This window comes from Oncorhynchus tshawytscha, linkage group LG09, assembly GCF_018296145.1.
Source record: "Oncorhynchus tshawytscha isolate Ot180627B linkage group LG09, Otsh_v2.0, whole genome shotgun sequence".
Taxonomy (NCBI): Eukaryota; Metazoa; Chordata; class Actinopteri; order Salmoniformes; family Salmonidae; genus Oncorhynchus; species Oncorhynchus tshawytscha.
This window is the reverse complement of record NC_056437.1, coordinates 74881807-75025985: the sequence shown is the minus strand read 5'-3', so window position 1 is coordinate 75025985 and position 144179 is coordinate 74881807. Positions and strand designations below refer to the sequence as shown.

The 144179-nt window shown below is 41.4% G+C and overlaps 1 protein-coding gene across 1 annotated transcript; it reads left to right on the top strand.

Moving 5' to 3' along the window:
- The first annotated feature begins 25014 nt into the window (after nucleotides 1-25014).
- On the top strand, nucleotides 25015-109185 carry LOC112246029 (protein ELFN1-like). Its single transcript, XM_024414290.1, has 3 exons — nucleotides 25015-25408; nucleotides 69385-69480; nucleotides 104246-109185. Exon 3 carries the CDS (start codon nucleotides 104629-104631, stop codon nucleotides 107035-107037), a length of 2409 nt encoding a protein of 802 aa, XP_024270058.1. The 5' UTR covers nucleotides 25015-25408; nucleotides 69385-69480; nucleotides 104246-104628; the 3' UTR covers nucleotides 107038-109185.
- The last annotated feature ends 34994 nt before the right edge of the window (nucleotides 109186-144179 follow it).

Here is a 144179-nt window from a genome sequence, read left to right as displayed (position 1 = left end):
GGCGTGAGTTGGGGTGGGTAGTCTATGTTCTTTTTTCTATGTTGTTATATTTCTATGTGTTTGGCCTAGTTTGGTTCTCAATCAGAGGCAGGTGTCGTTCGTTGTCTCTGATTGAGAATCATACTTAGGTAGCCTGTGTTCCCCATTTTGGTTGTGGGTGTTTAATTTCTGTTTAGTGTCTGTTCACCTAGCAGAACTGTTTCGTTTTCTCTTCATTATTATTTTGTGTAGTGTTCAGTTTTTCAATTAAAATATGACAAACACTTACCACGCTGCATATTGGTCCGATCCTTCTTACTCTTCCTCAGACTGGCGGCCAGGGTCCGGAAGTCCAAAGCGAAATCCTGAGCGCTCCTCCCCTGCTTCAGGCGGAACAGACGTTCACCCGCTGCTCAACCCTCAGGCGGGTGAACTCTGCGTAATGGTCCTACGCCGCATTTCCTTCACTCCATACTATGTTGGCCCACTCCAGGGCTTTGCCTGAGAGGCAGGAGACGAGGGCGGACACGCTCTCACGCCCCGAAGGAGCCGGGTGGACGGTCGCCAGGTAGAGTTCCAGCTGGAGTAGGAACCCTTGGCATCCGGCAGCCGTCCCATCATACTCCCTCTGGAGCACGAGCCGAATCCCGCTGGGATCGGGTGAAGGAGGGGTGGACAGTGGTGCCTGTTGTGGGGCTGGTGGACGCGCTGGAAGACCTCCTCCTCTCTCCCAACGATCCATCGTCTGCAGCACGTGATCCATGGCAGTGCCCAGATGTTGCAATATGGTCACGTGCTGCTGGACGCGCTCTTCTACCGCCACAGGGAGGGTGTCTGCTCCTGCTGACTCCATTCGGTGGTGAGTGATTCTGTAATAATGTCTGTGTGTAGCTGTTGTAGAGGAGTTAGGTGCAGGACAGCAGATATGAGTAATACATGTATTTTACTCAAGTAGTCACAAAATACAACACAATAAATTCGAAAAGTGGATCGGCGATGGCTAGAAGGCCGGTGACGTCGACCGCCGAACGCCGCCTGAACAAGGAGAGGGACCAACTTCGGCGGAAGTCGTGACAGTGTGTGCGTGTGTGTGTGCATGCACATTGTGTGTGCATGTGTGTACTGGACAGGGGCCAAGCTCTCTCTATGTTTCTCTTTCTAAACTCAGCAAAAAAAGAAACGTCCCTTTTTCTGGACCCTGTCTTTCAGATCTTCATTGTAAAGGGTTTAAACATGGTTTCCCATGCTTGTTCTATGAACCATAAACAATTAATGAACATGCACCTGTGGAACGGTCGCTAAGACACTAACAGCTTACAGACGGTAGGCAATTAAGGTCACAGTTATGAAAACTTAGGACACTAAAGAGGCCTTTCTATTGACTCTGAATAACACCAAAAGAAAGATGCCCAGGGTCCCTGCTCATCTGCATGAACTTGTCTCAGGCATACTGCAAGGAGGCATGAGGACTGCAGATGTGGCCAGGGCAATAAATTGCAATGTCCATACTGTGAGATGCCTAAGACATCGCTACAGGGAGACAGGACGGACAGCTGATCGTCCTCACAGTGGCAGACCACATGTAACAACACCTTTACAGGATCGGTACATCCGAACATCACACCAGTGAAATAGGTACAGGATGGCAACAACAACTGCCCGAGTTACACCAGGAACGCACAATCACTCCATCAGTGCTCAGACTGTCCGCAATAGGGTGAGAGAGGCTAGACTGAGGTTCTTGTAGGTCTGTTGTACGGTAGATCCTTACCAGACATCACTGACTGAGACCAGACTGACTGTTACTTTTGATTTTGACCCCCCCTTTGTTCAGGTACACATTATTCCATTTCTGTTAATCACATGTCTGTGGAACTTGTTCAGTTAATGTCTCAGTTGTTGAATCTTGTTATGCTCATACAAATATATACACATGTTAAGTTTGCTGAAAATTGTCACAGTTGACAGTGAGAGGACGTTTCTTTTTTTGCTTATTTTATAGTGGAGCACCCTATTGTAAAGCAGTCAGGAAAAGACTCTCTTAAAGGTGCAGACCCTATATACTGTTGCCTTGTAAGCAGCTTTGTGCTTTTACTTCAGCATTCAAGTATTCATCATTCAGAATGGTAGATTTAGTCTCTCAGGAAAATTGGCATTTGCCACAGGCCATGAAATGCACAAAGCCAGCTGTGGAGAACGAGAGAGACTGCAACAAAGAGTGAGAGGGTATTTGAAAGACACATTAAAGTGGCGTTTCACAATAGCTGCAGACAATGTCTTACAAAGAGCAGGCAAGAAATGGTAAGGATTATCATCGATGGGAGATGCGTTGTGTCAGCTGTTTGGACTCCTGATCCCCCCAATCCAACCTCCTTACTAGACAGTGGGCTGGGTTGTAACATGGCAGCTATGGATGTGTTAAAATATAGGCTAATCTAACTATGTTGACATGTTGTGTTATGTAAATGTTGTGTTCTAAGTCTCCATGTTGAATACCCATCATCATCACCCATCCTCCTCAACATCATCATGAATACAATGCACTAAAATTTTAATTTAGCTGTCATTTTTATAATGTGAGATTATTGAAAATTGTTAAGTATTCACAACATTTCCAAATGTCTTTTTGGGCTAAATCAGGGTCACACAGGGTGTTTTTGGTAGTCTTAAACAACTCTACTTTGAAACAAAAGTACCCACCTCACACATATGGTTATGGATTTTAAAAAAGAAGACACCTGTACCATGTCAGATAAAGAGTTCAAATGTATTACATTTTGAGATTGCATCCCAATATTACACTTTATATACATCCCAAAAGACTGAAATGTAACAAAACCTATTGACATAGAAACACCGAATTTTCGGCTGCTTTAAAAAAATAATATTTATTAATTATGAAATGATATTTTTTTTAAAATTTGTATTTCACCCATGAGGCCACAAAGTAATTTGACTGCAGGAAAAGGCTACATATCATTTATATGAAGGTTATGAATGTCTTCTATAAGACCATAATTCTCCAATTAAATCACTCTCTGATCATTTGCATAAGAACCAAAGGCATAGGATCGTTTTAAAATGCAAATGACTAGACATAGATATGTCACCAAATGTCATTTCAATAATCTAAACTGCTTTAAAATATATAGTATCGTGCTCTTTTAGCCTTCACTTGCTTGCTAATGCTAATCGGTGCCATTGTCTCTTAATGCAAATGTTTGTAGGAGGCCAGAGTGCCCCTCCTGTCTCAGCCTCCAGTAATTCATCCCTTCCTGTCCTATTCGGTGTCCTGTGTGAATCTAAGTGTGCGTTCTCTAATTCTCTCCTTCTCTCTTTCTTTCTCTCTCTCGGAGATACCACACAAAGCCGATTTGTGTCAAAGCACCAGGGCGCATTACTTTGCAAATGAAATGCAGGGAAAGCACAGATTATAATCCAGTTACCAGGAGAGCGAGGTGAACTACATAATAATAACACAGCAGACACATACAACTGCACTAGTTCTCTCTAGCATTGAATGTTCTCAAGCATTGAATAATTATCTAGCATTGAATGTTCTCTAGCATTGAATAGTTATCTAGCAATGAATGATCTCTAGCATTGAATAGTTATCTCGCATTGAATGATCTCTAGCATTGAATAGTTATCTAGCATTGAATGTTCTCTAGCATTGAATAGTTATCTAGCATTGAATGATCTCTAGCATTGAATAGTTATCTCGCATTGAATGATCTCTAGCATTGAATAGTTATCTAGCATTGAATGTTCTCGGGCATTGAATGTTCTAGCATTGAATAGTTCTCTACCATTGAATAGTTCTCTACCATTGAATAGTTCTCTAGCATTGAATAGTTCTTATGAAAAGAGTGGATTTCAATATGTTTCCTCAAAGCTAGTTAACAAGTTCAGCTGAGCCCTCAGATATATGCATGTAATTAGTACAAATCTCTCCAGTGTCATTAATCTATTGCCTGCCTGCCTGCCTGCCTGCCAGCCTGCCTGCCTGCCCATGGGCGCTCATACTAGTGGAGCTGGTAGATTGCTAGAAGCCAATCAATGGCTATATTTGGACATGTTCAAAAGCAGAACCTTTTTAGAAACAAGGTAAAAAGTTTAAAGTTAAGCAAGGATGTGGAATGTGAAGGAACACACTGTGCATGTCCTTGAAGTCATATTCCATTTTTGAGTTTGTGGAGAATGCTCGAGTGAGATATTTCAAGATAAGGTTGTTATTTGTTGCAGATGTTGGGTACATCTTGGACCTTATGATATTGTGAATTTAGGGCAATTGTTTCCCAACTCAACAATATATGAAATGCGATATAACATTTAGCAGATGCACTTATCCAGAGTGACTTAAATTTATGCTTGATCCAAAAATGTGGTTGGAGGCTCCATATGGAGGGTGTGACGCAATTTCTAAATGTAGAGGCCAAATCGAGCTCCATACCACATCACTGTGCGCCTCCCAAATTCTTTAACAATGCTGAGGGCTCCGAATAGCTTCGCATTGACATGATTGGTTGATGGTAGATGGGGGCGGGAGGTCCTGTAGAAACACAAACTCGCTTCCTTGACAACTTCTTTCACAACAGCTCTGTACTTCAGCAGAGGCCATAAGTGCTAAACGCCCAATGCAGACGTCGGATTGACCATGCGGTGCCCTTTACAGTAATGTGTGCATATGTCACGTGTCTTTTACAGTAATGGGTGAATATGTCACAGGTTTTTTACAGTAATGGGTGCATATGTCACGTGTTTTTTACAGTAATGGTTGCATATGTCATGTGTCTTTTACAGTAATGGGTGCATATGGCAGTGTCTTTTACAGTAATGGGTGCATATGTCACATGTTTTTTTACAGTAATGAGTGCATATGGCAGTGTCTTTTACAGCAATGGATGCAATTGGCATGTGTCTTTTACAGCAATGGGTGCACATGTCAATGTCTTTTACAGTAATGGGTGCATATGTCAGTGTCTTTTACAGTAATGGGTGCATATGGCACATGTCTTTTACAGTAATGGGTGCATATGGCATGTGTATTTTACAGTAATGGGTGCATATGTCACATGTCTTTTACAGTAATGGGTGCATATGTCACATGTGCCTGCGGCTCTATTTAGTCATTTTTATTTATTTATTTATTTATTACATAATGTGCTTTATTTTGAATATATTAACCTTGAAGTGCTTTAAATATTTATCCTATCATGTGCTGCGTTTTGGTTTATTTTGTATTTACTAATTAAGTCACTTCCTTTACTTTGAATTGGTTAACGTCCTTGAGTGTTTGTCTCCTTGTGCGAATTTGTGTCTTAATTAATAAGGGACCTGAGCCACACCCCCCACACCTGAGGAGCTTTGGGACTAATGAGCTGTCTCTGCACAAAGGTCGCTCTCAGACATTGCTCAGCAGAGTCAAGCCAGCAGCGGGAGAAGACAGGTGCCACAGGCTGTATACAGTGGCGGTGGCGTCTGGGGAGAGGGGACTGGATGAATGTGACCCTGCTCAGGATGAAGAGTGGAACGACGTGTGAGTGTGTACCAGTGGTTCCCAGTATGTTGACGGTACTGATGAAGCTTTCTCAACTCTCTTCAGACGTAGCCTGCTAGACTACCACATCAGAACCCCATGATGCCAACTACGATGCGACAAACCACCATGCTAAACAACAATGGACAAGTGTGTACGCCCTTCTTTCACCACTATATAAGCCCTGTTATGAAAATGTAACTTCTGGTTCCAAGGACGTGAGGACTTGCGGTCCCCATGTTGAAAGGACAAAGACCGAACTAAGCCAACCTCAGCAAGACCCTAACAAAATTAGCATCGAATTTCAACGTGAAGGTGACGACCTACAAGCTGGAAGCATGAATTTCGACAATACCAGCCAGAATATAGCACAAGCATATAGCATGAGCATATAGCATGGCGACTTGGTATGAACTTTGAACCCTTATTCACTCAAGAAGTGATACCCCCTAGCCGTTGCATTAGCGCAGCAACTGTAGACGTGGGCTAGGAGAGGACGGACAGAGTTCCTGTCCTACCAAACGACTACAGTACTACCAAGTATCCAGTTTACCACCAGAGACATTCTTCAAAGGACAAGAGATCCCTGCTGGGCAACCCAGCCTACTATCTACGACCTATTTACCGAAGCGCAGCTCAGTGTAAATATTTATTGCATTTTCCTTCTTCAAATGGGCGGTAATTTAGAATGCATAAGATACTGTATTTACAATAGCATAGCTTCTCCCTTTGTTACTCAGTCTTCCCGCTCTTTCATTCAAAACCCAACCCTCTTTCTTTGTGTAACCAGCCGCCATATCTGTTCCGTCCGCTAGGGACGTTTTCCTTTATGACATAATTTGTAATCAACGTATGATCCATTCTGTGTAGATGTAATTCTGTGTGATTATTTAGGTATTTAGTAAATAAATAATTAAACCACATTTTGTATTGCTGATTCAACTTGTTAGCCAGGGTTCGTGAAGATAACCAAGAATTTACAACTTTCAGATGATACTAAATAAGATGACGATTAATATTGACTGCTACTGATGTAAAAGATTACTAGGTCTTTAAGAGTTTATTCGGAAGATAACAGCTCTATAAACATTCTTTCATGGTGCCCCAGACTTTCTAGTTAATTACATTTACCTGATTAGCTTAATCAGGTAATACTAATTATAGAGAAAGGATTTTATAGAATAGCATGTCATATCACTTAATTCGGCATAGCCAAAGACAAGACACCCCATTTTTTTTATACTAAGGATAGAAAGATATTAAAGAACTGTAGACACTGACTGTGTTGAAAGAACTTACTGGTCCCCCATGGGATTTGTACCCACAACCCTGGGTTTGCAAGCACCATGCACTACCAACTGAGCCACACGGGCTAGATATGAGGCAACTTATTGGAAGCTTTAGGCAAAAGAACTCCATGAGGAAGTCATTTTAGGACACATTAGCTTCACTATTGCAGTGAGCTGAAAGTGAAAAGAGATCTCCTGGAGCCTATTAACAGTCACTGGGAGTTCATCCATCGTTGAATTTAGAACAGCATAGATTCAATCTTTTGGGGAATATAAATAGTCAAATTTCCCTTAAGCGATAAAAGATGGCTGTCAAAACATGGCAGCAACATGTTGAATGAAAAGTCTGAGTCTTCATATTGAGGGGAACCCAGCGTGTACAGTTTATATTGACTGAAGTAGGAATGTGCAGGGAACTCTACGACCACACATATGTAAAGAAACGTATCTAGTTCTAAAACAAAGATGAGCCCATTAGTTGACAGATTAAAAGTAATGGGAGTCTTAGGAAATAATGGACATGGTGAATTAAATTGTCATTCTCTTCTAGGGATGGGAATGATTTCTCCTAAACAGGAGATCATGAAAAGCAGACTGTATATAAAGGCAGGCAGTGATGCAGGCTTTAGTGAGGAAATGATGGACCAAGCCTTAAACTTAACTGGAGTGCTCCATCAGCAGAACCCCTGGAAGCGGTTTCCCATCCTACTTTGAAATGGATGAGGCTTGATACCGCTACCTTGAAATGGATGAGGCTTGATACCGCTACCTTGAAATGGATGAGGCTTGATACCGCCACAAACTGCAGGAGTGACGGTTGGATTTTTAATCATTCTTAATGTAATAAAAATACTGAAACTATGAACATAAATTGACTGTCAACGTCGATATTCTGGACTCTTTCACTCCGTTTTGTGCACTGTATATGGTAAAGTGCACAGTATAAAGTAAATCTTAAGCATGAAAATCTTTACGTAATTGAGAATGTAAACGTTTTACTAACATGCTATTTTAACCCCTGACCATTTATTTTTGGATACTACATATGTATCAATCTTTTTTTTGTTGTAGCTGTGACTCAGAATGGTATACTATGAATATATACTGTTATGCCATGCCATATTCACTACAGTCCAGTCACTCTGCCATTGGAAAGCTTTGTTGTAAATATTGCATTTAACTGGGTAATAATTTTAAGTATGGTTCAGCACACTAAAATGTATTTCTGGGTCATACCTTACTAAAAATTTTGGTTAAGTAAAAAAAAGGCCCTGTCTTAATGTCAATCTTAAATCTGCTCGCCAAATGAATATTTTTGCATCGACCTTCAGCATGTTTTTATGTTGCATAATATCCATTGCTAACATGTTATCCCTGTTTAACGTATACCAAATTAATTTCTAACATACTCTAGCGCAGATGATGTGAAGAAACACTGAGGTCTCAGAAGTATTGTAAAGAAAAGAGAGAACAGTAAGTCTCAGAAGTATTGTAAAGAAAAGAGAGAACAGTAAGTCTCAGAAGTATTGTAAAGAAAAGAGAGAACAGTAAGTCTCAGAAGTATTGTAAAGAAAAGAGAGAACAGTAAGTCTCAGAAGTATTGTAAAGAAAAGACAGAACAGTAAGTCTCAGAAGTATTGTAAAGAAAAGAGAGAACAGTAAGTCTCAGAAGTATTGTAAAGAAAAGAGAGAACAGTAAGTCTCAGAAGTATTGTAAAGAAAAGACAGAACAGTAAGTCTCAGAAGTATTGTAAAGAAAAGAGAGAACAGTAAGTCTCAGAAGTATTGTAAAGAAAAGAGAGAACAGTAAGTCTCAGAAGTATTGTAAAGAAAAGACAGAACAGTAAGTCTCAGAAGTATTGTAAAGAAAAGAGAGAACAGTAAGTCTCAGAAGTATTGTAAAGAAAAGAGAGAACAGTAAGTCTCAGAAGTATTGTAAAGAAAAGAGAGAACAGTAAGTCTCAGAAGTATTGTAAAGAAAAGACAGAACAGTAAGTCTCAGAAGTATTGTAAAGAAAAGAGAAAACAGTAAGTCTCAGAAGTATTGTAAAGAAAAGAGAGAACAGTAAGTCTCAGAAGTATTGTAAAGAAAAGAGAGAACAGTAAGTCTCAGAAGTATTGTAAAGAAAAGAGAGAACAGTAAGTCTCAGAAGTATTGTAAAGAAAAGAGAAAACAGTAAGTTGTGGTAAGAAAAGTTGATTACAACTGTAGACACATGACCTAATGTTGTCTGCAACATTCTACACTGACACATAGCTCCCTCAGGCTTGAGCAGCTGTGAAGCTATTAATATCATATGATTTCACAGCAGGTAGCTTAAAAACATTGTTTCTATGTCAAATCATCAGTGAGTTTCCTTATCCATCAGGAACATCATCACTAGCCTTTAAAATAGAGCTGTTGCTCAACCGTTTTACTCTGATCCAAAGCAAATTACCCTTGAAAGCACATCAACAGACTGCAGAAGATGGGATCAATGCAATTTAGATATTTAATATCAGGCTTCATGTTGACATGGCACATGAATACAAAGCGCCAGGAGGAGCCCAGGATTTTTTACCTGCATAAAGCATCACCTATTATTAAAGCTGTGTATATGGGAACACAGCGGTTTGAAGATGTGTTAAGTTGTGAAGGACTGAGGTGGGAAATAGCTCATGCATCCTTGAGAGACCTCTGCTGAGAATGCGAAAAGGAAGCATTCATGTCACTTCACATCTCTCTTAGATATCAAGCCTCAGACAGAATGTCATTGACACAACTCCGGAATGTCAATTTCAGATGGGAATGGAAGTGTGTGTGGTGTTTTTGAGTTGGAGTGTTAGTCAGCATGGCTCTGGATGAAATGTAAGGACACTCTCTCTGGCGGTGAAGGAGGGAGATGATGAGGGTTCAGTTCAGGAGATGAGAGGCCATTGTACTGACTGCTGTCTGTCCTGAGGACCATGTACCAGGACAGGAGGATTTAACAGCTCAGATCTGATGTGAGCGACTATCTTCCTATCCTGAGAAGCTTAAAGGGACTCTTCGCGATTTTGTGAATTGGAGGTAGCATATTGTTAGCAGCGGAATTGCTGGAATTCTCTAGGAATTCCAGCTAGCCAGCTCCTCTCAAAAGCAGGGAAATAGATATTCTAACTACAACAAAGCTGGGTGGTTGGTCATTTATAATCTTACAAAGTTATACATAGTAATCAATATTTAATATATGTGTTAATTTTACTAATAATCGTAAGAAACAAGATTCTATCCACTTCTTCATATTTGGTCAAGTTGTTGCATAAAGATATAGAGAGATAAGATATTATTATGAGCCGTCCTCGCCTCCACAGGTCTCTATACATCTTTATGTGACAACGGGACAGAATATGAATATAAATATAAATAATATAAATAAGTAACACATTTATTAAATATCAATTACTAGGTATAGCTTTGTAAGACTATAAATTAACAACCACCCAGCTTTGGAGTAGGTACAAGGTCTATTTCCTTGCTTTTGAGAGGAGCTGGCTTGTAGTTCCTGGAGAGTTCCAGCAATTGGGCTAAGCTAATGATATGCTACCTTCAACTTCCTTAAAACTGCAGTCAGAGACATATAACTGGTATCCATGAGTTCGTCTGACTCTGGGTAAGTAGGAAAAACAATTCCTCAAATCCCAAAGTATCCTTTTAAGGCACCTTCATAACCTCTATGTGCTAACAGTCAAGTGCAGACATTTCCCTTCAATTTTCTACAGATCTAAATGGCTCAAGGTTATTTTTGTCTTGATTTAAAGGAAAGTGTTAAATTAGAGAGCAATCTTTTTTGAGTGTGTCAGTCTACCCTCGAGCATCTGTTACATAGAAGCAAACCAGACATAAATTGAAACTCCATTTCAAATCCGATGGTAAGGCTTGTCAATTACAAGGAATTATAGAAAATTAAACCAACAGTTTATAAATGGGTATATTAAATATAACAATTGTGTTTTAGTACCCTCATTATGTAACAGAAAGCACAGTCCATTAATTTTAATACACTTTAGTCATGTGTTTTGCTCCCAACAACTCAACCGAGCAGCAAATTGTGACAAAAAGTAATTATTACAGCTTAGACTGAACAGCTTTGAAATATTAACATTTCAAACTGCAATTTTTAAATGAAGAAAGAATGTGATTATTCTGAAAAGTTACAGCCCAACAGGACTTCATAAATGAATTCATGTCTTAATGAACAGTGATTATCAAGGCAAGCTAATGCTCATGTGGAATTTAGAGATTGTGGTTAATGGACACATCAAATCCTGATTAAACTTTTAGCACAGTTGGATCACCTTCAGAGGATTACCAAACCACAACAATAAGTGTTTGTGTGTGAGTGTGTGTGTGACTGTGTGTGTGCATGTGTGTGTGTGTGTAACCTGTGCATTAATCCACTTTGAACCTGTCTTAGCTGCTGAGAAGTAAGTGCTCCCAGGGCACAGGGTCAGAGACCTTTTCCTCCACAGGCAAGAAAGGCCTTTCAACTAAGTTGATTGAGAATCTTCTTTTACCAACAACGTGTAGGCATTTACTAGAAAACAGCATATCACTTTTGTAGACCTAAAGTCGTGGGAGTATACGAGTAACCCTTGGATATTCAACAACATTGCTTCCAACTTCCCGAGAGACATTGTGCAAAAACATAAAAAAGTTGTCGAGAAAATGAGTCAGGTATTTTTCAAAATCACCGCCCCCTCCCTATTATCATGCGGCACTCAATCTATTTGTTTTTTTTTCTCTCTACTGCTTCGTGAGCTGGGAATCACTTGGCCAACAAAGCGTAGGCGGATGTCCCTTTTGTTTGTGCGCTGAGCGTCTGCGTGGGAGGCCTGCTGGGCTGGGCTCTCTCATGGAAGGGCCACAGAGAACCACACAATCCCCGGCTGCTGCTTCTGCTGCTTCTCACAGACAGATGCATACTGGTGGGCGCCCCGATAGGAACTAACCGCCTGCAGTCAGAGACAGACAGAACCACAGTCCATGCCAATGTAGAGTGATGTCAAGAAGCTCTGGAAATGGATATAAATATGCATGTGGATCTTTCTAACTCAAGCCTTGCTTGCCTTTTGTCCCCTGACCCCTAGTAGTAGCTAACAGTATACGCTTTAGGTCTTGTATTTGTCTACAACGTCTGTGGGAGTAGAAGAATTACATGAGATGAGAGAGAGTGCACATTAATGTTTCATCTTCAAAAAAACCTTTGAATGAGTAGCCTGCACTGTGTCGCTAGATAGATTCCTTAGCAGTGGGTGTTCGCAGTGCACGATGAGTCTAACAGAACTTGGACAAGAATTTATTGAAGAGAACATCAATGTGGACCGTGATTTATGGTAAATAAAATCTCAATATCATAACCAGGTGCGTCATGGCGATGTAAGAGAACATGTTTGGAGATCTTTGGTAAGTGTTCACAGTATCACAGTTGAAGCATTCACTATACTGGATATCAATAATGACATTTCCTAGGCCTGAATAATTAATCCAGTTTCTTTAACTCTCTTGGGCATGAATGATGTGCCAGTCAGTATGTGCGCAGACAGGTGAGAGGATTGTGGACTGCATAAACGACTAAACTGGCAGGGAGTCAGAAGGTCCCATGGTTTCACAGGCATCAGCCAAGCTAGCTAATTAATGACTTGCGTCCTTCTAGGCGTATACCACGTTTAATTGCTGCCTGCTGCTTTCAGATTTCTATGATCTAAACCCCCAACATGTGAAGGCTCCATCTTCCTTCTCGTCTCTTGATCAGTGTATACAACATCATTATCCCTGCAACAGCATAGTCAAGGGAATGATCTGAAACACCTTCTCATACACTGTCTCAACTTTCTTGGGTACTGTATTTCACACTTGTCTTTGGAGATTTTTACACCTTTACAAGGGTGTCAGTTAATGTAAAGGAACCTGCAATAGCAAGCATTTCCCCCCTCAATTGTTACTGTTCACAAAACCCTCCTGCTAGCTATACATTCAGTTTAACCCCTTCCTGCCAGAGACTCAAGTGTCTCTGTCAAATACAGTACATCTCAAGCCTGGACAAGTCAAATATAGACCCTGTAAATCTCTGAACCATGCATGACAGGAAATTCTCAGCTGAGTTATCAGGGGATGCGTGAAATTTAGCCGTAGCATATGCCATATTTCCCCCCCTTTGCTCCACGGCTAATGGAGAGAGGGAGCAACGGGAAGGTAAAAATGACCTAGGCAGTGCGCCCAGGCACTTAGCCAATTTTAATTATGCATGGTCTGCATCCGCTGTCAAAATAACCATTCTGCTTGTTCCTTATAAGTGTATCAATCTGAGGCTGGCACTATTTCCAGACATGGAGTACTTCCCCCACCGGGAGCCTAGCCCCAGCTTCTGCTCCAAGCTGCAGCCCAGAGGAGCTTCAGACCCAGAGAACTGAAAGCACAGACGTCAGGCCGCTTCTGACTGTTTTCCCCTCTCCATTTAAGCCACAAATAAACCTTGTTCATTCCAGAGTCATGGGGGTAGAGGCAGCATGTCACAGCTGTTTGAAAAGCCATGTGTCTTTTGCAAGGCTTCTAGTGTAGGTGGTGTGTTTATCCCAACGGCCAGGCCGAGGGAGCCACCATAGGACCCCACTGTTCCTTACTGAGTGAAGTCTGACTGAGTTAGCCCACGCTCAGTTCTCCACTCCTCTCCTCTGAGCCGTCTACTCATGCTGTGCTGAAGCCTTCAAAAGCCTGTACTGTAAATTTACAGGGGGAAAAAATATTTGCACTAAATAATAGAGTGAGTTTGACCCCTGCTGATTCACTCAGGGTTGATGAATGATGATGAAAAAAACAGACACCTCCACTGTTTGATGCTTAGCATAGACATAAGCCATTTAAATAAATGTAAAGTATAATCCAGGAAGCTATTAAGGACAATGCACTGTAGAAGGCAAGTCTCTAGAACGCTTTTGACTCTGCTGTGTCTTCTATATCAATGATGGATTCTATGGATTCTATTGGCTACATGTTAAACAGTGGGGATAAACCCATTGTGTGATTGTGATCTGATTTTGTGTTGTCTTCTTGGGTTTGCATTTTGCATGACAGATTTCCCTTGAAACAGAACCATGTAGCATCTCTTGTGTTTTAGCAGGTGAATGGATGCTGGATATTCTCCTAAGTGAATAAATTCCTTGACTAATTTAATTTATAAACTTTTATAAACTTAGAGTGAAATGTGAGTTGAATCTGAACAGAGACACTGTTGTTCATAGAGTCTATCACTTCAGACAGCATATTTAAATGAATTCAAATGGAACTCCCACGAAATAAACTGCTTTGGCTTTGTGTCTGAACCCAGCCCCACTCATTGTAATACCTACTGTTTATGTAAATCATTCCTTGCACCTCATCTAACTACCCCAGAGTTAGTTTCAATTTCTCATTTCAATTCTTTGGTCGGCATGGTAAAGGTTCCATTAGTTGCTGCATAAATCTTTTAGTCAGAGATTCCTACGTCTGTCTGTTTCTCGTTACCGTTTCATTGTGCACTTTGTAGTCTAGAACGTTCAATGAAGACACTTGAAATAACTCTGGTTGTCTCACTTTTTACTTGTAGCTTTTAGAGTAGCTATGTTAGCCTGTCTGTGTCTCACACATCTATGTTTCTCGTTAATAATTCTTTAGTGGCCTCCCAAGTGGTGCAGCGGTCTAAGGCACTGCATCATAGTGCTAGATGCATCACTACAGATCCGGGTTTGATCCCGGGCTGTTTCACAACCGGCCCTCATTGGCAGTCCCATAGGGTGGCGCATAATTGGCCCAGCGTCATCCAGGTTAAGGGAGGGTTTGGCTGGGGGGAGCTTTACTTGGCACATTTGCGCTCTAACGACTCCTTGTCCTCCCGCAGCAACTGGCCCAAGCCCCCCCTGCTTCTCCTTCACCAAAATTCAGACCGCTGATGTTCTGATAGAGTTGAAAAATCTGGATCCCTACAAATCAGCTGGGCTAGACAATCTGGACCCTCTCCAACTGCTTTTAAATGCTAGTAAAACTAAATGCATGCTCTTCAACTGATCGCTGCCCGCACCCTCCCGCCCGACTAGCATCACTACTCTGGACGGTTCTGACCTAGAATATGTTGACAACTACAAATACCTCCATGTCTGGTTAGACTGTAATCTCTCCTTCCAGACTCATATTAAGCATCTCCAATCCAATATTCAATCTAGAATCGGCATCTTATTTCGCAAAAAAAGGCTCCTTCACTCATGCTGCCAAACATACCCTCGTAAAACTGACTATCCTACTGATCCTTGACTTCAATGTCATTTACAAAATAGCCTCCAACACTCTACTCAGCAAATTGGATGCAGTCTATCACAGTGCCATCCGTTTTGTCACCAAAACCCCATATACTACCCACCACTGCGACCTGTATGCTCTCGTTGGCTGGTCCTCGCTACATATTCATCACCAAACCCACTGGCTCCAGGTCATCTATAAGTCTTTGCTAGGTAAAGCCCCGCCTTATCTCAGCTCACTGGTCACCATAGCAACACCCACCCATAGTCCTCGCTCCAGCAGGTGTATTTCCCTGGGCATCCCCAAAGCCATCACTTCCTTTGGCCGCCTTGCCTTCCAGTTCTCTGCTGCCAATGACTGGAACGAATTGCAAAAATCACTGAAGTTGGAGACTTATATCTCCCTCACTAACTTTAAGCATCAGCTGTCAGAGCAGCTTACCGATCGCTGCAGCTGTACACCGCCCATCTGTAAATAACCCATCCAACCAACTACCTACCTCATCACATATTTGTTTTTGCTCTTTTGCACACCAGTATTTCTACTTGCACATCCTCATCTGTACATCTATCACTCCAGTGTTCTTATTGGTGTTCTTTAGTAGTGGTTTCTTTGCAGCAATTCTACCATGAAGGCCTGATTCACACAGTCTCCTCTGAACAGTCGATGTTAAGATGTGTCTGTTACTTGGACTCTGTGACACATTCATTTGGGCTGCAATTTCTGAGGCTGGTAACTCTGACGAACTTATCCTCTGCAGCAGAGGTAACTCTGGATCTTCCGTCCTCATGAGAGCCAGTTTCATCATAGCGCTTGATGGTTTTTGCGACTGCATTTTTCCGTATTGACTGACCTTCATTTTGTATTATTATTATTTTTTCACCTTTATTTAACCAGGTAGGCCAGTTGAGAACAAGTTCTCATTTACAATGGCGACCTGGCAAAGATAAAGCAAAGCAGTGCGACAAAAACAGCAGCACAGAGTTACACATCAACAAACGTACAGTCATTAACACAAAATAAAATAAAAATAGAAAAATCTATGTACAGTGTGTGCAAATGTAGAGGAGTAGGGAGGTAGGCAATAAATGGGCACTAGAGGCGAAAATAATGTCTTAAAGTAAAGATGGACTGTCATTTCTCTTTGCTTATTTGAGCTGTTCTTGCCATAATATGGACTTGGTCCAAACAGGGCTATCTTCTGTATACCCCCCTACCTTGTCACAAGACAACGGATTGGCTCAAACGCATTAAGAAGGAAATAAATTCCACAAATAAACTTTTAACAAGGCATTACCTGTTAATAGAATTGAGAGAATGCCAAGAGTGTGCAAAGGCAAAGGGTGGCTGCTTTTCTGGCTACTACATGTTTCCAGATGTGTTATTTCATAGTTTTTATGTCTTCACTATTATTCTACAATGTAGAAAATAGTAGAAATAAAGCAAAACCCTTGAATAAGTAGGTGTCCAAACTTTTGACTGGTACTGTAAGTGAATTTGTCCCAATTCTTTTGGTCCCCTAATGGGGTACTATGTACACAAAGTGCTGTACTTTCTAAGCGGTTCACCCGATATGGTTGAAAATGGACTTACATTACAGCTGACAGTCTGCACTTTAACCTCACAGTATCATATTGAGTGATGGGAATGCTCTGTAGTGGTTGTTACAGATGTTGTGCACAAGGTTTCAGTGAATGTTAGGAGAACATTCCAAGGATATAACCAATGTTTTTTTTTTTTGTGAATTTGAATTTTTTTTCATTTAAATATGTTCTCGTAACATTCACTAAAACGCTGTGCACAACATATTGTAACAACCACCGCTGAATATTTCCCAAACGTTCTCATTAGGTTTCCAGGTAATTTACAGACAAAATGTGTTCTGAAAACACAAGATCAGGCGTATGTTTTATGCAAGTATTGTATAATCATCAGCACAACTGGACAGTTTCTTGTGTAAGGAGAACATTTGCCGCACCCTGACAAATGTTTTGGGAACTATCACAGAATGATTTCCATTGTACTTGTTAGATGGTCTGGAATCTGCAATCTTTTTTTTCATGTTAGAGTACACATTCATTTTCAATTAAAAGCACTGTCACTGTCAAACAAAGATATGCTTTGGTTATCTTATTTCTATATGGATCTGGATTAATAGCTTTATCTACACTTCCATTCGTATTTACATATTAACAAAGGCAAACATAATTTTATGCTTATTAATACTGTCATACTAGGCCGGTGCATAATTCATGTGATTTTCATAAGAAGAAGAAGGGAACGTCAGGACAGCATAGAGTAATACATTATCCTCACTGACTTTACTGAGCAATTATGATTTAGGTTTGGATTAGATGGATTACTTGTGTTGGTCCTTTAAGTGAAATACAAGTTTGAAAATGTCAATAGTTATGCCCCTTTGTATAGAAAGACCCTCCTTTAATCTGTTGCGTTTTTATTTTTTTTATCCAGTGAGATTTCCATTCCTAAAAAGAGGCCTTTTGGTCACAGGGCTCAAACCTTCTAATCCTCTAAACATGGATTTACTCAATCCAGTTTAGACAATACGCAATACTGTGGGGGCAATGAATCAAATATCACTCATTTAACATTTGAAAAGGGCAAATATCATTTTTTGGTTGCTCCCACCCTTTTACGACGAGACAATCCCCATACACTTCAAAACCTGAATCAATACATTCTCCACTGGGCTATATCAAAAACGCCGTAGTAGTTCATCTGTTACACCGGATGAATGCTTTAATGCAGAGACAATGACAACCATGTCACAGGGGGTGTTTAAACAAACATTTCAAACAACCTCCGAGTTGATGGGATCTCATTTACCTTGACGCAACACCATCAATAAGAGCTGCTGCAGTAGGCGTCTGTTCGTCTGTCCCACCGCCCAGATATTAAGATGGTTCTGGAGCATTCAGTGTCAGCAGATGCTCCATTATATATTTTGATTTTATTTCACCTTTATTTAACCAGGTAGGCCAGTTGAGAACAAGTTCTCATTTACAACTGCGACCTGGCCAAGATAGAGCAAAGCAGTGCGACAAAAACAACAACACAGGGTTACACATAAACAAACGTACAGTCAACAACACAAAATAAAAGAAAAATAGAAACATCTATGTACAGTGTGTGCAAATGTAGAGGAGTAGTGAGGTAGTCAGTAAATAGGCATGAGAGGCAAAAATAATTAAAATGTAGCCTTAATACTGGAGTGATAGATGTGCAAGTAGAGATACTGGGGTGCAAAAGAACAAGCGGGTAAGTAATAATATGGGGATGAGGTAGTCAGGTGTGGTATTTACAGATTGGCTGTGTAAGGGTACAGTGATCGGTAAGATGCTAAGACAGCTGATGCTTAAAATTAGAGAGTCATTGGCAGCAGAGAACTGGAAGGAAAGGCAGCCAAAGGAAGTGTTGGCTTTGGGGACGGCCAGTGCAATATACCTGCTGGAGTGCGTGCTGCGGGTGGGTGTTGCTATGGTGACCAGTGAGCTGAGATAAGGTGGGGCTTTATCTAGCAAAGACTTATAGATGGCTTGGAGTCAATGGGTTTGGCGACGGATATGTAGTGTGGGCCAGCCAATAAGAGCATACAGGTCGCAGTGGTGGGTAGTATATGGGGCTTTGGTGATAAAACGGATGGCACTGTGGTAGACTACATCCAGTTTGCTGAGTAGAGTGTTGGGGGCTATTTTGTAAATGACATCACCGAAGTCAAGGATCGGTAGGATAGTCAGTTTTACGAGGGTATGTTTGGCAGCATGAGTGAAGGAGGCTTTGTTGTGAAATAGGAAGCTGATTCTAGATTTAATTTTGGATTGGAGAGTCTGGAAGGAGAGTCTGGAAGGAGATTTTACAGTCTAACCAGATACCTAAGTATTTGTAGTTGTCCACATATTCTAGGTCAGAACCGTCCATGCTAGTCAGGCGGGAGGGTGTAGGCAGCGATCGGTTGAAGAGCATGCACTTAGTTTTACTAGCATTTAAAAGCAGTTGGAGGCCACGGAAGGACTGTTGTATGGCGTTGAAGCTTGTTTGGAGGTTACTTAACACAGTGTCCAAAGAAGGGCCAGATGTATACAGAATGGTGTCGTCTGCATAGAGGTGGATCAGAGAATCACCAGCAGCAAGAGTGACATCATTGATATATACAGAGAAAGGAGTCGGCCAGAGAATTGAACCCTGTGGCACCCCCATAGAGACTGTCAGATGTCCAGACAACAGGCCCTCCGATTCGACACACTGAACTCTGTCTGAGAAGTAGTTGGTGAACCAGGTGAGGCAGTCATTTGAGAAACCAAGGCTATTGAGTCTGCCGATAAGAATGTGATTGACAGAGTCAAAAGCCTTAGCCAGGTCGATGAAGACTGCTGCACAGTACTGTCTTTTATCGATGGCGGTTATGATATAATTTAGGACCTTAAGCGTGGCTGAGGTGCACCCATTACCAGCTCGAAAACCAGATTGCTGTAACGCCCTGACCTTAGAGAGCTGCTTTATTTCTCTATTTGGTTAGGTCAGGGTGTGATGTGGGGTGGGCATTCTATGTTTGTTTTCTGTTTCTTTGTTTCTATGTTCTGGCTGGGTATGGTTCTCAATCAGAGACAGCTGTCTATCATTGTCTCTGATTGGGAATCATACTTAAGTAGCCCTTTTTCCCTCCTTTGATTGTGGGTAGTTGACTTTTGTTAGTGGCACTATAGCCCTGTAAGATTCACGGTTGTTTCTTCGTTTGTTGTTTTGTTGGCGACATTTTAAATAAAAGGAAAATGTACGCTAACCATGCTGCACTTTGGTCCACTTCTTTCGACGGCCGTGACAGAACTACCCACCACCAAAGGACCAAGCAGTGTGGCCAGGAGGAGCAGGGATCCTGGGCCCGGGAGAAGAGAGAATGGAAGACATCTTGGACATGGGAGGAGGTTATGGCAGGGGACAAGACCCTGCCATGGAAACAGGCTGAAGTAGCGAGGGAGGAACCACTTCGCCACTAGGAGTCATGGCAACGGAGCAGGCACGAGAGGCAGCCCCCAAAAATGTTTTGGGAGGGGGCACACGAAGAGATTGGCTGAGTCAGGTTGAAGACCTGAGCCAACTCCTCGTGCTTACCGTGGGGAGAAGCGTGGTACTGGTCAGGCACAGTGTTATGCGGTGGAGCGCACTTTGCTCCAGTGTGTCTCTACGGCCCAGGATATCCTGCGCGGGCTCGGCGCACTGTGTCTCCGGTGCGTCTGCACAGCCCAGTGCGTCCTGAGCCAGCACCCCGCATTTGCAGGGCAAAGATAACCATCCAGCCAGGATGGGTTGTGCAGGCTCTATGCTCGAGACCGCCAGTGCGCCTCCACGGCCCAGTGTATCTGGTGCCTCCGCCAAGAACCAAGCCTCCAGTATGTCTCCCCAGCCTGGTGAGTCCTGTGCCTGCTCCCAGAACCAGGCCTCCTGTATGATCCAGGCTTCGTGCCATGGATCATCACTGGAGGCTTCTTGCCATGGATCATCACTGGAGGCTTCTTGCCATGGATCATCACTGGAGTGAGGAGACGTATGGGCAGCCTGGTGCGTGGAGCTGCCACAGGGCTCACCAGGCGGCCCATACGTCTCCTCACTCCAGTGATGATCCATGGCAAGAAGCCTCCAGTGATGATTCATGGCACGAAGCCTCCAGTGATGATCCATGGCACGAAGCCTCCAGTGAGGAGTCATGACACAAAGCCTCTAATGACGGCATCCAGTCCGGGGCCCCCGGCGACGGCCTCCAGTCCAGAGCCCCCGGCGATGGCCTCCAGTCCGGAGCCTCCAGTGACAGCCTCCAGTCCGGGGCCCACAATGAGGGTGCCCAGTCCGGGGCCCGCAACGAGGGTCCCCAGTCCGGGGCTCGCAGCGAGGGTCCCCAGCCCGGGGCCCGCAACGAGGGTCCCCAGTCCGGGGTCGGCGGCGAGGGTCCCCCACCAGAGGCGCCATCAAAGCGGGGTGAGACAGAGGTGGAGTAGGGTCTACGTCCCGCACCAGAGCCGCCACCGTGGATAGATGCCCACCTGGACCCTCCCCTACAGGTTCAGGTTTTGCGGCCAGAGTCCGCACCTTTGGGGGGGAGGGGGTACTGTCACGCCCTGACCTTAGAGAGACATTTTATGTACGCCTACCACGCTGCACTTTGGTCCACTTCTTTCGACGGCCGTGACAATTGCATAGTGGAGAAGGTACGGTGGGATTCAAAATGGTCGGTGATCTGTTTATTAACTTGGCTTTCAAAGATTTTAGAAAGGCAGGGCAGGATGGATATAGGTCTATAGCAGTTTTGGTCAAGAGTGTCTCCCCCTTTGAAGAGGGGGATGATTGAGGCAGCTTTACAATCTTTGGGGATCTCAAATGATATGAAAGAGAGGTTGAATAGGCTAGTAATAGGGCTTGCAACAATTTCAGCTGATAATTTTAGAAAGAGAGGGTCCAGATTGTCTAGCCTAGCTGATTTGTAGGGATCCAGATTTTGCAGTTCTTTCAGAACATCAGCTCTCTGGTTTTGGGTGAAGGAGAAGCGCAGGGGGGGTCAAGTTGCTGCAGGGGGAGCTAAGATGTTGGCCAGGGTAGGGGTAGCCAGGTGGAAAGCATGGCCAGCCATGGAAAACTGCTTATTGAAATGATTGATTATCGTAGATTTAGCTGTGTTTCCTATCCTCATTGCAGTGCGCAGCTGGGAGGAGGTGCTCTTATTCTCCATGGACTTTACAATGTTCCAGAACGTTTTGGAATTAGTGCTACAGGAAGCAAATTTCTGTTTGAAAAAGCTAGCCTTAGCTTTCCTAACTGACTGAGTATATTGGTTCCTGACTTCCCTGAAAAGTTGCATATCCCGGATGTTTTTGTGCTGGTCAAGGGCAGTCAAGTCTGGGGTGAACCAAGAGCTATATCTGTTGTTAGTTCTCCATTTTTTGAAAGGGGTATGCTTATTTAAGATGGAGAGGAAAGCGCTTTTGAAGAGCAACCAGGCAACATCTACTGACGGGATGAGGTCAATATCCTTCCAGGATACCCGGGCCAGGTCGATTAGAAAGGCCTGCCCGCTGAAGTGTTTTAGGGACCGTTTGACAGTGAGGGGTGGTCATTTGACCACGGATCCAGTACGCACACAGGCAATGAGGCAGTGATTGCTGAAATCCTGGTTGAAGACAGCAGTGGTGTATTTAGAGGGCAGGTTGGTCAGGATGATAACAGCTGGGGTGTTAAGCATGTCCCAGTTTAGGTTACCTAACAGTACGAACTCTGAAGATAGATAGGGGACGATCAATTCACACATGGTGTCCAGGGCACGACTGGGGGCCGAGGGGCGTCTATAACAAGCAGCAACGGTGAGAGAATTGTTTCTGGGAAGGTGGATTTTTACAAGTAGAAGCTCAAATTGTTTGGGCACAGACCTGGATACTATGACAGAACTTTGGTAGTTCTATCTTGTCGGAGAATGTTATAGTTAGGGATGAACATTTCAGGACTTTTGGTGGCCTTCTTAAGCCAGGATTCAGACACGGCTAGGACATCCGGGTTGGCACAGTGTGCTAAAGCAGTGAATAAAACAAACTTAGGGAGGAGGTTTCTAATGTTAACATGCATGAAACCAATGCATTTACGGTTATAGAAGTCAACAAATGAGAGCGCCTGGGGAATGGGAGAAATGCTGGGGGCTGTAGGGCCCGGGTTAACCTCTACATCACCAGAGGAACAAAGGAGGAGTTGGATAGGAGTATGGCTAAAGGCTAAAAGAACTGGTCATCTAGTGTGTTCAGAACATAGAGTCAAAGGAGCATGTTTCTGGGCGAGCAAGAATAGATTCAAGGCATAATGTATAGACAAGGGTATGGTAGGATGTGAGTACAGTGGAGGTAAGCCTAGGCATTGAGTGATGATGAGAGAGGTTTTGTCTCTAGAGGAACCATTTAAGCCAGGTGCGGTCACCGCATGTGTGGGGGGTGGAACATAAGGGCTAGCTAAGGCATATTGAGCAGGGCTGGAGGCTCTACAGTGAAATTAGACAAAAATGACTAACCAAAACAGCAAAAGACAAGGCATATTGACATTAGGGAGAGGCATGTGTAGCTGAGTGATCATAGGGTCCAGTGAGTAGCTAGGGGAGCTGGAGGCATGGTAATTCAGACAGCTAGCAGGCCGGGGCTAGCAGCAGGCTAGCAGACTGGCCTCAGGGGGACGTCGCAACAGGAGAGCCTGTTGACACCCCCCTTTGACGGTTACGTCAGACCAGTCGTGATGGATTGGCGGGGCTCCGTGTCGGCAGCAAAGGGTCCAGGCCAATTGGCAGAAGAGGTATTGAAGCCCAGGAATTATCTGATGGATACCAACTGCAACTCACCATGTCCTGGACTGAATTATAACTAGCCCTGTCGTCTCTTCTCCTCAGCCCCAAACAGGCTTTGCCAGTAAATGGAGGACTTGAATAAATAACACCCGACATTTTGACCTATTGGCCTGCTTCGCCTTCTTTCCCCAAAACTCCATTTACTGACATTAAAATATTCTCTTTCGCATTGAAAGCTACTTAAGATATTTAATGTTGGCTTTACATGCTTAATAAGCAGCTATTCCTAGAACCTGCACTCTATTCCCCAATGCACATTGGTGTCAATGTCCTGAACTGTAGGTTCTGATGGAGTGCGCAGAGATAACAAACAGAATTGGGTATGTGGTTTGTGTATTAATTTTCTATTGGGGGGCAGAGGTCATCCCAGGTTCAACCTATGCAGGTTACAACCTAAATGAATTAGTTCTGCCTGCTGAAACAGAATAAATAGTTTTTACTGGAAGCCAAGGGAGGATAGAGGAATAACCCATATGTCTCAGAGAGAGAGAGCTGTAGCCCCTGACTGAGGAGTGGGGCGTGTGCAGCTGCTGCCCCAGGCCCAAAGACATCCAGGCAGCTAGGCAGTCCTGCAACAGCCAGGGCCAGGGAAACCCAGCCCAGCCCAGCAGCAGGCTTCCCCCAGTATCATAAAGATATTAGTGAGAGTGACACAGTGCTCCTGCCAACCCCAGTGCTGCAGAAGCAGAACCATGCTGCCCGGCCGTCCGCCTGCCTATGTCCAGAGCCTGAGTGCTGCAATGAGACAGGGGCAATGCAGCCTCCTGCGCCAGCTCCTCACAAGCCCACTCCCTCACTCTGACAGACAAGCATCTGCAACCTGGCCAGCCGGCCACACTGGTCATCCCCCATCCAGCCTACGTTACCATAGAGGACATCAGGCTGCACTCTCTATAAATCAAATGTAAGAGCTCTCATGGGAATCAACGGCTAACAATATCCAGCTTCAGGAGTTGAACGGCCTGTGGTTGTTATGGCATGGCCCAAGTAGTACTGGATGGTCTTAATGTACAGTTAATTTCAACGTCTTTATATCAATTTCAATAAATTTGTGTTTATATTTTGGAAAGCTATACTAGCTTATCTTTCTGACAAGTTGACAAACACAAAATTAAGGGAAAATATGATGTAATTGCTTTACAAAAAATATATACTTATTACAAAGCAGTGTCCCTTTAAGTATTTAGTAAAATAATATACCTCAGTATGAATAAGCTCCATGTTTGCATACAAATGAACCATGCCTATCAACATTCAAGATGTGCCTATCAACACATCTTGAAGTCCCACCAAATAACAAATAGGGTGATAACATCTTACTACATGAACATGTTGTGAGGCCAGTTTAAGTATGTAGGCCCTATAATATATATAGCTGATCTATACTATATTTTGAGGTGCAATGGCACACTTCAACAAAAGGATTTACAATTACCCTCCAGACTGTGTTGAACTCCACCATTTATAGCCTTGCGGTGACAAACAATCTTATTATGAGATTTATCTTCACCCCAACTGGGCTTGAGGATCAACATGCTTCTTCTCCTTCTCCTGCGCTTCCCAACTGAAATAATAACCCGTCGATTATGGTTAAAACGTGGTGTCAGCCCCGATATGATTGAAAAAAGAGCCCTGTCGCGGCATAATGAAAACTCCCGACTCCGGTTCGGGAATACATAAAGGCAAGGAGTGAAAGAGATTTCGATCAGGGCTCTCTGGCTTGAATTAATCACTCACTGTTTAATGGATCTTTGAGGCTTGTGCTTGACGCAGTGAGGAGCTGCATTTCTTTTATTCCCGAGACCAACAGAACCCTGGATTTTTCATCAGAAACCTGCTGCCTCCTTGAAAATGTCTTGGTGACATAGGGTTCCAGTTTTTGATCGGGAAAGGCTAGAGGGATTCTGCTCCGCTGTTGTAAGCAGGTAAGAGCTTAAATGTTTCTGGTTAGTGGAGGAATGCTGTACTCTAATACGCTTCAATGCCGCAGTTAACACAATACGACTATATTCTACAACATATTCAATGTACACGTTTTAGTCGTGTCTTAAAATATCGGCACAATACATTGAAAGTCAACGATGTAAAAGTGATTGCATTTTATTAGCAATAATAGTTTTCACACATGAGCCATATTCCAATGGCTATGTGTGTTAGCAACACATTGTAGCATATCACTTATCCTTGAGTTAACTGTAGAAAATGTAGAACTGGTTCGAAGTTGCATATGCATGCATAAAACTTAAACAAATGTTGCACATGCCTTTATGGTGACATGCATAGTTTAAGTTGTTTGGAATGTGTTTATTTTATCAGTGAACGATCAAATATAGGCATTTAAACTGTAGCACGTTAAAAATAATATTCACGTAGAGTGGTTTCTAAGTTATTGAATATAGCTAGGTTTATAATAATCTGTCCCATATAGAGAAATACACAACCATGTTGACTAAATAGAAAATCAGCGTTGCCATCCCCCAAACATCTTGATCTTATCCAATTTCATGTTCATTGTATGTAATATGCAATTGTAATGCAAAAGTAAAAGGGACGCCAACATTGAAGTAGCCACAATTGCCTGAAATGCATTTCAGCACCATGGACAACGAACGGACCCTCTTTACCGCTAGAGTTCGCCTTGAACCATAGAATATATTTCTCTCATGGCTTCGCTTCATGGGTTTTCTGAGAATTACATGACAACTGTGTTACTTTCCTATCTAATTAAATTATGAAAAATTTGCTTAATGTACACTAGTGCGCAGATCCTTGCTGACGTCAAGGCGACACCTTATCGGATAATTTCTCAGAGGTTTTAAACGTTCAGAATTTGAGTTTGCATGCAGAATGGTAGGTTACAGAATAAGCAACATACTGTATTACATCCAGAGTACAGCCCGATGTGCTAGGCGCGCCAAGTCCGTGAGGACACGAGGAACTGACCCAGTCAACAGGGCTAATCTGTACCGGTGAGTCTACATGACATACCCTACAGTACGCAGAAATACTTAGCCTACTGTAACATATTGCTGCACCATGTGCAGTTAAATATCGCAGGTATAATTAATCGGTGACTATGTAGACTCTAGGTTGCATGCCTCTGAGCATGGTAATACATTTTGTAATTCATGTGAAATAAGGGTTTGTGACGTATATAAACACCCAGACAGGCTAAATTAGGGTATGGATTTATCCCCATAAAGGTAACATTAGATGATTGAATTATCTCAGAGATTTTGGAATGCAGTTGATTGTATTCAATGACAAATATTTGTTTATATCCTGTGATTCATATCCAATGTCACAAATTCATGTGGTTGAAGTCAGACCTAGACAAACAACAATATGACCCTCTATGGACATAGGCAGAGCTAGTGCATGGGACAGGGGGTGCAGCCTACATCTACTTGGTTGAATATAAGGCGTCTTTGCTATTCATCTTGTATGCAAATGTATATTGTATAGCCTAGGTGTTTGTAAATATTGTAACATCTGTCTATCGGGTCTTTTTTTGTGCAAATCTTCTTATTTTTTTGACCAATATGCAAATATTGTATATTGTATTATTTTTGTGGATCAACTGCAACACTTTGATGAATGTGTGACATTGATAATGAAATTCTAAATTGATTCACGATATTGAGTAGGCCTTATTTGCATGAGGGCTGAGAAAGTGGTGGTTCGCTTACAAAGGTTGCCATGACAAGAGCCTAATGCTCAGCTGATACTCAGCCAAACATATTACGACAACAGCTTGAGCTGTTGTGTATAGTGGAGCATAAACCCTCGGCTTACACAGTTGACAAGTAAAATAAAAGGTATACTCATCTATTACGCGCGCGCATGGCACTTGGCACAAGTGCTATATCAATATGTTGAACGAAACATATTTTATTTCTTCCTCTTGTTTACCCCTCATTTTCATGACACCATTTACTTTCCACGTCTTTGTAAATAGTGGTGGGATGAGCAACCTAACTTGATATTTGCAGCTAAACCGGGAGAGTTTTGACGATTTTAAAACATCCTCACACAGTTTCATAGCTGCTGTCGCTGGAGCTTTACCTCACATTAGCATCCCGCATCTCCCTTTTCCTGTCCCTGTCTTTCTTATCTTGATTATGCAGCTTGAAGATTGAGTCAGCTATTTTGTATGCACGTTGCCTTAGCTTGGTTATTTGTGGAAGAGAGTTAGATCGTGCTGCGGATACTGAAAAGAAGTACAGCTTCTCATGACGGTAAGGAGTGGAGGAGACGGAGCTGTCCTGTTCGATATTGTCATTGGAAAAAGACATACAGTACCTTCAAAAAGTATTCACACCCCTTGACGTTTTACACATTTAGTTGTGTTTTACAGCCTGAATTAAAAATGTATTACATTTTGATTTTGTGTCACAGGTCTAGAGACAATAACCCATAAGGCTTTTGAAATGTTTACAAAGTAATAAAAATGAAAAGCTTGAGTCAATAAATATTCAACCCCTTAGTTATGGCAAGGCTAGATACATTCAGAAGTAAACATTTGCTTAACAAGTCACATAATGAGTTGCATGGACTCACTCTGTGTGCAATAATAGTGTTTAACATGATTTTGTACCCCACACATACAATTATCTATCAGGTCCCTGAATCTGTGTTTGTGAATTTCAAACACAGATACAACCACAACTACCAGGGAGGTTTTCCAATGCCTCACAAAGGCACCTATTGGTAGAAAAAAAGCAGACATTGAATATCCCTTTGATCATGATGAAATTATTAATTACATGTTGGATGGTGTATCAATACACCTAGTCACTACAAAGATACAGGCGTCCTTCTTAACTCAGTTGCCGGAGAGGAAGGAAACCGCTCAGGGAATTCACCATGAGGACAAAGGTGATTTTAAAACAGTTGCAGAGTTTAATGGCTGTGATAGGACAAAACTGAGGATGGATCAACAACAATGTAGTTAGTTCACAACACTAACATAAATGACAGATTTAAAAGAAGGAAGCCTGTACAGAATAAAATACTCCATAACATGCATTGTGTTTGCAACAAGGCACTCAAGTAAAACTGCAACAAAATGTGACAAATAAATAAATGTTTTGTCCTGAATACAAAGCGTTATAACACAATAAATTCACTGAGTGCCACTCTTCATATTTTTAAGCATGGTGGTGGTTGCATCATGTTATGGGTATGCTTGTGATTGCCAAGGACTAAGGAGTTTTTTTAGGATAAAAATAAACAGAATACAGCTACAAGCACAGGCAAAATCCTAGAGGAAAATCTGGTTCAGTCTGCTTTCCAACAGACACTGTGAGACACATTTACCTTTCAGCAGGACAATAACCTAAAATACCAGGCCAAATCTACACTGGAGTTGCTTACTAACACAACATCTAATATTCCTGAGTGGTGTAGATACAGTTTTGACTTAAATCAACATTAAAATCTATGGCAAGACTTGAAAATGTCTGTCTAGCAATGATCAACATTCAACTTGACAGAGCTTGAAGAATTTTACAAATAATTCTGGGCAAATATCTTACAATCCAGGTGTGCAACGCACTTAGAGACTTACCCAAAAATACTTACAGCTGTAATCGCCGCCAAAGGTGCTTCTACAAAGTATTGACTTAGGGGTGTGAATACTTATGTATTCAGACTGAAACACAACAAAATGTGAAATAATTTAGGGGGTATGAATACTTTCTGAAGCCAATGTAAGTAGTGATGCTTATGATGAGGATGATGATGATGATGTGTCTACTGGTGGTGATAGGTTGTCAATTTAGTAAACTCATGCATAACTTTGTGAGGACATAGTACCTTTAATCCGGCATGGTAACTGGTGATTTCCTGGACAAGGCAACAAAGCATTATTCTCTTGTTGAAAAAAAGTGATATAAAATACTACATAATAAGGAATCTTACTGAAGATAAAAGAAAGCATGACTGTCTTGTAGAAGGCATCTATGCTTTGTTTCAGAATTGATTGCAGTAGATGCGCTGCATATTGTAGAGAAGTTACCTAAGCATGACATACTGGCGTGCTCAAACCCAGATGCTCTGGGTATATGGTTAACAATGTGTAAAGTGTAATCAAAGAGACCAGTCATGCTTTGTAGACAGAGCTAAGAAACATATGGTAGAACAGCATGCCAAAATCTGCAGTTACAATACCACAATACTGTACCGGCCCCAGCATCAGTACGACATCAGTATCCTCCTCAATAGGGCCAATTAGTGGAATGTCTCAAGCCTCTACACGCTCTACGCAGATGTAAGATTCAGTATTGCAATGCCGTTTTTCATCACAAAAGGGGAAGCTCCTTGTAATACCTGAAAATTGAGAGTGAGACATGCCTTATTTGACATGGAGAGGTGGGAAGCTAAAAGGGCTAGCTAGCTTGCTATGTTTTTAGCCAGGCTAAAGTCAGCTAGCCAACTACTACTAGCAAGGGAAGGTGACTCTTCCTTGCTTTCATAAAATGAAAAGACAAAAATAAAAAACTTTGCTTATCGCTCCCCTGTGAATGTGAGTGGGAATGGTAAGGATTTCATGTTACCAAAAGGTTTTCGCTACTCCAAATATCCCACTCCGCCCACGTGTATGCACGTAGACCAACGGAGTGAAGCTTGTAGTAATCTTTAGGTGCAGCTGAGAGGTCATGGAGTCCCATTTGGTCTAACCCAGAAGTGAGTTGGTGCTGCTGTGAGAGCATCAGTACTGGGCCTTGGCCTGAGGGACCATCACGCAGAGAAGCATAGGACCTGCAGCGATCACAGACTCAATACAACACCAACAAGACCTGTTGGTATTATAGTTTATAGTACTGATGACTTTGAGTCCAGTTATGGCTACAATACGGTGTCATGAATAGCTGTTTGCATTGAGTGTTGACTAGTATGTGGACAAACCAAGAGATTTTGAGTGAGACCAGCATAACCCAAGTCAGCTTCATCACCAAGAGGTGTCTTGGTAAATTATGCAGTAACACCAGCTGGAATCTATAACAATCAGATTTGTTTTTTCCATATTAATGCAGTGGGCATAATACATTATGTGCTTTACTTTGCATATTTCATCTCACCTCATATGGATGAGAAATAGGATTAGGCCTGCTATGGAAAAAAATATATCTGAGATGCTATCATGTCAAACATGTTACAAGGCAGGGTTATGAGAAAAGTTGGTGTAATTGTGAAATAATCATCTTTTAAATTCAGACAAGATAATTAAATGGCACATGTGAGGGAAGTGTCTGTGGTGCTAATAGGATATCAGCTTGAAGTAGCACATGTGCTGCAATTCCTCCCTCTCCTTTGGGATAACAAGCATCCCACTGGGCACACTATGACATTTCAACGTGGGTAATTGGGTCATATTTGGCTGAGACGTTGATCAATGAAATTACAACCTAGATTCACCCATTCAAAAATACAGCCAAAAGTTAGTTGAATGTCCAATGTGGTATTGTTATTCTTTCAACCATCTAAAATCCCAACCAAATTCAAATGGAACACAATGTTGGGTGTGTGGTTTAGTTGTCACCCAAATGTCTATCCCTGTGCTTTCAACCATTATTTAAACCAATCATTACATTTGAAATCAACCAGAGCTTGAAACCCTAGGCCTAGTGTATTGTCTATTTTTAGTTGAATTCTGGGTTGAAATGAAACAATAGCTGTTGATGACTTTGCAAATGCTGTATAGGCCTAAATAGCATCATGATATACTGTAAGTGATAAAGTATGGTCACATTTCATTTTCTCTGCTAAAACCTACTCTTATGGAATGACTTTGACAGCAACATTGAATCTATTTAGTTTTAGATGTTAGAGCTCTCAACAATTATTCTCAAAATAGCACATTGGCAATGGTTAGTGACACATATCTTAGCTAAACAGGGCTGGGCTTGGTTAACAACCTGGATGGGAGACCAAAGAGTCGCTGTTGATATATCAATTCTCTTTTAGGACTTTTTTTTTCTGATAGTGGATATAATGCTGAAGATCTGACGTTGTTTTAAAGGTGAACATGACATATATGAACATTGATCAAATATATTTAAAGGTTTGTCTATGCTGAAATGCTGGTTACCATGATGACATAACCACCCTCAAAACAAGTTTCACCCTCAAAACAAGTTTCACCCTCAAAACAACAGCTTTGATGACTTTTTCAAATCCAATGTGTTTTCCATGTCACAATTCGTTGACAAATTCCGTCGAAACAACGTTGATTCAACCAGTTTGTGCCCAGTGGGATGTGCCTTTGATAAATGTCTTTCATTATCATACGCAGACTGTAATCTGTTTGTTTGAAATGGATGGAAATGATTGGTGAATTAAATTGTAAATGTTGACAGTGTTTGAAACCCCTCCATTATAGTCAACATCACACCCTGCCTCTTGTCATTTAAAGACAATGAACACTGTGACACAGGCATTGTACCACACTGTGGTGGCATATGCTAGACTGAGCCACAGTTCTGTTGTCAAACTACATCCATGTAAATTAAATCCCAATTGAAGAAACTACGTAGTTCTATACTATGAAACACAAGTTCAACATTTCATTGAAACATGGAGGGTCTATAAATGCCTCTGATTTGAAGGACATGTTTGTCATATAGGCATTGTCTGAATTGTATCTCGGGACAATTGATATCCGAAATAAAGTCTATTGACAGTCCCTGAGCATTCAGTGGCAAGAAACAATATGACTGAGGGTTGAGGACTTTCTGTATCTAATGGAGCCTGGAAGTTGCAGATAAGCTGGAAATACAAAGCTGATGTCCTAAAGCTGGATGGTTGCCCTTGGGTGCAGTTGTATTTCAGTCCTGCAAAACAAAGATGGCACAATTGCAGAGATAGTATCTTTTAGAAAGCATACAAAATGTCATTCGAAAACTTCCCCTTGAAAAGGGCAGCTTGTTTGACTCATTAACTGTGTATGGCGTTTACTGAGCTGTGACCTGGACCCGTCTCAAGAAGAAATGTGTTGGCGTTTACTTAGGAGACTTTATTGAAGGTGGCAGAGATGGCCATTTAGATCCCTGATACATCTAGAAACTAATGGGATGCAAAACAAATTTTGCTTCCAGTGTCAGTTTCAGAGTGTTGTTGGGTTTACGAATAAGTGCTGTCTCCAGTTCACAAAGGTATAATTTCCTCTAGATCACTGTTGTTTAAAAGCAGTTGAGCCCCTGATCATGCTGTACAACCCTGCTGAAGAAGAGTGTCCATGTGAAAAGGAGACAGATAAATTATAATAGGAGTCTAATTGTTGAGAAGATTTCCTTCGCAGGGGTTGGCTCGGGGGGGGTAATTTTAATCAGTCACAACTCATATACGAGTGCACAAAGATGAAAACCGTTCTGGTGTGCCAGGCAGCCTCATGCTGACTGCTTTATGACGGAAGAAAACCTTTAGAAAACAAGCATCACACAAGTGGCACGGCAGCGAGGCATATTGAACGCCCCCCTCGTCCCCCTCTCCCTTGCCATCTTCTCTGCAAGTAATTACAGGGCAGGGCTACAAAATACCACGGGGGCTGTATACCTGCAGGCTGAAGCACCGCATGGGTTGATGAATATCCTGTGCATGAGAACCCATTAAAACTGACGATACATAACGGGTTTGTCAATGTGCTCACTTCAGAGGCTTTCTTATTGATCTGGCTTTTTTGAGTGAGTGTACGAGAAAAAGTATTTCCTTCCTTCACTGAATGACATACTCTTGGATGACGGAATGTGCATATGAGCCACACTGCAGGAATTCAGGGTGAAAAGGTCAACCTCATCATACAGAGGAAAGATAAAGCAATGTATGTACATGCCAAGAAACTGTCAGAAATAGTAACAATAATAGCAGATGTATTATTTTAAAAACATATGAAATCAGGCATAACAACACCACATAATCTTTTTTGTTTACTTGTTTTAAAAACCTGTCAAAAACATTTTTCTTCAATACATTATACAGTAGTCCTATGCATACATTTACAAATGACATGAACATTGCCGTTTTGAAACAGCACACTGTCTGTGAAGTCTCTGCCCGAAAACATTGTTTGTGCCAATGCGTTATGCATATCAGATGATAGGAAAAGCTAAAGAAGTTGAAGCCAACTATATTGATGTTGTCCATATTGTTTAGTTGTATAGCAAAATATGTGTTCCACTAGGTATGATGCTCGAGTCTATCATTCACCCTTAAGTGAAGGTGGGACCAACACGCACGCACGCACGCACGCACGCACACACACACACACACACACACACACACACACACACACACACACACACACACACACACCAACATCCTGTTCCATGAAAAGACCTCAGGAGTAAGACCCACAAAGTCCAAATGATTCTGGTTACTCTGTAGCTAGGAAATACATTTTTCACATAGAAATGTGTGTTATAGATCTGTCATTCTCATTGAAAGCAAGTCTAAGAAGCGATATCTGTTCTATGTGCGCTATTTCATTTTTGGGTCTTTTACTTTAGTACACAAGCTTCGAAAAGCTGAAAATGTTATATTTGGTTATGGAAAATATATTTCACAACGGTTTAGATGGTACAATGATTCTCTATACTATACTTGCTTGTTTTGTCACGTAAACTGAAATCAAGCGAATTTTAGCAACCACAAAAAAAGGTGAACCATCAGTAAGTCTTAAAAAAATTTACATTTAAAAATGTCTTACTTCAGGAAATTATATCTGTATTGGCTCAAGTCTAACATCTCCCCTTTAGATGAGATTGGATTCATGATAGTTTGATAATTACAGGAAAAGCATGTATGGTATGAGGTGTGCGAATCAGAACTGTAAATATATGATTTAATATAGTCTATTGTCTTTACAAATCAGCAGTCTCTCAGCAAGATCATGTAATAGATCATTAAGATAAACACTTGCCTACCTAGATGGATTTTCCATACAGAGTTCCATCACAATGTTGGTGGGTGAATCACTTTGCAGTAATGGCTGAGGTTCCGGCAGAGAGGTGAGTGTACACTGCCAAACCCTGTGCTGCATGTTTTAACAGTAGCTGCTTCAAGCCGTGGAAGTGCCAAACCCTCCTCACCATAATCAATACTTATCTCTCTCTCTTTGAATGTCAAGTGATCACATTGCCTCAAATCTGCCCCTGTGCATGCTAATGCTGTGGATAGATGCTTGTCTTTGCCTGAGAGAGATTCTATGATGGATCAGATTGACAGTGCTTTCAATTTTTAAGTGAATTATTAAAAGATGAAATGCAATGTGAAATCCATGCAATAGTATATGTCTGTGGTGTTTAGTATGGATCTATATGTGTGGGCTTTTGATGATACACACCCTGTAAAGCAATTGGTATCTGTTTTTTTATGATGCAGAGCATTACTCCCATTGGTATGTACAGCCAAACAGCGGAGACAACAGGTATGTTTTAAAAAGTGAAGTCAATGGAACAAGTGTGATTTGATGGAAACAGCCTCACTGCCAACTGCAATGATATACTTCCTGCCTCTGGAATGGATTGTCTAATACTGTAACAGCTCTCGTTTGTAGAATGAAGAGTGGACCAAGGCGCAGCGTGGTAGGCGTACATCGTCTTTTTATTGATGACACCAAAACAAAATAACAAAGACAAATAAACGAAAGCGAACAGTTCTGTCAGGCACAGACACTAAACAGAAAACAAGATCCCACAAAACCCAAAAGGAAAATGACAACTTATCAACCAATCAGAGACAACGATAGACAGCTGCCTCTGATTGGGAAACACAAACGGCCAAAAACAAAGAAATAGAAAACATAGACTTTCCCACCCGAGTCACACCCTGACCTAACCAAACATAGAAAATAATAAGGAACTCTAAGGTCAGGGCGTGACAAATACCCTGCTTATCTAATTAATAACGTGCTTGTCTGCTAAACAGACAAGGAAAAGTTGACAAAATATGAACATTACACACTGTAATTCTGTCTATTCTACTGTGGGAATTCAAGAGAGCGAAGGAGAAACTGAATTGAAAGGAACTCATTGCCTTAGAGAGAAGTCCAAATTGGTGCTGCCGCCGCCGCAGCACAGCAGTAGACAGACGCGGTAATGTTTTCCCACTTTTGATATCATGTAGCTGCACTCCCACCCAGATGTAAGGCTCATTTACACACGTCGAGCCTGGCTTGTTTATCAGTACAAATTATACTTCCGCCCCATCTGACAAATCACAACGGGTTATTCTTTCAACCTCCGTTTTGCATCTTTGCATGGACATCGCTGATGGGTAATCTGGTGCCTGTGGCTATGAAGAAAATACTCTCCCTTTGATTTCAGAAGATGTCTTATCTCGCCCGTCGTCAGGGAATGAAAGGTAATGCTTTACCCATAAGGGATCTTAGTCGGAAGATTGACTTATTTCATTACCCTGCACATTTATTAATTACCAACAGAGAAATTCAAGGATAACTCCTGGATTAGGTATATTAAAAGTCAGGAGATTTCAAAGATGTTGGTTCCTTCAGGACAGTGGTCACGAAACAATGTTCTTTTTCCTTCTTTCATGAAGCTGTGCCATATCAAAGTCTCTAACGTCTTAATATGAATTGTGTGGTTGCTATATTTAAAGAGTTGCAGTTGTTGACCATAGATGGAACACATCCCTTTGTATCATACAGTTTTATTATCAGTAAAGCATTTAACTGGATTCGTGTGATGCATTTTCCTAATGAAGAGTAATGCTACACAGGTGGCTGTTGGTGATGAACCATTTCATCCAATGGCAAATGCTTGATTCCTCCGATAGGCCACAGTGCGGCTGTCGAGGCAGAGTGCTTTAATCTGGCAAAAAAAGAGAATAAATCATCAACATCTGCTGAGCGAGGGTTAAGTCCATCTGTTCAACTACTGGGAGCCCTCTGGTGTCGAAGGTCTAAGTGGTTTTCCCTCTCTCTTAAAAATGGATCTCCAAACAAAACAAAACTATGATTCATGAATATTCATTTGGAGCACCATCAATAGTGTCTGTCCTGGTCCAGTGAGGTGTTTGGATGGGCGTGTGGCTAGATGAGCACCCCTCTGATGGATGAGGTGAGGCAGTGAACAGTGGCGACAGCGCCGCTAGAGCCATGCCATCATCAGTCATAGGTAATGTGAGCAGGTTTCGTGAAGCATGACCTCTATGTTGAGCCTCTATGAGCGACTTTTGACCTCAGACATAGCATCAGTAACCACAGTCTCACACCAGACCAGAGAAGGGGGATGACACTTGACATCAATGCCTACGTCATTTGAAGAAAGGTGATTGATAGCTTACAAAGCCATGGACAGGGAGCTACGTTTTTATGTGCAATATCCATGTTCTCAATTCAGCCCCATTTTTAGGGGCACCATTTAGGACCTAAAGTCCCTTTTTAAGGCAGTGAGATAATCAAGCAAAATGTATTTTAAATTCTATTGACTGCAGACTGATAAACAGCTGTAGCTTTAATGTGTCTCTCAATTTTTAAGGGTCTCTAAGCACTTCTGTCAAGATGCACCATAAATCAAAATTCTGGCCCACTGAGGCTTCGCAATTACCTAAGCTCAAGTATCGATTCATAATTAAAGACTTTTAGAGTTTTAAAATCATTCATGCAATGTCCGCATTTGGGGTTAAGATAATCACTGTTCTCCTCCTCCTGCCCCTGCCCACCCAGATCCCCCCCCCCTCCTTTATGTACATTTCTATTTACATTTATTTGTATTATTATCTATGTTTTTATTATATATATATATATATATTTATTTCAATGCATTGTTAAAGTTTGGCGCTCAAGAATTACATCTGCAACTATATACATGTGACTATTAAACTAATCTAATCGAACCTAAACTCAGGATTTCCATCAGTATTACTGGAGGAATCTAATGGATTGTCAACAAGAGAGTGAAGAGATAGCATTGTTACCATAGAAACGGCCTCTAAACATACTAGCATCTACTTATTAAAATGTGCCAATATTCACACCGTTTGCCGGCAACAGTGTATGATAACAATTATGTTGGAGAGCGTGCTTTACTTACTGGCCCTCCCTCTTCCTCCCTCCCTCTTCCTTCCTCCCTCTTCCTTCCTCCCTCTTCCTTCCTCCCTCTTCCTTCCTCCCTCTTCCTTCCTCCCTCTTCCTTCCTCCCTCTTCCTCCCTCCCTCTTCCTTCCTCCCTCTTCCTTCCTCCCTCTTCCTTCCTCCCTCTTCCTTCCTCCCTCTTCCTTCCTCCCTCTTCCTTCCTCCCCTCTTCCTTCCTCCCTCTTCCTCCCTCCCTCTTCCTTCCTCCCTCTTCCTCCCTCCCTCTTCCTTCCTCCCTCTTCCTTCCTCCCTCTTCCTTCCTCCCTCTTCCTCCCTCCCTCTTCCTCCCTCCCTCTTCTCCCTCCCTCTTCCTCCCTCCCTCTTCCTTCCTCCCTCTTCCTCCCTCCCTCTTCCTTCCTCCCTCTTCCTTCCTCCCTCTTCCTTCCTCCCTCTTCCTTCCTCCCTCTTCCTCCCTCCCTCTTCCTCCCTCCCTCTTCCTTCCTCCCTCTTCCTTCCTCCCTCTTCCTCCCTCCCTCTTCCTTCTACTGTATGTATGGAAAACATGTCATTACATTATAATGTAGTGGTCTTTCAACTGCTCTTGCCATTGGTAGCGCATATGAAATAAAACATGATTTGCATATGGATTTGTTTGTAGAACAGTAGTGTTGTCATGATTTGCAGTACTGTCAAGTATTGTGTGTGTTGAAATCCTTTAAAAAAAATGTAAATAAAACTTAACTTTGGAATAAAGTAATCCTTTTTTGTCCCAGTATAGAAACAGTTTCTGTTGTCACTATTGATTTGGCTGAGGTCTTTAAGAGCATGTAGACCACAGCCTAGTCATTTCCAAAGAAGTGGTCGCCCAGATGATGATCGATTGCAGAGTAATGAAGGTGGACACAGCATTGCGCTTTCAGGGCAACAACTTCACACAGCAACACCAAATGAATGAAATACATTTAGCTCACTATATGTTGTGTGCCCTGAGCAATGAAGTCGATCCCTTTCCGTGCCAAGTTTGGAGAGTGGCGTTGCACAGAGCCATGCATCATGATTCAGATCAGACTCCAGATTCCTCTCAGCAGTTGCAGTGCCTAGTGAAAGCCTACCCACCCCTTGCACAGTCTTCACATTTTGCTGACGTGAAATGTTACATTAGGAATTACATTTGATTTATTTCCTACCGATGTACACAACCTACTCCACAAGTGAAATAACTATTATAGAAAATTGTCCAAATGAATACAAATAATAAACATGTATTGATTACTTATATTAGTACTTGGTGAAAATACATTTTGCAGTCATTACAGCTGTGATTCATTTAGATGAAGATCCTTCCAAACTTGCACAACTCTCAGTGCAACAGATAACCATTGTTTTTGTCAAAATTGCTCAAGCTCAGTACATTTGGTTGGGAATCGTTGATGGACAGCAATATTCAAGTCTGGACTGGGACTGGACCATTCAGGAACACTCAACACCTCTTTATCATTACAATCTGTTTAGTCGTCCGGTTGTAACTGTACAACTCTATCCCAGGGTTAGGTTTTCAGGAGACTAGGGCGGGCTTTCCTCTTTTAACCTGGGCTTTGTTACTTTCATATTTATTTTGAGTCTGACAAACTTCCCAGCCCCTGCCAGTGACGGGCATACTGTACGTATAACATAATGCTCTGCCACCACAATACTTGGAAATGCAGAGTATCAACCACATTGGATTCACTCCACATTCACTCCACATTCACTCCACATTACTGGCCTCCATGACAATGTCAAAATAATGAATCCACTCCAAATCATCTGTTCTGTTTGCAACAAGGCCATTAAGTAATACTGCAAGACAATTGAGATAAAAATTCAAAATATCAGCGGGACAATTACCCAAATATTAATGCCAAAGACACACCAGAATGGCTTTCCAAGAGGTGTTGAGTGTTCCTGAGTGGTCCAGTCTCAGTCCTGACTTAAATTAGATTGAATATTGCTGTCCATCAATGATTCCTAACCAAATTTACTGAGCTTGAGCTATCGTGGCAAAAACAATAAACATATGTTGCCCTAAGAGTGCAAAGATGTTAGAATCTCATTCAAAATGATTCACAGCTGTAATGGCTGCCAAAGGTGCTTCCTCCAAGGGGCTGTGAAGACATATACAATCAAGACATCTTTGTCTTTGTGTTATTCATTTTGTAATAAAATAAAAACTAATCTTTCACTTTGAAATTGTGGAGTAGGTGATGTAGATCTTTAGAAAAAAAACATCTAAATGTAATTCCTTTTTAGATTAAATTTGAAGGCAGCAAAAGACTGTGAACAGTGTGCAATCGGTGTGTAGACTTTCACTAGGCACTATAACTGGTGCATGTTCTGTAGACAGGAGCCACACACATTTCAATATTTACATGATGCAACCACCATGAGCGAAGCCATGCAGTGTCACTTAACCAGAGGAAGGAACAACATCTCTATGTATATAACTTATTTTCCTTCCCGCCCATGTGATGCAGGAATAGGCAAACATCTTGGCAGCATGCTAGGTTCTTTGCAAAGATCCCTTTTTTAATGATTATTATTCAGGCCGACAGCTGGCAAGAATAGTGGTGCTTCCACAGCTGCGGTGCATCAATCTGACGGTCCACCTGTTGTCTCCTCACTCGCACGCCCTGCGCTGCTCGTTAAACAGTGCTGCCTTTCAGGCCGCATCAGCTCAGCCTGGTGATCACCCACTGTGAGACCAGAGCACTGAGAGAGAGGGAGAGGAGAGGGAGAAAGGAGAGAGAGGGATCTGAGGTGCCAGATTGCTGAGCCTGTGAGGTGTTATCCCCGAGATAAATGTGGAGATCTGTGTAAATCCTGCATGTCAATTATGCCATCCTACCTTTTTAGTAAGACCACGTGAATCTTTGTGCCGAGCCAGTGTGAGACGGGGAAGAGAAATATAGAAGGATATGTCCATATCAAGGGGACATGGAGATAGATTTCTAAACTATTTTGCCTTGCAAACATATTAGAATTCACTCGCCAACTCTCAGCTAAGAACCTTTTGGACTTCAAATGATATTCTTAATTAATGTGCACCAGTCTGGTTTTAGGCCTGGACAAAGCACCATACTTCCGGCGCCGACAGAGATGTCCGCCTCGCTTCGCGTTCCTAGGAAACTATGCAGTTTTTTGTTTTTTTTACGTGTTATTTCTTATATTAGTACCCCAGGTCATCTTAGGTTTCATTACATACAGTCGAGAAGAACTACTGAATATAAGAGCAGCGTCAACTCACCATCAGTACGACCAAGAATAAGACTTTCGCGAAGCGGATCCTGTGTTCTGCCTTTCACCCAGGACAACGGAATGGATCCCAGCCGGCGACCCAAAAAAACGACTTCGTAAAAGAGGGAAATGTAGCGGTCTTCTGGTCAGACTCCGGAGACGAGCACATCGTGCACCACTCCCCAGTATACTTCTCGCCAATGTCCAGTCTCTTGACAACAAGGTGGATGAAATCCGAGCAAGGGTAGCATTCCAGAGGGACATCAGAGACTGTAACGTTCTTTGCTTCACGGAAACATGGCTCACTGGAGAGACGCTATCGGAGTCGGTGCAGCCAGCTGGTTTCTCCACGTATCGCGCCGACAGAAACAAACATCTTTCTGGTAAGAAGAGGGGCGGGGGCGTATGCCTTATGGCTAATGAGACGTGGTGTGGTCACAAAAGCATTCAGGAACTCAAGTCCTTCTGTTCACCTGATTTAGAATTCCTCACAATCAAATGTCGACCGCATTATCTACCAAGGGAATTCTCTTCGATTATAATCACAGCCGTATATATTCCCCCCCAAGCAGACACATCGATGGCTCTGAACAAACTTTATTTGACTCTTTGCAAACTGGAATCCATACATCCTGAGGCTGCATTCATTGTAGCTGGGGATTTTAACAACGCTAATCTGAAAACAAGACTCCCTAAATTGTATCAGCATATCGATTGCGCAACCAGGGCTGGCAAAACCTTGGATCACTGCTATTCTAACTATTCTAACTAATATGCGTCATGCATATAAGGCCCTGCCCCGCCCTCCTTTCGGAAAAGCTGACCACGACTCCATTTTGTTGATCCCTGCCTACAGACAGAAAGTAAAACAAGAAGCTCCCACGCTGAGGTCTGTTCAACGCTGGTCCGACCAATCTGATTCCACACTCCAAGACTGCTTCCATCACGTGGACTGGGATATGTTTCGTATTGCGTCAGACAACAACATTGATGAATACGCTGATTCGGTGTGCGAGTTCATTAGAACGTGGGTTGAAGATGTCATTCCCATAGCAACGATTAAAACATTCCCAAACCAGAAACCGTGGATTGATGGCAGCATTCGCGTGAAACTGAAAGCGCGAACCACTGCTTTTAATCAGGGCAAGGTGACCATGACCGAATACAAACAGTGTAGCTATTCCCTCCGCAAGGCAATCAAACAAGCTAAGCGTCAGTATAGAGACAAAGTAGAATCTCAATTCAATGGCTCAGACACACGAGGTATGTGGCAGGGTCTACAGTCAATCACGGATTACAAAAAGAAAACCAGCCCCGTCACGGACCAGGATGTCTTGCTCCCAGGCAGACTAAATAACTTTTTTGCCCGCTTTGAGGACAATACAGTGCCACTGACACGGCCTGCAACCAAAACATGCGGCCTCTCCTTCACTGCAGCCGAGGTGAGAACATTTAAACGTGTTAACCCTCGCAAGGCTGCAGGCCCAGACGGCATCCCAAGCCGCGCCCTCAGAGCATGCGCAGACCAGCTGGCTGGTGTGTTTACGGACATATTCAATCAATCCCTATCCAGGATAGGATCGCAGCAGCGCCTCTTCAACCTCAGGAGGCTGAAGAAATTCGGCTTGTCACCAAAATCACTCACAAACTTCTACAGATGCACAATCGAGAGCATCCTGGCGGGCTGTATCACCGCCTGGTACGGCAACTGCTCCGCCCACAACCGTAAGGCTCTCCAGAGGGTAGTGAGGTCTGCACAACGCATCACCGGGGGCAAACTACCTGCCCTCCAGGACACCTACACCACCCGATGTTACTGGAAGGCCATAAAGATCATCAAGGACAACAACCACCCGAGCCACTGCCTGTTCACCCCGCTATCATCCAGAAGGCGAGGTCAGTACAGGTGCATCAAAGCTGGGACCGAGAGACTGAAAAACAGCTTCTATCTCATGGCCATCAGACTGTTAAACAGCCACCACTAACATTGAGTGGCTACTGCCAACACACTGACTCAACTCCAGCCACTTTAATAATGGGAATTGATGGGAAATGATGTAAAATATATCACTAGCCACTTTAAACAATGCTACCTAATATAATGTTTACATACCCTACATTATTAATCTCATATGTATACGTATATACTGTACTCTATATCATCTACTGCATCTTTATGTAATACATGTATCACTAGCCACTTTAACTATGCCACTTTGTTTACATACTCATCTCATATGTATATACTGTACTCGATACCATCCACTGTATCTTGCCTATGCTGCTCTGTACCATCACTCATTCATATATCTTTATGTACATATTCTTTATCCCCTTACACTTGTGTGTATAAGACAGTAGTTTTGGAATTGTTAGTTAGATTACTTGTTGGTTATTACTGCATTGTCGGAACTAGAAGCACAAGCATTTCACTACACTCGCATTAACATCTGCTAACCATGTGTATGTGACAAATAAAATTTGATTTGATTTGAAAAGCAGCTATGCTTGTCTTAGATTCGGTGTTAAATTACTTATTTCATAAGAATGACTATGCTGCCACATTTATAGACCTATCTAAGGCCTTTGATACTGTCGACCATCCCTTACTCATTCAAAGGTTCTCTGAAATGGGCCTCGACCATGTGTCTTGCAAGTGGTTGGGGAACTATCTGTCAGATAGTACACAATGTGTGCTTTCTGATGGTGTCAAGTTACCTCGATAGTAATAAGGGTGTCCTGCAGGGGTTGATTTTGGGACCTGTCCTCTACCGTATAGAAATATTATTGGTCTTTCTGCAAAAACCTGCAATATTCCACTGTATGCAGATGGTACTGTTATGTACGTTATTGCCCCTACTGCTGACCAGGCTATGTTAGACCTGCAATCTGATTTTGTTGCCTGGCAGAAAGACCTTGCCGATTCAAATTGGCACTTAATGCGGGAAAAACTGAATGTAATGATGTTTTCTAATTCTCAGAGAAATATTTCAGATGGTCTACACATTTATGCCTATAAATATCGATGCTTTTTGACATTTAAAAACACTGCTCTAAAACCCTTGGATACGGCTTATCACAGGTGACAGGTTTAATACTCATCACCGCATCCTTTATCAAAAGGTCAGCTGGACCTCTCTAAATTCCTGTAGATCACTTCATTTCTCCCATTTTGTTTACAAAGCTCTGCGGCACACGCTTCTAAAATATCTCACTTCTCTGTTAAAGTAGAAAAATACGAGGCACCAAACCCGCTCACAGGGTTGGTTAACTCCTGAGGTCCCTCGTGTCTCTACCAACCTAGGTAAATCAGCCTTTAGTTTTAACGCACCAACATGTTTGGAAAAATTTGAATCTTCATTACATCTTGAATGCCTGGTGCCAATAGTGTAGTTTAGAACGAGGAATGAATTCACTGTGGTTTGCGAGCATTTTGGTTGATTGGAATAATTGATTGATGTTGTTGAAATGAGGTGTATCTGTTGTATTTTGTGGCGTCTTTTTCCCCCCTGTTTTATTGAATTATCATGTTGACTTGTGAATTGTTTGTTCTCAGGGCACAATAGAGAATGAGAATGCAAGTTAAAAGTTACATTTATGAAACCAAATCCATTTGGAATCTGTGTTAGAATCAGCCTTCTTAAATTCAACTGCACCCCCTGCGAGTCTTCGGTTTCCTTATTAGTATTATTGCAGGGACTGGACTGAACCTTTACCCTTTGTACCCACGGCCAGTAACCCGATGGCCATGTTGTAGGTTAACAACTGCACACCATAATCACATTCCTGGATCATAATTAACCATGTCTGATTGCATTTTCTAATTGAATTCACTTAAATATGACCAGATTAAAGGATGTTTGATCTTTGAATTAATCATCGACTAGTATTATTTATTTATCCACCAACAGTATCATTTACGCAATGTGAGGTATGCATTCCATTACTTCTTTCCAGTAATAAGAGTGTAAACACATCCCTAGAAACACAGAAGTAAATAAGGGCATCTAAAGTGGTCTGTGATGCATAAATTAAGTTGGCACATTAATCACACCATAGAAGAAGGCTGAAAATCCAATTAATTTTAAAAGTATCTTTGATACTCCTATAAGATCTGGAGCTGATTATCAACTGTAATCCCTTCTGACCACCATGGAAAGCCACATTACCCCAAACACAGGAACCTGTTCCATCCTGCAGGGGCAGAAGAAAGTAAACCACGGCCGATGCTCGGCTTTGGCCCCTGTTATTTCTGAGATTTAAGGTCAACAACTGTATCCTTATAATACTGTCTAATCTGATGTTCACGGCTAAATGCTTATCCTGGGTGTTACGTGCCCCTGCCTGTTTACTTTTAATTAGGTCGGTTTTGGGCTTTCGCTTCTCATTACCCTGGCTGTTTAGTGAGCTCCAGCATTATCAGCTGTGCTGAGACATGGTTGGGTCTACCAGGGAGAGATAGCAATGCCTCAGTATTTATAGTATACTGCTGGTCTCAGCTTGCTAAGAGCATATCTGAAGCCTGAAGGCATGCCGAATAGTGAACCGCATGACCAATGGAGGAGCAACCATGGTGGTTAAATATGCAACAGGCTCTGCTCTCCAACTCGTTTCCACAGGATCAGGAACCTATAGGCCTTCACCTGCAATCCCTCTACTGTGAGGAGACACACTGTAGACACACATCGCTTTGAGCACACCTCCCTTTCCACTTCGATGACTCCTCACGTCAACTCCGTGAACCTGTCCAACAGAAATGAGCCAAGGCGTGTCACGTGACACATTCATCTTTTATTTAATCACTGTTAAAGAGGGATGGCGCTGTGCTTTTCCCCACACACAGTGTGAGGTGTGCAGAACGTGGCACTGCTTCTCTTTCATTCAAAATGAAACATGACTGCGTCAGTCTTTTCACTTCGGCAGAAGAATAGTGGGACTTAAAAGCTTTTCATGCGTATTTGTGCGTCATAGTCTCTCCGGGTAGAAGTGGCAAAGTCAGTGGGTTTAAGTGTGTGTGGACTACACTCTTAGAAAAAAATCTAGCAATCAATCAATCAAATATATTTACAAAGCCCTTTTTACATCAGCCGGTGTCACAAAGTACTATACAGAAACCCAGCATAAAACAACAAACAGTAAGCAATGCAGATGTAGAAGCACGGTGGCTAGGAAAAACTCTCTAGAAAGGCAGGAACCTAGGGAGAAACCTAGAGAGGAACCAGGCTCGGGGTGGCCAGTCCTCTTCTGGCTGTGCCGGGTTGAGAAACAAAGGGTTCCAAAAGGGTTCTTCGGCTCTCCCCATAGGAGAACCCTTTTTGGTTCCAGGTAGAACTCTTTTGTGTTCCATGGAGAACACTCTGTGTGAAATCTAATTTCTAATTCTGTGGGGTCGTCTTTCTATCTCATATGAGGATGAATACATGTATTTTTTTGTTGTTGGGGGGACAAAGTTGTGCGGCATGATGCACCAACATACATATGTGATTTTCATGATCAGCAGACATTTTTATTGCGTGCCAAAATGCTAACTTGTCCAAATCTCCTGGGTGTTTATATACTTCCTGAGATGTTTAATTTACTGTCAGACAGCGTCAGAATCTCAGCCTTTTGAGACAACATTCTTTTCTTTTTGTGGATATGTTTTGGGAATACCTGTGTGTTCAGAACAAAGACAATCTATGAAGCGTTTTTCGTTAGGTGATAAACAATGTACGTCCTTGAGTATTTTGTGGTTTGACTTCCAGATATGGAGCCCTAGTCTGGCTATTGCTCTACCTGTGATGTGAATGTTAAAATCCTAACACTCTTGGCTTCCTCCGGCTTCTCAAACACATTAACAAAACGATGGTCTCTGGCCTGATGTTTTTTTGATGCAGGCTGTACTGAAAAGCAATAGCCAAGTATCAGAGAAAGAGGCTCTTGTGGAATTACATAACAGTGCCTCTCTCACAACCCTGGAGCAGTGCCAGTGACAGCCGTGAAACACCAGCTAGGCTGGGCCTCTTTTCTCTCTCTAATGCCTTCAGGATATACTCCGGCAACAACCTCCCCTAGTAACCCGTCCTCCATTTTCCTCCATTTGTCTTTGGCCCCTATTTAGAGATGTGCTCATTTCATACGGTTAAGCTGTTAGCTGTACAATTCTGTCCTTGACTCATTCTGTACACTGTGTTATTTGCAATGATTTAATACAGTTGGCGTTGTGTATGATTCTACACCGTGAATGTAACAATTATACTAAGGAGTTCTAGGGCCTATTGTCAGTAGACAGCATGGTAGACGCTACAGTGACAGTCACAACATTATGTTGGAACATTTGGAAGGCAGCTGAGAACCCTGCAGAGCTTTGGCAGATTCAATTGTCATGTACCCCTCAAACCTAGCTCTGGACATCGAAGCCTGTTCCACTGCGTTTTTTCATTGTTTCCCTCTAATCAGGCACTGATTTAGACCTGGGACACCAGGTATGGGTAATTCATTATCAGGTAGGACAGAAAACCAGCAAGCTCCAGACCTCATAGGGTAAGAGTTGAATACTCCTGTTATAGACAAACAACTTCCTGTGAATGTTCAGAGTTTAGTGGTGGAGATGTTATTCTCCCATATTGTTGCTTCCTGTAACGTCCACTCATGTGGTTATTATATATTACATAATGCTACCTATTATGGTCTATAATAGAGGAGCAAAGTGCTCCTGAATTAATTGCCCGTGGAGGAACCTGAATGAGTGTGAGGGGGGGCTCTACGTCCACGAATGCTCTGCCGAGGCTAGCTGCAAGCTGTAAGCTCTCCCATGCACTCGTCTGAATTACCTGTCGGCATCGATTAGAGGGAGTCAGCATGGACGGTATCTTGGATTTTCTTGCCTTCAGAATTAAGATAATCTCCCGCCGCGCTGTTTGTGATGCCCCTTGTTGACCTTCCTCCAGAATGTGATGTGAGGTCTGTTTGCTCTGCTGTTGGTCCCCCAGCGCTAATATCCTGCAGCCACACACAGCCAATCTCTCCACCGCACACACTCTCGTCTGTTCATGTCTCCACTCTGTCCCCAATCCTCATCCCCTCTCACCTTATCTTTCACTTCTTATTTTCAGTTATTCTTATCTCTCCTCCCCTCTTTTACCTCACTTGTCACTTTTCATTCGTCCTCACCTTTACTCTCCACACCTCTCTCTCTCCTCCATCTCTCTCTCCATCTCTCTCTCTCTCTCTCCCCCCATCTCTCTCTCTCTCTCTCTCCCTCTCCCCCATCTCTCTCCCCATCTCTCTCTATCTCTCCCCCATCTCTCTCTCTCCCCCATCTCTCTCTCGCTCTCCCCCATCTGTCTCTCTCTCTCTCTCTCTCTCTCTCTCTCTCTCTCTCTCTCATAGAACGGTAGATACAATATGTTGGCAGGGAATTCTAAAGTGTGCCTTTTTACCATGCAGAGGCAGACATCTAGATCGTTTAGTACATGATATTGGTTTGAAAAGGGTCAAATAGCTCAATTGAAAATGGTCCATTAGCATTGAAGTGCAAAGTCCAAATGTAAGTGTTTAGTCAGTAGCAAAATATCACAGTTCATGGTCATTTTTCAGGAAACAGTCATTTTAGCTCTATATGAAACACTAGTCTTGTATCTAACCTGAAATGAGTGTCAAGTTAAAATGGTGTGCAAAGGTTGATTCGATGTTACATCATTATTCCTATCCTGCCGTCTTCTCCTTTCAAATCAGCAGACTCCAGTGGCCTCTTGCTTTGCCACAACATCTTGTCTGTCTGTCTGTCTGTCACAGTCGAATGATAGTGTCCTCGTCAAGCCATTTTGTTATTGTGTTTATCATTCCTAATCCCCCAGGTAATCCCATCGACTGGCTCCATTATGCCCACACGGCCTATACCTTCCAGGGGGAAGGAACATTGCTGGACAGCTAACTCCCTCTAACTCTCTCTCTCCATTTAACTGTCTGGCTCAGATATGAGTTCATTAGCACTGGATGATGATGGTCAACAACTGTTCATTGTCATTCCCTGGGTGACAAACTGTCCCCAAATGAATAACTCTGTAGATTCATGAGGTCTGAGAATAACACTCCCTTAATTGGATTCATTTACAGATGATCATCGTCCTCATTAACACCATTTCTGCACAATGATGTAGACTCATCCTCTCATTGCCTCTCCTCCCTCCGGAAATATACAATTATCTTTTTTAAATTGATTTCTGCCACATGCCGAGTTGTAACAACTCACACGTGCCCACATAAAACTGCTCCGGACAGAACACACACACGCCACACGCACGCTAGGTTTATCTCCTCTTTGCATGCACATACATCTAGGTCAGAAGGAGGTTCAAAACATATGTCTCTTTTCATGTTTGTCTAACTCTAATCCACTCGAATCCATTATTTGTCATGCTTCAAGTGCGCTGTAAGCATTAAAGTTCAGGAGGAAAAGGAGATTGTGGTGGGACTGGATTACAGGACTTGGGGCCCTCTCTACTGCTAGCTGACATTATCACAGTCTACAGTGCCTTGAGCAGATCCCTCCCCCCAGTACTGTCCATCTTAGATTTCCCAAGATCCCTCTGATGGCTGGTGCCTCAACCAACTGTCCAGGAATTTAGGGAGTAGCACACAGACGTAATGTTATGCAGGACACCTTTCCCTCAAACGGCGACCGCCCTGCGTCTAACCTTCACTCTGGCTCCTTGAAGTGGTCAAGAGGCTGCATTGGCTAATGCCTCTCCATTTCCGACAGAGCATCGCAACTTATGTTCTCAGCATGTCGTGTTGGAACAGAGTTGGATTAAGTGCAAGACTGTTCAAACCAAGTGAGCAGTATTCAAATCACACTGGGATTGCTTTCAATGGTATTTCTCTCCTCTCCATTCTGTTCCTGGAAATTATAAACACATTTGCATGGTTCCTTTAACTATTTTAGTTGTTATCTTGGGATCTCCATTCAACATTAGGGCGCAAACACAACATGCCTTTCCCACAGCCCTCAAAGATTTGTCACAGTATATTAGAATGAAAATGGTAATCTGCTCTGATCAAATGCATGTTAAACATTTTCATATCCTGTAGCTTCGCTACGACATTTCGTCTCACCTTTACTGGATCACTTCCTTTTCACACCAATTTTCATCCCTACTGCTCGAGAATTCAAGATCTGAATTCCTGTTCCATTACGTGAATTCAGTCAGCCAGATGAAGACATCTAAGCGAAGTCGTGTCACTAGCAGCACCTCAACAGTGAGGTGCAAAACGACTAACTATTCATGTTCAGGAGTCGAACTCATTTGTGAGAGACTCGTGGTTATCAGTCAAACAATATGACATTTTCATCTGGGTATAATGTGTTAAGCAGATCCCTCTTCCCTGAGGCCTAGAGAAAACGTATTCTCAGACTGAAAGGTACATTTGTCACACTGAGAATTTGATCGGATTTGTGAGTTCCAGAAGTGAAACTATGACCTGCATGCAGCGATAACAAGATACTTGTGCTGGTTTGGGGCAACTTTGGATGCCCACTGTATTTTGCACAGAGGAAGAGCTAAGGCAGAGTAAGAAAGAGAAGGCGTAGGAGAGAGAGAACAAACACAGACTCTACTGCTCTACTGACAGAATGTTATAGTACCTTTCCAAAAAGAAGGCTCAGTCAATAGCTCAAAGCAGAGGGGAGAGGGGGAGAGAGGACGACGTCCATCTCTGGGCTCTCTTTCTCTGCGGTGCTCCTTTAACACATTAGAGTGATGGACGTGTGTCAGCCAGCGTGGATCAGGGAGGTGACGTACGGGGATAATTTGCTGTCTTATGTCTCAGCTGCTTAATGGAACCCAGTGGCAGGAGAGCTGAAGGAGAGGCACGCAGGGTGCGGAGATACAGTTCACCAGGACAAGCTGTGCTACTCACCTCTTCCGAAAGCTCACCTGTCAAACACTTCTCACCTGTCAAACACAAGGGATCAGTTAAATGTACACGGTCAATTTACAGTAAAAGTATTTCCACACGACTTTAGAGATGTGTAAAAACATTTAACTAAAAGACAAAGTACTGGTCAATGTACATGACTATAGCATTCAATACCGTTTTGCCTGTGATTAAATTGTAGCATAGAATCATTCTGAATAATAATCACACATTTAAAAAAAGTAATACCAGCTTGAGTAGTGAGGATGTATTTCTCTCTAGACAGAAAAGAAAGATCTGCTTTGTAGTTGTTTGTGAAACGAAAAAAGGCTTTCCTCTTCCCCTAAACAATTTGTTCAGGCTTGCCTTTCCCACATTGTGTCTCACGTTGTGTTCCTTTTCCCTCGTGTAAATTGTCTTTATGGGCTGCGTCATAATACAGATGAGTGGCACGCGTCAGAACATCAAAGGAGAGTATTAAAAGTGTTGCGATTGGACCATGTTTACAGAGAGATTATACAAGCGCAAGTGGAAGCTCGTTCTCTGTCTATTGGTCATTAGCTGTGCTGTGAGATAGCTGAAATAAGAACAACCTGGAACAGGTCGTCAGGCCTTTATTGTTCCAGCTTGGTAAAAGTCAAACATTCCATTCCCTGAAGTTTACTCTCGGGGGCTTGGAGATAAAGCAAACAACCAATAAAGATATCTTCAAGGGGATATTTAGTTCACTTGATTTATTATCTGGGTTGGGTAAATTTCAGGCTTATTTACTGATTGCAGGCATGGGAGAAATAATTCAATGAAAGACACCAAATGGGCACTCATTAGGGAAGCAAGCCATTTGTGGGCCTGTGGATCGTGCATTCTGCTGGCTCCTACAGGACAGAGCATCCTCATGGAATCATTGTCCTAATGAGGTTGGCACTATGTTTCCCCGTGCCAGCACAGTGACAAATCACTGTCAAGCTTCCACTAAATGAGGCAGTTTAAAGACAAACAGTCAAATGCCTCACCATATGCATTACATTACAGATGGATGTGTGTGTCAGGGAAAGGTGCACTCTTGTTTTCTGTCTGGCGGAAAGGGAAGTAGACATCTCTTCTCTAACTGAACTTTTCTAATCCATTAAAGGTTACCCCCCTTGAATCAAAATAGCTCCCTTGTTATTTGAGCTTTATCAAAGTATTCACGTTGCATCAACATATTGAGAGTTTGGGACTGTACTTTTCATAAAAAAGAGAATTCGTAGATAATTGGCTTTAATATTTTCGAACCCTCATTGGTTTGAAAGGTGTCAGCAATTTTGATCTAGTACTCTTTTGAACTTCACAGGAATTGGGAGTACAGTATTTACAGTGCTATATAGGTAGAGAACAATGAGCAGAACAAGGCTATGTCAATAAGACATTTTTGACAAAAATGCATATAGAACCTTATAGTCCCAAACTCTCGATATTATAGAAAGTTGATTGAATTTGCAAAAATTCATCTACAGTTGAAGTCGGAAGTTTACATACACCTAGGTTGGAGTCATTCAAACTTGTTTTTCAACCACTCCACAACATTTCTTGTTAACAAACTATAGTTTTGGCAAGTTGGTTAGGACACCTACTTTGTACATGAATAAAACATTTTTTTCCAACAATTGTTTACAGACAGATTATTTCACTTATAATTCACAGTATCACAATTCCAGTGGGTCAGAAGTTTACATACACTAAGTTGACTGTGCCTTTAAACAATTTGGAAAATTCCAGAAAATTATGTCATGGCTTTAGAAGCTTCTGATAGGGTAATTGACATAATTTGAGTCAATTGGAGGTGTACCTGTGGATGTATTTCAAGGCCTACCTTCAAACTCAGTGCCTCTTTGCTTGACATCATGTGAAAATCAAAAGAAATCAGCCAAGACCTCATAAAAAAAATTGCAGACCTCCACAAGTCTGGTTCATCCTTGGGAGCAATTTCCAAACGCCTGAAGGTACCACATTCATCTGTACAAACAATAGTACGCAAGTATAAACACCATGGGACCACGCAGCCGTCATACCGCTCAGGAAGGAGACGTGTTCTGTCTCCTAGAGATGAACGTACTTTGGTGTGAAAAGTGCAAATCAATCCCAGAACAGCAGCAAAGGACCTTGTGAAGATGCTGGAGGAAACAGGTACAAAAGTATCTATATCCACAGTAAAACGAGTCCTATATCGACATAACCTGAAAGGCCGCTCAGCAAGAAAGAAGCCACTGCTCCAAAACTGCCATAAAAAAAGCCAGTCTACAGTTTGCAACTGCACATGGGTACAACGATCATACTTTTTGGAGAAATGTCCTCTGGTCTGATGAAACAAAAATTGAACTGTTTGGCCATAATCACCATCGTTATGTTTGGAGGAAAAAGGGGAGGCTTGCTGAAGAACACCATCCCAATGGTGAAGCACAGGGGTGGCAGCATCATGTTGTGGGGTGCTTTGCTGCAGGAGGGACTGGTGCACTTCACAAAATAGATGACATCATGAATTATGTGGATATATTTAAGCAGCATCTCAAGACATCAGTCAGGAAGTTAAAGCTTGGTTGCAAATGGGTCTTCCAAATGGACAATGACCCCAAGCATACTTCCAAAGTTGTTGCAAAATGACTTAAGGACAACAAAGTCAAGGTATTGGAGTGGCCATCACAAAGCCCTGACCTCAATCATATAGAAAATGTGTGGGCAGAACTGAAAAAGCGAGTGCGAGCAAGGAGGCCTACAAACCTGACTCAGTTACACCAGCTCTGCCAGAAGGAAAGGGCCACAATTCACCCAACTTATTGTGGGAAGCTTGTGAAAGGCTACCCGAAATGTTTGACCCAAGTTAAACAATTTAAAGACAATGCTACCAAACACCAATTGAGTGTGTGTTAACTTCTGACCCACTGGGAATGTGATGAAAGAAATAAAAGCTGAAATTAATCATTCTCTCTACTATTATTCTGACTTTTCACATTGTTAAAATAAAGTGGTGATGCTAACTGACCTCAGACAGGGAATTTGTACTAGGATTAAATGTCAGGAATGGTGAAAAATTGAGTTTAAATGTATTTGGCCAAGGTGTATGTAAACTTCCAACTTCAACTGTACAGTACACAGTTTTCTCTGACTGTGCAAGATCTGTCTCATGTGTATGAAAGCCACCTAACAGCAGCATCGTGTAGGAGCAGTGCAGGGGGAGCTACATGTACAGGGCTGCTAGTGTAACATTATGGTTGTTTTGCCCCAATGGCAGTAGTACGGTTCATAAGCCTGATTTATAGTCACATTAGCAGAGCCACATCTCCACTGACACGTAAAGGGCAGACCCGGGATTCGAATTGCAAACCCTCCGGCTGCTTGCTCGCCTCTCTTACCGCTAGGCTCATTGCCACCATAATGGTCCATAATGAACATGGTGCTACCATGGTCCTCTAGAGTGTGTCCCTGGAAGCTACGGTAGCCCTGTATTGCACACAGTCATTTGCAGAAAGGAAAGCCATCCTGTGTAGCAACGTACCAATGTCCCATCAGTCCCCTGATAGTTATCTAGGTAAGGGTGTTGGAGGCAAATCTCTCACCTCCCATCCTCAGAACAGTGCTACAATATATGCTACACGTTATTCTCTCAGGTGCACACAATCTCTGCCATGACTTTCAAAGGTTTCCATGAATATTGCAATTGTTTCAAAGGAAAACATTTGAATTACCCAAGAGCAAAGACAAATACCTTTTAAGTTCCATTTCATATCACTTACTTCGGAGAATTATTCATTTTCTGACGTAGGCTCACGTGGTAACCATGTGAACTGTGAATATGAGTCTACTTTATACCCACGCACTTATTACATTTCGATGTATCCACCTCTCGGTTCAGAAGGTATGGTACCTTTATGGCAGAGAAAGGCATGGTCAAGACTTCCCTAGATATTGTGGGCGTGTCCTTAATACTCGAACCTTAAAACCTCAGTTAATACTGAGGGAAATTGCATTTTGTCGAGTGTGTGCGATTGCCTTAGGCAGCACATCTTGTTTCTTTAATATAGCCCATGGCTTTTGAATGGCGGTGAGGAGATATGGTTTATTAATGGGGTGTTAATGGACTGCTCTTTTGGTTATCAGCATAGAAACAGTATTACTACTACTAAGTGCTTATATAACCATATTAAGCACCATGTCACTCAGGCACGTACTGTTAGAATGTTTAGCTGGTAGAGTAGTGTGCACTAGTGCTAATAGTGTTTCCAGTCCATTAGCACTGCAATAATCGAAAAGAGAAAGATATATACAGTACCAGTAAAAAGTTTGGACACAGCTACTCATTAAATGGTTTTTCTTTATTTTTTTACTATTTTCTACATTGTAGAGTAATAGTGAAGACATCAAAACTACGAAATAACACATATGGAATCATGTAGTAACCCAAAAAGTGTTAAACAAATCAAAATATATTTTATATTTGAGATTCTTCAAAGGAGCCATCCTTTTCCATAATGAAAGATTTGCACACTCTTGGCATTCTCTCAACCTGCTTCATGAGAAATTATTTTCCAACCGTCTTGAAGGAGTTCCCACATATGCTGAGCATTTGTTGGCTGCTTTTCCTTCACTCTGCGGTCCAACTCATCCCAAACCGCCTCAATTGGGTTAAGGTTGGGTGATTGTGGAGGCCAGGTCATCTGATGCAGCACTCCATCACTTACATTCTTGGTCAAAAAGCCCTTACAAAGCCTGGAGGTATGTTTTGGGTCATTGTCCTGTTGAAAAACAAATGATAGTGCCACAAAGCGCAAAACAAGATGGGATGGCGTATCGCTGCAGAATGCTGTGGTAGCTAAGCTGGTTAAGTGATGCCTTGAATTCTAATCAAATCATAGACAGTGTCACCAGCAAAGCACCCCACACCATCCCACCTCCTCCTCCATGCTTCACTGTGGGAACCACACATGCAGAGATCATCAGTTCACCTACTCCGTGTCTCACAAAGACACGGCGGTTGTAACCAAAAATCTTTGGACTCATCAGACCAAAAGACAGATTTCCACTGGTTTAATGTTCATTGCTCGTGTTTCTTGACCCAAGCAAGTCTCTTCTTCTTATTGGTGTCCTTTATTAGTGGTTTCTTTGCAGCAATTCGACCACAAAGGCCTGATTCACACAGTCTCCTCTGAACAGTGGATGTTGAGATGTGTCTGTTACTTGAACTCTGAAGTATTTAATTGGACTGCAATCTGAGGTTCAGTTCACTCTGTGAACGTATCCTCTGTAGCAAAGGTAACTCTGGGTCTTCCTTTCCTGTGGCGGTCTTGATGAGAGCCAGTTTCATCATAGCGCTTGATGGTTTTTGCAACTGCACTTGAAGAAACTTTCAAAATTGACTGACGTTCATGTCTTAAAGTAATAATGGACTGTCGTTTCTCTTGCTTATTTGAGCTGTTCTTGTCATAATATGGATTGGTCTTTTACCAAATAAGGCTATTTTCTGTGTACCACCCCTATTGTACCTTGTCACAACACAACTGATTGGCTCAAATGCATTAAGAAGGAAATAAATTCCACAAATTAACTTTTAACAAGGCACACCTGTTCATTGAAATGCATTCCAGGGGCCGGATTCACAAAACTTTCTTAAGAATACATTTCTTCTTAACTGCCATTTTTTCTTTAACTATAGCCTTAAGAAGAAAGTTAAGCAAAGTTTCCATTCCTCAATACGTTTTTCCCTAAGTTTCTTCCTAAGAAAAAAGTGAAGAAGAAACGAGATTCTTGAAAATAATGTTTTATGATTTCTTCTTGGAAATGTACTTAACTTTAAGACAGCTAAACCCTTGTCTTGAGAGGAATGGATACTTTTGTAAACATGAACGTTTTCTTGCACTACAGACACAGTTGGCTACCGGATATTTAAATACAGCAAGAATACAAATTAAACACGCATTATCTAGCTAGCTAGTAATTCAAAAATATATTACAATATTCTAGAAGTTTTAAATAGCTAGCGCTATCTCGTCAATTTGCAAAGAAGAACTTGGCTAACTTAGCTAACGTTAACGTCATTACTATGTTGTCTGTAATGTCTTTACATGATAGCTAGCTAACGTAGCTAACTAACTTACCGGTCGCGCAGTGCCTCTACCACCATCTCTATGATGGACGACACCTTCTCCTCCAACTGGTCCACGTGAATGGTCTCCCTTCTTCTTAGCAGCCGACTTGATGTCAGAACACTTCGATTTTAGGGCGTCACTGTCCCTTGCCATACCCCCGACGGCAGACACAGACTTGGCCACTCTCGCCCATCCTTTCTTTTTGGTCTCTGCAGTGACCCCGCAGTACTAGTCTCCCTAACAGCAACCCTTTCCTAACAGCTGCTATTTCCTCCACCATCACATCAATCTATTTTCCTTGTTATCCATTTTTGATGTTGATATAGCTAGTCTGATGGCTATAATGTGTGAAAAATAACAAATTACACAAATCCGATCATCCCTGTCACATTGGCTTATTTATTGGTTTCAAGCACGTCACTAATGTCAATGCCACATAAGAAGATATTGAAGAAGTTCTAAAAAGCTTATTTACGAAGTTCCTAAGAAAACTACAAATTCCTAAGAACATTTTGAGGAATTGCATTTACAAACTATCTTATGAACTTCCTATTTTTTCCTTAAGAAACTTATTTCGAATCCGGCCCCAGGTTACTACCTCATGAAACAGGTTGAGAGAATGCCAAGAGTGTGCAAAGCTGTCGTCAAGGTGAAGGGTAGCTACTTTGAAGAATCTCAAATATAAAATATATTTAGATTTTTGGTTACTACATGATTCCATATGTGTTATTTTGTAGTTTTGATGTCTTCACTATTATTCTACAATGTAGAAAATAGTACAAATAAAGCAAAACCATTGAATGAGTAGGTGTGACTGGTACTGTATATCAGTCAGATAGCAGCTTTCAAGCAATAGGTGTGATTTCAAATAAATACAGAGGCATTAACTCCGCTGTACTGTACACCAGAGGAAATCACGCTACTGTACACCAGAGGCAATCACGCTACTGTACACCAGAGGCAATCACGCTACTGTACACCAGAGGCAGTATCGCTACTGTACACCAGAGGCATTAACGCTACTGTACACCAGAGGCAGTATCGCTACTGTACACCAGAGGCATTAACGCTACTGTACACCAGAGGCAGTAACGCTACTGTACACCAGAGGCATTAACGCTACTGTACACCAGAGGCATTAACGCTACTGTACACCAGAGGCATTAACGCTACTGTACACCAGAGGCATTAACACTACTGTACACCAGAGGCATTAACGCTACTGTACACCAGAGGCATTAACGCTACTGTACACCAGATTCAGAAACACTACTGTACTGTACACCAGAGGTAGTATCGCTACTGTACACCAGAGGCATTAACGCTACTGTACACCAGATTCAGAAACACTACTGTACTGTACACCAGAGGTAGTATCGCTACTGTACACCAGAGGCATTAACGCTACTGTACACCAGATTCAGAAACACTGCTGTACACCAGAGGCAGTAACGCTACTGTACACCAGAGGCATTAATGCTACTGTACACCAGATTCAGACACACTACTGTACTGTACACCAGAGGCATTAACGCTACTGTACACCAGATTCAGACACACTACTGTACTGTACACCAGAGGCAGTAACGCTACTGTACACCAGAGGCAGTAATGCTACTGTACTGTACACCAGAGATAGTAATGCTAATGTACACCATATTCAGTAACACTACTGTATTGTACACCAGAGGCAGAAACACTACTGAACACCAGATTCAGTAACACTACAGTACTGTACACCAGAGGCAGTAATGCTACTGTACACCAGAGGCAGTAACACTACTGTACACCAGAGGCAGCAATGCTACTGTACACCAGATTCAGAAACACTACTGTACTGTACACCGGAGGCAGTAACACTACTGTACTTTACACCAGAGGCAGTAACACTACTGTACTCTACACCAGAGGCAGTAACACTACTGTACTTTACACCAGAGGCAGTAACACTACTGTACTCTACACCAGAGGCAGTAACACTACTGTACTCTACACCAGAGGCAGTAACACTACTGTACTTTACACCAGAGGCAGTAACACTACTGTACTCTACACCAGAGGCAGTAACCCTACTGTACTCTACACCAGAGGCAGTAACACTACTGTACTCTACACCAGAGGCAGTAACACTACTGTACTCTACACCAGAGGCAGTAACACTACTGTACTCTACACCAGAGGCAGCTACAGTAATGATAGTGCTGCATAGGATACAAAGCATTTGGACTTGAGGGTTTAGTAAATTGTAAATTGTAGTCGTTTACTTGTCCTTGGTAATTAGTCGAAACCTTCCTGTTGCTGCGGGCTAACAAACAGCAGTCCACCGAAAATGAAGGATGCTGGCGATGCTTGTACAGAGTACAGCTTGTGGACATGTTTTTGCCAGTTACTCCAATCTGTAGCTACTCCTTGTCTGCGCTCTAGGTGCAATACATGTTGCACCGTTGAAAGGTGAGCTCATCAATCTATTTTGGGGCGCATTGACTGGTGTTTCTTTGCTTTGAGATTGTAAACGGCTCTGTCCCCTTGTGCTGCTGTTTGATTGACATGGCAGGAGTCCCAGTCTGGGCTAAGCCTCAGCAGGCTCTCAGAATGTCTCTCTAATGAAGGCCTCACGCTTCAGGCACACGAACACAATACAACACAGAGCCCTGGAGCAGGCAGGGGGCAGGGAGGTGTGGCAACAACAAGCAAACAACGAATTGCGTGAATTTGCCGAGTCACATGTCACTTGTGGAGTGTCTTGCGGCAGTGTTAAAAAATATATTAAAAAATCAAGACTGCATCGTTGGGCTCAAGCTTTGCCTCCTAGAAAGAGAACACTTTGAGCGAGCCAATATCATTATTTGAAACTAATAATTGAATGCATGATGTTTTCCTTTGTAAGCAAGTTCCATCATGCTTCAGAATCATTCTAGATACATGACATTGACCCAAAAGATATATGAAGATTGTTTCATGTCCCATTTTGTATTGTGTCCTCTAAAATAGCTGAGAATGTGCAATTTACTTTAATTTGGCATAATTATCATTCAATTAAATTTAAGAAAACGAATTTCTGCATCTTAATAGTTGAATGGCATCTACCCCTTGTATGAAAGCATAATTAAATAGACTAGGGTTATTACGGACGGCTAACATGTCAAACGACCGTTTAAAGAGGTCCAAAAATCTTCGAAAATACAGTCTTGATATTTTCAAATAATTGTATCAAACCTGTATAGTGTGAGCTATAGAATTCTAGATCACAGCTGTGTTTGGAACATGTTGTTGCACTGAGTTGCTCTGGATTCTAAAGCTACAGCAGACGTCAACACTGTGGCTTTATCAGACCCAAAGGCACATTACCAGCTCTCTCAGGCCCTTTAATGAATCAAGTGTGGCAACAGTCATCAATATGAAGACGTTGTGTAATGCTTAGAGTGCAAACACTTAGCTACTGAATCTTTCCACTATTGAGCACTCTAGAAGTAAACTGAAAAAAATCAGCAGCGGGACAATTTTATTACAATTTGTCCGTTTCTTGATTTAAGAATCCATTTGTGTTTGATCACTTAGGGAATCCAAGAGGCTCATCGAGAACCTAGTGTGTAATTTTCTGCAAAAACAAATGCTCTCAAGGCTAAAATAGTGTCAAGAATTGGTCCTGCAATATGTGCAAGGCTATTGACATTGGAGTCTATATTCAGAAGGGCCACCCAGCTCTTGTGAAAGATCCAGGTTATTGTGTGGTGATTTATTGAGCTCATACTGCAGCCAGAACAAAGTGCCCTAACCTGGCAAGTAGGATGTCGTGGTGGTGAGTGATTTCCAGAGGCTTCAGTGGGCCACATTGCAGCAGAAGCCCAGTGTGCTCTGAATGATAACATGCTCATAACGAAATCAGAAGCAGCAAATTGATTTTCCACTTTTAGTTTTATCAATGTTGAATATTTGAATGGGCATACATTAACAGTGTGGGAGGGCTTGGCCGGATGGCAGGATGACTGTTCACCTTCACTGATTGCTTTGGAGCATTGGACAAGGATGTGTTTAAAGTACAGGGCATTTCTCTTCGTTCCGTAAAGCAGCTAGGAGATGGTGTCTCGTAACATAAGCTTGTTAAGCAGGAGCAGAACGCCTGGCCCGCTACCGTCCCTCCTGTAGAGAGTACTGTACGTGTGCATTGGGCTAGTTCAACACAACCGTAATGATTGGTGCAGCCCAACAGTCAGCCACCCTCAACATTGCACGTCCTTACCTTCAACTCAATACTTTAAAGGAGTTAGGTGAAGTAGGGGAAAGACAGCCTGGGTCATTTCTTCATTGTGGATTGTCCACAAGGAATGATACAAGCCTCTCGCATCGTTCACCACAATACAATTCAGTCAAGCCACAGGCACACCACTAGTTAACGCTCTTCAAGTCATTTGCAATCTGCAATTGTTTTGTTTATGCATTTGGAGAGGACATTGTTATTTGTTCCAGCATCATGCCTCAAGCTTGCTGAAAATGTGAAAGACATCAACATGCAGCACAGAGTGCAGAGGACTTACAGCACAGCACAGAGGACTTACACCTCACAGTGCTCTGCTTCCATCAATTAGTGTGCAACTGGCCTTAATGGGGGGCTCACTATACAATATCCTCATGGAAAATCATTCCTGTTTACCCTTTACAGGCCACATCCTTCATTTAGATCTACATGCATAGCTTAATTTCACACATAAGGGAGGCATTTATTATACGTGTAAATGAGACGATATTTGTTTCCATGGTGCTGTAGCTCATTATTCTGTGGCGCCTGACACAATACATCTGCAGGCCAATGTCACCAGGAGTTCATTTTGGATTAGCTAGTTGTTCTCCAAGTCAAGAATAGTACATTTTGAATATGTCCAACTTACTCTGATTAATATTCTTCTCAGACAGAGAGAGAGGAACTTTATGACTCAGCACTGTGATGCTCTGCAGTGCTCCAATGATCCTGCTCAATGTCCCCAGCATTCCACTGAGTCCAAACCCACTAATGGCACTGATGACAATAGTTATCACCATCTTTTTCTAGCAGGGAGAGTTATTGAGAGACCAGGCGGCACTGCAGGCCTTCTCATTCTAATTTCAAGCTTGGGCCATATCAGGAGATGATCTACCCCTTACGGTTTTGATGTTTTGCTGATATTCTCTGCATGAGATCTTCTTCTTGGACATAGTTCTGTTGTGCCTCCAGAGTTGTGTTATCAAATTTGTTCCCACCTGACTTCCTTATAACATTTACTTGAATGTACATTTCAGTGAGAAGTGTCGGTTATCGGCGTTCTTGGTTGTGATCCAGGTAGCAGGCTTAGCTGGATCCCTCAGCGAAAGTGTACCCCGCGAGGACTGTTAATTAGCCTCACTTTTGTTTTGCGTTTCCTGATTTGCCCGCTACAGTACTCCAAAGGAAATGAAATCTTCCACATGGAAACAGACACATAAATATGATGTGTGACTTGATATGTTTCATTAATAACTGAATACCAAGAGCTGGTTAAAAATAGATGTTCTTCAGGCTGCTATACTTTGAGGAGAAAGGCATCAGGCACCAGTGAGCAGGCTACTCGTTTCACGATGTTGTGTTCTAGTTTCAATGGATTATCTAATAATTATTTCTACCCGACTTGAAAAGGACTTCACACGAGGAGGTCAGTTGTTTGTGTCAGCATGGTGACTTCTAGTGTTTCAGAGGTTTACAGATGGTTTAAGAGATTTAATGACAACTATTCTAAAGCTCATTTCATCACTGATCTCTTCTGTTAATTATAGCGGGTCACACTGATAACAAACTATACTATGAACAAAATATCTGTTGATAAGCAACTGCATGTTAAGGTTACGTTTACGTTTAGGGTTAGGTTTAGAATCAGGGTTAGGATACGGATTAAGGTTAGTGTTGGGGTTACGTTTACGTTTAGGGTTAGGTTTAGAATCAGGGTTAGGATACGGATTAAGGTTAGTGTTGGGGTTACGTTTACGTTTAGGGTTAGGTTTAGAATCAGGGTTAGGATACGGATTAAGGTTAGTGTTGGGGTTACGTTTACGTTTAGGGTTAGGTTTAGAATCAGGGTTAGGATACGGATTAAGGTTAGTGTTGGGGTTACGTTTACGTTTAGGGTTAGGTTTAGAATCAGGGTTAGGATACGGATTAAGGTTAGTGTTGGGGTTACGTTTACATTTAGGGTTAGGTTTAGAATCAGGGTTAGGATACGGATTAAGGTTAGTGTTGGGGTAAGGGTTACGTTGAGGGTTAGGATAAGGGTCAAGGTTATTGTTAGAACTAGGGTCAGGGTTCGTAGATAGTTAGCTGAAATGTTACTGATCTATCCAAATAAAGTGCTACCTTATAGTGTGCCGTTCATGTTTGAACAATACCCAATCCATCAGTCACTTAGTGTCTTCGTGTAGCTTCGTCTTTGTTGTATTGAAAGCACACAATGTTGGAAGAATCCTTTCTATTCCTGAAAATAACCTCTATCCATTAGTGTCTTAAGGGTTCCCACACTTTCCTTTTTGTGCCTCAGAAGCAATCCTAGATTGCCATTATACACTGGATTTCCATGCAACTCTCCGTAGCTTTTGAGGCCCCGGAGAAGAGCTGCTCAAAGCAATAATAGCCCCAGAGTAAAAAACACATGCAGTGAGCCTGTTATACTGTCATGCTAATCTTTCCACCCTACATATCCAGTATAATAACACATTATTGCCTGTGTCACTTCAGAGATCCTGCTTTGATTAAGTATAAAAGTCCTGATGGCCTTTTTAGAAATCTCAATGAAGATGCTCTTGGTGAATGATTCTTGAGAGCAAAAACAGGCAAGGGAGTACATTAATATCTTTGTCACATCTGTGTGTATGAGGGCATGTGCAGGAGCACATTACTATTTGACACAAAGCCTTCCCAAAGAGGCAAAGATCAGCTACTAAATTAATAATTCCCCCGGCGAAGTACAAAGAAACCCCCTGAGTGCATGTCATTTAATAGCTTCCCCTAGCATTCCTCAGTGTCCCATTCAGTCCTTGTTTTATGTTAGAGCAGAACAGCCATGTTCACAACCACCAGTCCCTCTATACTCCATTTGAAAGTCGATGTAACAAAAGATGTGGAAATCCAGCCTTGCAAAGATCTGCATAGTCCTCTTTTACAGGGCAAGAGTCAAGTGTACAGCTTTTAGGTGTTATAACACTGAGCGCGACATTTGTTACATTGACAGGGGGAGGGGGGTCCATACAGTCATGACAATGTCATCTTGATGTATTCATGACGTGATGACATTTTTAGATGGCTCATGAATGTTATATGAATGTTAGCATTTCAACTGACAGGGATGTTATTATAAGACAGTGTACTTGAAGAGTCTCACTCTTCTTTGTAATTGTAGCGCTTGTCAGAGGGTTAACATTAGCAAACATGTAGGCGTTACAGTACAGTACACATTACACAAATGCACCACTTAACCTCCAGAGTCCAATTAAGACATAGTGTGCATGATGCCAGCGTTCGCTGTTGCTATCAATTCATGCAACCCTTTCTAGAGTAGTCAGTCAACCTCACTATTACAGCTGGTCATGAGCATTAAGCTGAAAAATGAGTTAGTTTAGCTGACAAAAATTTCTGGCAAAAATATCAAATAAAAAACTTTGAACAGTGCTTCTCCCTTGTGTCCTGAGATCCTTCCTTTAACTAAGGCCGGGCGTTAATAAGCATGTTGTTATGATTCGTTTCTTAGCTTACTAGCATTTTGGTGGTTGGTTCAATGAAGCCTGAAGATTCCAGCTCCCCATGGACTAAAGAAATGTATCTCACACGTGTTGTGTTGGTCTCACACTTCTTTCAGTATAATAACTCATCTTAACATTCCAAGTACACATGCGTGTAGAATAATGCCATATACCCTCAATATTGAAACAGTAAACTTGTAGTAAAAGTATCTGGAAACCAATTTTGTTTGAAATGTGTTTGGAAGGGCCAGAGAATATTTACATTGCCTGAGGGTAGACAATAATACTGTATAATCTATTTTTGGCATGTTCATTTCAAGGATTCCGGTGTGTTGTCTTTTCTGAGTGGCTTACTGTTTGCGGGTTCATCAGAAAAGTCCAGTCTCTCAGTCTCCCTATGGGGAACTAACAGTGTGGCTCCTCGCCTCCATGCCTCCAGGTCTAACTAACGGAGAGACTGACTCACTCAGATGTGAAATCAAGTTTACAAAAAACAGGGTCTGTTTTCCTACTGGATCTTGTGCATAGCCTAACAAAGTGAGAAATCAACAAATACGAGAGAAAAAATAGTTTCCTGGGAAAACGATCCATATGGTCTTCCTGGAACCAGTCTTTTCCCCCCAAACGTAACTTAACCGCCTGAATATATTGTTTTTAGATTAGCTTGGTTGCACTGCATTTTGAAAGGTTGGTTCCATTGCACCACCACAGATATAGTCCCTTTTCAATCCAACTGATGATTAATTCTGTGGTCTAAATATTTCCATTTTAGAAACCAGTATAAAGATGATTTAAATGGTTTGACTATCCAGATCTGTTTACACTTGATTGATATCCAGATACAATGGATCCCTCTGGAGGTAGTCAGGAAGATCTGATCACAATCAGATCCCAATGCGTCATTTAATCATCTACACCTGTTTAAAAAAAATGTGTGCACAATCACAATGTCCACAAGATCAGAACAAAGGACTCATAGAACCAGGTGTAAACGGGGCTTCTGTTTCCGTCATGTGGAGGCTGTTCTTTGTCTTAGGGTGTCCCCGCAATGATTGTCTATGCATAATCCCAGTGTGTGCATCTCAGCCCATCACAGAGAAGAATTATAGGGGCACTCATGAATGCACGACTGCATACTTCCTCTTAAAATGACCCCCAAGACGGCCAGCCGCTAGAGGCAAAGCCCTCAGCCCTCTCTTATGGCCGTCTTTCTTTTAAGACACCTCAAATCAAATCAAAGTTTATTGGTCGCGTACACAGTTTAGCAGGTGCTATAGCAGGTGCAGCGAAATGCTGATGTGACTAGGTCCTAAAAATGCAGTAAAACCTTACATCATTCTTATGGTTTCACTGTATGTTACTGTGCTGTGTAGAGCTGCATCTGTCTCCAACTCCTTTTGGGAATATTCCATTGGAATTATGCTCTTGTACAAAAAGACAAAGCACTTAGCAATTCACTTTCTTCTTCTACAAAGCTTTTGTGAGCCTACTGCATTTTTTCATACCTGGAAGATAATAGCTTTTATCTCATTTTTGTATTTGTATTTTCTGCAGATCACACATATCACACATGATTAAATATAGGATATTTTCAGAGCAAAGATACACATACTAACCCACATTTTCTTTCTGTTCAAAATGATCTTTAAATTAATTGGCCAGGGTTTCTTTTATTATTCATTGAATTCTTGGGGAATTCCAGTGCCCTTTTTGTTTTCAGATGAATCCATCCATTCCATTCTGAAATCTCTCATCCCATCTCTGTTGTTTTCTTTGTACAGTCGTTAAAGTCTCAGCTGGAACCAAGCACATTGAGGTCCCTCAGAGAAGGGTTGCAATGCAATACTAAGTTAACAATGTAATTACCATCACTATTTTGTGATGCACTGCTTTGAAGTATTAAACATAGAGGGGAATAGACAACTAAATGTGTAATTGGGAAATGTTGGATTTCCACATTAACAGCCCCAGTTTTATTTTCTATTGTTCAGCCTTGTCATGTTCTTCTTTAGTACAAAATTAGTTGTATTTACTTGTCTACAGACCGAGGGAGTGGAATGGACAGATGGTTATCTCACAACTAACTGGCAACATCTTTCTACTACACATCTTCCACAGTGAATCCAGTACAAGAACAACCGAGCCAGACAAAACAATGTATTGGGAATGCACATTCCATCCAAGATATAAAATCGATGTGATGCGTGTAATCTGTGTGTCTTGAATCCCGGGCCTTAACTTAATTCCACTACCACGGATAACCAATGCCACGACATTACCGTTACTTTCTGTGGTTCCCTTTAGAATTTGTGTGATATTTGACATTGAACAGATTATAATGCAATCTGTGTATCTTGGCAGACAGAATGTTCTACGTGCAGTAACGTCATAGCAATAATTTATTAACAGTCTAGGAAATTCAACCCCATACTCATGGGGAACATCATTAACTGGAGACAGTAATACCTAAGGACTTCACTAATCGCGTGTAGCAATGTCCTGTAATATTGCTATCATTATCACAAATTGAAAACAGGGTATCCAGGGTGTCCTCAATAATGAATACATTAGTATATTATTTCAGACACAAAGGGAATGCATTTCCAGTGCAACATAGCTTCTTTTTTGGAACTCTATCTTGGAGGAAAGTGCATGCCAGTGATTTGTGAGCAATTGCTTCAAACTGAAGTGGACCACAGCAGGGCTATTTTGGTCCACATACCCCTGTGTGCCCCTCTGCACTTGTCAGCAGCTGAGCAGAGTCAGTCAGTCAGATCAGACTGAGTTGATGCCCAGCCTTCCAGTGCTCAGGGTCAGTGTGCCGGTGATGTGCCATAAACTCCTGCTCTCTCTCTTCCCAAGGCCATATGGGGCCTGCACCTCCTCCTGGGCTCCTGCTCCCCCTGCGGCCCGCTGCCCACCCCCCACCCCCCACCTCCCGCCCCACCTCAGAAACACTTACATCACAAATAGGTCAGAATCCTGTCAAAACTACATGTACTGTCTGAGTAGAGAAGCGCATCAGCCTCTGAGATAACATGGGGGGACGGGATGATTCTGCTCTAATAGGAGATGTGATGTGATTCCTGTTTACTTGTTATTTTGTTTCCTTCATTTAGTTACTTCATTGATTTTTTACAAATATGTGCAGGAAACAAAATTTACTTACATTTGAAATCCCCCTGGGGTTTTTATGCTTCTCGTCCGTTTATAATCTTTTCTCTGTTTACATTTTTTTCCTCTGGAAAATTATGTATTGAGTTATGGTTGTGTTTAATAACAGTGAAAACCAATGTAGACGTGATGTTTTTCATGTTAATATTTGAGAGACCCTGGTATTCTCCCAGGGGTCTGAGTCGAGGGAAGGGTTTTCAGTTCTGCCGTGTAGGCTAGCTGGGGCAGCTAGCTGGGGTAGCTAGCTGGGTCAGCTAGCTGGGGCAGCTGCAGGATCAATCCTGCCAAGGACACAGGGCTTCCCAGGCCTGTTCAATGCCATAAAATGGGTAATTGAACAGCTAAATGGAGTCATTATGATGAGTAATTAAAAGAATAGCGCCCAAGGCTCCCCAAACTCTTCTTTTTGTTGATGTTTCCGCCGTTTTTTTCACGTTTTTTTTTCATAGGCCCGTCTGCGTTATATGGCAGCTGCCTCGGGGCACTCAAACTATCACCTCTTTCAACAGAATGCAAATTGCATCCTTACCAAATAATTGAATGGTGTTATCTATCGTCCTCGGATTTATTGAAATTCTAGCAGTGTTTCAGGTTTCCATTAGCTACTGTTCAACATTGCATTTCTGTCTGTGTTTTTCCCAAGATACTGCATGTCACGCAAACAGTGGATCACAGGAGAGGGGACTAGAGAATCATTTCATTTCAACAAGAGTACTAATATGAATACTGATAGCGCACTCATCTGAAGCTTGAGTTAATATGTATGTAGGTGTCTCTATATAGGAACCTTTCATTACTGCAGTGTTGCATAGAGACTTCATAAACAAGATCATACCAACATGAGTAAAGGCAACAGCAGGGCTATACATCATATTCTATTTAGCTAACAAATGACATATACTGGGTACAAAGCATCCGTTTCTCATCATTGTCTTGCCTTTCTGTAATATGAACAGAGAGAGCACCAATGTTCCCCCTGGGCAGTGAGTATGGAAAATAGTCATTGGGTTTATACGGGAAGCCATTTAGAGGGAGGAAAGCAAATTGAGTTTTGTTTAATTAGTACGAGCAGTTTGCTGATCACAGGAAATTGCATGGCCAGAATATGGTATACAGGATTTCATTAGCTTGTTCCTGTTAATTGAGGTTTATAGAGTGAATCAAATCAGTCCTTTAAAAAAAAAGGTTGTGCTATTGGACGTGCTCATGAATTGCTATTGCAGAGAGCCCCGGCAATGATAGGTCATTATAGGTAATAAGGGTCACCCACCTAAGATGAATTCCCCTAATCAATCATTTATGACAGGGGGTTGTAACACCGGTGCTGAAGTACACCCAACAGTATACATTTCTGTTGAAGCCCCAGACAAACACACCTCATTCTACTTGTTGGGGGTACTGGAGGACCGGAGTTGGGAACCACTCCTTTATGAGCACTACGAAAACCAACGACCCTGTTCTGAACCAAAACAACAGTGTGAGCTGGCTAGATACTAAAATATGGATTTCTACATGGATTTCTATATTTGTTTGGACAGAAATGTTTTAAAACCACTCAAAAGTTATGAAGAGATTCATTCACACGTTGCACTCTGCCATATGTTTTCCTGTGTGTAGAGCAAAAAAGGAGCTGTTTGATTTACCCTTTGATTATCTGTGTGTTTCCCCAGAGGACCAGAAGAAGGATCCATGAGGACTGGACTGATGCTGCTGGAGGATCCCAGAGATGCTTTTACTTATCGGAGACATTAACCCAGATAGCAGAGGTAAGTCCAGTGACTGGCATGGATTCAACCTTAGCATGACTCCCTCCAGGTGATACGCTGCCCTGTAATGTGTGTCCCTAAGAGGATCCCAAGGAATCTCTCTCTAATCTACCGGTCACAATACACATGGATAACTACATGAGACAAGACAAGCCCTCACAGGACATGGCATTCTCCAACAAAAGAAAATGAATTTGAAGGGGTCAGTTCTAAATTCACTGGGTGGGGGTCATAAAAATAAGCACTCCCCTCCCCAAGGTTACACATATTTTCACCTGACCCTCCCATTGAACTGTAAAAATAAAAATGCACACTGTCCACCCTCATAGAATTGATAAGAAATTATGTTTATGACCACAAATAATAGCAACTGTAGCAACCCTGTGTTTATAAACGTGGATAAACATCAACTTTGCCATACTGGCATGTTTTTGTGACGGGCCAGAAGGTTGAGGGTTCGCAGACCACCACGGACGAGCTTGCTCTCCCTGCTTGTTTCACTAGGCATACACCACATCCAGTGCTGGCTGCAGACCATGATAAGCTAGGGAGAAATCAGATTTTCTACATTTTGATGCCATACTTATAGTTATATAAAATATATGCAACAAATTTTCCATTAACAGGTTTCTGTGCCAATGCGCCACACAGCCAATTAACAAAGCTTCCCGACTTCGGACGCTAAGAACAGCTCTTAGTCGTGGTATATTGGCCATATACCACACCCCCTCGTGCTTTATTGCTTAATTGTTCTTACCAGGTAGACTGTTATATTTAAAACAGTTAATATTACAGTCTCTGGCTCTGGTATTTTTCTGGTGGACAGCTCTAGAAAATAACAAATAGTTGGATAGGTACCTGGGGGCTGAATCTGTGATAATTCTGCGAACCAGACCAAGTTGAATTAATACTACAATTATTTTTCACAGATGGCCATCCTAGCTGCTTAAAATTCAAGCACAATTCTTACAAGCTTGTTTTTGCTGGTCTGTAGCTTATTCTTTAGATGTTTGGGGCTGCTGTTGAACCTTGATGTGCAGGCATAATCAAAGTGACACTGGATTAGAGCACTTGCCAGAGTCTTTATGGTGTTTATAGCTAGGTTTCCATCCAATTGGCAAAAGATGTTCAAACATTTGCATAAAAACAATATTTTTTCCCATCCAACACAATCTCACACTCAATTCGTGAAATATGTACAAAAAGTATTTCAGAAGATTTCGTGCATTTTTGTGTCTTAATTTGTGTGAAAAAACACATTTTTATGCGACTTCATTCAGAGGAAAATACATTTTGGGGAGGCAAACTTCGGAATAATGTTTTGAAAGTTATTAGAGCAATGCATGATGGGCAATGATGTTCTCCACTAACGTTTTTTGTTTCCCACTGTTATTTATATACACTGCTCAAAAAAATAAAGGGAACACTAAAATAACACACCCTAAGATCTGAATGAATGAAATATTCTTATTAAATACTTTTTTCTTTACATAGTTGAATGTGCTGACAACAAAATCACACAAAAACTATCAATGGAAATCAAATTTATCAACCCATGGAGGTCTGGATTTGGAGTCACACTCAAAATTAAAGTGGAAAACCACATTACAGGCTGATCCAACTTTGATGTAATGTCCTTAAAACAAGTCAAAATGAGGCTCAGTAGTGTGTATTGCCTCCACGTGCCTGTATGACCTCACTACAATGCCTGGGCATGCTCCTGATGAGGTGGCGGATGGTCTCCTGAGGGATCTCCTCCCAGACCTGCCAGACCTGGACTAAAACATCCGCCAACTCCTGGACAGTCTGTTGGTGGATGGAGCGAGACATGATGTCCCAGATGTGCTCAATTGGTTTCAGGTCTGGGGCGGGCCAGTCCATAGCATCAAAGCCTTCCTCTTGCAGGAAATGCTGACACACTCCAGCCACATGAGGTCTAGCATTGTCTTGCATAAGGAGGAACCCAGGGCCAACCACACCAGCATATGGTCTCACAAGGGGTCTGAGGATCTCATCTCGGTACCTAATGGCAGTCAGGCTACCTCTGGCGAGCACATGGAGGGCTGTGCGGCCCCCCAAAGAAATGCCACCCCACACCATGACTGACCCACCGCCAAACCGGTCATGCTGGAGGATGTTGCAGGCAGCAGAACGTTCTCCACGGCGTCTCCAGACTGTCACGTCTGTCACATGTGCTCAGTGTGAACCTGCTTTCATCTGTGAAGAGCACAAGGTGCCAGTGGCGAATTTGCCAATCTTGGTCTTTGGCAAATGCCAAACGTCCTGCATAGTGTTGGGCTGTAAGCACAACCCCCACCACGTCGGGCCCTCATACCACCCTCATGGAGTCTGTTTCTGACCATTTGAGCAGACACATGCACATTTGTGGCCTGCTGGAGCTCATTTTACAGGGCTCTGGCAGTGCTCCTCCTGCTCCTCCTTGCACAAAGGCGGAGGTAGCGGTCCTGCTGCTGGGTTGTTGCCCTCCTACGGCCTCCTCCACGTCTCCTGATGTACTGGCCTGTCTCCTGGTAGTGCCTCCATGCTCTGGACACTACGCTAACAGACACAGCAAACCTTCTTGCCACATCTCGCATTGATGTTCCATCCTGGATGAGCTGCACTACCTGAGCCACTTGTGTGGGTTGTAGACTCCGTCTCATGCTACCACTAGAGTGAAAGCACCGCCAGCATTCAAAAGTGACCAAAACATCAGCCAGGAAGCATAGGAACTGAGAAGTGATCTGTGGTCCCCACCTGCAGAACCACTCCTTTATTGAGGGTGTCTTGCTAAATGCCTATAATTTCCACCTGTTGTCTATTCCATTTGCACAACAGCATGTGAAATGTATTGTCAATCAGTGTTGCTTCCTAAGTGGACAGTTTGATTTCACAGAAGTGTGATTGTCTTGGAGTTACATTGTGTTGTTTAAGTGTTCCCTTTATTTTTTGAGCAGTGTATATACAGTGCCTTCGGAAAGTATTCAGATCCCTTGACTTTCTTCACATTTCGGTATGTTACAGCCGTATTCTAAAATGGATACAAAATTAAAAATACTCAGAAATCTGCACACAATACCCCATAATAACAAAGCGAAAACAGGTTTTTAGAAATGTTTACAAATGTATAAAAAATCTAAAATAGAAATACCTTCTTCACAATAAGTGTTCAGCCCCTTAGCTATGAGTCTCGATTTTGAGCTCAGGTTCATCCTGTTTCCATTGATCATCCTTGAGATGTTTCTACAACTTGATTGGAGTCCACCTGTGGTAAATTTAATTGATTGGACATGATTTGGAAAGGCACACACCTGTCTATATAAGATCCAACAGTTGACAGTGTATGTCAGAGCAAAAACCAAGCCATGAGGTCGAAGGAATTGTCCGTAGAGCTCCGAGACAGGATTGTGTAAAGGCACAGATCTGGGGAAGGTTACCAAAACATTTCTGCAGCATTGAAGGTCCCCAAGAACACAGTGTCCTCCATCACCACCAAGACTCTTCCTAGAGCTGGCCGCACAGCCAAACTGAGCAATCGGGGGAGAAGGGCCTTGGTCAGGGAGGTGACCAAGAACCTGATGGTGACTCAGAGCTCTAGAGTTCCTCTGTGGAGATGAGAGAACCTTCCAGACGGAAGCCAAACCTCAGTAAATGGCAGATGACAGCCTGCTTGTACTTTGCCAAAAGGCACCTAAAGACTCTCAGACCATGAAAAACAAGATTCTCTGGTCTGATGAAACCAAGATTGAACTCTTAGGCCTAAATGTCAAGTGTCACATCTGGAAGAAACCTGGCACCATCCCTACGGTGAAGCATGGTGGTGGTAGCATTTTCAGCGGCAGGGACTGCGAGACTTTGATCGAGGCAAAGATGAATGGAACAAAGTACAGAGAGATCCTTGATGAAACCCTGCTCCCGAGCGCTTAGGACCTCAGACTGGGGTGAAGCTTCACCTTCCAACAGGACAACGACCCTAAGCACACAGCCAAGACAGCGTAGGAGTGGCCCAGCCAGAGCCCGGACTTGAACCCAATCAAACATCTCTGGAGGGACCTGAAAATAGCTGTGCAGCAACGCTCCCCATCCAACCTGACATAGCTTGAGAGGATCTGCAGAGAAGAATGGGATAAACTCCTCAAATGCAGGTGTGCCAAGCTTGTAGCGTCATACACAAGAAGACTCGAGGCTGTAATCGCTGCCAAAGGTGCTTCAACAAAGTACCGAGTAAAGGGTCTGAATATTTATGTAAATGTGATATTTCCGTTTTTTATTTAATAAATTGACAAAAATTTCTAAAAAACTGTTTTTGCTTTGTGATTGTGGGGTATTGTGTGTAGATTGATTAGGAAAAAGAACAATTTATATCATTTTAGAATAAGGTTGTAACGTAACAAAATGTGGAAAAATTCAAGGGGTCTTGAATACCTTCCGAATGTGCTGTGTGTCGAATTTTATGAGGGTTGCCAGATTGGAGAAAAAATACAGATTTTTCCTTTTTTTGTGGTATCGATGAAGATATATGACTGGGGAATATGGATACAATTCTATGTTGGGAAATGATATAATTATATAATACACACCATTATACACTCAGACACCAATACACATATACTTTACACACACTCCCCTTTTTTAAATTTATGTTGTAGCCAACTCTTGACGTTTGTATTCAGAATTTCTATTAAAATATTTGTATCTAGTTGTCATGTATTCATTATATTTAACTGGTTAAGTGTTTGTAGTTTACATGTTTCAGTAATGATTACATGGTTATATAGCCCAAAATCTCTACCTGATTTAGCTTTTGGTATATTTGGCATTTTTGTACATATTCTGTATTTCCACTGAAGAAAGCAATAATAAGTCAACACGCTACTGTAAATAAATGGAAACTACCTGTTATAAAACGGAAATTGCTCTCCATAAATAAATGGGTTTCACAGCCTTATAATAATGATGCAAGTTGTATCAGCTTAAAACGGTTTATTCACAACCTATGGGGTATAAGATGTTTGGAAATGTGGTATAGGAGAGTCTGAAATGAATTGAATACCCTTAACCTAATGTCAGCAGCCATTTCAAGTGAGAAATGCTCAGTTTGGGTTTTGCAGCCCTATAATAATGATACAAGTTCTATCACCTTAAAAAGGGTATATTTGCAACCTCTGGGGTATAACATGTTGGGCAAAACAGTATAGGAGAGTCTGACATATTACCCCTAATTTGAGTTCAGTCTTTGCCAATGAGAACCAAGAGAGGCCTAGCTTCATCCTTCATGACTGGGAAAGGCCTCGATTCTAGGCCGTAAAAAATCCTACATCCATCTCATTAGATCAGAACAGGATTCATATTGTCGGTTTGCATCCTAAAAAAAGGATAGTTGTGTTTTGCTGCAGAACGCACTTACATCATCTGTCTACCCATATGATGTGGATCCTTGTCAGGTTATTAGATGTATAAGCTTTAGTAACAAAAGAACATCATGTTTGTAATAACACTTTAAACAGGTTATTTGTAAAGGTGTAGAATGTGTTTGTTTTTACCACACAGGTAAGTTAACTTGTGTAAATTAGACATACAGAGGATTAACTGAATAACTGGTCAGGGCATTGCACTTTCCATTCAGCTTCAGGCAACTTTGATGTAAGGCTTGATGATACCTGTGGTGACTACTTCTATCCGTCACGCCCATTGTTGCTTATCCATTGTTCACTAAATATATCAATGTAATTACACCCAACACAATGTTGAAGAACAGAATACCTCCCACCACTAGATCACATAAATAGGTGTGAGCTGAGCGTAATCCCAACGCTGCCATCAATGTAGCGGAAGAAAGTGAAAGCTGCAACGAGGACTCTAACCAGGGCTCATACATGGCAAACTGAGCTCTAACAGCCGTTGCCATGAAAGCTAAGTAGGCCTCTAGGCCGAGGCAGTAGGTCTAGAATGCTGGCATATGCCTTGTTACAACAGCCTAAGTATATAACATGATTGACCTGACCATACTAATCATTGGAAGTGCCATAAGTGTAAGTCAACATAATTCACTATTTTACATTAACCTGTTACACTGCATTGATGTGGCATAATTGATCACAGTACAGACTCGTTATAGTTGCAAATGCCATGCAGTTGCACCAGGGGAATTTAAACAAAACAGATTTATTTTTGCGGGTCTTCTGTTTCCCCACACTTATTGGTTATTTAATTTCCCATAATGATAATGTATCCCCATTCCCCATTCAAATACCTTCATCGATACCACAAAAATACTGACAAATACAGCTTTTGACTCCAGTCTGGCAACCCTCATAAAATCCGACATAGCAACAGATTCCCAAGTATTAAGTGAAAACAAGCATAGAAAACAATATTGGTATTACTTTAAAATAAATTAAACCAGAGGCTACTATTATATTTTAAGTATTTTGGTGACTACCTTGTTGATATTTTTTATTACATTTTTTTATTTCACCTTTATTTAACTAGGCAAGTCAGTTAAGAACAAATTCTGAATTGCAATGACGGCCTACTGGGGAACAGTGGGTTAACTGCCTTGTTCAGAGGCAGAACGATGTCAGCTCCGGGATTCAATCCAGCAACCTTTCAGTTACTGGCCCAACGCTCTAACCACTAGGCTACCTGCCACCCCTGATTAACAATATTGGGTTGTTAACATTTTTTTATTTTTTATATATAAATACATTTGGGAAACAAAAAAAGGCAGTGTAGAACACCATTGCCCAAAATGCATTGCTACAATAACCTTCAAAAGATTGTTCCAAAGCTTGCCCCCCCAAAAATGTATTTTCCTACTAAATTAAGCCACACAAAAACGCACAATCTGCTGAAATACTTTTTCTACATATTTGCACGTGAGTGTGAAATTGTGTTGATTGAGTTGTGTTCCCATCTAATTTAATTTGTTGCATATAAAATTATGTGCATAAATACGTAGTGCACATAAAAATACATCTTGTGGTTAAATTCTCATGTACCGAATAAAAAAATACAAGTTAAATGGATTTCCATTGCATTTACAACTCTAGGTCTACTGGTTTTGTCTCCAAAAATATTGCGTACGTATAGTGAACGTGTCCACTCTGGTATTGGCATGTGTGCTCTAGACAACAGCTCACAGACACAGTACGGGTATAGGCTACATGATCAGATTATTATGAACAAAAGTGCAATATTATTTTTGTTTGTCAAACTGCAGCCAAGCATCGATCATTATGACACCAGAATAAGAATTATTGAAAGGCGCATCAAGCTCATCATTGTGCACTTTCACCGCCCTGTGAAGTTCATAATTATTTCATCTGTAACATAATAAATGGTATGCTTTCCCATGATGTCCTGACATTTTTCATACAACATGTACTTTCCTCACATAAAAAGTTTGGATGGAAACCTAGTTAATGTCAAGCCATTTTGAGGATGCTGAAATTATATTTTGGATGAACGTGAGCATACCTACAAGAGAATCTTGAAGTAGCTTAGTCCAATTCAAACATTATGACTAGCTGTGTTTCTGCCACATATAAAAAGTAATACATTTTAATAGGTCAATTACAAATATTGAGGTTCGGGTTGGAGAGGAGGCAGAGCATGTGTTAAGCTTTCCTGAATAACTGGGCCTGCCAGGAGCGTATGTGGCCACACTATTATAGGACTTGGGAGAATGATGATCTGCAACAGACAGCACAGCTTAGTAAAATAGAATATAAAACAGAAGTAAAAATACACCCATACTGGCTTGCTACTGTTCCTTTCTAGACCTTATAAACTGTAGAGAGAAGACCCACAACTGATCCACCGATCCCATAGGGCGGCGCAGAATTGGCCCAGCGTCGTCCGGGTTCGGCCAGGGTAGGCCATCATTGTAAATAAGAATTTGTTCTTAACTGACTTGCCTAGTTAAATAAAGTTGAATTTAAAAAAAAAATATATACAAATTAAATTAAACATTCCAATTACAGGGCTTTTCCGCTGTTATTCAAATTACATTTCCCCTGCAGCCTAGAGTATAATAATGCAATTATTCATTGTATTGTGGTGTTGTAGACTACTATATGGGTAGGATACTAGAAATGTCCCTAAACTAGATCAATAGGAAAGCTTTTTGAGCTGCATGTGTCATGTCTTCACTGTCCTTTCATGCGCAATTATGCGCCTGGTTTCTCCGCTGCCTATCAGCTGTAGCTATTTGTTCTTGTGGATTCATATGGAAAATTGATGAAGCTTTGAATGCTTTTATGTGTGGTATGATTGCTAGTTAGCCTAATGCCGATCTGGACAAACGATCCACCTACCACTATTGTCACTATGAATGGTGGATAGAGTATAGGATAGACAGTTAGTCTGGTAGACTTTATACAACGGATGGGTCTAATCCTGAATGCTGATTGGTTAAAAAAGCATTCCAGCCGGTGTCTATTCCACCAGCTAAATCTATGACGTTAAAATGACTATTTACTCTGTTCCATCTTACTGTGCTATCCAGTGTCTCATCAGCCCAACCAGGCAATTTATAAACTTGATTTCTACTATAAAAAGCATCTAGACATTATCTTACATTTCTTTTAGACCAACATTTAGTTTTCAACAGCGGAGATTTGTATAAACCTTGCTGTCTCTCCAACATTTGCAACATTATTTCCATATTATTATTCCATATTCCATAAACTTTGTTCTCCAGCTGTCCCATAGTAAAGAAGGTGTAGGGGTCGGGAGTAGGGATGAGACAGACAGGCAGACAGCGATTCTCAGCCAGTCGAAATCATCAATCAGCTGGTATAATTTGTATTGATATATACAAAGGAATGTCAATTGAAGAAAGGTATAACAAAACGAAGTGCAGGTAGTTTGCAGTCTTTCCAGCTTCAGTTTGAAGTAATATTGTTAGCTGTGTTGTTGGCTAGCTCCTCTAAACAACAGTGTCCTGATGAGAGAGCACATTTTCTCTGCCAGGTGAAATCGTGCCTCATTAGCTCATTGTTATGGATATATCCAAATGGTCACAAGAAAACAGTTTAAACAAATGCAGCTACTGTTGTTATTCTAGCTGCACTGTTTGACATGACTGTAAATTAGCTATAGTTGGATAGCTATCAAGCAAGGGATAAGAACATTGCCAGCCAGTATGGCAATGGTACATTTAGAAAGAACGACTGGGTCGCGTCCATAGATACAGAACAAAAAGACTGAATGACATGGTCACGTCTCTGGCAACCGAACCGATAGAACGAACGACCAGCCGGCTTGGGTAGCAACCCTAGATTTATGTCGGGACTATATCTGGTGGAAGGATTAAATAGAATGATTAAACTAATTTTTTAAAATATTATGAAAATATTTGAATATGTTGGTAACCCGTTGTATAAAAGTGATAATGCCCTCAAAACCGGTGTTTGGAGGATATATTGGCACGAGACAAAGTGGAGGGCCGGCAAACCGTGCCAATATATCCTCCAAACACTGTCTTTGAGGGCATTATGACTTAAATATTAACCTGTTATATAAGCAGATGAGGAAATGTGTCTAGGATGGCAGAAAATATATAGTAAAACCTGCAAAAGAGTGAATGTAAACCAGGGAAGAAACACACTACCCGCCCCTGTGCCCAATATAAAAAGCACAACCCTCCCTATGCTTGAGTACCAGCTCTAGAGACTGAATGGTAAAGTGATTCAAACGGGCCAATCTTGAAATTATTTGGTGGAATTTCACTAAAATACATACCACGACTATGAACATATTGTCAGTACCTCATGTTTTTCACTTTGTGGAGAATCTGAGGGCAGTGGAGAATAAACAGCATGGCAACAGGAATTTAACCAAGGTTTACTGCTAGAAAGCCTCAAACACTCCTTGTTAAACCCTAAAGGGATGGAATCTGTTGGTAGAACCACCGATAGCCATGTTGTCTGCTGCTAAGGTAAAGGCTCAAATCTCTGCCGTTTTTTAACACAATACAACACTATCATAACTCAGGATAAGACCCAGATGCAGACAGCTAGAGTTACAGATGTCTAATGACCCAAACAGGGGGCAGGCAAAAGACAGGTCAAAGGCAGGCAGAGGTCCGTAATCCAGGGCAGAGACAATAAGGCAAAGAACAGCAGGCAGGCTCAGGGTCAGGACAGGCAGAGGTTCATAAACGTGTCAGAGTCAGAACATCACGGCAGGCTCGGGGTCAGGGCAGGCAGAATTGTCAGATCCGGAGAAACAGACCGTGAGAAAGCAGCGAGACAGGAAAACACACTGGTAAGACCTGACAAGAGGAGACGACCTGGCAACAGACAAACAGAGAACACTGAATATACTGTGGATAACGAGGAAGATGGGCGACACCTGGAGGGGGGTGGAGACAAGCACAAAGACAGGTGAAACAGATCACGGTGTGACAAACACATGGTGGTATGCTGCTCTCTGTCAATCTTCAAAGAAGGCATCTAAGAACTTACACAATTGTGTATAGACTGAATTGTAGATACTATGAAGAGCAATCTTTCCTGAGTCCATAAGGTCAAACCATCAATAGTTATAATATGCTCACCAATGCAAGGGTCACTAAAATATGATATTGATTATGCACATCCGGAGCAGGATTAGAACTATTAAATCTATTGGTCTTTCATGTTTGAATGATTTTGACCTATTACCATTTTTTATCATAATTTCAAACTGGAGCTAATATTGACACTGTTTCCTTTTGATTTCAAACAATGTCAGTGTCCATGGCAACTAGATTTCAATGTGAGACAAACTGGCTTCTGATGTGTCTTTGTCAATCACGAGCGAGGGTGGCACATTTGGAAGGACTTCAAAATGTTATCACAGTAGAACACATCAATGTGAACGCCTGGATAGCTAGATCAATTGACTGCCGTTGATTTAATCTCTCCAGTATATACAGTGGTGATGTACTGCCCTCGGGAGCGCTACTTTAGCAAAAAGCAACATGTTAACTTCTCATCTGAGGATGATCCAAGGGGTCGACTTCAAGTCCATGCACTCATTTTATTTAGCTCCTCTAACTGAGCCTTAGAACTGCGGAGAAAATACGAAGACTGTGAGTATGGTTTTTAATGACCACTTTGAACCTGTGTTTGACACTTTGCTGTGACGGGTGTTGAGGACGTATGAAAGAGGTGAGGGTCCTCTGTGCCAAGCTGCTTTCTTTGACACGTGTCACAAGGGACAGATGCCTGTCCAGAAAGAATGCTGTGGTAAAACTATGGAACATCGCCCATTGTTCCCATGGTACTGTAGAGGCGATTGAGATCAAGATTCACTGTGGCATTTTGTGCAATATGACACAAAATAGAGAATAGTAAGAAACCAGTATGGCAGTGTTTAAAACCTTTACCCTCTAAATTATAGAGAAAGGGGAGGTTTTATTTATTTTTCTTTATTCTGTACATCCAGGCCCTATCATTAAAGCCCCAGGGGGACAGTAAATCTTCCACTGCTAGTGAGACTAGAGGACTGAGAACCCCCCCTGGAAGACATGCTCATGACATCAGAGAACGATGACTGACATAGACTGGGAATAGATTTCCACTGCTGACCTTCATGCTCCCTTCACCTGTGGCCTTGAATCACGTACAGGCTTCCTATTTATTGTTTGTCTCATATGTTTGTGCTGGTAATATACTATCTCTCACACATATACTGTTCAGTAAGGTCATTCTTCCTCAAAATTGCATTTATCTGAGAAAAAAAAAACGTATTATAAGAATATCATACTCTGTGAAGGCTACTGTATAGGTGAACTTATTGCAAAATACCTCAAGCGAGAATTGAAATGATGAGATCCGTCGCTGTTAGGGCTGTTATTTTTCAAGCCACATGCAGTATGTCTCACACAAAAAAATACTTTTTGTTGTAAATATGTTTCCTACTGTCTCATGAATGCTGTTTTGCAGCAAAAATCTGCACATTTGCATATGCCAAATGTCACAATTTCCATCATCAAGGGGATCCCTGGTGCTTTTCCCTCCCATGGCCATGAACTCCCCTGCACAATCATTTTATCTATACGAGTAATTTAAAAAGAGTAGAGTAGGTCTGTGCAGCATCAGCTTTAAACTGCTTCTCATCTCTACTGACTGACATTTAGCACCGTAGTGCCACTGCACTCTGGACGGTGAGAATATGAAGAAACGCCAATCACACCTCTGATAAGGTTTAGTTTATCTCTATATTAACCTCTAATGGTGAGAGGAACAAGAACTATCAGCCTGGTCTCATAGACTAGATGTAACATAGTAAATGTAAATCAGGGACACTCAAATTAGTATGATATGTTACGTTTGGTATGGTTAGAGCAGACGGTTGGTTACTTATTATTAAGGCTGGTCGAGGTGGATAAGTGGGTATATATCGCAAATGTCTAGCAACTCGGAGGTTGCGAGTTTGAATCTCATCATGAACAACCTACTTTGTAGGTACTTTGCAACTTCTTAGCATGTTAGCTAACCCTTCCCCTAACCTTAACCTTTTTACCTAACTCCTAATCTTAACCCTTACCAATAACCCCTAGCCTACCTAACGTTAGCCACGTAGCTGGAATTTGTAACACGTCATAAGTTTAGCAAATTCGTAACGTATTGTAAGTTAAGCAAATTCGTAACATATAAAACTAATTGGAATTCATAACATATCATACAAAATCGGGGATGGACATCCACAAATTAATACATGCCATATATGAGGGATACAATCTTCCCAGCTCTGCTGATTTTGCTGCGAGGAGGCAGAGTCATTAGACATTTATTTTGGTACTGTCCATACTGTATGTGGCTCGTTTTTTGGTCACAGGTCCAGGAATGGCTGAAGAATTGCAACATTTACCTAAAACTAATTTGAAAAGTCATAGTCAATCGATCAAAAATGTAATAACTATTTTAGCAAAAAAAATGTATCTTTCATTTACAATCTGTAGAAACTATGAGAATAGAAAGGTTCAGTACTTTTGTGAAGCATCACAGCATAGTGAAAAAATATATGGCAAATAGAATTCCAATATGGATGGTGTTAAGAGAGAGATGGGAGGGGTTGAATGGAGATGAAGGGTGGGACTAATAACAACAAGATAACCAATGTGAAACATACGGGGTCTGTAAAATGAATATAGGATCAGAACTTTTGTGAAATAGCACAGTTACAAATATATGGCAAATAGAAATCAAACTGGATGAACATCAGAAATAAAGGAACGCCAGGACTAAAAACAAACAAAATATAACTATTGTAAAATAGATTGCGTCTGTAAAATGTGTATACTATGTATAAGCCGGCAGTAGAAGCCTAAGTGTTATTGTTTATTAGTTTACTCCAATTGGGGGAGGGGTGGTAGGGTTTGCGGGGAATAACAAAGGAAGAAAAAGTGTGTATGTGTATATATGCCCTAAAGCACTACAGGTCATCTCTCCTCTCACTTATTCCATCATTTTTTTTAGACTGCAAGGTCTTACAGATTTTGTGTATATGTATGGATGTTTTTTATTTATATATATATACAGTATATGTGGGTATGTGTATGTATGTATGTATATAGATATATATATTTACCTCCAAAAATATATGGGGGATTGGAAATGATGCAGACAATTACATTGATGGAAGCAGCAATCTATACGCAATATTAAAGCTTTTAGAAAAAGGAATACATGTCATACAAAGCATAACCTATCCTACTAAATGTCACGCACTGATCATAGAAAGCTGTTTATTCTCTATGTTGGTTGGGGCATGATAGTGACTAGGGTGGGTCATCTAGGTGAATTGTATTTCTATGGTGGCCTGATATGGTTCCCAATCAGAGGCAGCTGTTTATCGTTGTCTCTGATTTGTGATCATATTTAGGTAGCCATTTTCCCATTGTGTTTGTGGGATCTTGTCTACAGTAAGTTGCCTTTGTGCACACCAGTAGCGTCACGTTTCGGTTGTGCTTTATTGTTTTTGTTTGATGAATTTCGATTTATAAAAAATATTTGGAACTCTACGCACGCTGCTCCTTGGTCCAATCATTACGACAATCGTGACACTAAATGGAGAGTATTGGATTTACATACAGAATAATATGAAATGCTCTGAGACCAGGTTGGTACTATCAGATACCAGTCTTCTGAGTAGATTTTTTAAATATATACAAGTACCAGTCAAAAGTTGACACACCTACTCATTCAAGGGTTTTTCTTTCTTTTTAGATTTTTCTACAATGAATAATAATAGTGAAGACATCACAACTATGAAATAACACATGTAATCATGTAGTAACCAAAAAAGTGTTAAACAAATCAAAATATATTTTATTATTTGAGATTCTTCGAAGGAGCCACCCTTTGCCTTGGTGACAGATTTGCACACTCTTGGCATTCTCTCCAGCAGCTTCATGAGGAATGCTTTTCCAACAGTCTTGAAGGAGTTCCCACAAATGCTGAGCACTTGTTGGCTGCTTTTTCTTCAATCTGCGGTCCACCTCATAATAAACCATCTCAATTGGGTTGAGGTCGAGTGATTGGGGAGGCCAGGTCATCTGATGCAGCCCTCCCTCATTCTATTTGGTCAAATAGCCCTTACACAGCCTGTAGATGTGTTTTGGGTCATGTTCCTGTTGAAAAACATATGATAATCCCACGAAGCACAAACCAGATGGGATGGCGTATCGCTGCAGAATGCTGTGGTGGCCATGCTTGTTAAGTGTGCCTTGAATTCTAAATAAATCACTGACAGTGTCACCAACAAAGCACCATCACACCTCCTCTTCCATGCTTCACAGTGGGAACCACACAAATCAAATCAAAGTTTATTTGTCACGTGCGCCGAATACAACACATGCAGAGATCATCCGTTCACTTACTCTGCGTCTCACAGACACGGCGGTTGGAACCAAAAATCTCCAATTTGGACTTTCCAACGGTCTAATGTCCATTGCTCGTGTTTCTTGGCCCAAGCAAGTCTCTTCTTATTGGTGTTCTTAAATAGTGTTTTCTTTGCAGCAATTCAATCATGAAGGCTTGATTCACTCAGTCTCTGAACAGTTGATGTTGAGATGTGTCTGTTACTTGAACTCTGTGATGCATTTATTTGCGCTGCAATTTCTGTGGCTGGTAACTCTAATGAACTTATCCTCTGCAGCGGAGGTAACTCTGGATCTTCCTTTACTGTGGCGGTCCTCATAAGAGACAGTTTCATCTGGCTGTCATGGTTTTTAGCGACTGCACTTGAAGAAACTTTCAAAGTTATTGAAATGTTCCGTATTGACTGACCTTCATGTCTTAAAGCAATGATAGGCTGTCATTTCTCTTTGCTTATTTGACCTGTTCTTGCAATAATATTGACTTGGTCCTTTACCAAATAGGGCTATCTTCTGTATACCACTCCTACCTTGTCACAACACAACTGATTGGCTCAAACACATTAAGAAGGAAAGAAATTCCACAAATTAACAAGGCACACCTGTTAATTGAAATGCATTCCAGGTGACTACTCTTGAAGCTGGTTGAGAGAATGCCAAGAGTGTGCAAAGCTCTCATCAAGGCAAAGGGTGGCTACTTTGAAGAATCTCAAATATAAAATATATTTTGGATTACTACATATGTCCATATATGTTATTTCATGGTTTTGATGTCTTCACTATTATTCTACAATGTAGACAATTGTCAAAATAAAGAAAGCCCCTTGAATGAGTAAGTGTCCAAACTTTTGACTGGTAGTGTATATATGTTGGCACCCAGAGAAAGACAAATGGCAACTATTTTTTTTTGTAAGTTTCATACATAACATATACAGGTATCAATACTAAATTGATGATGTGGGGGCCATGTATTCAGTGTTGAGACAGGTTAAGGGTTGGAGGCATAGGAGTGACCTTGTGATTTATTTGAGGTGCTTTTATCACTTTCAATGAAGCAAACGTATGTAACATTTCCCCAGTGCAATCCTATCCACCTGACAGAGCCTGGGTTGAGAGAACGACATTTTAATCAACTAACAGGCTTGATGATGCATTCTGTCAATGTTCTTTTCCTGTAGCCTGCTAAATGCGATGCTTTGCAATTCATATAACTACAGCCTGAACTCGAGGAAAAACACAGTTATGAGAATTCAAATGAAAACATCCATAAACACCTGTGAAAAGGCCAGGGCCCAGTGGTGCTCAATCAACACAATAGATTTTTCCATGTTCTATATTTAGTCTACAAGAAACAGCCGTCAAATATCCTTGAACGTAACAGCTGAGGTTGAATGTAAAGCAGCAATGGACCTATAACACCATAGACTACCCATTACTAGCCACTAGGAGATGGTGGTCAAGTCGGCTCCAGTCCTCATGAGTATACAAAACATTAAGGACACCTGCTCTTTCCATGACATAAACTGACCAGGTGAATCCAGGTGAAAGCTATGATCCCTTATCGATGTCAATTGTTAAATCCACTTCAATCAGTGGAGATGAAGGGGAGGAGACAGGTTAAAGAAGGATTTTAGACAATTGAGATATGGATTGTATATGTGTGCCATTGAAGGTGAATGGGCAAGACAAAATATTTAAGTGCCTTTGAATGGGGTATGGTAGTAGGTGCCAGGCTCACCGATTTGTGTCAATAACTGCAACACTGCTGAGTTTTTCACACTCAACAGTTTCCTGTGTGTATCAAGAATGTCCCCTCGTGTACTCCCTGTCCACGACTCCAACACCATCATTAAGTTTGCCGACAACACAACAGTGGTAGGTCTGATCAACGACAACGATGAGACTGCCTATAGGGAGGAGGTCAGAGACCTGGCAGTGTGGTGCCAGGATAACAACCTCTCCCTCAATGTGATCAAGACAAAGGAGATGATTGTGGACTACAGGAAAAGGAGGACCGAGCACGCCACCATTCTCATCGACGGGGCTGTAGTGGAGCAGGTTGAGAGCTTCAAGTTCCTTGGTGTCCACATCACCAACAAACTATCACGGTCCAAACACACCAAGACAGACAGTCGTGAAGAGGGCACGACAAAGCCTATTCCCCCCCTCATTAGACTGAAAAGATTTGTCATGGGTTCTCAGATCCTAAAGTTCTACAGCTGCACCATCGACAGCATCCCTGACTGGTTGCATCACTGCCTGGTATGGCAACTGCTCAGCATCCGACCACAAGGCACTACAGAGGATAGTGCGTATGGCCCAGTACATCACTTGGGCCAAGCTTCCTGCCATCCAGGACCTCTATACCAGGCGGTGTCAGAGGAAGGCCCCCCCACCCCACCCCCTTTTTTACGCTGCTGCCACTCTCTGTTTATTATCTATGCATAGTCACTTTAATTCTACATACATGTACATATCACCTAATTTACCTCGACTAACTGGTGCCCCCGCACATTGACTCTGTACCGATACCCCCTGTATATAGCCTCGCTTATTTTACTGCTGCTCTTTAATTATTTTTTTGATAAATGTTTTACTTATGTATTTCTTTACTTACTTATTTTTCTTAAAACTGCATTGTTGGTTAAGGGCTTGTAAGTAAACATTTACATTTAAGGTCTACACCTGTTGTGTTCGGCGCATGTGACAAATACAATAGGATTTGATTTGAATGGTCCACCACCCAAAGGACATCCGGCTAACTTGGCACAACTGTGGGAAGCATTAAAGTCAACATGGGCCAGCGTTCCTGTGAAAAGCTTTCGACACCTCGTAGAGTCCATGCCCCGACGAATTGAGGCTGTTCTTAGAGCAAAAGGGAGGTGAAACTCTATATTAGGAAGGTGTTCCTAATGTTTGGTATACTCAGTGTATACCCATTGATTATTGAAAAATAGAACTCATACTGTAAATGCGTCATGAGCTTAGTTCAACAGTCGTACCCCGTCAGAACCCAGAATACAAGCTTGTTTTACTCCAATGTTTGTAAACAATGTAAATGTAAACAAACACTGTATAGCCTTAAAAGAAAATGTAAAACTATAATGTTGATATCATGGAAGGTCAGTCCTTGCATTCACATCTCTGTCTATGAATTAGAGAATGGTTACATTTCTCCAGGCCCTCCCTCAGCTTTTTACCAAAACACAGGCGGGGTGGTGCTTTGTTATTGCTTCAATTAAGGATTCTAGCTTTAAGTGCCCTGTTCTAGTCCACCTGGACCAGTAATTAATTGAATTGAAGAGTCATTTGAATGGATTACCACAGACCATCTGTGATTAGCCTATGAAAGATGGAGTTCTAGAGGGAGCCTTTAGGTGGACACGTAAAGTGATCATAAAACAACATTATAGAGTCAGCCATTGATGCTTCTCAAACTCATCAGAGGGGATTTAACCCTTTCTTTCCCATTCTTCAAAGGCGTACTCTCGTGCAAGCTGCTGTTGTGACTTGCAAACTGAAACATACATAGGCCTTGTTCCTGTGGTGATTTTTCCATCCCTGCGTTCCAGTAATGCGAAGGTAGAAATTATCAGTGCTCCCAAGGGCGGAACTAAATAGAATGCCTGTTTATGTCTCAGTCATTCTATTTCATTCAGCCCCGAGAGCAGTGATCAGACCTGCTTATGTGCTCCGCAGGCACTATTAATGATTACGTTAGCGCCATATCACCATGGTAATGTCTTAAATGCAGTGTGACATCATAAAACCAAAGTGGGATATCGTTGCTTACTATTTTACTGTGACCTTGCCACAAGATGGATGAAGCATGCCGTATTTCTCATGAGGGGATTGTCCATATTGAAAAGGGTAGATGGTTTGTTTTGCACTTCATGATTAATAATGAGTGTGATTAGTGTCGCGGCGCAAACTAGCCTGTTAATAGAGGCTGGCGCAGCCTGCTCCGCAGCAAATTAGCATTGAGAGAGGCAAAATAAATGTAAGTTAAAACAGGGAGATGGATGCCGTGTTGAGAGACAGCTGTCACCCATTTATTAAAGACGCCCCTGACGATTCTCTACTCACTGCTGACAGTAAGCTGCGACTAGGTTGCCCTGCGTGAAACTTCATTTGTGCTCTCTGTTCCATCACATCCCATTCACGTTGAAGCCAGCTAGACACCACAGTTGACCTTCAAGTCATGTCAAGTTCCAAGATGGAGATTGAACCGTTGGTTGGGGGTGGGGGCCTTGTAATATTGTTACAATTGGAAATCCATTTAACATATGAATATCTGATGCTCTGATTCAAATAATGAGTGACGGATTGCACAAGGAATGTTTTATTTACTCGCATAGTATATGAGATTGAAGAATTGCCATCACTTCACTTTGTAGCGTACTCAGGCGAGGAAAGGAACGGTACAGGCTTCGGTTTATCTTTTACAGCTCACAACAAAAGCTTAGACCTGAGGCCACTCACCTTTAAAGTAGAATCTTTGACCATCTGTTTTTATGCCTCCCCTCCCCCACACTCATCAAGAGGTGCATTTCCTTTGAAGATGTATTTGTAACATTTACTAGTCCATCTTGTGTTGTGAGAACACTGAGAATCGTTCTGCTGAAGTCGTTTGCCAGTTTCGTAAATGTTGAGACTGTGTGTGAAAACACATTGAAGGAACAATTGAGCATAACTGTACTTAAAACCATGAATAATATTTAGTGAGACCCTATTGGTCATAGCTGCCGCTGGTGACTATTGGTACTATTGTCTCAGACATAAACTACTGTTAAATAAGTCTGTTCTGTAAATAATGTATGGCAACACTGAACATGACTCAGAATGCACGGTTCTCTAAAGGAGAATATGATTCTCCTTAACTGCCTGAGAACAGGCTATTGACCAGACAGAGAGATGTGTGTTGCTGTTTTCTAGTGTAATGTGATCTTGTGTTGAGAATTTCCTTGAAATAGCTTGAAAGGGTTTAAAAACCCATTTTGGAAACTGAATGTACAGTACTTGAAGAAAGAACATATCATAGACTGTCTCCATTTTACAGGCTTCATTTTACATGTCTAGGCTGCTGTAGTAATGGCTTTGAGATGTTTGCAGTGATCTCAGTGATAACCGGATTGTGGGAGGTGAGATAGTAGACCATGTGAAGTGGGAAAAGTGCCATCTACTGGCAGAATAATCCTTTTTAACTTTGTTTGAATACTGGTTATCCAAATCCATTTTTCCTCACACCAGGGCTTAGTCAACCCTTGGCTCTAACAATAGCTTACTATTTTGGCAAACACTTCACTGTAATATGCCTTTTCAGAGTTCTCACTGGTATGAAAGAATACATTTCTACTGTCCAATCTTTACACACTGTAGTTAGCTCATCAATGTAATATGAATGGATGAGTACAGTCATTCCGTGTCTAAATTCAATTCAGCCTAAATCCCACCACATACTGTGCTGTTATAGCAGATGCTTACCCCCAAGGGAGACTCTTATTTGGAATAATACTAACGATAAATGGAAGAAAGCTACAGTTCAGGCTTCTCATTTCCCTGCAGGTATCAAACCTGCATCTTGAATGGGTCCTGGATTATTTTGATGAGGTTCACAGGCCTTTCTTTTAGAAGTAGCCTAAAGGCACCAGTCTCTGTATCCCATCCAATCCGTATTGGATGAGGGTCCATTAGGCGTGACTAATTGAAACCTTAATTCATTTGGGCGAGTGCCCCGTCTGCTCAAAGGATTGGGTCTGGGGCAAAGTTCAGAGGAGAGCACTCTGACTGAGTTAAGAGGACCTTAGAGATGACTCCCATATTGCTCTATAAGGGTAATTGTGTCAAAAGTAATTAGAGAATGGTATCCAATCTAGTCTTGATCTTTACATCTATACCTGAGCCTCTCCTTCAGAATAGATTAGATTATAGTTGCTGACTATAAGCCAGCATTCTCCCTGCTGGAGCCTCCCTACAACACATTCTGCACTGTAAGCTGGTTTATACTTCATCAGACATGCACTACAGATACATGTCATGACTATCAACTCGAATCGGATCATCACGTCAACCGACAAAATAAACTGCTGTCAGACCGTCCAGGAGTGTGTCGACATACATGTGGATGTTTTATTTAAGTGGCCCCTGTCTTGGAGCCGTCAATCCTAGCATTCTGTGATTATTACAGCGAGTGTGGAGGGATTATTCAAGAAAATAACCTGTCTTTTCTATTCGGCTGTCTCTTTCTATATCTGCACCTTCTTGTCCCTCAACTATTTATGAAACAGGCAAAGACCTTGAATGTGTCACTGTGTGAACAAAACAGCTATGGGACCTGATTGTGCAACATGTCTCTGCAGTGAACCGTATTATAACTCGCTTCAAGGGAACTCAACAAAAGATACTCGATAGCTAATTAAATTCAGAACATTATGAATCGAGGTATCATTATAGCACATGTACCCTTTGTACACTTCCTACAGTATTCATATTTTACAATGGACGCAGCTCCCGGAGACACTTTATTATTAATGTTGTTGGGGCAATTATTAAAGAGTAAGTCTCAAAATGACTGAACAAGCGTTTGTTTGAATCTTTTGTGAAGTTGGTTTAGATATAGTTTAGTATTATGGAGACTCTTTTTGTTTTGCTTTACATAACTCAAAATATTCAATTTCACTCTACTCCACAAAAGTAGCCCTCCTAACTTCATATTTTGATGTGAAGTAACTCCAGTAAGTGCATGAACATTTCAGAAATATTAATACATGGCACTTATACTGTATGTATAATTGTTAGTGTGAGTAGCTGTGAAGCTGTCAGGCCATGAAGGCACCAGCCACTGGGAATATACTATGATATGACACCTGCCAGTGGAACACTAGCCGTTGGTTGGTTGGGTATTGGTGACTCCACCATCCTTGTTTGTGAGGGAACCTGTGGATCACTGTGGGTGGGCGGATGGAGGGTGCAGCTTTCACAGCCAGGCTGCTGCTGTGGGAGAAGACATCCTGCCAGGGCAGGGAACTGCTGTAAATCGAACCAGAAGGGTGCCGGCATAGCTGTGACATTACATGGGAGGGCTGTAACTTAAGCACTTGATTCTTTCATTTCACAGGGAATGTAGCATCGCATTTGATGTCTGTTCTGCCTTTTAGGTGAGGTAGCATCTGCTCATACACAGCCTTGCAAAATGCTCATCCCATTATCGGTGAGTTTTTGAGAGAACATTCAAATGGACAATAGCAATAAAAATGCAAATGCTTTTATCAGAACATTTTGTGCCAGATAAATTCTACCAGCAGTCAGCATTTAAATGCTTTTCAAACTGTTGCATCACTCCCACCTTAACTGAGATAATATCCTTGCTACCTGCATGTTCTTGCCTACCTCCCCTCTCAGAGTATAACTTTACTATTCATTTTTTGTGATACTGTATGCCAGACATCCTACCCCATCAGTTCAGTATAGCTTAACCTTAACTAAAACATTTTTTCCCTTCCGTATTGTCCTCTCTGGAATATATGCCATGTCAAATTCTTTCATTTCAAAAGACGAAAACAATTTTATTCCCCAACATAGCCATCTCACTAGACAGCTTTCAATATTTCCATTTTGCCTCCAACCTTCCTATTTCCATCGCTTTCTCCAGCCAAGAGTCTGAGGCTTTCTGTATAGATCAAATGTGGCCAGTGGAATAGTCTGACAAGCCCAATGTCCTTGCTGCCAATGTGCCTCCCAATGATTGATTCCATTCCTTACTATCTCATCCAATCCTGAAGCTTTCCTTCATTCTGTTGCTGACTTCTATCATCTGCTAGTCATATCTTCTATGTTTGGGAATGGAGGTTAGAGATATTGTACAGTATCTCCATAGTGACATAGATTATTCTGAACATGCTTCTTGTACTGAAATGACTACAGTACCCTAGCAGAATGACTAAGTAGATTGTATGTCCTTATCTGTTGCTAAGTCAGAGAATACAGTGTATTCAGTAAGCACTGCAGGTATTTCCATCTTCAACTCTACTGAATCAGATGTCTGCATCGCCAAGTATTGAGGAGTCATACCACAAGCTGAAAGGAAATGCTCAGATAATTATTTAAGAGAAGTTGAAATATACAAAATACGAGCACTGCAGAATACTGTATGAAAGTAAAGTAAAACAAAGAAATACACATAAAGGTTTACTACCTGTAATCCTATGCTAATGCTTCTATGTTCCACGTCTTAACTCCCAAGCAGACTTTAATAGAGATGCATTACACATCATGGTGGCGGCTGCAGGACCATATGTGTTTATGATACAGCTACCACAGCACTATTATCAGTCAGGCTATAGGGTTTCTTTATGGGTGATGTATTGGAGAGGAACGGTGACCTCTGAGGGCTGCCAAGGTCAGAGTGAATCAGATGTGCCATGTCTATTATTGGCATAGTTCCTTGTCACCACAGACTGGGAGAGCATTGGGGGTTGATATGTGTAATGCAGGTCTCTGGTTCTCTGGAGCTTTTAAAGCTGAATAGTGACTTGCAACAATTAGCCGAAAGAGTCCAGACTGCAGTTCCATTATTGGCGTACGTATAAAATGTAAACAACCACAAAAATCCATTATCATAAGACATTCTGCATGAAATATTCTGTCAGGGAATTGTGATTAGTATTTAAAAAGATAAAGAAGAGCAATTTGCTGGTGTATTCATGTAAAAAAAAAAAGTTTCTATTTTTTCCCAAACCAACAGTGCTTTTGCCTTGAGCATTATGTACTGTTTATTTAACGCCTACAAATCATCGACCATAGATTGCCGAAGTACCTTCCTTATCTCCCAACATTCCATGTATTAATCAATAGCTAAAATACTACAACTTAATATGTACATTATATCCAGTAACTCCACCGAGTGCTAATAATGTAAAATGCTTGGCACAAGGACTACAGACTATGTGCGTAAGATTCTGGCAGAGGAATGATTCAAGGAAACAGCTCTTTGAAACACCTATGTCAAACAACGTGGATGCAGTGAGCAGTGTTGCGCTAAAATCATCTCAAGATAATTTGGTGATACACAAAGCAACTCAAACAACATTGAAATTGCATAAATGATATATATCTTTTTTTATATACATCTCCCATTTAGCATGTTTCTTTTGATTCCGTTCACAGTAACACTGACAGATGTGTTGACTTGACAACTGTGTCTGAGTTTTGAACGACAACCCCCAGCCTCCCCTTTTTGTTCCATGTTGGCTGAATACCTATTTAGTCAGTAACTAGCTAACACCAGATACAGATGACAGGTGAAACATATAAGTATCTTTGCCATAGATGAATAGGGAAAACTCTTAATTATATTTGCTGACACCCTAGTCAAGCTCTATGAACCACGCCCCTCTGCAAACACACCGATGTTGGTTACAAGCCGGTACTTATTTCAATTAGGTAAGAGAATATCAAGTTACCATTGGTGTATTAAAATTAGAATTAAGGTGATGTCACCTTGTCCCCTTTAATAATTCATCAAAGTGTTTGACATGTGGGAGGGGACCAGTAACTTTATGATCAAACTTTGTCAATGTAGAAGCAACTGTCATTTTTCATACTTCGGTCATCATATTTTGATCTGGTTTCCTTCAAATATCATCCAATTTCAAGAAAAACATGATTTTGACTGTTCATGACCTTTAAGCTCAGGCCCCCAGGTGTTCTCTGTCTCCCACCAATCTGTTTTTGGCCACGCTGACATTTGTTTTTGGCCTAGTTGGATAACACACAGTGTCAGTGTTCTGTCCCAAACACGCCACGTAACCTCACAGGTTCCCGGACGGATAAAAATGTTAATGTGTAATTTGATGAACTTGAGTGGAGAAAAAGGAGGAGACAGTGAATCATTCTGCTCATATCCTCTTAATGAGAGTGCTGAGGCAGGGTTCGCTGTCACTCAGAACCCTGGTTCTCTCCCACAGCATAATGTGATTAAGGAACTCCACTCGGTTTCAGAAGGTTAATTGGTGGGGTAGAAAGCTGCGTTGGCAGAGCAAAGTAATTGACAAAAAGAGGAAATTAGTGCCGTTGTTCCTGTACGTGCATAGTTAGCATACTTGAACTTTAGGCACTGATTTTACCTCACAGACAGCCCCTATATACAAGGTATGACAGTAATCCATGCTCTGGTTTTATTTCCCTGATACCATTTCTGAATGCTAACCTTTTAGCATTTTTAGCACAAATCCCATTGAAGTCATGGTGCCTATATTAGCATTATTCGCGCAATCCCCCGAAAGTATCGACATTGATTGTGAAGCGTAACAAAGTCACATAGATTACTTGAATACAATGTGTGAAAAATGCTAATATCAGTACCATGACTTGAATGGGATTTGTGCCACAAATGCTAAATCGTTGGAAAGAGTGCCAGGGAAACTAAACCAAAGCATGGGTTGCTGCCAAACCTTGTCCAAAGACTGCTTACAGCGTAAGGATACAAATATGTAATTTCGGGTGAACTATCCATGTAAGACTGTACAGTAGATCCCAGTTTAGTCTGCCATGTCTTGAGTCAGCAGCAGAAGAGGTGTCGGCATACATCCTCCTGCCCACCGGCAGCTGGTGGGCACAAAGGCCAGAGACGTGAGTGCTGAGTTGATGGTCTGGAAAATTGCAATAAAACCTGCAGGTATTATCCCAAGTTGTATCTTACTCTTACACGAAGGGAATTAAATTAAACTGTAAGTGTTGGTTGTGCTCTCCCTGTTCTTATGACAAATACAGGCTGTCTGCAACCTAATTGTTTTCTTATTGGATTTGTTCTACTGTTGTTGGTTAAGACAATTCTGACAATGCCTCAATTGGTTTGTCGGTTTGTAATAGGCCTTAGTATAATTGAATTGTCTACAAGTTTACTCAATACAGGTCTGTGGCATAATGCACAATTATTGTTGGGACAAATCCATAACCTTTTAGTTTGTTTATGTTGCAAATCAATGAATGTTGTTGAAGGAAGGTTTTGTATATTAGATCTACAGTTTCAGACGATTATATTTTCATTGTACCAACTGAGAAAACTGTCCGAAGTGCTTTCATACCGCAGTTCCCAATAACTCCACTTTGGATATGACTTTAGCTCTAAAAGCTCTATCCATTAAGGCTACTGTTTCCATCAGTGCACACTGTAATTCCAAGCCATTCTCCATGGCTTATCATCTTTTTTAAAGGGCCATCCAGAATGAAGTTTGTGCTTTGTAATGAGATTTCTTGCTCCCTGGAAAGGTGAGAATCGTACTAGGTCATCAGCCTGTTGAAGGACTCGATCCACTGAAGAACAATTGAGTGTGGTATTGGGAATTTACAAGAGATGCCAGAGCAGTAAGTCATTTAAAGTTTTACAAAGCATCACACCGTCAGGAATACCAAATAGCCTGTTGTAGAACAGAACATTTGTTTCATTCTAATTCTGGAGGTCTAAACTTGCATAGTTGGCCTCAACCCTTGGCCCTCAAAGCTCTTAATTAGCCCAATCATTCACTTTTTAAGCAAATGTTCTACCTTCAAAATGACCAAATACACTACACTTAAGCTAGATTTATGACGGAGGTGGATGTATGAAATGCTAATATATGTGGCTAATTGGCTATTTAGAGTAATTAGCTGGGGGGAGATGGAAACAGGCATGCAAAAGGGTGAGCACAGTTTCACCCTCATTTGGGTGGGCAAGTGGAGCTGTTTTTCAGAATGCCTTTTAGCAACTTAAAAAGTGCTCTCCCAGCAGATATGCATTTGAAATAGATTCCGCACAAATGGTCAACATTTACATATATTAGAGTTCATCCTGACGAAAGGATAACTGTTGCTCTTTAGGATTCCCCCTGTGGGGAAGAGTTGTGTAATGCTGCATTTACACAGGCAGCGCAATAGGGCAAAATATCAGCATTGGGCTGCCTGTGTAAACACAGCCTTACTTCCTTCTACCAGCACTTCATACAGATGCAAGATCTTAATTTGATCCCCCAGTTGCAGGAAAACGAAAATGTAAAACTTGTAGTGTATTTGAGGATTAAAAAGGCTTCTGAAGATTGTAATTGCCACTTAGAAATTTCAGACTTGATTTTCCCTTACGAAAAATGCATCAACCCCTACAAAAATATAGATGAATTATAATCCACATTTCCTGTTACTGCAGTATTATGTTCCTGCTGTAGAAAACGGACTCAAATGAAGATCCTACATCTTTATGCATTGGTTGACCTTTTTCCCTTGCTGCTGTCCATCGTGCTGAAGTTGTTAGCTGGTTTGTAGTGCACTGTCCATACATAGTGCAAGCGTGTCATTCCACCACAACCACCATCCCCCAACACCACCACAGGATATACCGTATGTGACAACACTGAAAAGCAATCTAGCAAAACATTAAGAAAACTGGTATAGTTCTTGCTACACCTCCTTTTCTGCCTCTGCTGTAGAAGGTCATGATGTCTGTAGAATGTCTGAAGAGCATGTTGAGAGCACAAACTGTGGAAATTGTGTGCATCTCCACATACAGTACTTTATCATTACGTATTTCCTTTGTTTGTTTTCGTCATGTTTTTGATCACTGCGGTGACATACATTCGCCTCCATTGAGATAAATACCATTGTGAAAGCTTTTCCTGACTGAATTTATGAGGCGATTCCAATTGTCATGGGGAAAGAAAAGGACTGTGTCTGAAAAACAATTCAATGCACAGAGCTGCGGCACAATACCCCTCACTTATCAGGGAAGTAAAGTTAGATAAAAACTCATTAGTGTGCAGTGCCTTGCAGCTGTCTGTGCTCCTGTGCAAGTCCCTTCTTCTGAAGAAGCCTGGCATGTCCACAAAGTATGCCATTGATGCCACAAAGGAAGCAAGCACATTTTCAAACAAACAAGATTGGGGGCTAGAGAGAACATTCCATTCAATTCCAGGCAATATTCCTTTTAGTAATTAATGCATGACTTTAATATCCTTGGATATACCTGAAGCATCCACCTCCTCCCTTTCTCTCCAAAGCAATTCAGTACCTCAGTAAGCACAATGTTTTCCTTCCCCAAGAGAAGCAGTTCCATTTCAGTTCAATTGATTCTCCACTTCTGGTCGCCCATCTTTACCTTTTTCATTCTTTCCCAGCAAGAAGCGCATGCATTTTCAATGACAAGAACTAAAGGGCAGTCATTAGGAGGGATCAGGGGACTGGGGCCCCTTCACCATCTGACAGAGAAAGACGGAGCAAGATATAAGGACGAACTGCAGAGACGAGGGGTTGGGGGGGGGGGTGAGGTCTTGGACACAGACATGAGAGGGAGATAACATGACTATATATAGCAGGACAGATATGACCAGATTAATCTGAGAATCCAGTCTCACTGTGTCCTTCTGACCAATACAGTCTGTCTAATACAATTTGCAAATGTGTTTTCCTCCGGGAGAGACAGAGACCGAGAGAGAGAGAAAGAGAGATACAGAGAGAGAGACAGTGAGATACATAGAGAGAGATAGTGAGAGAGACAGAGAGACAGTGAGAGAGAGACAGTGAGAGAGAGAGGGATATCAAATCAAAGTTTATTTGTCACGTGCGCAGAATACAACAGGTGTAGACCTTACAGTGAAATGCTTACTTACAAGCTCTAACCAATAGTGCAAAAAAGGTATTAGGTGTCTGAGAGCCGTTAGATAGGATACAGTCTGACAGCTTTACATACAGTATACCTCATTGGGAGACAGTTGCACTAGTTACTGTATCTGTTTCATCCACAAGGCTTATGGGAGAATCTGTCATGTCTTTGCCTTGAAGCCCTGGCTCTCCGCTGCGGAGGAGAGACCGCCAGAGGCTCCACATATGAGAGCAGAAGCCTGTCTCGCAATCACAGACTTGAATTCAGTGCATTGAAACACTCCCTTCAAGGTAACATGAGCTCTCAGCTCCCGAAGCACCCTCGTCTGCCCCCTCCTATGAAACACTATTACTAGTTGGCCTCACAGTTACGCTGTGTTATGTCAGTTGTCAAATGGTAAACATTGGGTCTATGTATTGCCCTAATATGATTATTATGGGCACTTTGAAGGCACACAACTTACAACGAAGATCAAATAGCATCTTCACTTTGAGTTAAACATCCTTTGAAATAAGCATCTTTCCTCAACGCTGACTGCTTATGGAGAATACAGTAGCTCTCTCAAATAAAATCCACCAATAATATATTCAATGCAAAAAGTGTAGCTATGTAAGTGTATGAAAGTGCCCTGAGCAAGCAAAACAGTGGGAATTTACAACAACTGAATGTACGACCATTGAATCAGGGCTTCATTAGTTATTCACAGGGGATGACAAGAAAATCCATCATTACCCTGTATGCAGCAGGGCCCCAATGGGAACAAGTAGACTGGGGAATGGCTGCCTGGGCTGCCTGGGATCCACTGGGAGAGGAGCTTGGCTCTGATGCCCTGGGTGTTCTGGCCTACTTCCCTCAGGGCTACACTACCATTGGACCATAGAGATTACTGCCAATGGAGATTGCTGCCAATGGGGAAAGAGTCTAGGGCTGCAAATAGACCTATAGGCTCTTCTGAGGACGAACATGCCATGCTGCCCTAACTGCCTTAAGCTCATTTGCAGTATGTGACACGTTTTACAAGCATTTCGCTACACCAGCAATAACATCTGCTAAACACGTGTATGTGACAAATAATAGCATTTTACTTTATTTAGGTGAAACTAATGCATACACATGGATTCCAACGTTTGTTGTTCTTTTCCCACCATCTCCAAGCTGTTTCATCCACGAGGCTTATGGGAGATTCTGTCATGTCTTTGCCAGTTAGCACTGTAGGATAAGCATATAGGCACCAGGGTGGTATTAAAGCACTCGGAGACACTAAACCTGAATGTATGATGAGAGGTTTGTTTATGCAAAAGGTAGTTACCTAAATCACTAACATGCATATGCAACAGCGGGTTACTCTAACGAGGCGAACTAGCAGGGTTGTAATTTATGCTGTGGACCGCAGTAGCGGTGGTGGAATTGATGCGGAGCCCACTGGAGTGAGTCACAGCGGACAAACAAACCCCTCTATGCATTATTAATGAGAGGAAGTCTTTTCAGGTTTAACTTCAACTTCCATTTAACACCTAAAGGGATCCTGCAACAACACCATGCTAAGAGAGAGCTGAGGACGGGTCAGAATGGCTCTCAGACACTGCCAGCATTTACGATAAAGGTCAGAGAATGAGGGGACAATGATAGGAGACAATTTTCTCTTTAAAAGTTTTGCCTCGCCAGATATTTCCCAAAGCCATACTTCTCATATTCATTTCATGGAACATTTGGTTTGGGTTTCCAAACAGGAACCTTCTTTCTTTCTGAGGGTTTAAAAAGTGATTACATTTGAATGCCCTTTGGTAAATGCACTTTTGTGGTAGGTGGTTTTGTAGTGGTAGCCTTTGGCATTTCCTTGCAGAGCGTTCCACACAGTGCATGGAGATGCACAATGTACTTCCTTGTTCTATGTCTAGGTTAGCAGGTGACAGAGTGACTCCACCCACTTTACCATGCCCATGATATAGTGGGAAATAGGTATACTAAACTAAATGTCAGATGCCATCCATGTACTCAAAAAAGGCCGTCTTAATGTGTTTTTGATTCATTGTAATGCCTGGAATTGAATCAATGGAACGGTTCCCACGTTTAATGTGTTTGATACAGTTCCACTACTTTATATAGATAGCCTCGCTACTGTTATTTTTCACTGTCTTTTTACTGTTGTTTTTATTTCTTTACTTATCTATTGTTCACCTAATACCTATTTTTTACTTAAAAATCGCACTGTTGCTTAGGGCCTGTAAGTAAGTATTTCACTGTAAGGTCTACACCTGCTATATTCAGCGCATGCGACAAATAATCTTTGATTTGATTTGATCTATTCCATTCCAGTCTTTACAATGAGCCCATCCTCCTATAGCTCCTCCTACCAGCCTCCTCTGGTGACCATATCATACAGCAGTGGAGCTCAATGACGTGAGGCCTTATAGAAACCTGTCAAACCCAACCATCCACCTAACATTTTATGTTGAGCAGCTCACAGCATATTACTGTCTAAAGACATCCCCAAGCTCAATGGAAACTAAGTCAATTATTGTAACACTGCTTCAAAGTCCCCCACAAAACACATACCCAAAATGGAGGATCTTTATTATGTGCGGGGACAGACTGTATGGGAATGGTGAGGGTGCAGAAATATGAGAAGGGGAGACAACCCAGTTTGCTACTGTGCTGTATTAGTGTGCTTCCTAATTTAGTATTCAAATGTATCGGGTTTACGATTCACACATAACACAGGCACGAGTAGACAAAGCTGGACTTTAGATTTGTGTGTAATCTCTCCCTCAGGGCTCATACAAATCCAAGCAAAACAAACAGTCCCTCAGTAGGTTACTTCAGCACTGCTCCCTCCGATCCAATGGTACACATTTACTGTCAGAACTCATATCCATAGCCAAAGTATGCTTTACCCCCACACAAGGCAGCGCTACGAAGGGCTCCACTCTTTTGTTTTAGTTCGGCTTAAACATCTCAATTGAAATGGGAAAATGCATGTTACTTGTAGAAGTAGCTTGACTCGGTTACAGCAGTGATTTGAATGAAAGGTGCTAAGCATATAATGAATCATTGCACGGATATAACAAATGTTCTTTTCAAGGTAGAGCATATTGAGAAGATGAAAACACTGGAATGTTTCCACTGACTGATGACTGTGTCAGTAACACATAGTGATTAATCTTAGCCTCAACAGCCCTGTTTCTGTCCCAATCAGCACTTATGTGCAAGCATGCTGACCAGTGTAGTCCTGAATAGGTTTATGTTGAACAATGGACATACTTCCTCTATTATCAGTGATTCCCGTTAGAATCAAGCCAGCATCATGTACACTGTGTGGTAAGAGGATACTAAACAATGGAAATTGTATTCATATTGTCCTTTAGTTCATGGAATGTGGACAGTTTTGTTTTTGAATATGAACAGTTCAGTATTGTGCCCTAGACATCATGGTATGGCTGTTAGTTATTTTGACTTCCTGAAAACATATGCTCACTTCCTCATTTATGATAGCAATGCTAGATGGCAACACAACATTTATTTAGGCCTAATTGGAGCGTGGTGGGCAGACCACACAAAAGGTCAACAGACTGCTGGAATGACCTTAGGTCCACGGTTCCAATTTGAGGTGTATTCCCTCTGCAATAAACTGTCACAATTATCCTGTTGTAGCAACATGATTGTCCCCTTTATGTAAAGGCCTATGTCCTCTACCACCTAGGGACACCTTTCTTCTCACCCTCTGTGGCCTCCCACAAGGCAACGCATCCACTGCCCTGTGTCAGCAGATGCATCAGAGGGCTAAGAGAGGCCAGTGATGAGGGCGCACACCACATAGCTCTGGGTTTAAAGTATTCAACTGCTATCCTCTATGATTAACCTATCCATCACTTGAGTTTCCAGCCCATTTTCATGCTCAGTCACTCCCACACCATTCACAACGAATTAATGGCTGTAATAACACAGTCACCGGATCTAGAAGAGTTTAATATTTGATGTTACTTAAGGGAAGTCCACAAGTGCCATTTCTCGAACAGTGACTTGCATTTCTAATATATTGTGTTAGATTGGATTCAAATTTGATTTGTTTCTTTAAAAAAAAAAAGGGGCGTTATCTACAGCAGGAATCCTTCCAGGTCTTAATATGAATAATATGTCTAATATGAAAAATAAATTACTTCTCCTCATTAACATAATTTTCATAATTGAAACATCTCTCAACGGCTTTGTTAAATTATGAATATACACAAATCCCTCTCTGTCTTTGCAGGTTGGAGGTCGGTTATCTTCTTGATTCTCATTGTTCTTAGAAATATTCAAGTGTGACAGCAGTAAGTATGGCAGACGAGGTACCGGGTGTTGTTCTGTTCAGTAGCCTACACATCTCTGTGAGGTCTAAACAAATATCTCCCTATGAGATGTCTGGGCTGCTTTAAGTGGACCGGAGAAGAGAACGTGTAATTCATCGCTCTGAGCCGAGACCCCATCGCTCTGAGCCGAGATCCCTGCCTTGGTTGTGAGCGTTTCTTCTGTGGCTATGTTTGCCATCATATTGAATTTTAACAATGAAAAATGAATAACTGACTGAGTCCAATCTGATTTGAAAGCTAGTTAAGTGGCTCAGGTTTGGATTAAAAAGCAATACTAGGTGCCACTGACAATGAAGTATACTGTAGCCCTTGGGTCAGCAAGATGTATTGACTACACATTAGTGAATGCAGATGAAATGTTTCCCCTCTCACTCAGAAATGTCTGGCATGCAGTAAATCCTTTTCATTCCTCCATAGGCATTTTGTAGCCTCAGTTCTTATTATCAAAAAGGAGAACACATACTTTTATGTTTGGCATGCAGTCATAACATATAAATCAATATCGTAATTGGCACGTGCAGTAGCCTATCCCATATTTAAACATATTAAAAAACGGACTTGCCTAGTAAAATAAAGGTTAAATAAAATAAGAAATGGAAAAATCATTATGATTTATTATGGTGGGAATATCAAAGTTATAAGGTAGTTCTTTGAATGGAACTAGTGTATGCAATTCATAGTCCAAACACAAAACTATTGTTCCAGGAAGACGTGAAGTGTCTCCGTGTTCCTCGCTGGCCACATGTGTTCCTCGCTGAAGACGTGTTCCTCGCTGGCCACGTGTGTTCCTCGCTGAAGACGTGTTCCTCGCTGGCCATGTGTGTTCCTCGCTGAAGACGTGTTCCTCGCTGGCCACTGCTGCTGATTATGACCACGGCTGTGCTGGTCGACCGTGGTGCAAGTTAATACCTAAGACTATTACGAGAATGACTCATATACTTAAATATTTGACTTTCCTTCCTCTCGGCACCTCCCATGCTGAGGTCACCTGCTGTTTATGACTAATAATTCATTAATACCTCTCCATAAAACCAGGATCTATAGGCTACACACCCAGCTCCAAGGTTTTCTCCTGCAGCTATCAGCTTTGTTCGGAAACCTTGGGCTGTTGACCAAATTGATTGGGTCCAATTATGTAACCAGACCCAATGGAACACTGCAATTTCCCGGGGGAGCTATCTGACAGGGTCAAATTGACAATGAACAGTTTGCTATTTTTGGTTCACGGTTTGTATCCTCAGTAATTACCGTAAGATGTTTAAGAGACACATTGCACTGAAAGCCATTAAGTTCTATTTCTGTTGTCAAATTAAAACATATTTAAGGTTCTTGAGAAGACATTTCCGTATGGTGCAGAGTAATTCATGAATTGAATGCTGCATCTAAACATTCGTTGGACTCTGTTGTGTTTGACAGTCCACAGGTTAATGGTGTGAAAATAGGGACCCTGCTTTCCCCAACCCGTCAAGTGGTAATTGGCCAAAGGTTTCCGTTAATAGCAATATGCCACAGGGAATGCAAAGCACCTCTGAAATGGTGTACAAAATAATTGGATGGCAATGAAAGAGGAAGCATACACATTAATCCTATTTTGCCTTTAAAATTATATTTGCTATTTTTACTTAACGTGTAAAACAAAAATGTGTCTTGATTATTTGGATCCATTTGTGCAGTATACGTGACAGATGATTATAAAATACAGATTGGGTAACATGTTATTTGACTGCTACAAATGGTCTATAGAGGAGAAATATCATTCTACTTGTGCAGCATGGCATGTGTTCTGAATATTTCTGGCCCAAAAATATATACTTTTTAAATGTAGTGGTGTAAATGTGGTTATATTCAAATTGCAAACCTCACATTCAAGAGGTTGTTGATTCACCTAACGTGTGCCTGCTTCTCGTTTCTTCACAGGGAGTTCCTCTGAGCCCATGACCCAGCAAGAAAGACAGAGGAAGAAACAATAGGATGAGACCGATCAACGATGTTATCCCTGGGGAAATAAGCACAAGACAATCTGAGGTGGTGAAATACTGAATCTCAGCGAACCATCTCTAAAACGTCACTCCAGGTTAAAGCCATTGGATGGATGCTGGTCTAAATGCACATGCCCAACGTCTTTTTGTAAATGGCTGGAACATTGGGACTGAATTATCCTTCCCTGGACAGAAGGCCAATATATTGATTGTCCTCGCTGAGGAGAACACTTGAAAGTCCAGCTAGATTACAAAGAGTTCAGTTCAGCATCTTTAGAAACCACAGTGGTGTTCCCGTCTTAGAGCTTTTGGGCCCTGCCCATGACATCAAGAGGAGCACCAATGGCCTGCGGTGGAGCTATGGTAATGAGTGCCTTTTTCTGGTCTGTGGCCATAGTATATTTGACCCATATAGGCAGAGTCAATGGGGACTGCTGGCTCATCGAAGGCGAGAAGGGTTTTGTGTGGCTGGCCATCTGCAGCCAAAACCAGCCTCCATACGAGGCCATCCCCACGCATATCAACAGCACCATTGTGGACCTTCGGCTCAATGAAAACAAGATCAAAAGTGTCCATTTCTCTGCCCTCAGCCGCTTCGCCAACCTGACCTATCTAAACCTGACCAAGAATGAGATCAACTACATAGATGACGGGGCCTTTTCTGCCCAGTTCAACTTACAGGTCCTTCAGTTAGGCTTCAACAAACTCCGCAACCTTACTGAGGGCATCCTCAGGGGTTTGGGCAAGCTGCAGTACCTCTACCTCCAGGCCAATCTGATTGAGACTGTGACACCCAATGCCTTTTTGGAGTGCTATAGCCTGGAAAACATCGACCTCTCCATGAACCGTATCCAGCAGCTAGATGGGTCCACGTTTACCAGCCTGACTAAACTGACTACCTGTGAGCTGTACACCAACCCTTTCAACTGTTCCTGTGAACTACTTGGCTTTGTGAAGTGGCTCTCTGCATTCCCCAACAGGACAAATGAACGGATGGTCTGTGACTCCCCATCAGGTGTCTCTGGCTACAGTCTGCTCAGCCAGAACCCTAACATCCCAACTTTTCGGAATGCCCTCCATATGCTCTCCACTGTGTGTACAGACGACTATGTGACGCCGTACATACCTGTGCCTCCTGAGACCACCACACTCCCACCAGACTACACTCCCTGTGGGCTGGAGGACTGTCCCTCCGGAACTGAGCCAGATGAGAGTATGAGTATCAACCCAACAGTGATTAATGTGGATGTAAAACCCAGTATGAAGCTGAAGCAAGTCTCTAAAACAAGCGCCACCATCACTGTTCAGATCCCCCATCCCTTCAAGAAGATGTACAGCCTGGTTCTCTACAATAACAGTTTTTTCACTGATATTCAGAACCTCAAAATTCAGAATGAGGACATTGAACTTAAAAACCTGAAACCCCATACCGAATACACGTACTGTGTCGCTTCTATAAAGAATAATCTTAGATTCAATCATACTTGTCTGGCAGTCTCCACAGGACCCTGGAATGGGAAAGAGAGATCACAAAACCATGCAACAGCTACCCACTACATTATGACCATCCTAGGTTGTCTCTTTAGTATGGTGATTGTCCTAGGGGTGGTCTACTATTGCTTGCGTAAAAAACGTCAGCAAGATGAAAAGCACAAAAAGGCAGGCAGCCTGAAGAAAAGTATAATTGAACTCAAATATGGACAAGAGCTCGAAGGGGGAACCATTTCCAGGATGTCACAGAAGCAAATGATGGCTGGGGAGAGTATGTCCCGCATGCCATACCTACCATCTGGTAGTGAAATGGAGCAGTACAAACTGCAGGAGATAAGAGATGACATGCCTAAAATGGCCAAGGGAAGTTACATAGAGGTGCGAGGAACCGGGGACCACCATGAACGCAGAGAGTGTGAGATGTCCATGCCTGGGATGTCCATGCCTGGGAACAGCCAAGGGTCAGTGGCTGAGATTTCAACCATTGCAAAAGAGGTGGATAAGGTCAATCAGATCATTAACAACTGTATCGACGCTCTGAAATCAGAATCCACATCTTTTCAAGGGGTGAAATCAGGAGCTGTGTCCACCCAGGACCCCCAGCTGGTCCTAATATCAGAGCAGCCGCAGAGCAAGTCTGGCTTCCTGTCCCCAGTGTATAAGGACAGCTACCACCACTCGTTACAGAGGCACCACAGCTCGGATGTCCCGCCAAAGCGGCCCAGTACTGCCACTGGAGGCCCAATGCGGAGCCCAAGGCCTTACCGCTCAGAGTCCAAGTACATAGAGAAGACCTCACCAACGGGTGAGACCATCCTCACTGTAACGCCAGCCGCTGCCATCCTTAGGGCAGAGGCGGAGAAGATCAGGCAGTACAATGAGCACCGGCATTCCTATCCCGAAAGCCACCAGCTGCAGATCGAGGAGCTGGAAGGGCCCGGAAGCCACAAGCCCTCCATCCTGGAGCCCCTAACTCGGCCCCGCCCCAGAGACATGGCGTACTCTCCGCTCTCACCTCAGTACCATAACCTCAGCTACTCCTCCAGTCCTGAGTACTACTGCAAACCACATCACACTATCTGGGAGCGCTTTAAACTCCGTGGCAAACGGCACAAAGACGAGGACGAGTACATGGCTGCAGGGCATGCGCTACGTAAAAAAGTGCAGTTTGCCAAGGATGAAGACCTGCATGACATTTTAGACTACTGGAAAGGTGTATCTGCTCAACAGAAATCTTAATCTCTCCAAGTATTTTCTACTGGACCACAACTTTCAGAAATGACACAGAAACCTTATATGTGAAACTCACTATTGATTGGATGGATACGTCCATATTGCGATCAACTACTTAAACGTATATATAGCAACATATTTTGACTGTGAGTAAAATAGGAAAAGAACCTTGGAAATGACCATCTTGGAAATGACCATCTTAAATTTGTCACATTATATATGGAATTTATGGGAATAAACTGTAATCTAACGTTTCAAGAAGAAAACATATTGCAAATTAAGAATATACGTATTATATGTTGCAATGGATTATAGGTATTTGGGTATCGCATGGCCAAGTCCTGTGACAGTGGATTTGCTGTTGTGTACTTTGAGAAAATTACTGTAACAAATATTGAAAAACATGTCTACTGAAACCTCAATATTTTTCTTGAAGAACTACTGAACAATCATACGAAAAAGAACATTTTTTTCTCCCCACATATATTTAATTCTACAATGGAACTACAATTGAACTATGTACTGATACAGTTTCTATATCTGCAATGTTCGCTGTTAATAAGATTTTAAAAATTATGTTTGATTCAGGTTTAGCCCATGGATTTCAAAGACAGCTACTTTATTTGTTTTCTAATGATTTCCTTGTCCTAACTGATAAACGTTACACTGGTCAGATAATTGGTATTATATTACCCAGACCACTTAACTTTCCCTTCCCCTATTTACAGCACTATCACATAATACATTTTAGAGGCCACTAAACAAACTGCACAATATTTAAAGGCTGGAGTTTTCTAAATGTAATGTTCCACATAAGACAGTTCATTGTATTATTCTGATGCTGATGGTCTGTCTTAGACATCGGCATGGTGAGCCATTAGTCATATCTTTAGAACCAAAGTAGAAAAAGCTGAAGTGTTTACATTTTCTTTCTGCATGGTCTAAGAAAGTGTTTCCCAACTCCGGTCCTCAAGTACCCCCAACAGCACACCTTTTAGTTGTAGCCCAGCACAAAAACCCCTGATTCAACTTGGTCAAGGGCTTGACGATTAGTTGATAAGTAGAATCAGGTGTGGTTGTCTGGGGCTACAACAAAAAGATGTACAGTTGGGGGTTGGGAAACACTGGTCTTAGATATGTGTGAACATAGTAAATCAGGTTCCATATGCATTTAATTTGAATTTGTTCTACTGTGTTTCAAAGAGCCAAAACATTTTAAGAGTTACTTTTGTTGAAAGTGTAATTGACCATTCACCTTTATATTACCAATATTTTCCACAGAAGGCAACTTTAGTTTCCCACCTGTTGTTTATGCAGAATGCTGAGAATGCAGTTCACATTCTCTACTGGCATATCTGTCCTATAGCCCGATGGATGAATGTACAATATAGATGATGACATCTGTATATGGCAGCTTTTTAATTTGATTTCAGAGATTTTTTAAATTTGCTATTTACAACCATAATCTCCAGTTTCCGTTGTCTCTACTTGGTTTATCAATTCATATGTTTCCCATAACTTATCATATTTTATATTTGTCTGCAATTCTCAGCCAACAAAGTCAAAAACAGCAAAGTTGTTGGTTTCACTGAAGGCTCATGTTGAAGGATATTTTCCTATATTGTGTGGCTGTTATGACACTTTTGTAAATTAGACGTCACCAATCAGAGGTATATCAACATGCCTGGGTTAACTATGAAATAATATCCCATGAATGCCTGAACTAAACTTCTCCCGCTGGATTTGTACATTATCTATACACTATTTTTGAGTGGATACAAGAGGTAACTTGGCTGTCTGAGTTCTTATTTCAACCGCCTTAAACTTCTGGGATATGTGTGCGACTGTAATTTTCTTTATTTTTCTTTCAGTGTTGATATTGTTGACAAGTCCTTATTTGATGTAATTTTTCTAAATGCATTTCAATAGATTCAAAGAGTTGTCAGATTTATAGATAAATAGCAAGTAAGCTACATGTTTTTATATTGCATATTGTAGCACTTCTGTGGCTCATAAAAGTTAGAATTGTTGGGAAACTGGTGGAAACAAACAAGAGCACAATAAAGTGTTTTTATTTCATTTCTTAATACTATGTTACCTGCTTTCAGACAAAGTACTGTGAAATAAAGGGAAGGGTGCACCCATCAGTATCTTCATGATGTTCTTTTCTTGTTTTTGAAATGAGATATGAATCCTGAATGTATAGAATCCTGAATGTATAGAATCCTGAATGTATGAGAAAACTTATTTGTATCACACACATCGTTATCATGTTTTTATGATAGGTTAGTGGTTCTACCAAACTATGAAATGTTCATAATATTTTGTAGTCCAAGAATTTCATCAACTTGCACCATTCTTCATGTATAGCTAAATATTCAAATGTCGGCTACCCTGTAATACAACACCTTTTCCATCAGAGTATTGGCAGTGTTTCCAATGCTCTGCTGAACATATCCAAGCAAGTGCTTATGATGAAGTGACTGCGTGCATTTATCTTGGGAGCTGAAGATATTTATTACGTTCACAAAATGCTGAGGGCTCGATTCAATACGTAGCGCTGAAGACCTACGCTGAAGTGCGATATACATTTAATATAATGTTCCTTCGTTCACGGAGACTGCATTCACGGTAAACGCTACATGTCGTCTCAATCGGAAATGACCTTTACATTTCAATCGCACTACAGCGCTTATCTTCAGCTGCATGGATTGAATCGAGCCCTAGGACTGCCTCTCCTTTGAAAAACAAACATACATTTGTCTTGTCCCCAATGGTTGTCAGATATCTTAACCTTAAAAGTGCCAACTGTGGAACACTGAACTTAAAAACCTGAAACCCCATACTGACTGCACATACTGTGTCGCTTCTATAAGCAGAGTCAATCACGCTTGTCTAATAACCTACACAGGACCGTGGAATGGGTAAGGAAACCAATATGCTTCCAAAACATTCAAAGCAAAAGCAGGTTGGCATTTATTGTCATGAATCTTGCCCTTAAGAAAGAACTGAGCAATTTTCCGCTATATGGGCAAGCTGCTAAGTCAAAATTGCCTATATCATAAAAAATCATGAAAACAAAATATAAGGTTAGGCATTAGGGTTAGCAGTGTGGTTAAGGTTAGGGTAAGGTTTAAAATCCGATTTTATGACTTTGTCTCTGTGCCAGATTAGTGACCACTTTGCAGAGCTGCCACCAGGGCAAGATTCATGACAATAAATGCCAATCTGCAAAGCAAAATCTAAAGCATGGATTGCTGTTATACTTTGTCCATAGACTGCTTACAGGAAAAAGAAACCAATATGTAATTCCTAATTTGGGTGAACTCTCCCTTTAAGTGTATTTGGCTTTGAAAGTGATATTTTAATTTACCTTTTGAGGTTATGCCAATATTTCAGCAAAAGTGAAGGTATAGTATTCAGCACATCAAAAACAAGGAGGGAACACAGTTATTGCTTTTCTTGAAAAATCACTATAATTTCACAAAATGTAAGGGTCACCTAATACACATATGTATTATATTTGTTTGTAGGTTCAAACAGCACTTCTATTTGAAATGTGCGAGGAATTATGGGAACTAACACATGTATTTGTTATGAAAATGTATCTTCATATCTCAGATAAGATTTCAGCTTCTGAAAGTGACTGGAAAGCGTCCAATAGATAAGGAGTCAGGAGACTGTTAGCCATTGTGGTACCATTTGAAAAAAGCTACTTCCTTTTCTCTCAGACATGACGTAACTGTCTCCAGAGAATCTCAGGTGTTATCAGATTACAGAGCATTCTGAAAATATTCAGATCCCTTGACTTTTTTCACATTTTGTAACGTTACAGCCTTATTCTAAAAATTGATTAAATAAATAAAAAATATCAATCTACACACAATACCCCATAACGACAAAGTTCGTAGACATTTTTTACTTAAGTATTCAGTCCCTTTGCTATGAGACTCGAAAGTGTACATCCTGATTCCATTGATCATCCTTGAGATATTTCTACAACTTGATTGCAGTCCACCTGTTGTAAATTCAATTGATTGGAAATTATTTGGAAAGGCACACATTTGTCTACAGTGCCTCCGGAAAGTATTCAGACCCCTTGACTTTTTCCACATTTTGTTACATTACAGCCTTATTCTAAAATTGATTAAATAAATGTTTTTCCTCAGCAATCTATAGACAATACACCACCAAACAGCTTCTCATAATAAAAAAAAAGTATTACTGAGTTACTGAGTAAAAGCACATGACAGCCCGCTTGGATTTTTCCAAAAGGCACCTAAAATCTCTTAAACCATGAGAAGCAATATTCTCTGGTCTGATGAAAACAATGTTGAACTTTTTGGCCTGAATGCCAAGTGTCACGTCTGGCGGAAACCTGGCACTATCCCTACGATGAAGCATGGTGGTGGCAGCCTCATGCTGTGGGGATGTTTTTCAGCGGCAGGGACTGGGAGACTAGTCAGAATCGAGGCAAAGATGAAAGGAGTAAAGTACAGGGAGATCCTTGATGAAAACCTACTCTAGAGCGCTCAGGACCTCAGACTGGGGTGAAGATTCACCTTCCAACAGGACAACGACGCTAAGCACACAGCCAAGACAACGCAGGAGTGGCTTTGGGACAAGTCTCTGAATGTCCTTGAGTGGCCCATCCAGAGCCCAGCCGTGAACTCTATCAAACATCTCTAGAGAGACCTCAAAATAGCTGTTCAGCAATGCTCCCCATCCAACCTGAGAGAGCTTGAGAGGATCTGCAGAGAAGAATGGGAGAAACTCTCCAAATACAGGTGTGCCAAGCTTGTAGCATCATACCCAAGAAGACTCAAGGCTGTAATCACTGCCAAAAGTGCTTCAATAAAGTACTGAGGAAAGGTTCGGAATACTTATCTAAATGTGATATATCCGTTTTTTATTTGAATACATTTGAAAAAAAATCTAAACCTGTTTTTGCATTGTCATTATGGGTTATTGTGTGTAGATTGATGAGGGGAGAAAACTATTTAATACATTTTAGAATAAGGCTGTAATGTAAGAAAATGTGAAAAAAGTCAAGGGGTCTGAATACTTTCCGAATGCACTGTATATAACACACTGACTTCTGCATGTGATATCATGTTCTCTATTTCAGAAATTAAAACTGAAATGCTAGCCCTTGCACGCTTCAGCAGCTATACATGCAAAAGGAAAGCTAATATCCTTGAATAATGTATCTGTAATACACACCTGCCATCTCCTGTTACTAATTGTGATGGAGTGAAAGAGGCCTCTTATAAGTGTTGAACTGAAACTCGGTGTAAATCAGACAACAGTTTCTTAGGTAAAACTAAAATCACATGTACATTCGCACATTTGTGTTAATTAAAACAATAAAGTAATGTCTACTCTGTTCAAATTCAACTCCATATGCTCATTGAAACTGTTAAAGCATTTTGTCTTGGGCTCCTCTGGTTTAAAAAAAAGGAATAATGATAGATAATGATATTTAAAATAGGTTGCATGTGGGCTGCAAAGACTTCTAGATTAGACTATGTTTACATTTATTAATACATCTATTAGCCTACATGACTTATCAGACTCATGAAAAATATTCAGATTCAAGAATAATATTTATATTACCCTGCATATAGTACTTTCAGAAAGTATTCACACCTCTTGACTTGTTTCCCATTTTGTTGTGTTACAGTCTGGATTTTAAATTGATTAAATTAAGACTTTTTTTGGCAGTGGCCTACACACAATAATCCATAATGTCAAAGTGGAATTATGTTTTTAGGAATTTTTATCAATTTAAAATGAAAAGCTGAACTGTCTTGAGTCAATAAGTATTCAACTCCTTTGTTATGGCAAGCCTAAATAAGGTCAGAAGTAAAAATGTGCTTAAAACCTCTTAAGGATGAACCCTTTTTTTCAATTTTCAAACTAAATTGACATACCCAAATCTAACTGCCTGTAGCTCAGGCCCTGAAACAAGGATATGCATATTCTTGGTGCCATTAGAAAGGAAACACTTTGAAGTTTATGGAAATGTGAAAGCAATGTAGTAGAATATAACACAATAGATCTGTTAAAAGATAATACAAAGAAAAGAACAACCATTCCTTTGTATTTTTTTTGTACCATCATCTTTGAAATGCAAGAGAAAGGCCATAATGTATTACTCCAGCCAAGGTGCAATTTGCATTTTGGCCACTAGATGGAATCAGTGTATGTGCAAAGTTTTAGACTGATCCAATAAACCATTGCATTTCTATTCAAAATGTTGTATCAAGACTGCCCAAATGTGCCTAATTTGTTTATTACTTCTTCAGGATAGGTGCCCCTTCCACACGGATGGTTGAGCTAACGTAGGTTAATGCGATTAGCATGAGGTTGTAAGTAACAAGAACATTCCCCAGGACATATCTGATATTGGCAGAAAGCTTAAATTCTTGTTAATCTAACTGCACTGTCCAGTTTACAGTAGCTATTACAGTGAAAAACCTACAGTGAATGTTCATGCGAGGCCGAGTTACAGTTTTGAATTAAATCTACTTGAAAATCTATGGCAAGACCTGAAAATGTTTGTCTAGCAATTATCAACAACCAATTTGACAGAGCTTGAATAATTCTTTAAATAACAAAAGGCAAATGTTGCACAATCCAGGTGTGGAAAGCTCTTGGAGACATACCTACAAAGAGTCACAGCTGTAATTGCTGCCAAAGGTGCTTCTACATAGTATTGACCCGGGTGTGAATACTTATGTAAATGAGAAATGTATGTATTTAAATTTCAATAAATGTGAGAAATATGTTTTCACTTTGTCATTATGGGGTATTGTGTATAGATGGGTTACAAAAATAATTAATGTAATCAATTTTAAATTCAGGCTGTAACACAACAAAATGTGGAATAAGTCAAGGGGTATGAATACTTTCTGAAGGCACTGTAAATGTTTTCATAAGAAGGTAATTATTGGAAAGTATCATTCCGGTGCTTCGACCTGCTCCTAATAGTTGCGATTAGCCAATGTTATTAGAGGCAATTTGCATCAGATATCTGAGTCTAACATAAGGTGTTCTTTGATTGCTCAGTCAAGGGCTAATTATGTTGACTTGATAAGCATTTTGTTGTTGGAGGCTTTGAATGAATTTGAAAAATAACACTTACGAGTAGTTAACATATTTCCTCAGTGTGATACAGTTAATAGACTACATTTTACTCCTCTGTAAATCCCCTGTCAAGCCCCTGTCAATATCAATCTTCATCCAAGATAGTGTCATCAGTGATTATGCTGGAAAGAACTGATAAGTATGGAACCATTGCTTTAGGGCTTTATGGAAAATAAGAGAAACTGGGCCCTCTTCAAAAGCATCCAAGCATCAGCTTCATGCTGCCTTTAATCTAGCCAGACTCCAGTTTTTTAAAGGACTATCAGATTTGAAAGTGCACTGTCAGGGAGAGAGCACATACCCAACCTTAGGGTTCGCTCAAATTAATTCAGTTAGCTGAGTCTTTTTTTGCAGTAATTTACGGTATGAAATGTACATTGCTAGTAGTAGTATATGTACAGATATTTCAGCATTTAACAAGGAAGTCTAAATAAATAGTTTGGTCTAAGATGTTCCTATATGGCCAATTCAGATTTCTGTTCATTGTGTTTACTGCTTTTAACCTTATGCTAAATGAATCATTGATAAAGTGAAACTTCACACATTAAATAATTAGTCAGCACATGCCTTCCTTCCACCATACCATATCAAGGGAAATGAATGAGGTTTTACTGGCAAAACTTTCAAACGGTAATTTAAATTATGTGGCCTATGTCTCTAAGCACTAAATGTCTTATTAATTAACTACTATTATGTGTCGACAGCTAGTTGTGTGAGGCGAAGCACTGTGTGTGTGTGCACTACTGTACACTGTCAAACTTGTTTTAAAATCTCTTAAGCACTTACAACCCTCAGATTATCCATTGACAAATAGTAAAGAGATGGTGGTGCAGAGCTGAGTCACTTCTTTTGATTGTGAGTCTCAAAGTGGGGATATGCCAACTAGGCTGTACAATGGCTGTACATCATAGGCTGGTCTGATCATCATTCATTCAAATTCACAATGTTATTTTAATGGGAAAAAACTAATTGGAATATATAAGTTGTATTAAGACTGCAATGGGCTAAAACAAATGCTTTGTCTCGTCAAATCCTTCCCCACTAGGGAAGATATGGTTATTTTCTCCCAGCCAGCCTCTCCGTCATCCCCCACCAAAGTTAAGAGATGGCAGCCAACGAGTTTCCCCTGGACATGGTGGAAAGAGCATTAATCAGCTGTAGACAGAGCGTGACTAAGGCTCAGAGAGGAGAAGTTATGAAAAGTGGAAAAAGAGAGAAAACACCAAAAGTTCCTCTCCACTCTTCAGAGATGTATCTCATGTTTAATAGGATATGGGTGATCAAGAACAGAGTATACAGGATCTACAGTGCACTTCCAAATGAGATCTCCACTGGCAAAGCTCAAAGCTCAAATGGATGGTATAATTACTAGGTTGTGTCCATATAAACCTCTCAAGAGAAGAAGAAAGGCTAACAGATGAAGGATGTGATGACATTCAGAAGATTACATACAGTATAGCTAGCTATACAGCCTCACTTAAAAAGCTTTTCGAAAATATCAAATTCCACTGTGTGATTTGATGTTTGCACTTCATAGATTTGCTTATAGCTAATTTGATTGGAAGTGCTTAAGTCAAGATCAAGTCTAAACGCATCAGAAAATCCCTTCCAATTTCTATGATGCAAAAAACATAACCGTCCTAAAAGTAAATCAGTCAATCTCGATGCATTTGCTGCCTAATGCAAAGGTTTCTATCCATGAGCAAGTCTATTAGGTTATTATTACCAAAGGGGCTTCTTGGCCTGTGATGTATGAGTGTCTCGATCTTGTTGGGTTGAATCCCTCCACTCTAGTTAAAGAGGATGGATGTTGATGGATGTTGCAAAAGGAGCCAGGACCTGCTCATTAATTCAAGGCACTGCAACCAGAGTGAAGCCCCAATGACAAGCAGAGAGAGCGAGTGAGCCAACCGTCAAATGAGCGCTGTGCAAAGGCAGGTCACAGGGACCGCCAGTCAACACAAGTGGCAGGTAGAAAGAAGGGGAATCGCTGAGCGCACCATATGTTAGAGCAGGATTAAACCTTATTGCTCATTAAGATATAAAGAGTGAGCAAATAGAGAGTGAGCAAATCAAAGAGCCTTCACACCGCAGACAGGAGAAAATAAGAAGAGTTCCCACATAGGTCACATGACTTTCTGTTCCAGGAACTTTTGCTTCTGGTGATAATGAGCACGCCTGTCTCCTCTCCACATCTCGGCCTAATTTTTTTTTTCACCAAACAAAGACTCTTCTGATCATAGATCAGAGGAAGCTGGGGGAAGAAATCAATGGAGCCATTCTTGTGGAAGATAAACAGCTTTTAGGCTTTAATTATGTCCCCTTTGTAGCTTTATTAATTTGCTTACAATTCAATGCAGAGGTGAGGGCTCCCCTGCAAATACTTATGATAGATGAAATGCTTTTCCTTTCAAAAAACGACATTAAACAGTACAGCATATTAGGGATAACTCAGGTCAGTACACTCATGTTTTAACAACATTGCCCGCAGATATGCACAGATCATGTACTGTAGGCTACTACACAAAAACTAAACTTCTCTTTAGGAAATCAGGAAATTACATTACATTGTATAATATCTGACCCACTTACAACGATAGTGATTACAGTAAATGCAAGTGTTCACAGTTAAAGTGCTATGAATGTAAAGGACTGTCCCCAGGAAGAAAAAGTCGCAATGGCTGACACGTGGGTTAACATAGCAAGGAAACTATTCAATCTACTGTCTAGCAGGCAGGTTGAAAACACTTCCTCAATGCAGAATCTCTCCACTATCAAGACAACCTCTTTATCGACTATCAATCAATACACCTGCAATTAGGAGTCTGATATGGTGCTTAATGCCATAAACAGAAACATTGTCAAAAAATAAAAACCGAAGGCAAATGTTCTCATTCTCTGTTGTTATAATCATAATTGTATTTTTGGCTTAAACCAATGGGTTATTGAGCACCCTCCTGGAACAACTACTACAGACCTTTTATTGTTGTGGTGTGTAAGTGATAATATATCAAACACTGCAATCATAGACTTGATTTGGACCCTACATGAGTTCATTTGTGATTTCTGAGGCACTTGTTCTTTCCTTCCTGGGCTGAAGCCTCTCTGATGCACATCCCAAAAATCTACTCTTCAAATCCGTTCAACAATCAGACACACCGACTGAGTGTCCAGAAGCTGTCACTGATTGCAACGCAGACAGTGTAGTGATTGGAAGAAATTATACCTTTTTGAGGAGGATAGAGATAACTATTAATTCACTCTGAATGTATGTTGGCTAAACCAGCCTGGCCTCAGAGCCATACGAAACATACTATACGTATTTCTGAGCACCTCAAAAATGTATTATACCTACTAATGGTGTAGTTACTTTAGAAAGAAACAAAAGTAGGGAGATTGATCGGGGAGGATGGGTGAGCGTAATCTGCGACCATTTAACAATCCAAAGGTTGTGTGTTAGAGTCTCGTCAGGGACATGTTTAACATTTTATTTAACCCTTAATCTAAATTTAACCCAATTCAAGTCAATTCCCCTAGTCTTTGTTGTTTTAGTTCCCTTAACTTTCCACATAAATTATCCTAACCTTTGTCGTTAGTTCACCTAACCACTGAAGTAAATTCTCTCCGTAATTCTCCTTCGTTGTTAAATCCTTCAAGACGTATGATAAATTACATCATCCAATTCATTATGCTTTTGTATGACCGGGTAAGAGGCATGATCCCATACGTCCCCTAATATGTATGATATTGTATAACTGCTATTCCGTTCAAAATGTATGTAACAAAACATATCCTACAAATGGAGTGTCACAGATTTACATACAGAACAATATGAATTGCCGTGAGACCAGTAGTCAAAATGTAATTAATTTGAGTACTACTGTTTGGGACCAAGAAATCACACATAATATGGCTATCATGACAACTTATGCATTCAACAATGCTAGCAATGTCATTGTCTTGGCAAATCACCATCTTTATTGTTGGTCACAATATTTTCTTCCTTATTAAGCAAGGGAAAATGGAGGATGACTTTGCCATCTTAGAACAGACAGATCTTTGGTTTGTATGGCAGCTAGCTATCCTTGAAGCATCCTGCAGATCAGAAATGGCTTCCTATTGAATAATATACTGTATTTGTGCAATGAGGAATGCAATTCACTATGACTCGGGGTAGGTATCCAATTGAGATATCTATGGTACTGTATAGAACGAAAGCACGAATTAACATATCAAACCAAATCTGAATACATTTTGTTGCTATTTACATAGTAAATACACTTGTTGTGGTGCGAATAAGATTCAAGCAAAGAGGAAGAGACTCTGGGGTTTGAGTTGATTGCAATCCATGCTGAAATTGCAACACACAATAAAGACTAATGACTGCCTGGGCCATCTCCAGGATCTTATGTACAGTTGAGGGACATCTCTAAATTTCCCTATTTAGTCTACAGTGCCTACTTTACGTCAACCCTGATTCTCTATTCTCTCATTTCTATTAGCTACTGAAATCTGCTCACACCTTCGGCATATAATAAGAAGCAAAATGGAGAGAGCTTGTCAACAAAGAGAGCAGTTTGAGTCACTCAGGAAATGAGAATACTGCGCACTTCACTGCTTAAAACTCTCATCTTTGAGACGGGTGTATCCTCTTAAGTGACACAGCTCCCTCTGTGCAAATAAATGTTACCATAAAGCTGCCTCTCCATAGCGATAAATACTGTTGCTCTTCCTCTCAGTTCTCCCCTTAATTTTTATATGGAAATGCGACATCAGAGTCTGGCAATAGAACTGCTTTGGGGTAGGAATGATAAGGAGGATCGGAGGGACATGAATAGAACAGTTGCCTACAGTATGCTAATTGTCACATAACTAACGTAGCTTTATTTGTCACCGGATAGAGTAGTTTGAAAGAGACATTTCTCTCAAATGACTCAATGACTAATTTGTTTCCTTACATGTGTGACGTGTCACATCTATACTACCAGTCAAAGGTTTTAGAACACCTACTCATTCAAGGGTTTTTCTTTATTTGTACTATTTTCTACCTTGTTAAATAATAGTGAAGACATCAAAACTATGAAATAACACATATGGAATCATGTAGTAGCCAAAAATGTGTTAAACAAATCAAAATATATTTTATATTTGAGATTCTTCAAATAGCCACCCATTGCCTGGATGACAGCTTTGCACACTCTGGCATTTTAATAGCCACCCTTTGCCTGGAAATAGCCACCCTTTGCCTTGATGACAGCTTTGCACACGTTTTGGCATTTTCTCAACCAGCTTCATGAGGTAGTCACCTGGAATGCATTTCAATTAACAGGTGTTAATTTGTGGAATTTCTTTCATTCTTAATGCATTTGAGCCAATCAGTTGTGTTGTGACTAGGTAGGGGGGAATACAGAAGATAGCCCTATTTGGTAAAATACCAAGTCCATATTATGGTGAGAACAGCTCAAATAAGCAAAGAGGAACGACAGTCCATCATTACTTTAAAAACATGAAAGTCAGTCATTATGGAACAATTCAAGAACTTTGAAAGTTTCTTCAAGTGCAGTCGCAAAACCATCAAGCGCTATGATGAAACTGGTTCTCATGAGGACCGCCACAGGAACTTAAGAGCCAGAGTTACCTCTGCTGCAGAGGATAAGTTCATTAGAGTTACCAGCCTCAGAAATTGCAGCCGAAATAAATGCTTCACAGAGTTCAAGTAACAGACACATCTCAACGTCAACTGTTCAGAGGAGACTGTGTGAATCAGGCCTTCACGGTCAAATGTCTGCAAAGAAGCCACTACTAAAGGACATTTATAATAAGAAGAGAGTTGCTTGGGCCAAGAAACACAAGCAATGGACATTAGACTGGTGTAAATTTGTCCTTTTGTCTGGAGTCCAAATTGGAGATTTTTGGTTCTAACCGCCGTGTCTTTGTGAGACGCAGTGTGGGTGAATGAATGATCTCTGCATGTGTATTTTCCACCGTAAAGCATGGAGGAGAAGGTGTTATGGTCTGGGGGTGGGGTGCTTTGCTGGTGACACTGTCTGTGATTTATTTAGAATTCAAGGCACACTTAAACAGAATGGCTACCACAGCATTCTGTAGCGGTACGCCTTCCCATCTGGTTTTGGCTTAGTGGGACTATCATTTGTTTTTCAACAGGACAATGACCCAACACACCTCCAGGCTGTGTAAGGGCTATTTTACCAAGAAGGGGAGTGATGGAGTGTTGCATCAAATGACCTGGCCTCCACAATCCCCTGATCTCAACCAAATTGAGATATTTTGGGATGAGTCGGACCACAGAGTTAAGGAAAAGCAGCTAACAAGTGCTCAGAATATGTGGGTACTCCTTCAAAACTGTTGGAAAAGCATTCCAGGTGAAGCTGGTTGAGAGAATGCCAAGAGTGTGCAAAGCTGTCATCAAGGCAAAGGGTGGCTATTTGAATAATCTCAAATATAAAATATATTTTGATTTGTTAAAAAAAAAAAATTGGTTACTACATGATTCCATATGTGTTATTTCATAGTTTTGATGTCTTCACTATTATTCTACATTGTAGAAAATAGTAAAAATGAAGAAAACCCCTTGAATGAGTAGGTGTTCTAAAACTTTTGACAAGTAGTGTAGACAAATTTAAGCCTGATGCACCTCCTTCTCAGGGTGCAGGTTTTGCCTTGTAAAAATACCAGTGTTTCTTTGTGGCCATCTGCTGCAGCAGATTCATTTTACCTGTAGAGGGTGACTGACATAAAGCACTCTAATATCACCTAGTATACACTGTGCAAGAAAATGGGATGAATACAAAGGATGAAACAGCTCTTTGGGATTTCCCTCACATCTTCGTAGGATGCTGTATTGTAGAATGGCATGCTTCCTTTCTTTCCCTGAATAAGAAGGTAGATACTCACATATTGTCTGTGGTTAAAAGGAACAAGAGTTTCCCCTCTTTAGGGAGACAACATACAGGAATCAAATAGATGTCTGTTTATACTTGGCAACCAGTTCCAACACCTACATAATAACAGTTTTTCCCCACTGCTCATTGATATTATTTTGTGTTTGCTATTTTAGCCAGTTACCTTAGAGACAGACACAACTCACTTCTGGTGGTCAGTCATTTTGGGGTCATTCCGAGTTCAAAAAACAAGGATGTGGCTCTTAGGGCAAATCTGCTCTGTCTGGGGAATAACAAGCTAAGTGCTTCAAAGTGTTGATGGAGCAATCATTACTTCTTGGCTATTAAATATTTGTCATAACTAACCTCTACCACTGAATGTTTGGGCCAGCCGCTCTACCCTCTGCCTCATCATCACCTACCACTGTGCTCCTGGGCACTTGTGAGAACAGATCTGACCCATGTAGATATTAATGCACTGTCAGACTACTTCACAATGGCTGCACTCAGGACAGAGGATCATCAGTCTTACACCAGGGTTTGCAAATTCTTCAATGACCTCCTTCGGCTTGCGGCATTTCAAGAGTTTTCCCCAGTAGCTAATCTAACTTGTTCAGTCAACCCTGACAGCTCTGCATAATTCACTAACTTTTTCAAACGCAGCGGCGACTGTTATGTTTACAGATAGGAATATAAACAAAATTGTAATAATATGAGTTTACTTCAAGGCAACTTACCACATGAGACATACTGTATCATGTATATTATTATAAACTGTTCGATCCCTGAATGCTGATTGGCTGAAAGCCAGACCGTATATCACGGATATGACACAAAATTGCTTGTTTACTGTTCTAATTACGTTGTTGACTAGTTTATAATTGCATCAAGGCACCTGTCATATTCATGGTATACGGTCTGATATGCCACTGCTTTCAGCCAAACAGTAGTTTAGTTTAGTTTAGTTTGGGCCCTGGATGCTGATTGGCTGAAACAGCATTTTACCCATGTGCATAGCAGACATTATACCACAGGTATGATGTAAAAATACTTGTTTACTATTCTATTTATATTGGTAGCCAGTTTATACTATAATAACAATAAGGCACCTTGGGGTTTTGTGGTATATGGCCAATATACCACGGCTAAGGGCTGTTTACGCACGATGCAACTTGGAGTGCCTGGGTACAGTCCTTAGCCGTGATATATGGCCATATACGACAGACCCCCAAGGTGTCTTATTGCTATTATAAACTGGTTACTGACCTAATTAGAGCAGTAAAAATAAATGTTTTGTCATATCCGTGGCATATGGTCACCACAGCTATCAGCCAATCAGCATTCAGGGCTCAAATCCCCCAGTTTATAATGGCCATCGTGCCCAAACTATCCGGTATATAATTAAGCAATAAGGCACGGGGGGGGGGTGGTATATGGCAAATATAACGCTGCTAAGGGCTTTTCTTAGGTACAACTTAGCGCGGATTGCCTGTATACAACCTTTAGCCATGGTATATTGATAAAACATGTATTTATACTGCTCTAATTACGTTGGTAACCAGTTTATAATAGCGATAAGGCATCTCAGGGGTTTGTGATATATGGCCAATATACCACGGCTAAGGGCTGTGTCCAGGCACTCTGCTTTGCATCGTGCTTATGAACACCGCTTAACTGTGGTTTATTGTCCATAAACCACACCCCCTCTGGCCTTATTGCTTAAATATACCACACCCCCCCGGGCCTTATTGCTTAAGTAATACGTTGCTGACCACAATACTCCTATCCTTTCCCTAAATATACCATTCTACCATTCTGCTCTGTCACTGTAAACACACAACTCTGCACTTAGTGAACTTTTATATAGCCTTTGACTCCCCACATTTTTGTTGTCAGATTAACTCCTCATATGCTTACATGGTACATTGTGGATTTATTAAGATGTTCTTAACATCAATATACATTGAAATAAATGAAAAGAGGCCCTTGCAAGGATTCTTAGCCACAGGCCCAATTGGACAGCTGACATATGCTCAACACTAAGGCAAATGAAGAGTAGTTGGATACGTTGTCAGGAGGCATACGACTATCTGCCTCACTAACAGAACTCCTTGATGTAACAACATCATCAACATAAAAGTGCAGGAAAATCAAACACAACAAAACAACAAATAATTGCATTGTTTTGTTGTGTTTTGTTTTCCTGCACTTTTATTTCAGAATCCAGACATGTTTGCAGTCAAAAACAAACAAAGAAATGTTATATTTTTCAGTGAAAAACAGAGACAGGAACTACATCAACTGCTGTCAACAACCGCGTGTCATACTTTAAGACCAGGGCTACATTTATGTAGGATTTGGTGTAGAGAGAAAGGGCTTGATGAGATAAGGCTTCATTTACTGTTGGTGGGCAGATGTGGTGTGTGCAGTAATTGCCTTGAAACAAGCCTGCCACTATCTGGGGAATATCACAGATCCACTGTTGTGAGGAGCTGCACTCACAACATGGCCAGCAGCTGTGCTGTACAACCGTGCATATACTTTTCTTTGAAAGCTAAGTACGAAGGGGCCTGTTCGGTACTTGGAAAATCAATGTTCCACAACAATGTCCTGCAAAGGGTGCTGTCTAGTCACTTTTGAGATTTCTCATTCCTCACTTCTCTAATGAGAATCCCTATGCTATGTATGGTGAGCGTTCTGGCATAAAATGGTGGGCTTGTATCAAACAGGTGGTTCCTACACATTTAAAACGGAAATATCCTCCCATGACAAAAGGCTATGTTTAGGTTCTTTGTGGAAAATGACAAGTTTACATTTAAAAGTTTACAAAGGATTATCCATTGTGAATGTCTTGTTACAATAGCAGCATTATGCGGGATGCACTATTCCATCAGCCAGGTAAAGAAGCATCATTTAAAGAATGTTCCACGCAGACTAATTATAGGGGCAATGTGAAAATGATATACTTCCACTCTGATAATCGGATCTCAAAGGTTGAACGTAAGTAATATTCAAATAAGGGGTATGTCCTTCATACTGTATGGGGTTGAAATAATTCAACGTAGCTTATATATGTGTGTTGGCTTGCAATTAAGTGAATAGAGTCATCCATTAATCCACTGGGGATTTATACATACCTTAGCTTAACTTTACATCTCACCTTTCTAATGATTGTCAAGGCAAAATGGTAATTTCATATTTTCACACAGGTGAGAGAGAGGTGGTACGTTCTGAAGGCATGACTATCACGTCTGTAGAAAAGGCCTAGAATGTGTCTCGGTGTACTGATTATTTTACGTGTGGGGAGTAATATTTCCACTTCTTTGATGTGTTGCATTGTTGCTGTAGTCTACCAATGCACTTCTAGCTGTTAGCTGTAGAGTTACAGAAGCCAGAGCGACGAACACAGTTTTAGTTATAATATATTTTTATGTTTATTATTTATAGGAATAGCTAGCAGTGGGTGACATTCACTTTTAATCAGAACCAAAAATGACAGCAGCATTCACTCAATTTCACAGTTGATATCAATAGGTGTGCTCTTGTGTAGAGCTAGGGTATGAATTAGATGAATATGAAATGCAAACTATGATTTTGATTAAACCTTTAATCTATGAGGCAGGGGACAAAAAGGTCATCAAAAACAACATGAGGAAAAGTAAAAAGCAAAGGGATTCAAGAATGAATCCACAGAATGACATGAAAACCAACCTTAAATTGTATTTTCATTTGCAAATCATTAGTAATCCCCAAATACTGGGCCCTATTCAAGCCATTTGGCAGTCTCAATTCTCTCTGTAGCACTCCATGTGCATACTAAGCCAGGCATATCAACTATCTAGCCCGAAATCCCTTTCACTTTGAGCTCAACAGTTGGGCAGTTAATGGAACATAAACACTCTGTATGACACTTGCAAATGAAACCCCATTTTGCCCCCAGTCACCTTCAAGTACACTCCGTGAAAAAAAAGGTGCTATCTAGAATCTAAAAGAGTTCTTCAGCTGTCCATATAGGATAACCCTTTGAAGAACCCTTTTGGTTCCAGGTAGAACCCTAGTGGGTTTCATGTAAAACCCTTTCCCCAGAGGGTTCTATATGGAACCAAAAAGGGTTCTACCTGGAACTAAAAAAAGGTTATTCTTTTGGGACAACTGAAGATCCCTTTTGGAACCCCTTTTTCTAAGACTGTAGTCTATTTAAAGATAAGTTATCATTCCCATTCCAGTTCCTCTGCTTTGACCAGGAAGCAAATCTGTGTTGTATGTTGTCCATATACAGTAAGGGCAGCATCATACATCATTGGATGTTGACTCAACACATACGGATTCCATGATATCAACAGGTTCATAGCCTATTGTCTGCAAGTAATGGCCCTTAATATATGTCAGACATAAAAATAAGCATGTGAATTTGGCACCATCACTGTACCAATTATTGTACTTACCACCTGAATGCCCCATTTCTCCATTGACATAATATTCGTATTAGTTCCACAAAGCGAAAGAAGCAGCATTTTCCCAGGTCCTGTCTGGGCATCTAATTGATTGCTGTTGTGGGAGGGATGACAGATAGTACTGGAGCTGTCAGGTTCTCTGATGTCTTGCCCCTATTTGTGATGTGAGGGCTGATCTTTGACTATCTGTCATCAGGGACAGCTGTTTGTCCATATCTTTCAGGCCTCATTAATCAATGTGCAACAGTGTAGAAGATAGTTATTTGTGTTGGAGGCTAGTTTTAGCGTATTCAAATACTGCAGATCACCCAAATCCAAGTTTTATGGGATTGAAACTATTGATTATTATAATTTTCCAATGAGCTATAATGATACCTATAAACACCTCCCCCTTCCAATATACAGTAATCAAATCAAATCAAATTTTATTTGTCACATACACATGGTTAGCAGATGTTAATGCGAGTGTAGCGACCAATGCAGCGTCGTAAAAGTTCTTAAAGAATGAATGTGCATCATTCTTTAGAAGTGCAATTGAACAGGTAAAGAGGTATGCTTAGATACCCTATGCAGAAAAATATACATATTTTAAAATAGACATAGAATCAGGCATAATGATTATGACTCTAGATTGCAGAAAATTATGTTTCATGGATTTGAAAACATTTCAAATTCCGAAGCCCCCTCAGCACCGACAGACATGGTCGTCTTGTTTCTAGCTCCTAGCCAACTTTGCAGTATTTTTATTCCGGGTGCCACACCAAAACGTTGACGCCAGCGAAGTGGGATCCAATTCAGACTCAGACAGCGAACAAACCATCCACCGCTTCCAAGTATATTACTCGCTAACATTCAGTCCCTAGACAACAAAGTAGACAAGCTCAGGGCAAGGATCTCCTTTCAGAGAGACACAAGAGACTGTAACATACTCTGTTTTACGGAATCATGGTTCTCTCCGGATATGTTGCCCCCGTCCATAAAGCCAGTGGAAAGAACGCAGACATGAAGAAAGAACTCTCTGGGAAAAAAGAGGTGGAGAAGTATGTCTCATGATTAACAACTCATGGTGTGATTGTGGTAATGAACAGGAACTCAAGTCCTTTTCTTCTCCCAATCTGGAATACCTCACCATCTATTGGCGACCGTATTACCTCCAGAGAGAATTTTATTTGGGTATTGTCACTGCTGTGTATATTCCCCTCAAGCCTACATTGCGACGGCTCTCAAGGAACTCCACTGTGAACCGCATATCCTAACGCATACCCATTCATTGTAGCTGGGTACTTTAATGTAGGAAATCTGAGGAAAATGCTCCCGAAACTCTATCAACACGTCTCCTGTGTTGCATGCGGAGAGAACACACTTAATCATTGTTACTTTCCTTTCCGGGAGCGCTACAAGGCCCTCCCCCGCCCTCCCTTCGGGAAATCAGACCACGCCTCCATCCTGCTCCTCAATGCATATAGACAGAAACTTAAGCAGAAAGCATTCGTGGTAAGGAATGTTCAATGTTGATCTGACCAATCGGAATCTATGCTGCAAGACTGTTTTTATCACGTGGACTGGGACATTTTCTGGGTTGCCTCTGACAATAGTGTATACACTGACTCGGTGAGATGGAGTCATTAGGAAGTGCATAGAGGATTTTGTTCCTACTGTGATGATTAGAACTTATACAACTCAAAAACCATGGATAGATGTCAGCATTTGCGCAAAACTTAAAACATGAACCACCGCATTTAACCATTGCAAGGTGACTGGGAATATAGACGTGTTTAAACAGACCAGGTATGACCGTAAGGCAATCAAAGAGGCACAATGACAGTGCAGAGACAAAGTGGAGTTGCAATTCAACAGCTCAGACACAAGACCCATGTGGCAGCTGACTCCAGACAATCACAGATTATAAAGGGAAAGCCAGCCGCATTGCAGAAACTGACGCCTCACTCCTGGACAAGCTAAACACCTTCTTTCCCTGCTTCGAGGAAAATAACACAGAGCCACCTACATGGCTCCCGCCGCTCACAAGGATTGTATGCTCACGATCTCCATGGCTGACGTGAGACATTCAAGCGTGGTTAACCCTCGCAAGGCTGTCGGCCCAGACAGCATTCCAAGCCACGTCCTCAGAGCAGAGGAAATATTGACACAGGTGTTGTTAGGCCCGAGACGAAGTTGAGGGCGGGCAAACCATGCCAATATATTCTCCAAACACTGGCTTCGAGGGCATTATCACTTCTATATGCTTGACCAACATATTCAAATAATGATTTACATATTTTCAATAAAAACTTTATTTTGATTAATTTATTCACACTATTTCATCCCTCCACAGGATATAGTCCCAAACACAAATCTAGAGTTGCTGCCCAAGCCGGCTGACCATTCGTTCTATTGGTTCGGTTGCCACAGACACAAACCAGTCATTAGGTATTTTTGTTCTGTATCTATGGACGCGACCCAGTCATTCGTTCTAAATGTTCCATTGCCGTACTGGCTGGATCTGAAAATATTCAGGGATGATGCTAACAAAATACAAACTAACATCTATCAGAAACCAACAGAGACGAATACTGTCCTCCACTTCAACTGCTACCTAGAGGAAATTCTAGTCCAATTATATAGTGTGCCCACGTCTGGGCTCGGGACATGCCCAGACCGTCACTTCTAACTCAGAAGCCCCAAAAGGACAGCACGCCACGGCTGTGCTTTGGTAACAGACATCAATCATTGCTTGAACAATATTAAAAGTGCAATCTTAAAACACTGGCCTTTTCTACAAACAAACTCTCCAGCCTCTGGCGGATAATCCCCCTCTTTTCTCATACAGATGGGCACACTGGTACACACTGGTTCATTCTTTCCAAAAGTCTCACCATTCAAACTGGTTGCAAGGGACGTATAGGTGTGGAGGAAGTGTTCAATGTAACAACACGGTAAACTGTAAATACTTTACACACCATCTTACAGGCCGAAAGCTCTAACAGAGGCATTTCATCAATTGTAACTCTGCCAATGTTGTGTAAATGCTTACGTGACCATGTGGTAAAGCTTATGTGGGCCAAACAAAAATATGTTTAAAAATAAAAGAACCCGAGCATAAAATAGCGATCCGCACTGGCAATATTGAATATGCTATGGCAAAACACTATTTAGAAGTCAAACACAGCCCAGCTTCTTCTTTGCGCGTGGTGAGCCTGGAAGAGATCCCATCTATTAGAGGCGGTAACCTCCCTAAAATGCTCTCACAACGAGAGATGTTTTGGATTGATAGATTTAAAAACCATGCATCCCCGAGGTCTAAATTATTATTTCTCATTCAGACCTTTTTTGTAGATGATATGGCTGTGCTGTATTTTGAATACTTATGTACAGTATATATATATATATATATTTTCCTACATTCAATTACAATCTTTCTATCCAGATGTCATTTTTTTATACCCCCAAACATCTATTTTTGTAGGCGTTACTGTGCAATAGGAAGTAACTAAATGCACCAAACATTTCTCAAATTTCATACAGTATGTTATCATGATACCTAAATGCTATTTATCAAATGTATTCTGCTGAACTGTGTATTTGTATATGTATTTGTATGTATATTGTAATAATTGTTGGTTCACTAATATTTTTATTACCACTTTATCCTGAATGCTGATTGGTTAAAACAGCATTCCAGCCAGTGCCTATTCCTTAAAACTTCTTATGGCTGGGGGCAGTATTGAGTAGCGTGGATGAATACGGTGCTCAGAGGTGCCCAGAGTAAACTGCCTGCTACTTAGTCCCAGTTGCTAATATATGCATATTATTAGTATATTTGGATAGAAAACGCTCTGACATTTCTAAAACTGTTTGAATGAAGTCTGTGAGTATAACAGAACTCATATGGCAGGCAAAAACCTGAGAAAAAAATCCAACTAGGAAGTGGGAAATCTGAAGTTGGTCGTTTTCCAACTCATTCCCTATTGAAGATACAGTGGGATATTGGTCATGTTGCACTTCCTAAGGATTCCACTAGATGTCACAGTCTTTAGAACCTTGTTTGAGGCTTCTACTGTGAAGGAAGGGGGAATGAGAGGGGAATGAGTCAGAGGTCTGGCAGAGAGCCACGCTCGTTCACGTGAGTTCCATTACAATTCTACAGACAAAGGAATTCTCCGGTTGGAACATTATTGAAGATTTATGTTAAAAAAACATCCTAAAGATTGAATCTATACTTCGTTTGACAAGTTTCTACGGACTGTAACGTAACTTTTTGACTTTTCGTCTGCTCCTAGTGAATGCGCTTCGTGAGTTTGGATTTGTTTACCAAACGTGCTAACAAAAGGAACTATTTGGACATAAATGATGGACATTATAGAACAAAACAAACATTTATTGTGGAACTGAGATTCCTGGGAGTGCATTCTGATGAAGATCATCAAAGGTAAGTGAATATTTATAATGTTATTTCTGACTTCTGTTGACTGCACAATATGGCGGATATCTTTTTGGCTTGCGTGGGCTCTGAGCGCCATACTCAGATTATTGCATGGTTTGCTTTTTCCGTAAAGCTTTTTTGAAATCTGACACAGCAGTTGCATTAAGGTGAAGTGTATCTAAAGTTCCATGTATAACACTTGTATTTTCATCAACATTTATAACAAGTATTTCTGTAAAGTGATGTGGCTCTCCGCAAAATCACTGGATCTTTTTGGAACTACTGAGTATAACGCACCAATGTATACTGAGATTTTGTGATATAAATATTAACTTTATCTAACAAAACATACATGTATTGTGTAACATGATGTCCTATGAGTGTCATCTGATGAAGATCATCAAAGGTTAGTGATACATTTTATCTCTATTTCTGATTTTTGTGACTCCTCTCTTTGGCTGGAAAAATGAAAAAAAGTGTTTTTCTGTGACTTGGCTCTGACCTAACATAATCGTTTGTGGTGCTTTCGCCGTAAAGCCTATTTGAAATCGGACACTGTGGTGGGATTAACAAGAAGTGTATCTTTAAAATGGTGTGAAATACTTGTATGTTTGAGGAATTTTAATTATGGGATTTCTGTTGTTTTTCATTTGGCGCCCTGCACTTTCACTGGCAGTTGTCATATCGATCCCATTAGCGGGATCTCAGCCCTAAGAAGTTTTAACCCTCTGTTTCCCCCATGTTTTTGTGCATGATTGTTGCTATGTTCATTCGGTACATTATGGCCGGTTTTTGACGGGTGCTGTTTACACCCGTGAGTAATTGATTACCGTTTATTGTTGGTCAAGTGTATGTTTACCTTGTGCCTTTATTTTGAGTAAAGTACTTTGCTCAGTCATTCTGCTCTCATGCGCCTGACTTCATGCACCAGCTACACCCACCTTCTGACAGAATCATGCACCCAACCATATGGCGTCAGCAGGAGCAGTCACCCCCGTATTAGGGGTCGAGGAGCGTGTCCAGCAGCATGCGGCCATGCTACAACATCTCGGCACCGCCATGGATCGCGTCCTGCAGACTATGGATCGCTGGGAGAGAAGAGGAGTTCCTCCAGCGCCTCCACCAGCACCACCAAGGGCACCACTACTCACCCCTCCTTCACCCGGTCCCAGTGGGATTCGGCTCGCTCTTCCGAGGGAGTATGATGGGACGGCTGCGGGAGGTCAGGGGTTCCTACTCCAGCTGGAGCTCTACCTGGCAACTGTCCACCCGGCTCCTTTGGGCCGCGAGAGTGTGTCCGCCCTCGTCTCCTGTCTCTCAGGGAAATCCCTGGAGTGGGCCAACGCTGTATGGGGGGAAGGAGAAGCGGTGTTGGACCAACGTCTCGTCCACATTAGGCAGGCACTGATTGATCACTACCTTTGTAGTTTGCACGAGGACGTCCGTCGGGAATTGGCCTGCAGGGACACCACTCTCACCTTTGACCAGCTGGTGGACCTGTCCATCCGGTTGGATAACCTGCTGGCTACCCGCGGACGTCCAGATCGGGGTCTGTCGATTCCATCCTCCAGCACCACCACTCCTATGCCCATGCAGCTGGGAGGTGCTGCACTTAGGGCGACCGGAGGAGGGGCCGGTCCATGCACCATCTGTGGCCACAGAGGGCACAATACCGGTCTGTGCTGGGGAGGTTCCTCTGGGAATCGAGGCAGCAGGCAGGGTACTCTCGTGTCACCCCAGGTGAGTCGGCACCAGGCTCACCCAGAGCCCTCTGTTGCACACATGTTTTTGTATATTCATTTTCCTGAGTTTTCCCCGCATTCCCAGCATAAGGCACTCGTAGATTCAGGCGCAGCTGTGCGATAAATCTCCTGGTAGACACAGCACTTCCCAGGAGTCATGTGTATCCCCTGTCACAGGAGGAGACGGCGGCTATATCTCCGAATCCCTGGGGCAGGGGAACATTCGGCCCTCCACTTCACCTGCCTCCTCAAGAGACTGAACCTTTGCCAGGCAAGGTGGGACATTTGACCTGTTTTGTTTTCACCCTATCCTACAGACCAGGTTCCCAGAACGCGAAGGCAGACACACTGTCCCGGATGTATGACACAGAGGAGCGGCCCATGGATCACACCCCCATACTCCCGGCCTCTTGCCTGGTAGCACCGGTAGTGTGGGAGCTGGACGCGGATATCGAGCGGGCGTTACGTACAGAGCCCATTCCCCTCCAATGTCCAACTGGGCGTCTGTATGTTCCGTCTGCTGTCCGTGACCGTTTGATCTATTGGGCCCACACGTCACCCTCCTCTGGTCATCCGTGTACCGGCCACTGTCTTAGTGGGAAGTACTGGTTGTACACTTTGGCTAAGGACGTGGGGGTTTATTTTTCCTCCTGCTCGGTGTGCGCCCAGTGCAAGGCCCCTAGGCACTTGCCCAGAGGTGGATTTCCTAATGGATCTTCCTCCCTCACAGGGTAACACCACGATCCTGGTCGTTGTGGATTGGTTTTCTAAGTCCTGCCGTCTCCTCCCTTTGCCCGGTCTCCCTACGGCCCTATAGACTGCGGAGGCCCTGTTTACACACGTCTTCCGGCACTACGGGGTGCCTGAGGACATAGTATCTGATCGAGGTCCCCATATGCATATGCATATGCAGTTCGATCTATGATCCATACTGAATTCATGGCGTCGGGCGAGGGGCCTTCAGTACCTCGTGGAGTGGGAGGGGTACGGTCCGGAGGAGAGATTCTGGGTGCCGGTGGAGGACTTGTTAGACCCGTCGATGCTGCGGGAGTTCCACCGTCTCCATCCGGATCGCCCTGTGCCTTGCCCTCCGGGTCATCCCTGAGGCCGATGTCGGAGCCGCACATCAAGGGGGGGTACTGTACTGGGTACGGTCCCTCTCCTTGTTTGGGCAGAGTTCGACTTCACCGGTCTTCTAGCCATCGCCGATCCACATTTCATTTTCCATTTATTTTGCCTTTGTTTTCTACACACCTGGTTTCATTCCCCAATTACATGTACATGTATTTAACCCTCTGTTTCCCCCATGTTTTTGTGAGTGATTGTTTCTATGTTCATTCTGTACGTTATGGCTGGTTTTTGACGGGTGCTGTTTACACCCGTGCGTAATTGATTACCGTTTATTGTTGGTCAAGTGTACGTTTACCTTGTGCCTTGATTTTGAGTAAAGTAAGTTGCTCAGTCATTCTGCTCTCCTGCGCCTGACTTCATGCACCAGCTACACCCACCTTCTGACAGTTTGAAGTGACTGTAAGTTAGTCGTAGTTGGCTAACTACTGTCGCAAGCAAGGGATAAAAACTTTGCCAGACAGTATGGCAATGGAACATTTAGAACAAACAGTAAATTGACAGAAAGTCGTTGTGTTCAGATAACAGACAAAGTCATCAAGATTGTCTTTATATGAACCCCAAAATAAAATTGTCATCAATGTCACGCTTCCAAAACTTAACGTAAGGAAGAAAAGGGTTATTGTCTTTATTTTTAACATAAACTGCCTCCCATTCTCCAATGACAAGGTGTGCTTATTTTGGGGCTACTGCTCTGCCCATTGTTATGCCTTTGGTTTATTGTTAGAATTTGTCATCATACCTGAAATAGTTAAGGGCAACGAAGGAGTGGCTTCGTAAGAAGCATTTCAAGGTCCTGGAGTGGCCTAGCCAGTCTCCAGATCTCAACCCCATAGAAAATCTTTGGAGGGAGTTGAAAGTCCTTGTTGCCCAGCAACAGCCCCAAAACATCACTGCTCTAGAGGAGATCTGCATGCAGGAATGGGCCAAAATACCAGCAACAGTGTGTGAAAACCTTGTGAAGACTTACAGAAAACGTTTGACCTCTGTCAAGGGTATATAACCAAGTTATTGACCAAATACTTATTTTCCACCATAATTTGCAAATAAATTCATTAAAAATCCTACAATGTGATTTTCTGGGTTTTTTTCTCTCATTTTGTCTGTCATAGTTGAAGTGTACCTATGATGAAAATTACAGGCCTCTCTCATCTTTTCAAGTGGGAGAACTTGCACAATCGGTGGCTGACTAAATGCTTTTTTTGCCACTGTATATACAGTACCCGTCAAAAGTTTGGACACACCTACTCATTGCGGGTAGGTGTGTCCAAACTATGAAATAACACGTATGGAATCATGTAGTAACCAAAAAAGTGTTAAACAAATCACAATATATTTTACATTTGAAATTCTTCAAAGTAGCCACCCGTTGCGTGCCTTGTTAAAAGTTAATTTGTGGAATTTCTTTCCTTCTTAATGTGTTTGAGACAATCAGTTGTGTTGTGACAAGTTAGGGGTGGTATACAGAAGATAGCCCTATTTGGTAAAAGACCAAGTCCATATTATGGCAAGAACAACTCAAATAAGCAAAGAGAAACAACAGTCCTTTGAAAGTTTGAGACAATCATAGTTTGATGTAGAAAATAGTAAAAATAAAGAAAAACCCCACAATGAGTAGGTGTGTACAAACCTTTGACTGGCACTGTATATGTTTATTTATATTCCGGACTCTGACATTGCTCTTTCTGATATTTCTTGTTCTGTTATGTCTTCATATCTTGTTATTTTTTCTTGTTTTACTTTTGGATTATGTGTGTATTGTTAATGTATTGCTAGATATTGCTGCAATGTTGGAGCTAGAAACATGAGCTTTTCACTGCACCTGCGATTACATCTGCAAAACTGTGTGCGCGGCCAGAAAACTTTGATTTGACCACCCCTCCATCCTCACCTACTTCGTGCCCCGTCTAAAATAATGGGTGCATGACGCCCCTGGTAATCAATACAAGGTATTGTGATCAAATCAAATCAAAATGTATTTGTCACATGCGCCGAATACAACAAGTATAGACCTTACCGTGAAATGCTTACTTACAAGCCCTTAACCAACAGTGCAGTTCAAGAAGAGTTAAGAAAATATTTACCAAATAAACTAAAGTAAAAAATAAATAATAAAAAGTAACACAATAACATAACAATAACGAGGCTATATACAGGGGGTACCGGTACCGAGTCAGTGTGCGGGTATACAGGTTAGTTGAGGTAAATTGTACATGTAGGTAGGGGTGAGGTGACTATGCATTGATAATAAACAGCGAGTAGCAGCAGTGTACAAAACAAATGGGGGGGTCTATGGTCTATGGCTTGGGTGACTGGAGTCTCTGACAATTTTTTGGTCTTTCCTCTGACACCGCCTATTATATAGGTCCTGGATTGCAGGAAGCTTGGCCCCAGTGATGTACTGGTCCGTAAGCACTATCCTCTGTAGCGCCTTGCGGTCAGATGCCGAGCAGTTGCCATACCAGGCGGTGATGCAATTGGTCAGGATGCTCTCGAAGGTGCAGCTGTAGAACTTTTGCAAATATGATTATCATTAGATGCCTCCATTTGTCCATTCAAAACTCTCACTAAAGTTAAGTAATACAGAATATAATAGTATTAACAGTCACGGTTACACACTGGACTGTTACTCTGCACTAATAATAGAGGTGTGGCTTACTCTGTGGCTAACTCTGTGAGTTGCCCGTAGTACTGTTATAATAAAGATTTACAGTGAACCATTCTGCAGCTCAGACCTTGTGAACAATTTGTGTGAGACCAGGGAATAATAGATTTCAATTTTCCCTGTGTCTATAACTGTCATCCCTCCCTTGACGGGCAATTAAAAAGATAAAACAAAAAGGTCATAAGTCAGGAAGGCAACGCTGCACATTAATTCAGCCAGCAAATATGTCGCATGCAAAATCAATATGGCGTTGTGGGGTCCTGTCTACCTCTTAGTCTAAAAGGGAACTGATCATGTACCATAATTACTTACAAAATTACACATCTGGTGATAATGTCCCAAACAAAACCATGCTTTTGTAGCAGCCTACCTCTGACACTGTTCTCTCCATGGCTGCTACAGGGAAAATACCACTAGAAAACAGAAACACATCTTTAGTAATACAAAAAAACACATCTTCTTATGGAAGCAATGATAAATAGTATGCATGGCTAAGCCATTTTGATTGTGCAAACCGTTGTCCTGAGCCATAATATTGTTGAGTAACCCAAAGGAAAAGTGTGAAATTGTTTTCTTGTCTGAAGACGGGGTTAATAAGGCCTCGTGTTTATGAGGGTGTTGAGATTTAGCCTCAATTACCTCTCCTGGGCTCCACTGTTCTCTGCCTCCACATTTAAAAACATAATGGTATCTGCACTATTGCTCAGAGCAAGATGTAGTGGTGACAATGTAGACTAATATTAATGGTGACATAAAACCTAGTCTTTTGGTATTTGGTCTTTGTAAATTTTGTCAAATATATTAAGGTTGGCTGAGTGCAGAAAAAGTCCCAGCTAACAATTCTGGGGAAAGAGAATGTTTTTGTAATGATACCTGTAATGTTCCCCTGATGTTTGAGTGTCCAGTTTTTCATTCTATGTGTGAGAACCAATTTAGCATGTTTTGGCATTAAAGTTAGAATGTTCCCTTCAAGTCAAACGGAACATAATCAGAACATCCTTGCATGTATGTTTTAAACATGTTTCATGGGACATTGCAAGAACATTCACGTGTCTAGTTTTCGGAGGGTTAGGAGAATATTCAATCAATGCCACACCAAACATACACCGAATGAGGTTGCCATGTTCTCAGAATATAAGAGGTTAATGTTGTAGACACGTTTCATGGCAATGTTACAAGAACTGTGTCCAGTTTTCTGAGTGTTAGGGGAACGTTGTAGGGACATTTGTTGTAAGCTGGGAAGCAAGTTGTATGTTCAAGTATTCAGCTGAATTGAGTGCCCTCTGCCTCGCAGTAAAAAGTTGGTAGGACGTCTCACCATCGTTAGCCTAGCTTTTTGAGAAGTGACCATTTGAGCAGTTACAGAAACAATAATCCCTCAAGCACAGAAGCATCAATTCTGGACAGATCTCAATTGTAAACCCCGACATTAGACTCGACTGCAGCGCGCAACATCTCAACCCCACTCATTTTTGGTGGTTCTCATTCTCTTCACCTCAATAAAGTAAAATTGTCTGAGATTTGAGGCCTTATTGTGGGACTGATTGTATAAGAAGTCAGCTTTCAAAGACCTGATCTGCATTGGTCCCCATTCCCTCATTATGATGACTCTAACAAGACTCATGAACTTTAGGATGAGTCCCCCTCTAATTATTTGAACATCAAACAGGAAGTATTGAGTGTGAGAGCGAGGCTGGGAGGGGAGCTAGACAGAGATCATTACCACCCTCAGGAAGATTAATGGGTCAACTGTGGGGAGGCACCCTGCCTGCCAGGGAGGAAACAAAACACAGCCAACACCAACACACTAACACAGCCAGCATGTCTGCCTGCAAAACACCAAGTCCTGTGTGTGAATTCAACCGAGAATCCCAAATGACTAACAACCGGAATGGCTTCTTTGTGGAAGACCACGTTCACTCTAGGGATGGACTTGCAGTGAAGTGCACACACTTTGAAATACTGAAGACGGGAGAGGCTTCAGAATTCAAACAGTGTTCCAAATGAATAGGATGGGGTATGAGGTGGATCAAAGATGGACTCTGACAACAGTTAACAAGGCTATCAGAAACATCCTGGCCTTACATAATGAGCAGCTGAAATAAGCCTTCTAATTGCTGCAATCCAGACTGCACTCACCATAATATTGAGCTCTCAAAAGAGATGTTAAGCTCCAGGTTTGGCTATTCATAGTACTAATTCACAGAATCGAGGTGCAGTATCATCTGACTGTTCCATTTAATGTACCAGCAAATATTTGTACCAGCAATGGGTGTTAACCAGAGTCAGTATGTTCAGACTGACAATAGACTGGATAAATACTGTAGAGCATTAAAACAGTGCCAGGGGAAATGGCTGGGCCCTGTTTAAATTGCCAGTGCCCCACAACACTATACATGGCAGTTTGGCATTGTTCATACCCAATTAATAACTTTACCCGACAAGGTTTGCAAGCACTGCTTATTCCCTTTTTATTCAAAATCCCACTGCTACCTACCAACTCACAGAGGCTGATGCCTCCAGACTGTTAAGCAGGGAGCCACTACAGTCTTCTCCTCTAATTTAGGCAGTTGCTATCGATATTGATTCGTTTTCCTTGATATTCCCTTCAGGGACCTGTCTGCAAAACTCTCCACTGTAAGTCATTGCTCACCAATACGTCAATTAGACTGAGGGAGCTGCAGCATTGTCTCAATCAGAAGTGATGGGCTTAAAAATTAAACAGTTTGCCACGAGCGTGGAAGTCTTAAGTCTGTAGTTATCTATTGTAGGAGCAGCCCTCAAGCATTTACAGAGCTGATGTGGAATGAATGTGCAAAGCAAGAGACAGTAACAGGGTGACAAATTGCAATGTTTTTTCAGACCAAATAGAAGAAATCAAAAGCCTATAATAATGCAGTAGGCTCAGAAATGAAGATCTAAGGGCTGGGGTGACTTGGTTAATGAAAATGGCTTTGGAAGCACTCTAAAATACATCTTGTATCACCATATGTAAAATGTCCCAATTGACTGATGTTTTTGCACACTGCCAAACCAAATACGGAGGAGAGAGATTGTGTGGCACACACTCACTGAAGTGTTTTCACCCACTTAACAGTTAGTTTAGGACTATCCCTATGATGACTGCCACGAAAAATATGGGGAGTCATAAGTGGAAAAAGAACTTCAAATGAAAATCAATTATCATGTGTTTAACTTCCTTCTTCAGTCGACAACTGTTCAAACATTAATTTATGTTCCAGATAAGCTTGTCTATCCTTAGAGGAAAGTGTATTTTTTGTCATAATTGAATCTTAATTGATCCGGGAGTTAAGTCTACCATCTCTCGACTCTTAAACATGATACATTATATACACAAAAGTATGTGGACACCTCTTCAAATTGGTTAATTTGGCTATTTCATCCACACCCGTTGCTGACAGATGTATAAAATCGAAAACACAGCCATTGTAACAATTGCGCTGAGAGTCGGGAAGCAGGTACAGGGAGAAAGTGTTTTAATAAATAAACAGGAAACACAAACAACGCACTGACATGAAACAGAGTCAATAACACCTGAGGAAAGAACCAAGGGGAGTGACAGATATAGGGAAGATAATTAAGGAGGTGATGGAGTCCAGGTGAGTGTCATGAGGTGCAGGTGTGCGAGTAATGGTGACAGGTGTGCGGGATGATCAGCAGCCTGATGACCTAGAGGCCGGAGAAGGAGTATACGTGACAGCCATGCAATCGCCTCAGACAAACAATCTCCATAGACAAACATCGGCAGTAGAATAGCCTTACTGAAGAGCTCGGTGACTTTCAACATGGCACCGTCATTGGATGCCAACTCAGTTCGTGAAATTTCTGCCCTGCTTAAGCTGCCCCAGTCAACTGTAAATGCTATTATTGTGAAGGGGAAACGTCTAGGAGCAACAGCTGCAAAGTAGTAGGCCACACAAGCTCACAGAACGGGACCGCCGAGGGCTGAAGCGCGTATCGCGTAAAAATCGTCTGTCCTCGGTTGCAACAGTCACTACTGAATTCCAAACTGGCTCTGGAAGCAACATCAGCACAATAACTATTTGTCATGAGTTTTAATGAAATGGGTTTCCATGGCCCGAGCAGCTGCACACAAGCCTAAGCGTCGACTGGAGTGGTGTAAAGCTTGGTGTCTGGAGCAGTGGAAACACATTCTCTGGAATGATGAATCATGCTTCACAACCTGGTATTCCCGACAGACTAATCTGGGTTTGGCGGATACCAGGTGACTGTTACCTGCCCCAATGCATAGTGCCAACTGTAAAGTTTAGTGGAGGAAGAATAGCGGTCTGGAGCTGTTTTTAATCGTTCAGACTAGGCCCCTTAGTTTCAGTGAAAGGAATTCTAGATAATTCTGTCCTTCCAACTTTGTGGCAACCGTTTGGGGAAGGCCCTTCCTGTTTCAGCATGACAATGCCCCCAGGCACAAAGCGAGGTCCATACAGAAATGATTTGTCGAGATTGTTGCGGAAAAACTTGACAGGCCTGCACAGAGCCCTGACCTCATGGCTCAATAAAACACAGAAGACAATGCCCAAGTACCAGTCAGCCCTACCCCGTCAAGGGGCCAAAATGTATCTCTCTCTCTACAGTATCCAGAGGACTGGCTATTGGAATATGTGTTGGTGATGCTATCACATTCATGTTTGATATATCTGAAACTTGTACCGTATGATCTCTGTGGTACTCCAAACTACTCTATGCAAAGGGATTTTATTGTCTTTGGGAATTCTGCCTTATCTGCATTAGGTCTCATGACCCACAGAAGCCTTTAGATGCTGAGACATCCTGTGGATGGTGATGGTGATCAGGTTACTGTAACTCGGTATTGTTTGATTGGTCAATGGTGGCTGGCTTTGGTTTAAAGGGGTCACACCTTCAAATGTTTGAAATGGGATTAAATGTATTTGTTTTGCTTCTTCTCCTGTATCCTGCCCATGGAATAAGGTTGTATGAAATGCTTCTCTTGTAAGGCCCATGGCATGACTAGTTCTGATTAGTTCATGCTTTGTCTGGTAAGTTAACCTTAGGATCTGTATGCCTAGATTGTGGATGCTATGTTAATGTCAGTATTGCCTTGTAACTTAAAGGTACATTTCACCAGGACTCTGCCACAGCATATAGTCATTACTATATTAAAGGGGAATTTCATCCTGGGGGAATCTGGGCTTGTTTTCATCATTTCTGAGGCATTTCTAGGACAGTGAGATGTGTTTCACACATACTCGCCCAGGAGGCAGGCAGGTCAGGGCTTTGCGCGTTAGAATGCAGGGCAGGTTAGAATCTCAGCTACAGACGATGCCACCACCATTAAGGCAGATGACAAATATGGTGCCTAGCTACAGTGAGTAAGTTATTTTTCCTGCAAGCCACCTAGCTAATTTGAGTTTATCTACTGCAACCCATATTGTGTATCGCTGGCTAACATACTACTGTGTTACAGTGAGGGGAAATGTAATTATTTTAGCTAACAATTACCGGAAGCCATGATCTATGACTAAAAAGAGAAGAGGTTTTACAATCTGAGATCTCTTCTCTTTTTAGTCATAGATATGGCTAGCTACTAAACAGCAAGCTACAACGTTACAACCAGCCACCTAAATGTGGCCAGGTGGTAAAAGCGCGTAGCTGTATTCATTTATATCCACTAGGTGGCACTGTCCCTTTAAGAGATTCATAAATGAGGTGTGCAAGCAGTTATGGGATTGCGCATGCACAGTGTGTGAGAGTGAGAGCAAGCAATTACGCTGGAGAGCTGTTGAAATATTTTGTGGGTCCAACGTAACTTTAGGTGGGTAAATAATACTTTAAAAAAATCTTACTCTAACTCTAAGAGTTTGTTTTGTAATATTTATGCCAGATGGTCATGTTAGCCTGTTGATACTTTCAGATCGACATGAGGGTGTTAGCTTCTTGCTCGCTGAATACCAGTGTTCTCAGAACCACGTGGTGGAGTTGATGATAACATTGTTTGAAGTGTGAGTAATTACCAGAATTACATTCTGTTTCGTGTAAAGCTTCAGTGCTTTGTATTTTGTTTCATTTTTGAATTGTAACTTATCTGTTCATATGACATTTCTCCCAGCGCTGTATGGGTGAGATGAGGATCTACTGTCCCATGTGGTATTAGGGTATCACCTGGACAGTGTGTTTGTAAGTATTCATAATGTTTTATGACAAAATGTATTTTGTTTTTCATGCACAATGTCATTTTGTTTATGAACATGTACCCAGACATTTGAAATGTTAGAAAGTCCATTCTAACTGAACACTGTGGTCTCTGTATTTTCGTGTTTCTATAGAAAGCAGAGCCACTACCGTTTATGCATTTCACTTTGTACTTTTTGTACTCAGATTGTTTTTATGCACTTTACTAACATAGTTATTTCCCTTGATTGTGATTTGGACTTAACTTTACTTTATGGTGGCTTAAACTTGCGGTGATTTCCCTCTTATATTATACTATTTTAAATTTAAGCTTTGACAGAATAAACAGTATAAAATAGTTTGTGTCCTGTGCTGGGTTTACTTTCGCCAGGCTACATAAAGCTGGGTTTACCAGCAAACATTAGCACATGACTGGATTTGGCTAGCTAGTTAACCTGGTGCCTGCTAACTTATGCGCCATGCCTCGCATTTGTAACGTCTTCGCAAACGTGTAACATCAGCAACTGTAAATCGTTTTACTAGCTAGCTATGTAATGACCGTGGATGCATTTCAATCTCACAAAATTATAGGCAGGATGCAAGATAGGCAATACTTGTTATTTACATCTGCTTGGAATCCTATCTAGCAAGCTAGCTAAGTTTACTAGGAAACAGTAAGGAAAAACAATAATACAACAATTTACTGTTATAAATCTCAAAACCAGAAGCTGGTTTTACTATAAAAATACTTGCCTAAGCATGCCTGATAGACAGGGCTGTAGGTAGATACTATCTTCCTACCTATCTACTCTCATTTGTACGGTCTGGTCACTGTCAAAGGTTGAGGGTTATGCCATATTTCTTTCTATTAGGCTAGATATTGTTATATATGTGCCTGTACACATGTATGCGTGTTCAACTAGTCTACCCTAAAGTTATGCTGGCACGGTTCAACTGTAGTTCAAACCGTACAATAGAGTTGAATTTGTTTTGTTTTTTGTCTTACAGAAAAAAACATGTGGTGTCTGGGTTTCTTCCTGGAGTGAATCCTAAATACAGAAACAGAATTTATTTTGCCTGTGTGTGTCATTGTAGCAGAACTGTATCCCTCTGGAGGGATTAGACATTATGCTGGATTTCAAGCAGATGACTCATGAGAAGATGAATGGCAGTTAGGTCATCGACAACACTACTCCCACAGCTTTACAAGTATTCCATGAACTTACTGTATGTTTCTTTGGAATGGCAATTTCCTCATGACCAGTTCTCCCATATGCTGATCACCAGTTCTCATTACTGGGAGTTATAAGATAGGTGCTGTTTTGTGTAGCACCGAGAATTTTTCGACCAACCTTGGCGATGCTGTCTTCATCCTCGATTTGGGGAAACAAGTCGCATAAAATGTCCGTGTCCAGTTGCAGGGAGTCAGTTTGAATTTAGAAACTGCTCTGTTATTATAAAAATTAAAAACAATTGCTCCATAAAGTAATCCAACAATATGTGTGCCACCATCTTGCCTATTTCGTCTCCTCACTCATTGATCGAGACAGGTCTCTGTCATCATGACATGGAGCTGTTTGGGGTGGACACCCACCTGTCTCGATCAATGAGAGAAGACTTGAAATAGACATGATGTCGTCAAAAATCTTTGGGTAAATCAAGATTATCTGGTGCAACAAGCTGTAGCTACAGTTCTCTGCACTTGTGTCTCTCTACACCAGAGACACACTGAACTACACTGTTCATACTATTTTATTTGTATGTCACTTTTACCATATAACATTCTTGTTGAATACCCAGTTCTCTTGAGTTAGCATTAAATAGTGAACACTCCCCTGTATTTTAGAATGAGACAAATAAACAAACATTCTTTGGATATCTGAATGTCTAGCATCTGTTTGATGCTACAGAGCCCTGCACAGCTTATATAAATATATTCTGTGAATCCATAAGGGCAGAAAAATTTCAAAGATTGATAGAAAATATCCATATTTATTTTATGGTGGTTCTAAATCAGGGCGCTCCAACCCTGTTCCTGGAGAGCTGCCGTCCCGTAGGTTTTCACTCCAACCCTAATCTAGCACTCCTGACTATTATAATTAGCTGGTTGATAAGCGGAACCAGGTTAGTTACAACTGGGTTTGAAACGAAAAAACCTACAGAAGGGTAGCTAACCAGGAACAGGGTTGGAGACCCCTGTTCTACCACAGGAGGTTTGTGGACGGCCTTGTGGTAATGACTGGAGTGGAATGATATCAATCCATCCATCTGTTACGTTCTGGACATTATTATGAACTGTCCTCCCGTCAGCAGCCTCCTGTGTGTTCTACATGGTTGTATGCTGAGCCTCACTGGCTGCGTTTACACAGGCAGCCCAATTCTGATATTTTTTCCACTAATTGGTCTTAATCACATCAGATATTTTTCAGAACTGATCTGATTGGTCAAAAGACCAATGAGTGAAAAAAAAAGATCAGAATTGTGTTGCCTGTGCTTGTGTACCCAAAACGCTTTGTG

Bases quoted from the DNA above. Each gene is read 5' to 3' on its own strand.
- LOC112246029 (XM_024414290.1), top strand. From the start codon at position 104,629: ATGACATCAAGAGGAGCACCAATGGCCTGCGGTGGAGCTATGGTAATG.